The sequence below is a fragment of the Taudactylus pleione genome, unplaced genomic scaffold (genome assembly GCF_031769625.1).
Source record: "Taudactylus pleione unplaced genomic scaffold, aTauple2 ptg000464l, whole genome shotgun sequence".
Taxonomy (NCBI): Eukaryota; Metazoa; Chordata; class Amphibia; order Anura; family Myobatrachidae; genus Taudactylus; species Taudactylus pleione.
Window position 1 is genome coordinate 156,826 of NW_028284866.1, and position 116,163 is coordinate 272,988.

Genomic DNA, 116,163 nt, shown 5'->3' on the forward strand with positions numbered 1-116,163 from the left:
ATCTTTCCCTTTTTTTAGGAATACGTCAACAAATTTCAAAATTTACAAACACACATTAGCAGTGTATAAAAGACCTCATTAATTATAATATATGTAATATTTGTGTGGATGTTGTGATTGTGAGATATTGTCCTACATAGCAGCGGCAGAACTACCATGGGGACCACTACAGGGCGTGATGCATTAGTATGCCCTGTATTCTGCTGCTCCTCTATCTCCGCACAGTGAGAGTAAAACATGTTAGGGATAGGACCACCGATAAGTATATTTTCATACTGTGTGGCTTTAGAGGAACAGGTTAAACAGCATTCGTCCTTTGTGTTGGGAATACAGTGCTATGAAGTGTAACAGCAATCTGTCATATGATACCGGTCTATCATTCTGGTGAGATGTGAGTTTGCAGAACACAAAGCTGTCACTACACAGTTATACTGTCACATTTATCTCATGTGCAGGCTGTCCTTCCTGGCACTGCAATACAGATACACAGTTATCATTGCTATTAGTTTGTTTTATTGGTGCACCCAGTTGATTTGATGAAGTACTGGAATCCGTAATCATATTCTTATACCTATATTACCATTATTCTTTATTTACTTTCCTTAGACAGCTAACAGCTCCTGCGGGAAGTTAGGTTACAATTAAGCTAGTCACCCATGTCACCCATGTCACCCATGTCACCCATGCACATTTTGGAACCCAAAAAATAACAGCTGCTTCTCAGCTCTGCTTACCAACCATGTTGAGAAAGCCACAACCTCTTGTTAATTATTCATGTGTAGCTGGGTATATCTTCCAGGACTGCCTCGTACTGCTGACCTGGCTATTCTTTCAGAGGTGAACTCCAAGGCACCTTGCAAAAGATATCTTCCAGCAGAGATTGGATGAAATTATACGGAACAGGTTGTCCAATGTGACGTGACTGATCCATCAAAAGTCATTCACGATTCTAGCTGTTTGTATTTTATCAGGTGGGAAACGGGTAGCTTATGGCATATTCAGGGGGTCATGTATGAACTTGCCAAATTTGTTGTCAACTCATAATGGCATCTGATCCTTCTCTGAACATATGTAGCCCCCATATAACATCAAATGCCGCTTACAAGGTCCCTGAATAAAGTTTTGCTGATAACTACCTAATAGCTACAGGTAAGTAGACATTAGAGATCATTGGATACCTACTATAGAATTGACTGTTCCCTAGTAAGACTGAACTGAGTTTTTTTTCTATATTCAGTAACAATGGAAGCCTTATTGCCAAGTTCATGGATGAAACAATAGTGGCAATAAAAATATTTTAGCAATAATCTTTTAAAAGGTGGACAAACATATAGCTACTGTATAGTCTAGCAGTGAGCACTGCTTGTGCTGAATTCACAGACAATTAATATTATAGGGCTCTATGTACTATATTGGAGAGAGATAAGGTGAATGGATATAAAGTACCAACCAATCAGCTCCTGTCACTTTACAGGCTGTGTTTGAAATGTGACAGTTAGGAGCTGATTGGTTGGTACTTTATTTAAGTCCACTTTATCTCTCTCCAAGGCTTAGTACATAGACCCCATAGTCACAACATGACCTTCCAAATCACTGCTCATATGGATCCCTCCCAAATTCTGTCACATGTGTGTATGGAAGTGATACTAAAATGACGCCATTTAAATGATCCATTGAAATTCCTGCCAGTATCGTATTGCAGTCTTTGGATATGTAATACCATTATTAAGGTTAAACTACACTATCAATGCACTTAATATTATTGTATACTACTATACTATACTTTACATACATGAGGTATCTATACAGTATGTGATGCCTTATTAATCTGAAGTAAACATATGAAAGAAATACACAATTCTAAAAAATAAATTTTTTTTGTTCCAGTTGAGATCATTATTTTCTGCTGAATGGGAATTAATACGATGGAAAACACCGAATTTCCAGTCATGTCCTGAATACATGCTTTTCCTCAATATGTCCAACATACATCTCTTCTGGTGGGAGATGACATGAAAAAGATTCACATTTGAAAGCACCCAGGAATTATTCACCACAAGCATTTATCGGACTCTAGGATCCCTATGACTTGCCCTCGCCTTACGCCGCCATGGCACATGCTATTGAAATGGATGACAGTGAGATGACCAATGCTGTCTTGCCCGGGACTTCCAGGAGAGATTCTTCAGTTAGAACTCGGCAATTATTCCGGAGGTTGAACAGACAGGGAAATGGCCACCCCAAGGGACTTCGAGCCACATCTCCAATGGGAAGGGTCATTCTGATCAACTCTCCCTTAGAAGGTAAATCACAGGATGTTTTTACCTGCCTCTAATCTTCCATTGTTCTGTTGGGTATATACATACAGTATAATTGCCATAGATGAATAATGTATATATAACGCTAAAAACTTTATTATACTAGAAAAACATAGCCGAGTCATATCTGATCTATGGCCATTTGGCCTCCGTTGATGCCACTGCGTGATTGTAATTTAAAGATATCCAATAATGAAAAATTATCAATAAGGCAACATTGTGAGTGATTTAACATATCAGATAATAGAGGGGGCTTTGTTACAAGCACTTTCGTTAAAACATATTTCTCATCTACTCACAGCAGAAGCAGCCATCTTGTCGGTACAACCAATTCTGAGAAGAATGCAGATTTAGCAATGCCCTAGGACCTAGTGACATCACTCTGAACTAATACCTTAGTGATTTCACTTGTTCATGATGTATTAATATGGCTGAATATTAGTTCAGGAAAGGAAAAACAGCACTATGGTAATAGTAATAGCATTGCCTTAATTTTTTTAATAGTTCCCAGTAAATTGATAAACCTGCATTTAATCCAAACTGGATTAATTTTAGATTAAAGGTAATTGTATGTTATAGTTGTCGCCAAAAGTGACCAAAGATTACCCAGATATATCCAATAGACTGACCGCAATTATGACCCAAATTGAATGCATAGAATGCAACATATAAAGTGGCATATTGAAAGTCAAGACTGAAAAACGAGGGTTTATACTGTATTGTCTAACTACGTACAGCCTAGAGCCAGCAGCGGCAGGGAAACAATGGGCTGTATAGTGAATTGATGGTGAATGTCTGACTTACAGCACAGTTATACTTTCTGTTGCACTATTTACTTTTTTACCTATCATGGTACTTCTATATGAAGGTGCCGTCCACCCTCAAACAACTTTTAATTATTATTATTGATTATTTCTAAAACGCCATTAATTACGCAGCACTGTGCAAAGAATATTTGTCATTCACATCAATCTCTGTCCCAGTGGATCTTACAGTCTACAACATGGGGAGTACTCCACACTGATGATTTTAATTATAATCCTTTCTTTCTATGGCGCCATACGTAATTAAAAAGTGACTTATAATACAGAACATTGCAGGACACGGACAAGGGTTATATACATATGTCATCGGTTATAATACCCAAATAAGCAGCATGGCGGCAGAACTCAATGGTTTGGTGCCATTGTAGGCAGTGGAGAGGAAATGATGGTATAAGTGAGGGAAGTAGAAGCACATGAGGGAATCGGGCCCTACCTACAGTCTAAAGGAGTCTAGTTGGGATTCAAACTCATGCTGCAAAACTAACCACTGTGCTGCCGTGCTGCTTTAACTTTCACTTATTAATTTGTACATATTTGTATATTGCTTTGTCTTTGTGGATTGTTTCTTTGTTTCTACCAACGTCTTAATAAACTTCATGCTGTATTGTTTATTTAGATATAATGTTACTGTAGTAGACCTAATCCAGTCATTAGGCACCAGGAGGGATGATTAGGGTTAGGCACTTACCAGGAGGGTTAGGGTTAGGCACTAGAAGGGACGTTTAGTGTCAGGCACCTACCCCGACGGTTAGAGTTAGGCGCCAGGAGGGACTATTAGGGTTAGGCACCAAGGGAAGGGTTAGGGTGAAGATTAGGGCTAGAGGAAAAAAAAAACGCGTCGACCATTTGCGTGTCGACCTAATGACCATCTCGACCTTGTGTACCTGTCGACCTTCTTACTAGTCGACCTTTAGTGTGTCGACCTTCAGACCCTGTCAACCTATTGCCTGTCTAACTTCCATTGTCTACCTTTTTACTGTAGACCTAATGATCCACACCCGTAGCAGTAATTAAATGGCACAACCATGTTGATTTTGCATTCTAAACGACTGCTACTTTAAAACATTGCGTAGTCTCGCACAGTACATTTACCCCAAGGTCTGCTTTGCATTGGATACAGTTGTATCCACAGAATGGTTTTATATTGCATTTAAAGGCAAGAAAAATACTAAGGCTAATTAGACACTGGCATTGAAAAATAACATATGTTTAACTATAGGTTATTTGACTTTGCTTTAGTGAAGCTTTGAAATGCATAAATTACTGTGAGTGAAAGTTATGCTGCACCATAGTGCACTGTCTGATTCAGAGATGTATACTAACTCGATGGCTTACATACGTCTCTGATGGTGTGAGATCTGCGCATAGACAGATGCTGCCGGGATGTAGTCAGTATCCCAGCGTGCGGGATGTCGGCGGGCAAAATACCGGCGCCGAAATCACGACAGCGTTGGGATCCCGGCACCAGAATCCCAACCGCCGGCATCCCAAAGGTAAGTATTAGGCATTAGGGGGAGGGTTAGGGTACGGGGTTAGGGTTAGGCACTAGGGGGGAGAGGGAGTGTTAGGTTTAGGGTGCCAGGAGGGGGAGGTTAGGTTTAGGCACTAGGGGGTGAGATTAGGTTTAGGCACCGGAGAGGGAGTGTTAGGTTTAGGGTGCCAGGAGGGGGAGGTTAGGTTTAGGCACTAGGGGGGAGGTTAGGGTTAGGCATTAGGGGGAGGGTTAGGGTTAGGCACTAAGGGGAGAGGTTAGGTTTAGGCACCGGAGAGGGAGTGTTAGGTTCAGTGGCGTAACTAGGGTATTTGGAGCCCAGGGCAAATTTGAAAAGGGAGACCCCCCCCCATGTGCGCGTCAAAAAAATGGGCGTGGTCACTTAAAAATGGGGCGTGTCAACATGACACACCCCTTTATTTTCAAACTGAACATTCCTATCCATATGCAATTTAACCCCAGTAGTACCCCCAGTATGCAGTTGTGGTCCCTCTCATGCAGGCCCATAGTAGAGCCCCTTATACAGTATCCCCAGTAGTGGTCCCTCTTATACAGCCCCCAATTAGTTCCCCTTACTCAGTACCCCCAGTAGTGGCCCCCCCAAATGCAGTGCCCCACGTAGTGTTCCCCCTTATGCAGTGCCCCCAGTAGCAGTCCCCACAATGCAGTGCGCCCAGTAGCGGTATCCCCTTATGCAGTGCCCTTTTATATAGTGCCCCCAACTGTACTCCCCCCCATGCAGTTTTCCCAGTAGTGGTCCCCTTATGCAGGCACCCTGTAGTGATCCCCCCTATCTAGTGCCCCCTGTAGTGGTCCCCGCAGTGCCCCTAGCAGTAAGCCCCTTATATAGTGCCCCCAGCAGTAGTGTCCCCCCCTCCCATGCAGTGCCCCCAGTAGTGGTCCCCCTGATGCAGGCTCCCAGTAGTGACCCCCCCTATCCAGTGGTCTCTGTAGTGGCCCTTCCTATTATTGCCCCCATAAGTGGTCCCCCGAGTGCAGTGCCCCTTTTAGAATGCCCCCAGTGGTAGTCCCCCCCCAAGTAGTAGTCCCCAGTAGAGTAGCCCCCCCCCAGTAGAGGTCCTCCCAATGGCACCCCCAGTAGATGTCCCCCCCAGTAGATGTCCCCCCCAGTAGTAGCCAACCCCTCCCCCGTTGTGCAGATAGGTAAGGTTTAAAAATAAATAAATATATATAAAAATATACTTACCTGATTCCACGCTGCTCCTGTCCGCGATGCCGATGCCGCTCCCGCCCTCCAGTCCGCCCGGGCTGGCGCGCTCAGCATTATGGGACTGACGTCATGACGTCAGTCCCATTACCCACTGCAGGAGCCGGACGGAAGTCCGGCTCTTGCAGTGGGTGCTGCAGCAGTCAATGAGAGTCTATCTGACTCTCATTGGCTGCTGTTTAACACACGCATCGCCGCCAGCGCTGGCGGCGATGCGTGTGTTATGCACAGCCTGAGCCTGCCTCCTGGCGCTATTGGGCAAGTGCTCAGGGGGAGGGAACGGGCTCAGGCATGCAGCACAGGACCGGCGCTGGAAGCCTAGCGCCGGTCCTGTGCAAATGTGTAGCGCTGACCGCACTCCTTGCGGTCGGCGCTACACTGGCTATCTAGGGCGGGCGGGCCGGTACCGTGGCCGGCGGCGCCCCCCCCCCCCCCCCGCGCCGCCGGTCCAACGGCACCCAGGGCACGAACCCCGCTCGCCCTGCCCTAGTTACGCCACGGGTTAGGTTTAGGGTGCCAGGAGGGGGAGGTTAGGTTTAGGCACTATGGGGGGGGTTAGGTTTAGGCACCGGGGAGGGAGTGTTAGGTTTAGGGTCTAGGGGTGAGGTTAGGTTTAGGCACCAGGGAGGGAGTGTAGGGGGGTATGCAATCGGGAAGCCGGCTGACATTATACTGACAGCCGGCTTCCCAACTGTCATATCCCGGCGAGGGTGAAATGACCGGCGCCTAGATGTAGACGCCGGTCATTTTACCGATGCCGGGAGACCGGCGCCCGGCATCCCGATCCAAGTGAGGCCGGGCGCCGCTGCGGACAGCCATGGGGGTGGGAGGGTTAGGTTTAGGGTTCCCGGGGGGGACTTAGGGTTAGGCATCCCCCCAGGAGGTTAGGGTTAGGCACTGGGGGAAGGTTAGGGTTAGGCACCCCTAAGGAGGGTTAGGGTTAGGGGGGTTAGGTTAGGTTAGTTCATACTTACCTGGGGATGATCGGTATTTTCAGCCGTGTCGGCCTGCCGCTGTCAGGTTTTGTAATTCATATGTATTCCGTTAGGGGTAGGGGTAAGGGTTAGTCTTACCTTCTTTCCTTATGGGTGTCCGGATTCTGACTGTTGGGATGCAGCTGTCGGTATTCAGACCAGCAGCATCCCAAACACTGGGATCTCATACCAAACCCGATGCTTCCTTGTTCTGCGAGATCACTCGCAGTGCCCTTGCAACGCAGCTTGATTGACTGGCTGCGGCAGTTTAGGCAGCAGGCAGTGTTGCACAGAAGGGGGGGCTGGCGTCCTTGGACACCGCTCTACTGGCTTCCGCTTTGTGAAAACACCGGCCATCGATGGTCACGCACATGATCTGATGCTGCATCTTCGGACGCAGCAGGGTATCACAGAAGCCGGCAAGAGGCGTCTATTTACACAACAGCCTCATGCGGTATTAGCATGCTGTCATACTTACATATTGCTTTGACAGGAATTTCTATAGAGCTCCATTATATTTTACCTAGCGACTATGAAAGCTGTAGGCGATGGCGTTGATGCGAGGCACAGTAAATGCCAGTCAGTGAGCAGCTTGTACAGGTTCATTCTCTGGCATTATATTTCCGCAGCATCGTTTTCTGGGCCTGATTCAGAGATGGATGCATTTAGCATAGTCACCACATCTTTGTACGCAGGAACCGGGTTAAATCGCGCTGTGAATCTACGTCCAAGTACATAGCCACTGGCTTCGGCACACCCAGAAGATGTGGCCGACCTGTTTTCTGTAACACTTCCTGTCGCTGCCCCCAAACGCCAGCAGCGTCAAGCATGCTATGGTGTTTGGAGAACTGCAAACAACGTCGCAGCCCCAGATATGCATATGCACAGATCTAAAACATCGGGTCTACGTACATCTCTGAATTAGAGGTGCATGCACACTGGGCAATTATACTGAGCGACTGCACGATTACGACATCGTAATCGTGCAATCGCTCAGTAATCGTGCACTAGAAGTACGGAAACTACCAGCGATGCGTGCTCCCGCTGGTCGTTCCCAACATTGTCCATCTCCTGTCGATAACAGCCCAATCTGTCGATAACGACAGATTGGCCATGTTCAGTAATGATGGAGGGTGCCTACACTGACCGACTGATCGTTCAGTGTAGGTACTACAGCGGATCAGGAACGACTGACCGATTACGATGCCGTAATCGTGCAGTCTTTCCTAATCGCCCAGTGTGTACGCACCTTAGGCCCTATATGATTTATCATCCGTCTGATTCAGCACCTCTGTGTACAAGTCCTTTCTGTCCTGAAAAATATAGAAGGAAACCAGAAATAAATACATTGGGTTATTCTGGTCTAAAAGTGTTAATGTATTGGTCGGCGGAGGAAGTAGAAAGGGCTATTAACTCGCTCCCACTGGATAAAGCCCCAGGGCCCAGGTGGATATATTTCAAAATTTTACTAAACTATTAATGTGGATCTCGCCCCGGTTTTGGTGTCTGTGTTCAATCAAGCTTCCGCAAAGGGCAGTTTTCCATGGGAGATGCTGGAGACACAGGGCCTGATTCAGAGCCAATCGTAAGCGGCCGCTCGTTCGCTCTGAGCGATGTTCGCACAACTGCGCCAACCAGTCATTGCGGTCGGAAAGGGTGCACTGGCAAAACAGCGAGGGCCTGCTAATTTGAGTGACAGAATGAGGCATTTGTGGGCGGTAACAGGGGAAGGTGCTTGCAAACGGGGAGTGGAGATCCGAACGCAGGCGTGCCAAACGGTCAAAACAGGGGTTTAATGGGTGTGCATAATTAGTAAAGGAGCGTCATCGACCACGTCACTTGGTTGTCTTTTAGCCTGAACTGCTCGCAGTGGTTGCGGGAAGTAAAACCTACCACAAGCACTGCGAGCAGTTCAGACGCCTTTCGATGTACTCGATTAATCTAATAAATAGCGCAGATGACGCATGATGCGAATGGCCAGGGGGCGTCTTTACAAAATAGCGAGCGCATGTTTCGTTCACTCGCTCAGACATAGAGGCGTCAACAGACTACAAAGAGCGAGCGCTCTATTTAAATAGCCGGACCCTTTTTCTGAACGACCGTTCGCAAATAGCGTCTGGCTCTGAATCAGGCCCACAGATTATTGTGCCCTTCCTAAACCGGGAAGAAGCCCGGCCTCTGTTCACAATTTTCATCCAATTGCCTTGTTGAACACGGATTTTAAATTATATGTTAAATTGGTCGCTAAAAGATTGAGTACTCTGCTTCCCTCATTGATACATCCAGACCAGGTGGGATTCATAACAGGTTGGCAGGTCCCTGATAACACCCGCTGAGAGTTTAACATTATTGAGCACTGCAAGTAACGCAGAGAACCTCTGTTGCTCTCACTAGATGCCGAATAGGTATTTCACAGACTATCGCAAATGGTACTCGCCAGGGCTGCCCACTTTCCCCCATGCTTTTTGCATTTGCAGTCGAACCCCTGGCTGCAAAGATTAGAAGCATCAACTCCATACACAGTCCCTGTATTGGCTCCTTCCACAAGATCCGTCTGTTGGCGGACATTGGGTCTGATTCACTACCTATCGCAACTGCAATTTCGCACGCAATCAGCCGATTGTTGCCTTCTGCGCATGCGTATGCACCGTGTGTACGAACCGGCCACTGCGATCAGGACTGCGATCATAGTGACTACGCAGACCCATCTCAGAGTGATTGACAGGAAGTGCCGTTTGTTGGAGGTGACGGGGGGGGGGGGGGTCGGCAAAATGCTTGGGATTCCGGCGGTCAGAATCCAGACGCCAGCATCTCTCCAGGTAAGTAAGCCTAACCTAACCCTACCCCTAACCCTCCCTCCCCGTTGCCTAAACCTAACCTCTCCCCTAGTACCTAAACCTAACCACCCACGCAGCCTAAACCTAACCCTCCCCCTAACCCCAATACTTACCTTCGGGATGCTGGCGGTCGAGATTCCAGCGTTGACATTCTGAACGCCAGAATCCCAGCGGTCGGGATTATGGGCCTGATTCAGAGCTGAACGCTCTGACCAGAGAGCTCGCTCTGAATCAGGGCCCTCCTACCTTTTTTTGGAGCATCCTCATGGGTTACCACCCACAGCTTATGCGAGCGTCCATGATGATGGTATCGCGACCATCGGGCTTGCGACGGAGACCCTGCAGTAGGGTCTCGCTGCCGCAAGCCCTGTAGTGATTTTGGCTCTATCAGAGCCAAAATCACTCCCACTGACATCACTAGTGATGTCAGTGGGGCCGGCTTGAGACGGTAGGCTTTCCCATGGGAACGCCTCCGTCTGGCAGGCACGCCCCCGGCACGCCCACCAAAGGGGGCGCGCTGTCAATCAACATCGACAGCACACCCCTTTGGTGCGAGACCCGGAGCTATGGTGAGCCCGTCGCTCGCCGGGTCTCGCGCATGCGAAGTGGGGAACATCGACCCGCTTGCGAGCGTTCTGCCGCTCGCTCACGGGTCTGAATGACCCCCTATGACCGCATCCCACATGTTACAGCAGATAAATGCAGAGCGAAGAAACATATGGGGCTAAATATAATAGTGTGGAAGTTCTAACATTCTCGCAAAAAAGGTGCAAGTTGCAAACTCGCATATGTAATTGGTTGCGAGAACATGCAAACTCGCACTAAACTTGCATTTCCACTTCTTGCATGGCCAAAACTTGCATCCAGATGTTTTCCCATTAAAAATATACAACTCACTGGATTTAATAGGGTGCAAGTTTAAACTTGCACAAATCTAGTAAAAAAAAAATTCCAAAATGAATACACCTGCTTCAGGCTACCGAGTTTAGCCTCACTAGCAGCGTGTTTAGTAGAAAGTTTAAATTACAAGAAAAAAAAATTATGTCCCCCCCCCCCCCCTAAAAAAAAAAAAAAAAGAATAACCAGCACCGATCTCTGTGAGCCAGTCCTGGTTATTAAAATATGGGGAAAAAACATAGGGGTCCCCCATAATTTCATCAACCAACATCAGGGTTGCAATAAAATATTACAACCCTCAGTGTGTATGTTTTGTCTTTATTTTAATATTTCTTTCACAGTAGCACTACAGGTACCAGTGGGCCCTTAATGCCCAGACTTGGGTTCTCCAGGTGCCAACAAGCGGGGCAGGCTTGCTTGGACCTTTCATTCCCCTGTAAAGGATAATATTATTCTATTTTTTACACAATCAACTCCGCACCCACTACCCAGGGATGGAGTATGCTTGGGGGAGACCCCTTTATTTCGGGGGTCTCCACTTCCGAGGAATGCCCGGCCTGGGCTGACTAGTGTGGGGTTGTGAATGCTATGGCCGGTTACCCCGTCAAGTGTGTCTCCCTACTGTTGCATTACACCCCTGTTAGTTAGAGCCCGGGGGGACCCCTACTCATTTTGTACCCCATATTTCCACAACCAGGACCAGCTTACAGAGCCTGGTGCTGGTTATGCTTTTTTGGGGGGGACCTCACGTAATTTTTTTATTTTAACACTTTCTTTCACTTTTAGCACACAGAAGCCTACACGTATCTTACTGATCTGTGCAGGCTTCTGTCAAACACGCTGCTGCCAATGGTTACATTGGCTAACTTGCACCTTGTAATGAAACTCACATTACAATTTGCGAGTTTTACTACAGTAACAACAACATAAAACTCACATGGACTCGCATTTCGGATCAACGCACAACCTTAGAACTTGCAGACTTTAACATACTGCGAGTTTTGGCGCAATCTCACGTCTACACACAGCGAGATGATGCAAATCCATACTCGCACTAAAACTTGCAGCCTATTACATTTTGTCCATGAAGTTAACCAACCTGGGTTGACCCTTTCACACCAAACTTGGACCCGGGTTGCACCAGCAATAACTCGGGTTAGAAGTTTGGTGGAAAAGTGGTATTAAGTGTTGTTTTATAACTTGAACACTAATAACACTGAGCATTGCCTTTTAATGTAGCTCCCTCTTTGTTATCTAATCTCTGAAACACCTGTAAATACGCCTGGCAATCCCAATATCTACAGCTGGGTACACACACAGACAGATATATTGGCCGATCAATTGATCGGCCAGTATCTCTGGTGCCCGTTGGCCAGTGTGTACCAGCGATATATGTCTGTGAACGACGTCATTCACAGACATATCGCGTTGGCTGTGCTGCACAACCGATGGACAGATGTATCTGCAGACATACCTGTCCACCGGCAAGTGTGTACGGGCGATCTGACGACTGCCCGTATACATGCAGCCGCGGGGAGGGTGACGGACCGACCTGCCCCCCGGCCAGCGGGATACACGGCTGCTTGGAAGATGATGGCCGTTCAGTGTATATGAACGACCATCATCTACAGATGTATCTGCAGATCACTCGATCTGCAGATATATCTGCTAGGTGTATACCCACCTTTAGAGTTCTATGTACTAAGCCTTCGGGGGAGTTGTACTAAGGCCCGTATTCAATTTGAGCTGAGCTGCGATACTTTTTCGCCTCCCGGACTTTTTACCTACATCACATGTTTTGTAGGCGGAAAAGCATCGTGCACGTGCCCGTGTATTACCGTACTCAATTTGAAAGTAGGCAAAAACGGGACCCGGCGGAACTTAAACAAGCGGAAAGTACTGACAGATATCGGGAAATCAGCCTGACACCCCCCAAAAGATACTCTGACATGGGGGTTCCCTATGATACCCCCCAATTTGGCTTGCTGAAGGTATTTGGTGTTTTTAAACGGGCTCAATAGCTGCTAAATAGCTGTTTTCTATACGTGGAGCAGAATAGTATTCAGGAGATAATAATTTATCCCAGCAAATTTGGGGTACTGTAAATGGTGTCAGCATATTTTAAAGTTGCTAAAGTGAGTTTGAAAAAATCGTGAAAAATCCACCTGCCGGAAGCCCCTGCAATGAAAAAAACACCTGGGCCATACATGGGCCCCCCCCCCAAAGTCAAGTTCGCTATTTTTTTACTTTGTCCCCCAACATTTTTTTTTTGCCCCCAAATTCAAAGTGTTTTTTTTGGGGTGTTCTTAAGTCTTTTGTAAAAAAAAAATTTGACACAGTTTACCTTTGGGGGACTGTCTGAAGGCTGCATGGGGGTTCCCGCAACGTTGCACCCCAAAACCCCAATTCTGCACTTTTTTTCGCCTGCTATTCATAGGCGAAACTTTTCGCCTAGTACATTGCATTTACTTTCCGCCTAGGCAGAAAGTCTTTCAAATTGAATACGGAGTAAAATCAAAACAGGCGAAAATGACGTCATTGGTGAAAAGTTTCCGGCAAAAACACGTGAAAACGGCTTTTCGCTCCAAATTGATTACGGGCCTTAGGACCTCATTCAGAGCCGGACGTTCGTTCAGAAAAAAGGGGTGGCTATTCAAATGAACCGTTCGCTCTTTGCGGTCTGTTCACGCCTCTATGTCTGAATGAGCGAACAAAACTTGCGGTCGTTTTTTGGATAACTACGCCCCCTGGCCGCTCGCATCCTACGTCATATCCGCTATTTATTAGATTAATCGAGTACATCGACCAGCGTATGAACTGCTCGCTATTCTTGTGGTTGGTTTTTCCTACCACTATCTTGCGAGCAGTTCTGACTATAAAATAACCCAGTGACGTGGTCATTGACGCTGCTGTATTAATTATGCACACCCATAAAACGCCCATTTTGACCTTTAAGCACGCCTGCGTTCGGATCTCCACTCCCCGTTTTCAAGCACCTTCCCGTTACCACCCACATACGCCTCCTCCTGTCACTCAAAATAGCAGGCATTCGCTATTTAGCGAACAAACGATTTTCGGTCGCACTGACTGGTTCGCGCATGCATATTATGATCCATACGCATGCGCAGTTGGGCAAACATCGCTCGGAACGAACGAGCGGCTGCTTACGAGCGGCTCTGAATCAGGCCCTTAGTCTTGGAGAGTGATAAAATGGAGAGAGATAAGCTGGGTACACATTAGACCAGAGGTGGGAAATAAGCGTCCCTCTAGCTGTTGTTGAACTACAAATTCCAGCATGCCTTGCAACAGTTTTAGCATGGCCAAATAGTAAAACTGTGGCAGGACTTCCTGGGATGCGTAGTTCTTAAACAGCTGGGGGGCGCTCCTCTTGTGAGCCGGAATTAATTAGAGGTGATTACGAATCCATACTTATGCTGGACATACACTATACAATTATCTGTCAGATATCTGTCCAATCTGGCTGGTTGGATGAAAACCAGGTAATGTATGGGAGCAAATGAGATTCGACCATCTGGTCCTAAACACATGAAAATGGACAAAAACGATTGTTCAAATTGGTTAAATATGTTTGATTTAACTAATTTGTCTGCACAAACTTTTTTGACTGTTTTCCAGTGTTCATGAGCAAATGGTCAATTATCATTTGATCCTATACATTGCCAGGTTTTCATTCCAACCAGCCAGATTGGGCAGATATCTGAGAGATAATTGTATAGCGTAAGCCCAGCTTTGGAGTGTGTCCTCACAAAGGACTGGATGTTTCAGGAAGTTTCATGGATGGGTAGGTTTGCTGCGATATAAATGATCCTGCTTCCAAAATTATTGTACTTATTTCACACCATCCCTAGAATACAGCCCAAATCTTTGTGCAATAAGTGTTGTTCCGTGATGTAGATTGGCTAAGAGTACTATGTTTCTTCCCAAGCTGGAAGACGGTTTGGCATTTCCAATCTTGAAAAGTATCAGATAGCCCCAGATTTATCAACGCGTGATATTCTTGTTATCACTCGTTACTAATCTTAAACAGTGCTATAATCAGCTCCTAACTGCCTTTTTTGATACATATGACAGTCAGGAGCTGATTGGTTGGAGCACCATTTAAGATTAGTAACGAGTGATAACAAGAATACCACTCATTGATAAATGAATGAGTCAAGCTAGAGATTGGTTTGCGAGGGCCTCCCCTAAACCTTGGGTTGTCTTAGAGCGCAAACTGATACTTCCCTACTTTTAGATTTGTTATGGCTCCCTGGGTCTAGCAAGCCTTCGGGATTGGTATTGTCTATGGTGGTATTGGCTATGATAGTGGCTAGGCACCAGTTAGTGATAGCAGCTAAACCAGAAGTTCCCAAACTCAGTTCTCAATGCACCCTAACGGTCCAGGTTTTAAGGATATCCATGGTTGAGCACAGATGATTAAATCAAAAGATTGAGGTACTAATTAAGTCACCTTTGCCCAAGCATGGTCATCCTTAAAACCTGGATCGTTGGTGTGCCTTGAGGACCGAGTTTGGGAACCTCTGCTCTAAGGACATTTTGCTACCCTCTCCGGCTCTCTCATTGTCAGGAATAGCTAACGTGATACTAGATTTACAGCTGGACTTTTGTTTGGTCTTGTCATGGCCTTTCCACATTGGGAGACATTATGTGTGCCACCGGGTTACTTCCGTTCTCTCATTTACAGTCTGAATATGCTGTCCCTGCCCAAGACAACTATAGATACTTACAATTGAGACATTGGCTACAGAGTATGACTCGCCCGATTCTTAGAAAACCTGTTTTTCCTGCGTACGTTATGGCAAAGTTCAGAACTATTCGACATGAAGGGGTAATTATTTGGTGGTACCGCCTACAAGTAACCGATGCCAGGAGGAGCAAACTCCCCTGCCAACTTAAATGGGAACATGATCTTTCTCAGACAGTGTCTACAATATTCTGCAGCAGTTTTAAGATGTCTTGATGCATCAATGATGCGGAAATGTTTTATAAATTGATTCACCCCGGACAGACAACATACCATCTGGCCCTCTATATCTAAATTTTATTGGAGAAATTGTGGACAAGTGCGGGGAATTTTCCATATATTTTGTGATTGTCTACTCCTCCAGTCTATTTGGTTAGTGGTCTTTTCCTTAATTAGACAGAAAATGGGGGTATCAATATTTATTATTACCCTGGAGAGATTTCTTCAGGAGATAGGTATCTTATGGGCTATATTCTTGTAGCCGCAAAGGAGGGCATTGCACAGTTATAGAGATCCACTTCTATACTTAGCTTAAAAGTTATGGAAGAGAAGATACAGAGGTATTTCGAATTTGAAACAGCAGATTGTAAATATTCTTCTTCAGCCTCCTCTCCTTTCTGAGATGGTCTGGATGGAGTAAATATCAGGAAACAGGGAGGTTCATCTAACCTTGCTCAGGTAGTTGATTTAAGTATTTTAGACTCCCCTCACTCTAATTCATGAGATGCAGTTATTGATTATTGATAATTTACTGTGTTTACTGTCTATGGAAGCCTCCAAATGCTTACAGCATTTACTAATGTCTACTGTGTTATTTAACTTTTTCTGCTTGAATCCTGGTTATGTACATAAACTGTGTTCACTTTCCTTGGGCCTCGGCCCACCTTCTTGTTTGTTCCCCTATATTTCCTTTTCTGTTCCCTGTTCTCTTGTGTTAAAAATTCAATAAAAACTGATGTTTAAAAAAAAAATTGTCAATGTGTGATATCTGTATAAATTGTTACATTCTGTCATTGTTATAAAGTCATTATAATCACAGTACAAATGTATCAATCACTTTGCAGCCACCAGCGATGAGAGCGACTCAATCCTTGCTATCACAGTAGACAAAAGTCCTGATGGAAGGTTGGGGTTCAGTGTCCGAGGGGGATCCGAGCATGGACTTGGGATATTTGTCAGTAAAGTGGAAGAAGGAAGCAGTGCTGGTAAGATAGATCACTTTATTATGTAGCTAACAGATGTGCATAAAGGCGATCAGACACAACTGAGCGGCAAGAAGCCTACTTCTACGGTTTGCGTACAACTCCAATGGTGGGGAGCCTGCACTTGTATAGAATGGGTCCTGCGTCGTTGCACGCAGTGCCCCCTGAGCCGCAGCCTGACTGACAGACTGCAGCTGTTTCGGGGTGGTGCCCTCGTTTTCTGGGAGTGCTGCTACCCTGTGCAATACCGTACAACTCTGAATCAGGCCCAGAGTGTCATATATCATTATTAAAGGTGCAATCTTCTCCTTCAATGGAATTTTTTTTTTTTTAACTCTAAAGTTACTGTTTTGCATTTTGTGAAGTGTCTCTGGGTCCCAACATTATTTATTGTTTTGGTCTCCTCCCAGGCCCATTAAATGCCCCTCAGTCCTCCCCAAATGCCCCTTAAATACCCATCGGAATGGTAAGAGAGGTGTACAGTAGAATGGAGAGAGGTGTAGTGACAGATCTCTGTATGTGGAGTTAGTACAGGAATAGTAGAGAGGTGTAGTGACAGATCTGCGTATGTGGAGTTAGTACAGGAATAGTAGAGAGGTGTAGTGACAGAGCTGTGTATATGGAGTTAGTACAGAAATAGTAGAGAGGTGTAGTGACAGATCTGTGTATGTGGAGTTAGTACAGCAATAGTAGAGAGGTGTAGTGACAGCTGCGTATGTGAAATTAGTAAAGGAATAGTAGAGAGGTGTAGTGACAGAGCTGCGTATGTGAACTTAGTACAGCAATAGTAAACAGATGTAGTGACAGAGCTGTTTTTGTGGAGTAAGTACAGGAGTAGTAGAGAGGTGTAGTGATAGAGCTGCATATGTGAAGTTAGTACAGGAATAGTAGAGAGGTGTAGTGACAGCTGTATATGTGGAGTAAGTACAGGAACAGTAGATAGGTGTAGTGACAGAGCTGCGTATGTGGAGTTAGTACAGGAATAGTAGAGAAGTGTAGTGACAGAGCTGCGTATGTGAAGATAGTACAGGAATAGTAGAGAGGTGTAGTGACAGCTGTGTATGTGGAGTTAGTACAGGAATAGTAGAGGGGTGTAGTGACAGAGCTGTGTATGTGGAGTTAGTACAGGATTAGTAGAGAGGTGTAGTGACAGAGCTGTGTATATGGAGTTAGTGCAGGAATAGTAGAGAGGTGTAGTGACAGAGCTGCATATATGGAGTTAGTATAGGAATAGTAGAGAGGTGTAGTAACAGAGGTGCGTATATGGAGTTAGTGCAGGAATAGTAGAGAGGTGTAGTGACAGACCTGTGTATGTGAAGTTAGTACAGGAATAGTAGAGAGGTGTAGTGACGGAGCTGCGTATGTGGAATCAGTACAGGAATAGTATGAAAGTTTAGTGACAGCTGTGTACATGGAGTTAGTGCAGAAATAGTAGAGAGGTGTAGTGACAGAGCTGCGTATGTGAAGTTAGTACAGCAATAGTAGATAAATGTAGTGACAGAGCTGTGTATGTGAAGTTAGTACACGATTAGTAGAGAGGTGTAGTGACAGAGCTGCGTATGTGAAGTTAGTACAGGAATAGTAGAGAGGTGTAGTGACAGAGCTGTGTATGTGGAGTTAGTACAGGAATAGTAGAGAGGTGTAGCGACAGAGCTGCGTATGTGGACTTAGTACAGGAATAGTAGAGAGGTGTAGTGACAGACCTGTGTATGTGAAGTTAGTACAGGAATAGTAGAGAAGTGTAGTGACAGAGCTGCGTATATGGAGTCAGTACAGCAATAGTAGATAGATGTAGTGACAGAGCTGTGTATGTGAAGTTAGTACAGGATTAGTAGAGAGGTGTAGTGACAGAGCTGCGTATGTGAAATTAGTACAGGAATAGTAGAGAGGTGTAGCGACAGAGCTGCGTATGTGGACTTAGTACAGGAATAGTAGAGAGGTGTAGTGACAGACCTGTGTATGTGAAGTTAGTACAGGAATAGTAGAGAAGTGTAGTGACAGAGCTGCGTATATGGAGTCAGTACAGCAATAGTAGATAGATGTAGTGACAGAGCTGCGTATGTGAAATTAGTACAGGAATAGTATAGAGGTGTAGTGACAGAGCTGCATATGTGAAGTTAGTACAGGAATAGTATAGAGGTGTAGTGACAGAGCTGCATATGTGAAGTTAGTACAGGAATAGTAGAGAGGTGTAGTGACAGAGCTGTGTATATGGAGTTAGTGCAGGAATAGCAGAGAGGTGTAGTGACAGAGCTGCATATATGGAGTTAGTATAGGAATAGTAGAGAGGTGTAGTAACAGAGGTGCGTATATGGAAATAGTACAGGAATAGTAGAGAGGTGTAGTGACAGAGCTGTGTATGTGAAGTTAGTACAGGAATAGTAGAGAGGTGTAGTAACAGCTGTGTATGTGAAGTTAGTACAGGAATAGTAGAGAGGTGTAGTGACGGAGCTGCGTATGTGGAATCAGTACAGGAATAGTATGAAAGTTTAGTGACAGCTGTGTACATGGAGTTAGTACAGGAATAGTAGAGAGGTGTAGTGACAGAGCTGCGTATGTGGAGTCAGTACAGCAATAGTAGAGAGGTATAGTGACAGAGCTGCGTATGTGAAGTTATTACAGGAATAGTAGAGATGTGTAGTGACAGAGCTGCATATGTGAAGTTAGTACAGGAATAGTAGAGAGGTGTAGTGACAGAGCTGCGTATGTGGAGTCAGTACAGCAATAGTAGAGAGGTGTAGTGACAGAGCTGCGTATGTGAAGTTAGTACAGGAATAATAGAGAGGTGTAGTGACAGAGCTGCGTATGTGAAATTAGTACAGCAATAGTAGAGATGTGTAGTGACAGAGCTGCATATGTGAAGTTATTACAGGAATAGTGGAGATGTGTAGTGACAGAGCTGCATATGTGAAGTTAGTACAGGAATAGTAGAGAGGTGTAGTGACAGAGCTGCGTATGTGGAGTCAGTACAGCAATAGTAGAGAGGTGTGGTGACAGACCTGTGTATGTGAAGTTAGTACAGGAATAATAGAGAGGTGTAGTGACAGAGCTGCGTATGTGAAATTAGTACAGCAATAGTAGAGATGTGTAGTGACAGAGCTGCATATGTGAAGTTAGTACAGGAATAATAGAGAGGTGTAGTGACAGAGCTGCGTATGTGAAATTAGTACAGGAATAGTAGAGAGGTGTAGTGACAGAGCTGCGTATGTGAAGTTAGTACAGGAATAGTAAACAGATATAGTGACAGAGCTGCATATGTGGAGTAAGTACAGGAACAGTAGATAGGTGTAGTGACAGAGCTGCGTATGTGGAGTTAGTACAGAAATAGTAGAGAAGTGTAGTGACAGAGCTGCGTATGTGAAGATAGTACAGGAATAGTAGAGAGGTGTAGTGACAGCTGTGTATGTGGAGTTAGTACAGGAATAGTAGAGAGGTGTATTGACAGAGCTGTGTATGTGGAGTTAGTACAGGATTAGTAGAGAGGTGTAGTGACAGAGCTGTGTATATGGAGTTAGTGCAGGAATAGCAGAGAGGTGTAGTAACAGAGGTGCGTATATGGAGTTAGTGCAGGAATAGTAGAGAGGTGTAGTGACAGAGCTGTGCATGTGAAATTAGTACAGGATCAGTAGAGAGGTGTAGTGACAGAGCTGTGTATATGGAATTAGTATAGGAATTGTAGAGAGGTGTAGTAACAGAGCTGTGTATGTGGAGTCAGTACAGCAATAGTAGATAGATGTACTGACAGAGCTGTGTATGTGAAGTTAGTACAGGATTAGTAGAGAGGTGTAATGACAGAGCTACGTATGTGTAGTTAGTACAGGAATAGTGTAGAGGTGTAGTGATAGAGCTGCATATGTGAAGTTAGTACAGGAATAGTAGAGAGGTGTAGTGACAGCTGTGTATGAGGAGTTAGTACAGGAATAGTAGAGAGGTGTAGTGATAGAACTGTGTATATGGATTTAGTGCAGGAATAGCAGAGAGGTATAGTGACATAGCTGCATAGATGGAGTTAGTATAGGAATAGTAGAGAGGTGTAGTAACAGAGGTGCGTATATGGAGTTAGTGCAGGAATAGGAGAGAGGTGTAGTGACAGAGCTGTTTATGTGAAGTTAGTACAGGAATAGTAGAGAGGTGTAGTGACAGAGCTGTTTATGTGAAGTTAGTACAGGAATAGTAGAGAGGTGTAGTGACAGAGCTGCATATGTGGAATCAGTACAGGAATAGTGTAAAAGTTTAGTGACTGCTGTGTACGTGGAGTTAGTAGAGAGGTTGTAGTTACAGAGCTGCATATGTGAAATTAGTACAGGATTAGTAAACAGATGTAGTGACAGAGCTGCACATGTGGAGTAAATACAGGAATAGTAGAGAGATGTAGGGACAGAGCTGCATATGTGGAGTAAATACAGGAATAGTAGAGAGGTTTCCTGACAGAGTTGGGTATCTGGAGTTAGTACAGGAATAGTAGAGAGGTGTATTGACAGCTGCATATGTGGAGTAAGTACAGGAATAGTAGAGAGGTGCAGTGACAGAGTTGTTTATGTGGAGTTATTACAGAAATAGTAGAGAAGTGTAGTGACGGAGCTGCGTATGTGGAGTTAGCACAGGAATAGTAGAGAGGTGTAGTGACAACTGTGTATGTGGAGTTAGTACAGGAATAGTAGAGAGGTGTAGTGACAGAGCTGTGTATATGGAGTTTGTGCAGGAATAGCAGAGAGGTGTAGTGACAGAGCTGCATATATGGAGTTAGTATAGGAATAGTAGAGAGGTGTAGTAACAGACCTGTGTATGTGAAGTTAGTACAGGAATAGTAGAGAGGTGTAGTGACAGAGCTGCGAATGTGAAGTTAGTACAGGAATAGTAGAGAGGTGTAGTGACAGAGCTGCGAATGTGAAGTTAGTACAGGAATAGTAGAGAGGTGTAGTGACAGCTGTGTATGTGGAGTTAGTACAGGAATAGTAGAGAGGTGTAGCGACAGAGCTGCGTATGTGGACTTAGTACAGGAATAGTAGAGAGGTGTACTGACAGACCTGTGTATGTGAAGTTAGTACAGGAATAGTAGAGAAGTGTAGTGACAGAGCTGCGTATATGGAGTCAGTACAGCAATAGTAGATAGATGTAGTGACAGAGCTGTGTATGTGAAGTTAGTACAGGATTAGTAGAGAGGTGTAGTGACAGAGCTGCGTATGTGAAATTAGTACAGGAATAGTATCGAGGTGTAGTGACAGAGCTGCATATGTGAAGTTAGTACAGGATTAGTAGAGAGGTGTAGTGACAGAGCTGCACATGTGAAGTTAGTACAGGAATAGTATTGAGGTGTAGTGACAGAACTGCATATGTGAAGTTAGTACAGGAATAGTAGAGAGGTGTAGTGACAGAGCTGTGTATATGGAGTTAGTGCAGGAATAGCAGAGAGGTGTAGTAACAGAGCTGTGTATGTGAAGTTAGTACAGGAATAATAGAGAGGTGTAGTGACGGAGCTGCGTATGTGGAATCAGTACAGGAATAGTATGAAAGTTTAGTGACAGCTGTGTACATGGAGATAGTACAGCAATAGTAGAGAGGTGTAGTGACAGAGCTGCATATGTGGAGTCAGTACAGCAATAGTAGAGAGGTGTAGTGTCAGAGCTGCGTATGTGAAGTTATTACAGGAATAGTAGAGATGTGTAGTGACTGTGCTGCATATGTGAAGTTAGTACAGGAATAGTAGAGAGGTGTAGTGACAGAGCTGCGTATGTGGAGTCAGTACAGCAATAGTAGAGAGGTGTGGTGACAGACCTGTGTATGTGAAGTTAGTACAGGAAAAATAGAGACTTGTAGTGACAGAGCTGCGTATGTGAAATTAGTACAGCAATAGTAGAGATGTGTAGTGACAGAGCTGCATATGTGAAGTTAGTACAGGAATAATAGAGAGGTGTAGTGACAGAGCTGCGTATGTGAAATTAGTACAGGAATAGTAGAGAGGTGTAGTGACAGAGCTGCGTATGTGAAGTTAGTACAGGAATAGTAAACAGATATAGTGACAGAGCTGCATATGTGGAGTAAGTACAGGAACAGTAGATAGGTGTAGTGACAGAGCTGCGTATGTGGAGTTAGAACAGAAATAGTAGAGAAGTGTAGTGACAGAGCTGCGTATGTGAAGATAGTACAGGAATAGTAGAGAGGTGTAGTGACAGCTGTGTATGTGGAGTTAGTACAGGAATAGTAGAGAGGTGTATTGACAGAGCTGTGTATGTGGAGTTAGTACAGGATTAGTAGAGAGGTGTAGTGACAGAGCTGTGTATATGGAGTTAGTGCAGGAATAGCAGAGAGGTGTAATAACAGAGGTGCGTATATGGAGTTAGTGCAGGAATAGTAGAGAGGTGTAGTGACAGAGCTGTGCATGTGAAATTAGTACAGGATCAGTAGAGAGGTGTAGTGACAGAGCTGTGTATATGGAGTTAGTATAGGAATTGTAGAGAGGTGTAGTAACAGAGCTGTGTATGTGGAGTCAGTACAGCAATAGTAGATAGATGTACTGACAGAGCTGTGTATGTGAAGTTAGTACAGGATTAGTAGAGAGGTGTAGTGACAGAGCTACGTATGTGTAGTTAGTACAGGAATAGTGTAGAGGTGTAGTGATAGAGCTGCATATATGAAGTTAGTACAGGAATAGTAGAGAGGTGTAGTGACAGCTGTGTATGAGGAGTTAGTACAGGAATAGTAGAGAGGTGTAGTGATAGAGCTGTGTATATGGATTTAGTGCAGGAATAGCAGAGAGGTATAGTGACATAGCTGCATATATGGAGTTAGTGCAGGAATAGTAGAGAGGTGTAGTGACAGAGCTGTTTATGTGAAGTTAGTACAGGAATAGTAGAGAGGTGTAGTGACAGAGCTGTTTATGTGAAGTTAGTACAGGAATTGTAGAGAGGTGTAGTGACAGAGCTGCATATGTGGAATCAGTACAGGAATAGTGTGAAAGTTTAGTGACTGCTGTGTACGTGGAGTTAGTAGAGAGGTTGTAGTTACAGAGCTGCATATGTGAAATTAGTACAGGATTAGTAAACAGATGTAGTGACAGAGCTGCACATGTGGAGTAAATACAGGAATAGTAGAGAGATGTAGGGACAGAGCTGCATATGTGGAGTAAATACAGGAATAGTAGAGAGGTTTCCTGACAGAGTTGGGTATCTGGAGTTAGTACAGGAATAGTAGAGAGGTGTAATGACAGCTGCATATGTGGAGTAAGTACAGGAATAGTAGAGAGGTGCAGTGACAGAGTTGTTTATGTGGAGTTAGTACAGGAATAGTAGAGAGGTGGAGTTATTACAGAAATAGTAGAGAAGTGTAGTGACGGAGCTGCGTATGTGGAGTTAGTACAGGAATAGTAGAGAGGTGTAGTGACAGAGCTGTGTATATGGAGTTTGTGCAGGAATAGCAGAGAGGTGTAGTGACAGAGCTGCATATATGGAGTTAGTATAGGAATAGTAGAAAGGTGTAGTAACAGAGGTGCGTATATGGAGTTAGTGCAGGAATAGTAGAGAGGTGTAGTGACAGACCTGTGTATGTGAAGTTAGTACAGGAATAGTAGAGAGGTGTAGTGACGGAGCTGCGTATGTGGAATCAGTACAGGAATAGTATGAAAGTTTAGTGACAGAGCTGCGTATGTGAAGTTAGTACAGCAATAGTAGATAAATGTAGTGACAGAGCTGTGTATGTGAAGTTAGTACACGATTAGTAGAGAGGTGTAGTGACAGAGCTGCGAATGTGAAGTTAGTACAGGAATAGTAGAGAGGTGTAGTGACAGAGCTGCATATGTGAAGTTAGTACAGGAATAGTAGAGAGGTGTAGTGACAGCTGTGTATGTGGAGTTAGTACAGGAATAGTAGAGAGGTGTAGCGACAGAGCTGCGTATGTGGACTTAGTACAGGAATAGTAGAGGGGTGTACGGACAGACCTGTGTATGTGAAGTTAGTACAGGAATAGTAGAGAAGTGTAGTGACAGAGCTGCGTATATGGAGTCAGTACAGCAATAGTAGATAGATGTAGTGACAGAGCTGTGTATGTGAAGTTAGTACAGGATTAGTAGAGAGGTGTAGTGACAGAGCTGCGTATGTGAAATTAGTACAGGAATAGTATCGAGGTGTAGTGACAGAGCTGCATATGTGAAGTTAGTACAGGATTAGTAGAGAGGTGTAGTGACAGAGCTGCACATGTGAAGTTAGTACAGGAATAGTATTGAGGTGTAGTGACAGAACTGCATATGTGAAGTTAGTACAGGAATAGTAGAGAGGTGTAGTGACAGAGCTGTGTATATGGAGTTAGTGCAGGAATAGCAGAGAGGTGTAGTAACAGAGCTGTGTATGTGAAGTTAGTACAGGAATAATAGAGAGGTGTAGTGACGGAGCTGCGTATGTGGAATCAGTACAGGAATAGTATGAAAGTTTAGTGACAGCTGTGTACATGGAGATAGTACAGGAATAGTAGAGAGGTGTAGTGACAGAGCTGCGTATGTGGAGTCAGTACAGCAATAGTAGAGAGGTGTAGTGACAGAGCTGCGTATGTGAAGTTATTACAGGAATAGTAGAGATGTGTAGTGACTGTGCTGCATATGTGAAGTTAGTACAGGAATAGTAGAGAGGTGTAGTGACAGAGCTGCGTATGTGGAGTCAGTACAGCAATAGTAGAGAGGTGTAGTGACAGAGCAGCGTATGTGAAGTTAGTACAGGAATAATAGAGAAGTGTAGTGACAGAGCTGCGTATGTGAAATTAGTACAGCAATAGTAGAGATGTGTAGTGACAGAGCTGCATATGTGAAGTCAGTACAGCAATAGTAGATAGATGTAGTGACAGAGCTGTGTATGTGAAGTTAGTACAGGATTAGTAGAGAGGTATAGTGACAGAGCTGCGTATGTGAAATTAGTACAGGAATAGTATCGAGGTGTAGTGACAGAGCTGCATATGTGAAGTTAGTACAGGATTAGTAGAGAGGTGTAGTGACAGAGCTGCATATGTGAAGTTAGTACAGGAATAGTATTGAGGTGTAGTGACACAACTGCATATGTGAAGTTAGTACAGGAATAGTAGAGAGGTGTAGTGACAGAGCTGTGTATATAGAGTTAGTGCAGGAATAGCAGAGAGGTGTAGTAACAGAGCTGTGTATGTGAAGTTAGTACAGGAATAGTAGAGAGGTGTAGTGACGGAGCTGCGTATGTGGAATCAGTACAGGAATAGTATGAAAGTTTAGTGACAGCTGTGTACATGGAGTTAGTACAGGAATAGTTGAGAGGTGTAGTGACAGAGCTGCGTATGTGGAGTCAGTACAGCAATAGTAGAGAGGTGTAGTGACAGAGCTGCGTATGTGAAGTTATTACAGGAATAGTAGAGATGTGTAGTGACTGTGCTGCATATGTGAAGTTAGTACAGGAATAGTAGAGAGGTGTAGTGACAGAGCTGCGTATGTGGAGTCTGTACAGCAATAGTAAAGAGGTGTAGTGACAGAGCAGCGTATGTGAAGTTAGTACAGGAATAATAGAGAGGTGTAGTGACAGAGCTGCGTATGTGAAATTAGTACAGCAATAGTAGAGATGTGTAGTGACATAGCTGCATATGTGAAGTTAGTACAGGAATAGTAGAGAGGTGTAGTGACAGAGCTGCATATGTGAAGTTATTACAGGAATAGTAGAGATGTGTAGTGACAGAGCTGCATATGTGAAGTTAGTACAGGAATAGTAGAGAGGTGTAGTGACAGAGCTGCATATGTGAAGTTAGTACAGGATTAGAAGAGAGGTGTAGTGACAGAGCTGCATATGTGAAGTTAGTACAGGAATAGTATAGAGGTGTAGTGACAGAACTGCATATGTGAAGTTAGTACAGGAATAGTAGAGAGGTGTAGTGACAGAGCTGTGTATATGGAGTTAGTGCTGGAATAGTAGAGAGGTGTAGTGACAGAGCTGTGTATGTGCAGTTAGTAGAGGAATAGAAGAGAGGTGTAGTGACGGAGCTGCGTATGTGGAATCAGTACAGGAATAGTATGAAAGTTTAGTGACAGCTGTGTACATGGAGTTAGTACAGGAATAGTAGAGAGGTGTAGTGACAGAGCTGAGTATGTGGAGTCAGTACAGCAATAGTAGAGAGGTGTAGTGACAGAGCTGCGTATGTGAAGTTATTACAGGAATAGTAGAGATGTGTAGTGACAGAGCTGCATATGTGAAGTTAGTACAGGAATAGTAGAGAGGTGTAGTGACAGAGCTGCGTATGTGGAGTCAGTACAGCAATAGTAGAGAGGTGTAGTGACAGAGCTGCGTATGTGAAGTTAGTACAGGAATAATAGAGAGGTGTAGTGACAGAGCTGCGTATGTGAAATTAGTACAGCAATAGTAGAGATGTGTAGTGACAGAGCTGCATATGTGAAGTTAGTACAGGAATAGTAGAGAAGTGTAGTGACAGAGCTGCATATGTGAAGTTATTACAGGAATAGTAGAGATGTGTAGTGACAGAGCTGCATATGTGAAGTTAGTACAGGAATAGTAGAGAGGTGTAGTGACAGAGCTGCGTATGTGGAGTCAGTACAGCAATAGTAGAGAGGTGTGGTGACAGACCTGTGTATGTGAAGTTAGTACAGGAATAATAGAGAGGTGTAGTGACAGAGCTGCGTATGTGAAATTAGTACAGCAATAGAAGAGATGTGTAGTGACAGAGCTGCATATGTGAAGTTAGTACAGGAATAATAGAGAGGTGTAGTGACAGAGCTGCGTATGTGAAATTAGTACAGGAATAGTAGAGAGGTGTAGTGACAGAGCTGCGTATGTGAAGTTAGTACAGGAATAGTAAACAGATATAGTGACAGAGCTGCATATGTGGAGTAAGTACAGGAACAGTAGATAGGTGTAGTGACAGAGCTGCGTATGTGGAGTTAGTACAGGAATAGTAGAGAAGTGTAGTGACAGAGCTGCGTATGTGAAGATAGTACAGGAATAGTAGAGAGGTGTAGTGACAGCTGTGCATGTGGAGTTAGTACAGGAATAGTAGAGAGGTGTATTGACAGAGCTGTGTATGTGGAGTTAGTACAGGATTAGTAGAGAGGTGTAGTGACAGAGCTGTGTATATGGAGTTAGTACAGGAATAGTAGAGAGGTGTAGTGACAGAGCTGTGTTTATGGAGTTAGTGCAGGAATAGCAGAGAGGTGTAGTGACAGAGCTGCATATAAGGAGTTAGTATAGGAATAGTAGAGAGGTGTAGTAACAGAGGTGCGTATATGGAAATAGTACAGGAATAGTAGAGAGGTGTAGTGACAGAGCTGCGTATGTGAAGTTAGTACAGGAATAGTAGAGAGGTGTAGTAACAGCTGTGTATGTGAAGTTAGTACAGGAATAGTAGAGAGGTGTAGTGACGGAGCTGCGTATGTGGAATCAGTACAGGAATAGTATGAAAGTTTAGTGACAGCTGTGTACATGGAGTTAGTACAGGAATAGTAGAGAGGTGTAGTGACAGAGCTGCGTATGTGGAGTCAGTACAGCAATAGTAGAGAGGTGTAGAGACAGAGCTGCGTATGTGAAGTTAATACAGGAATAGTAGAGATGTGTAGTGACAGAGCTGCATATGTGAAGTTAGTACAGGAATAGTAGAGAGGTGTAGTGACAGAGCTGCGTATGTGGAGTCAGTACAGCAATAGTAGAGAGGTGTAGTGACAGAGCTGGGTATGTGAAGTTAGTACAGGAATAATAGAGAGGTGTAGTGACAGAGCTGCGTATGTGAAATTAGTACAGCAATAGTAGAGATGTGTAGTGACAGAGCTGCATATGTGACGTTAGTACAGGAATAGCAGAGAGGTGTAGTGACAGAGCTGCATATGTGAAGTTAGTACAGGAATAGTAGAGAGGTGTAGTGACAGAGCTGCGTATGTGGAGTCAGTACAGCAATAGTAGAGAGGTGTGGTGACAGACCTGTGTATGTGAAGTTAGTACAGGAATAATAGAGAGGTGTAGTGACAGAGCTGCGTATGTGAAGTTAGTACAGGAATAGTAAACAGATATATTGACAGAGCTGCATATGTGGAGTAAGTACAGGAACAGTAGATAGGTGTAGTGACAGAGCTGCGTATGTGGAGTTAGTACAGAAATAGTAGAGAAGTGTAGTGACAGAGCTGCGTATGTGAAGATAGTACAGGAATAGTAGAGAGGTGTAGTGACAGCTGTGTATGTGGAGTTAGTACAGGAATAGTAGAGAGGTGTATTGACAGAGCTGTGTATGTGGAGTTAGTACAGGATTAGTAGAGAGGTGTAGTGACAGAGCTGTGTATATGGAGTTAGTGCAGGAATAGCAGAGAGGTGTAGTAACAGAGGTGCGTATATGGAGTTAGTGCAGGAATAGTAGAGAGGTGTAGTGACAGAGCTGTGCATGTGAAATTAGTACAGGATCAGTAGAGAGGTGTAGTGACAGAGCTGTGTATATGGAATTAGTATAGGAATTGTAGAGAGGTGTAGTAACAGAGCTGTGTATGTGGAGTCAGTACAGCAATAGTAGATAGATGTACTGACAGAGCTGTGTATGTGAAGTTAGTACAGGATTAGTAGAGAGGTGTAATGACAGAGCTACGTATGTGTAGTTAGTACAGGAATAGTGTAGAGGTGTAGTGATAGAGCTGCATATGTGAAGTTAGTACAGGAATAGTAGAGAGGTGTAGTGACAGCTGTGTATGAGGAGTTAGTACAGGAATAGTAGAGAGGTGTAGTGATAGAACTGTGTATATGGATTTAGTGCAGGAATAGCAGAGAGGTATAGTGACATAGCTGCATAGATGGAGTTAGTATAGGAATAGTAGAGAGGTGTAGTAACAGAGGTGCGTATATGGAGTTAGTGCAGGAATAGTAGAGAGGTGTAGTGACAGAGCTGTTTATGTGAAGTTAGTACAGGAATAGTAGAGAGGTGTAGTGACAGAGCTGTTTATGTGAAGTTAGTACAGGAATAGTAGAGAGGTGTAGTGACAGAGCTGCATATGTGGAATCAGTACAGGAATAGTGTGAAAGTTTAGTGACTGCTGTGTACGTGGAGTTAGTAGAGAGGTTGTAGTTACAGAGCTGCATATGTGAAATTAGTACAGGATTAGTAAACAGATGTAGTGACAGAGCTGCACATGTGGAGTAAATACAGGAATAGTAGAGAGATGTAGGGACAGAGCTGCATATGTGGAGTAAATACAGGAATAGTAGAGAGGTTTCCTGACAGAGTTGGGTATCTGGAGTTAGTACAGGAATAGTAGAGAGGTGTATTGACAGCTGAATATGTGGAGTAAGTACAGGAATAGTAGAGAGGTGCAGTGACAGAGTTGTTTATGTGGAGTTAGTACAGGAATAGTAGAGAGGTGGAGTTATTACAGAAATAGTAGAGAAGTGTAGTGACGGAGCTGCGTATGTGGAGTTAGCACAGGAATAGTAGAGAGGTGTAGTGACAACTGTGTATGTGGAATTAGTACAGGAATAGTAGAGAGGTGTAGTGACAGAGCTGTGTATATGGAGTTTGTGCAGGAATAGCAGAGAGGTGTAGTGACAGAGCTGCATATATGGAGTTAGTATAGGAATAGTAGAGAGGTGTAGTAACAGACCTGTGTATGTGAAGTTAGTACAGGAATAGTAGAGAGGTGTAGTGACAGAGCTGCGAATGTGAAGTTAGTACAGGAATAGTAGAGAGGTGTAGTGACAGAGCTGCGAATGTGAAGTTAGTACAGGAATAGTAGAGAGGTGTAGTGACAGCTGTGTATGTGGAGTTAGTACAGGAATAGTAGAGAGGTGTAGTGACAGAGCTGCGAATGTGAAGTTAGTACAGGAATAGTAGAGAGGTGTAGTGACAGCTGCGTATGTGGACTTAGTACAGGAATAGTAGAGAGGTGTACTGACAGACCTGTGTATGTGAAGTTAGTACAGGAATAGTAGAGAAGTGTAGTGACAGAGCTGCGTATATGGAGTCAGTACAGCAATAGTAGATAGATGTAGTGACAGAACTGTGTATGTGAAGTTAGTACAGGATTAGTAGAGAGGTGTAGTGACAGAGCTGCGTATGTGAAATTAGTACAGGAATAGTATCGAGGTGTAGTGACAGAGCTGCATATGTGAAGTTAGTACAGGATTAGTAGAGAGGTGTAGTGACAGAGCTGCACATGTGAAGTTAGTACAGGAATAGTATTGAGGTGTAGTGACAGAACTGCATATGTGAAGTTAGTACAGGAATAGTAGAGAGGTGTAGTGACAGAGCTGTGTATATGGAGTTAGTGCAGGAATAGCAGAGAGGTGTAGTAACAGAGCTGTGTATGTGAAGTTAGTACAGGAATAATAGAGAGGTGTAGTGACGGAGCTGCGTATGTGGAATCAGTACAGGAATAGTATGAAAGTTTAGTGACAGCTGTGTACATGGAGATAGTACAGCAATAGTAGAGAGGTGTAGTGACAGAGCTGCGTATGTGGAGTCAGTACAGCAATAGTAGAGAGGTGTAGTGTCAGAGCTGCGTATGTGAAGTTATTACAGGAATAGTAGAGATGTGTAGTGACTGTGCTGCATATGTGAAGTTAGTACAGGAATAGTAGAGAGGTGTAGTGACAGAGCTGCGTATGTGGAGTCAGTACAGCAATAGTAGAGAGGTGTGGTGACAGACCTGTGTATGTGAAGTTAGTACAGGAAAAATAGAGAGGTGTAGTGACAGAGCTGCGTATGTGAAATTAGTACAGCAATAGTAGAGATGTGTAGTGACAGAGCTGCATATGTGAAGTTAGTACAGGAATAATAGAGAGGTGTAGTGACAGAGCTGCGTATGTGAAATTAGTACAGGAATAGTAGAGAGGTGTAGTGACAGAGCTGCGTATGTGAAGTTAGTACAGGAATAGTAAACAGATATAGTGACAGAGCTGCATATGTGGAGTAAGTACAGGAACAGTAGATAGGTGTAGTGACAGAGCTGCGTATGTGGAGTTAGAACAGAAATAGTAGAGAAGTGTAGTGACAGAGCTGCGTATGTGAAGATAGTACAGGAATAGTAGAGAGGTGTAGTGACAGCTGTGTATGTGGAGTTAGTACAGGAATAGTAGAGAGGTGTATTGACAGAGCTGTGTATGTGGAGTTAGTACAGGATTAGTAGAGAGGTGTAGTGACAGAGCTGTGTATATGGAGTTAGTGCAGGAATAGCAGAGAGGTGTAGTAACAGAGGTGCGTATATGGAGTTAGTGCAGGAATAGTAGAGAGGTGTAGTGACAGAGCTGTGCATGTGAAATTAGTACAGGATCAGTAGAGAGGTGTAGTGACAGAGCTGTGTATATGGAGTTAGTATAGGAATTGTAGAGAGGTGTAGTAACAGAGCTGTGTATGTGGAGTCAGTACAGCAATAGTAGATAGATGTACTGACAGAGCTGTGTATGTGAAGTTAGTACAGGATTAGTAGAGAGGTGTAGTGACAGAGCTACGTATGTGTAGTTAGTACAGGAATAGTGTAGAGGTGTAGTGATAGAGCTGCATATATGAAGTTAGTACAGGAATAGTAGAGAGGTGTAGTGACAGCTGTGTATGAGGAGTTAGTACAGGAATAGTAGAGAGGTGTAGTGATAGAGCTGTGTATATGGATTTAGTGCAGGAATAGCAGAGAGGTATAGTGACATAGCTGCATATATGGAGTTAGTGCAGGAATAGTAGAGAGGTGTAGTGACAGAGCTGTTTATGTGAAGTTAGTACAGGAATAGTAGAGAGGTGTAGTGACAGAGCTGTTTATGTGAAGTTAGTACAGGAATTGTAGAGAGGTGTAGTGACAGAGCTGCATATGTGGAATCAGTACAGGAATAGTGTGAAAGTTTAGTGACTGCTGTGTACGTGGAGTTAGTAGAGAGGTTGTAGTTACAGAGCTGCATATGTGAAATTAGTACAGGATTAGTAAACAGATGTAGTGACAGAGCTGCACATGTGGAGTAAATACAGGAATAGTAGAGAGATGTAGGGACAGAGCTGCATATGTGGAGTAAATACAGGAATAGTAGAGAGGTTTCCTGACAGAGTTGGGTATCTGGAGTTAGTACAGGAATAGTAGAGAGGTGTAATGACAGCTGCATATGTGGAGTAAGTACAGGAATAGTAGAGAGGTGCAGTGACAGAGTTGTTTATGTGGAGTTAGTACAGGAATAGTAGAGAGGTGGAGTTATTACAGAAATAGTAGAGAAGTGTAGTGACGGAGCTGCGTATGTGGAGTTAGTACAGGAATAGTAGAGAGGTGTAGTGACAGAGCTGTGTATATGGAGTTTGTGCAGGAATAGCAGAGAGGTGTAGTGACAGAGCTGCATATATGGAGTTAGTATAGGAATAGTAGATAGGTGTAGTAACAGAGGTGCCTATATGGAGTTAGTGCAGGAATAGTAGAGAGGTGTAGTGACAGACCTGTGTATGTGAAGTTAGTACAGGAATAGTAGAGAGGTGTAGTGACGGAGCTGCGTATGTGGAATCAGTACAGGAATAGTATGAAAGTTTAGTGACAGAGCTGCGTATGTGAAGTTAGTACAGCAATAGTAGATAAATGTAGTGACAGAGCTGTGTATGTGAAGTTAGTACACGATTAGTAGAGAGGTGTAGTGACAGAGCTGCGAATGTGAAGTTAGTACAGGAATAGTAGAGAGGTGTAGTGACAGAGCTGCATATGTGAAGTTAGTACAGGAATAGTAGAGAGGTGTAGTGACAGCTGTGTATGTGGAGTTAGTACAGGAATAGTAGAGAGGTGTAGCGACAGAGCTGCGTATGTGGACTTAGTACAGGAATAGTAGAGAGGTGTACGGACAGACCTGTGTATGTGAAGTTAGTACAGGAATAGTAGAGAAGTGTAGTGACAGAGCTGCGTATATGGAGTCAGTACAGCAATAGTAGATAGATGTAGTGACAGAGCTGTGTATGTGAAGTTAGTACAGGATTAGTAGAGAGGTGTAGTGACAGAGCTGCGTATGTGAAATTAGTACAGGAATAGTATCGAGGTGTAGTGACAGAGCTGCATATGTGAAGTTAGTACAGGATTAGTAGAGAGGTGTAGTGAAAGAGCTGCACATGTGAAGTTAGTACAGGAATAGTATTGAGGTGTAGTGACAGAACTGCATATGTGAAGTTAGTACAGGAATAGTAGAGAGGTGTAGTGACAGAGCTGTGTATATGGAGTTAGTGCAGGAATAGCAGAGAGGTGTAGTAACAGAGCTGTGTATGTGAAGTTAGTACAGGAATAATAGAGAGGTGTAGTGACGGAGCTGCGTATGTGGAATCAGTACAGGAATAGTATGAAAGTTTAGTGACAGCTGTGTACATGGAGATAGTACAGGAATAGTAGAGAGGTGTAGTGACAGAGCTGCGTATGTGGAGTCAGTACAGCAATAGTAGAGAGGTGTAGTGACAGAGCTGCGTATGTGAAGTTATTACAGGAATAGTAGAGATGTGTAGTGACTGTGCTGCATATGTGAAGTTAGTACAGGAATAGTAGAGAGGTGTAGTGACAGAGCTGCGTATGTGGAGTCAGTACAGCAATAGTAGAGAGGTGTAGTGACAGAGCAGCGTATGTGAAGTTAGTACAGGAATAATAGAGAAGTGTAGTGACAGAGCTGCGTATGTGAAATTAGTACAGCAATAGTAGAGATGTGTAGTGACAGAGCTGCATATGTGAAGTCAGTACAGCAATAGTAGATAGATGTAGTGACAGAGCTGTGTATGTGAAGTTAGTACAGGATTAGTAGAGAGGTGTAGTGACAGAGCTGCGTATGTGAAATTAGTACAGGAATAGTATCGAGGTGTAGTGACAGAGCTGCATATGTGAAGTTAGTACAGGATTAGTAGAGAGGTGTAGTGACAGAGCTGCATATGTGAAGTTAGTACAGGAATAGTATTGAGGTATAGTGACACAACTGCATATGTGAAGTTAGTACAGGAATAGTAGAGAGGTGTAGTGACAGAGCTGTGTATATAGAGTTAGTGCAGGAATAGCAGAGAGGTGTAGTAACAGAGCTGTGTATGTGAAGTTAGTACAGGAATAGTAGAGAGGTGTAGTGACGGAGCTGCGTATGTGGAATCAGTACAGGAATAGTATGAAAGTTTAGTGACAGCTGTGTACATGGAGTTAGTACAGGAATAGTTGAGAGGTGTAGTGACAGAGCTGCGTATGTGGAGTCAGTACAGCAATAGTAGAGAGGTGTAGTGACAGAGCTGCGTATGTGAAGTTATTACAGGAATAGTAGAGATGTGTAGTGACTGTGCTGCATATGTGAAGTTAGTACAGGAATAGTAGAGAGGTGTAGTGACAGAGCTGCGTATGTGGAGTCTGTACAGCAATAGTAAAGAGGTGTAGTGACAGAGCAGCGTATGTGAAGTTAGTACAGGAATAATAGAGAGGTGTAGTGACAGAGCTGCGTATGTGAAATTAGTACAGCAATAGTAGAGATGTGTAGTGACATAGCTGCATATGTGAAGTTAGTACAGGAATAGTAGAGAGGTGTAGTGACAGAGCTGCATATGTGAAGTTATTACAGGAATAGTAGAGATGTGTAGTGACAGAGCTGCATATGTGAAGTTAGTACAGGAATAGTAGAGAGGTGTAGTGACAGAGCTGCATATGTGAAGTTAGTACAGGATTAGAAGAGAGGTGTAGTGACAGAGCTGCATATGTGAAGTTAGTACAGGAATAGTATAGAGGTGTAGTGACAGAACTGCATATGTGAAGTTAGTACAGGAATAGTAGAGAGGTGTAGTGACAGAGCTGTGTATATGGAGTTAGTGCTGGAATAGTAGAGAGGTGTAGTGACAGAGCTGTGTATGTGCAGTTAGTAGAGGAATAGAAGAGAGGTGTAGTGACGGAGCTGCGTATGTGGAATCAGTACAGGAATAGTATGAAAGTTTAGTGACAGCTGTGTACATGGAGTTAGTACAGGAATAGTAGAGAGGTGTAGTGACAGAGCTGAGTATGTGGAGTCAGTACAGCAATAGTAGAGAGGTGTAGTGACAGAGCTGCGTATGTGAAGTTATTACAGGAATAGTAGAGATGTGTAGTGACAGAGCTGCATATGTGAAGTTAGTACAGGAATAGTAGAGAGGTGTAGTGACAGAGCTGCGTATGTGGAGTCAGTACAGCAATAGTAGAGAGGTGTAGTGACAGAGCTGCGTATGTGAAGTTAGTACAGGAATAATAGAGAGGTGTAGTGACAGAGCTGCGTATGTGAAATTAGTACAGCAATAGTAGAGATGTGTAGTGACAGAGCTGCATATGTGAAGTTAGTACAGGAATAGTAGAGAGGTGTAGTGACAGAGCTGCATATGTGAAGTTATTACAGGAATAGTAGAGATGTGTAGTGACAGAGCTGCATATGTGAAGTTAGTACAGGAATAGTAGAGAGGTGTAGTGACAGAGCTGCGTATGTGGAGTCAGTACAGCAATAGTAGAGAGGTGTGGTGACAGACCTGTGTATGTGAAGTTAGTACAGGAATAATAGAGAGGTGTAGTGACAGAGCTGCGTATGTGAAATTAGTACAGCAATAGAAGAGATGTGTAGTGACAGAGCTGCATATGTGAAGTTAGTACAGGAATAATAGAGAGGTGTAGTGACAGAGCTGCGTATGTGAAATTAGTACAGGAATAGTAGAGAGGTGTAGTGACAGAGCTGCGTATGTGAAGTTAGTACAGGAATAGTAAACAGATATAGTGACAGAGCTGCATATGTGGAGTAAGTACAGGAACAGTAGATAGGTGTAGTGACAGAGCTGCGTATGTGGAGTTAGTACAGGAATAGTAGAGAAGTGTAGTGACAGAGCTGCGTATGTGAAGATAGTACAGGAATAGTAGAGAGGTGTAGTGACAGCTGTGCATGTGGAGTTAGTACAGGAATAGTAGAGAGGTGTATTGACAGAGCTGTGTATGTGGAGTTAGTACAGGATTAGTAGAGAGGTGTAGTGACAGAGCTGTGTATATGGAGTTAGTACAGGAATAGTAGAGAGGTGTAGTGACAGAGCTGTGTTTATGGAGTTAGTGCAGGAATAGCAGAGAGGTGTAGTGACAGAGCTGCATATAAGGAGTTAGTATAGGAATAGTAGAGAGGTGTAGTAACAGAGGTGCGTATATGGAAATAGTACAGGAATAGTAGAGAGGTGTAGTGACAGAGCTGCGTATGTGAAGTTAGTACAGGAATAGTAGAGAGGTGTAGTAACAGAGCTGTGTATGTGAAGTTAGTACAGGAATAGTAGAGAGGTGTAGTGACGGAGCTGCGTATGTGGAATCAGTACAGGAATAGTATGAAAGTTTAGTGACAGCTGTGTACATGGAGTTAGTACAGGAATAGTAGAGAGGTGTAGTGACAGAGCTGCGTATGTGGAGTCAGTACAGCAATAGTAGAGATGTGTAGTGACAGAGCTGCATATGTGAAGTTAGTACAGGAATAGTAGAGAGGTGTAGTGACAGAGCTGCATATGTGGAGTCAGTACAGCAATAGTAGAGAGGTGTAGTGACAGAGCTGGGTATGTGAAGTTAGTACAGGAATAATAGAGAGGTGTAGTGACAGAGCTGCGTATGTGAAATTAGTACAGCAATAGTAGAGATGTGTAGTGACAGAGCTGCATATGTGACGTTAGTACAGGAATAGCAGAGAGGTGTAGTGACAGAGCTGCATATGTGAAGTTAGTACAGGAATAGTAGAGAGGTGTAGTGACAGAGCTGCGTATGTGGAGTCAGTACAGCAATAGTAGAGAGGTGTGGTGACAGACCTGTGTATGTGAAGTTAGTACAGGAATAATAGAGAGGTGTAGTGACAGAGCTGCGTATGTGAAGTTAGTACAGGAATAGTAAACAGATATATTGACAGAGCTGCATATGTGGAGTAAGTACAGGAACAGTAGATAGGTGTAGTGACAGAGCTGCGTATGTGGAGTTAGTACAGGTTTTGTAGAGAAGTGTAGTGACAGAGCTGCGTATGTGAAGATAGTACAGGAATAGTAAAGAGGTGTAGTGACAGCTGTGTATGTGGAGTTAGTACAGGAATAGTAGAGAGGTGTATTGACAGAGCTGTGTATGTGGAGTTAGTACAGGATTAGTAGAGAGGTGTAGTGACAGAGCTGTGTATATGGAGTTAGTGCAGGAATAGCAGAGAGGTGTAGTAACAGAGGTGCGTATATGGAGTTAGTGCAGGAATAGTAGAGAGGTGTAGTGACAGAGCTGTGTATGTGAAATTAGTACAGGATTAGTAGAGAGGTGTAGTGACAGAGCTGTGTATATGGAGTTAGTATAGCAATTGTAGAGAGGTGTAGTAACAGAGCTGTGTATGTGGAGTCAGTACAGCAATAGTAGATAGATGTACTGACAGAGCTGTGTATGTGAAGTTAGTACAGGATTAGTAGAGAGGTGTAGTGACAGAGCTACGTATGTGTAGTTAGTACAGGAATAGTGTAGAGGTGTAGTGAAAGAGCTGCATATGTGAAGTTAGTACAGGAATAGTAGAGAGGTGTTGTGACAGCTGTGTATGAGGAGTTAGTACAGGAATAGTAGAGAGGTGTAGTGACAGAGCAGTGTATGTGGAGTTAGTACAGCATTAGTAGAGAGGTGTAGTGATAGAGCTGTGTATATAGATTTAGTGCAGGAATAGCAGAGAGGTATAGTGACAGAGCTGCATATATGAAGTTAGTATAGGAATAGTAGAGAGGTGTAGTAACAGAGGTGCGTATATGGAGTTAGTGCAGGAATAGTAGAGAGGTGTAGTGACAGATCTGTTTATGTGAAGTTAGTACAGGAATACTAGAGAGGTGTAGTGACAGAGCTGTTTATGTGAAGTTAGTACAGGAATAGTAGAGAGGTGTAGTGATAGAGCTGCATATGTGGAGTAAGTACAGGAACAGTAGATAGGTGTAGTGACAGAGCTGCGTATGTGGAGTTAGTACAGGAATAGTAGAGAAGTGTAGTGACAGAGCTGCGTATGTGAAGATAGTACAGGAATAGTAGAGAGGTGTAGTGACAGCTGTGTATGTGGAGTTAGTACAGGAATAGTAGAGAGGTGTATTGACAGAGCTGTGTATGTGGAGTTAGTACAGGATTAGTAGAGAGGTGTAGTGACAGAGCTGTGTATATGGAGTTACTGCAGGAATAGCAGAGAGGTGTAGTAACAGAGGTGCGTATATGGAGTTAGTGCAGGAATAGTAGAGAGGTGTAGTGACAGAGCTGTGTATGTGAAATTAGTACAGGATTAGTAGAGAGGTGTAGTGACAGAGCTGTGTATATGGAGTTAGTATAGGAATTGTAGAGAGGTGTAGTAACAGAGCTGTGTATGTGGAGTCAGTACAGCAATAGTAGATAGATGTACTGACAGAGCTGTGTATATGGAGTTAGTGCAGGAATAGTAGAGAGGTGTAGTGACAGATCTGTTTATGTGAAGTTAGTACAGGAATAGTAGAGAGGTGTAGTGACAGAGCTGCATATGTGGAATCAGTACAGGAATAGTATGAAAGTTTAGTGACTGTTGTGTACGTGGAGTTAGTAGAGAGGTTGTAGTTACAGAGCTGCATATGTGAAATTAGTACAGGATTAGTAAACAGATGTAGTGACAGAGCTGCACACGTGGAGTAAATACAGGAATAGTAGAGAGATGTAGGGACAGAGCTGCATATGTGGAGTAAATACAGGAATAGTAGAGAGGTTTCCTGACAGAGTTGGGTATCTGGAGTTAGTACAGGAATAGTAGAGAGGTGTAATGACAGCTGCATATGTGGAGTAAGTACAGGAATAGTAGAGAGGTGCAGTGACAGAGTTGTTTATGTGGAGTTAGTACAGGAATAGTAGAGAGGTGGAGTTATTACAGAAATAGTAGAGAAGTGTAGTGACGGAGCTGCGTATGTGGAGTTAGCACAGGAATAGTAGAGAGGTGTAGTGACAACTGTGTATGTGGAGTTAGTACAGGAATAGTAGAGAGGTGTAGTGACAGAGCTGTGTATATGGAGTTAGTGCAGGAATAGCAGAGAGGTGTAGTGACAGAGCTGCATATATGGAGTTAGTACAGGAATAGTAGAGAGGTGTAGTGCCAGAGCTGTGTATGTGGAGTTAGTACAGGAATAGTAGAGAGGTGTAGTAACAGAGCTGCATATATGGAGTTAGTACAGGAATAGTAGAGAGGTGTAGTGACAGAGCTGTGTATGTGGAGTTAGTACAGGAATAGTAGAGAGGTGTAGTGACAGAGCTGTGTATGTGCAGTTAGTACAGGAGTAGTAAACAGATGTAGTGACAGAGCTGCATATGTGGAGTAAATACAGGAATAGTAGAGAGGTGTCGTGACAGAGTTTGGTATCTGGATTTAGTACAGGAATAGTAGAGAGGTGTAATGACAGAGCTGCATATGTGGAGTAAGTACAGGAATAGTAGAGAGGTGTAGTAACAGAGCTGTGTATGTGGAGTTAGTACAGGAATAGTAGAGAGGTGTAGTGACAGAGCTGCATATGTGGAGTTAGTACAGGAATAGTAGAGAGGTGTAGTGACAGAGCTGTGTATGTGAATTTAGTACAGGAGTAGTAAACAGATGTAGTGACAGAGCTGCATATGTGGAGTAAATACAGGAATAGTAGAGTGGTGTCATGACAGAGTTGGGTATCTGGATTTAGTACAGGAATAGTAGAGAGGTGTAGTGACAGAGCTGCATATGTGAAATCAGTACAGGAATAGTATGAAAGTTTAGTGACTGCTGTGTACGTGGAGTTAGTAGAGAGGTTGTAGTTACAGAGCTGCATATGTGAAATTAGTACAGGATTAGTAAACAGATGTAGTGACAGAGCTGCACATGTGGAGTAAATACAGGAATAGTAGAGAGATATAGGGACAGAGCTGCATATGTGGAGTAAATACAGGAATAGTAGAGAGGTTTCCTGACAGAGTTGGGTATCTGGAGTTAGTACAGGAATAGTAGAGAGGTGTAATGACAGCTGCATATGTGGAGTAAGTACAGGAATAGTAGAGAGGTGCAGTGACAGAGTTGTTTATGTGGAGTTAGTACAGGAATAGTAGAGAGGTGGAGTTATTACAGAAATAGTAGAGAAGTGTAGTGACGGAGCTGCGTATGTGGAGTTAGCACAGGAATAGTAGGGAGGTGTAGTGACAGATCTGTGTATATGGAATTAGTACAGGAATAGTAGAGAGGTGTAGTGACAGAGCTGTGTATGTGGAGTTAGTACAGGAATAGTAGAGAGGTGTAGCGACAGAGCTGCGTATGTGGACTTAGTACAGGAATAGTAGAGAGGTGTAGTGACAACTGTGTATGTGGAGTTAGTACAGGAATAGTAGAGAGGTGTAGTGACAGAGCTGTGTATATGGAGTTAGTGCAGGAATAGCAGAGAGGTGTAGTGACAGAGATGCATATATGGAGTTAGTATAGGAATAGTAGAGAGGTGTAGTAACAGGTGCGTATATGGAGTTAGTGCAGGAATAGTAGAGAGGTGTAGTGACTGAGATGTGTATGCAAAGTTAGTACACGAATAGTAGAGAGGTATAGTGACGGAGCTGCGTATGTGGAATCAGTACAGGAATAGTATGAACGTTTAGTGACAGCTGTGTACATGGAGTTAGTACAGGAATAGTAGAGAGGTGTAGTGACAGAGCTGCGTATGTGAAGTTAGTACAGGATTAGTAGAGAGGTGTAGTGACAGATCTGCGTATGTGAAGTTAGTACAGGAATAGTAGAGAGGTGTAGTGACAGAGCTGCATATGTGAAGTTAGTACAGGAATAGTAGAGAGGTGTAGTGACAGAGCTGTGTATGTGAAGTTAGTACAGGAGTAGTAAACAGATGTAGTGACAGAGCTGCATATGTGGAGTAAGTACAGGAATATTAAAGAGGTGTAGTGCATAAGCTGCATATGTGGAGTTAGTACAGGAATAGTAGAGAGGTGTAGTGACAGAGCTGCATATGTGAAGTTAGTACAGGAGTAGTAAACAGATGTAGTGACAGAGCTGCATATGTGGAGTTAGTACAGGAATAGTAGAGAGGTGTAGTAACAGAGCTGCATATATGGAGTTAGTACAGGAATAGTAGAGAGGTGTAGTGCCAGAACTGTGTATGTGGAGTTAGTACAGGAATAGTAGAGAGGTGTAGTAACAGAGCTGCATATATGGAGTTAGTACAGGAATAGTAGAGAGGTGTAGTGACAGAGCTGTGTATGTGAAGTTAGTACAGGAGTAGTAAACAGATGTAGTGACAGAGCTGCATATGTGGAGTAAATACAGGAATAGTAGAGAGGTGTCGTGACAGAGTTGGGTATCTGGATTTAGTACTGGAATAGTAGAGAGGTGTAATGACAGAGCTGCATATGTGGAGTAAGTACAGGAATAGTAGAGAGATGTAGAAACAGACCTGTGTATGTGGAGTTAGAACAGGAATAATAGAGAGGTGGAGTTATTACAGAAATAGTAGAGAAGTGTAGTGATGGAGCTCCGTATGTGGAGTTAGTACAGGAATAGTAGAGAGGTGTAGTGACAGACCTGTGTATATGGAATTAGTACACGAATAGTAGAGAGGTGTAGCGGCAGAGCTGGGTATGTGGAGTTAGTACAGGAATAGTAGAGAGGTGTAGTGATAGAGCTGCGTATGTGGAGTAAGTAGAGGAATAGAGAGGTGTCGTGACAGAGTGGAGTATCTGGAGTTAGTACAAGAATAGTAGAGAGGTGTAGTGACAGAGCTGCGTATGTGAAGTTAGTACAGCAATAGCAGATAAATGTAGTGACAGAGCTGTGTATGTGAAGTTAGTACACGATTAGTAGAGAGGTGTAGTGACAGAGCTGCGTATGTGAAGTTAGTACAGGAATAGTAGAGAGGTGTAGTGACAGAGCTGCATATGTGAAGTTAGTACAGGAATAGTAGAGAGGTGTAGTGACAGCTGTGTATGTGGAGTTAGTACAGGAATAGTAGAGAGGTGTAGCGACAGAGCAGCGTATGTGGACTTAGTACAGGAATAGTAGAGAGGTGTAGTGACAGACCTGTGTATGTGAAGTTAGTACAGGAATAGTAGAGAAGTGTAGTGACAGAGAAGCGTATATGGAGTCAGTACAGCAATAGTAGATAGATGTAGTGACAGAGCTGTGTATGTGAAGTTAGTACAGGATTAGTAGAGAGGTGTAGTGACAGAGCTGCGTATGTGAAATTAGTACAGGAATAGTATCGAGGTGTAGTGACAGAGCTGCATATGTGAAGTTAGTACAGGATTAGTAGAGAGGTGTAGTGACAGAGCTGCATATGTGAAGTTAGTACAGGAATAGCATTGAGGTGTAGTGACAGAACTGCATATGTGAAGTTAGTACAGGAATAGTAGAGAGGTGTAGTGACAGAGCTGTGTATATGGAGTTAGTGCAGGAATAGCAGAGAGGTGTAGTAACAGAGCTGTGTATCTGAAGTTAGTACAAGAATAGTAGAGAGGTGTAGTGACGGAGCTGCGTATGTGGAATCAGTACAGGAATAGTATGAAAGTTTAGTGACAGCTGTATACATGGAGTTAGTACAGGAATAGTAGAGAGGTGTAGTGACAGAGCTGCGTATGTGGAGTCAGTACAGCAATAGTAGAGAGGTGTAGTGACAGAGCTGCGTATGTGAAGTTATTACAGGAATAGTAGAGATGTGTAGTGACTGTGCTGCATATGTGAAGTTAGTACAGGAATAGTAGAGAGGTGTAGTGACAGAGCTGCGTATGTGGAGTCAGTACAGCAATAGTAGAGAGGTGTAGTGACAGAGCTGCGTATGTGAAGTTAGTACAGGAATAATAGAGAGGTGTAGTGACAGAGCTGCGTATGTGAAATTAGTACAGCAATAGTAGAAATGTGTAGTGACAGAGCTGCATATGTGAAGTTAGTACAGGAATAATAGAGAGGTGTAGTGACAGAGCTGCATATGTGAAGTTATTACAGGAATAGTAGAGATGTGTAGTGACAGAGCTGCATATGTGAAGTTAGTACAGGAATAGTAGAGAGGTGTAGTGACAGAGCTGCATATGTGAAGTTAGTACAGGATTAGTAGAGAGGTGTAGTGACAGAGCTGTGTATATGGAGTTACTGCAGGAATAGCAGAGAGGTGTAGTGACAGAGGTGCGTATATGGAAATAGTGCAGGAATAGTAGAGAGATGTAGTGACAGAGCTGTGTATGTGAAGTTAGTACAGGAACAGTAGAGAGGTGTAGTAACAGAGCTGTGTATGTGAAGTTAGTACAGGAATAGTAGAGAGGTGTAGTGACGGAGCTGCGTATGTGGAATCAGTACAGGAATAGTATGAAAGTTTAATGACAGCTGTGTACATGGAGTTAGTACAGAAATAGTAGAGAGGTGTAGTGACAGCTGTGTATGTGAAGTTAGTACAGGAATAGTAGAGAGGTGTAGTGACAGAGCTGCGTATGTGGAGTCAGTACAGCAATAGTAGAGAGGTGTGGTGACAGACCTGTGTATGTGAAGTTAGTACAGGAATAATAGAGAGGTGTAGTGACAGAGCTGCGTATGTGAAATTAGTACAGCAATAGAAGAGATGTGTAGTGACAGAGCTGCATATGTGAAGTTAGTACAGGAATAATAGAGAGGTGTAGTGACAGAGCTGCGTATGTGAAATTAGTACAGGAATAGTAGAGAGGTGTAGTGACAGAGCTGCGTATGTGAAGTTAGTACAGGAATAGTAAACAGATATAGTGACAGAGCTGCATAAGTGGAGTAAGTACAGGAACAGTAGATAGGTGTAGTGACAGAGCTGGGTATGTGGAGTTAGTACAGGAATAGTAGAGAAGTGTAGTGACAGAGCTGCGTATGTGAAGATAGTACAGGAATAGTAGAGAGGTGTAGTGACAGCTGTGCATGTGGAGTTAGTACAGGAATAGTAGAGAGGTGTATTGACAGAGCTGTGTATGTGGAGTTAGTACAGGATTAGTAGAGAGGTGTAGTGACAGAGCTGTGTATATGGAGTTAGTACAGGAATAGTAGAGAGGTGTAGTGACAGAGCTGTGTATATGGAGTTAGTGCAGGAATAGCAGAGAGGTGTAGTGACAGAGCTGCATATATGGAGTTAGTATAGGAATAGTAGAGAGGTGTAGTAACAGAGGTGCGTATATGGAAATAGTACAGGAATGGTAGAGAGGTGTAGTGACAGAGCTGCGTATGTGACGTTAGTACAGGAATAGTAGAGAGGTGTAGTAACAGAGCTGTGTATGTGAAGTTAGTACAGGAATAGTAGAGAGGTGTAGTGACGGAGCTGCGTATGTGGAATCAGTACAGGAATAGTATGAAAGTTTAGTGACAGCTGTGTACATGGAGTTAGTACAGGAATAGTAGAGAGGTGTAGTGACAGAGCTGCGTATGTGGAGTCAGTACAGCAACAGTAGAGAGGTGTAGTGACAGAGCTGCGTATATGGAGTTAGTGCAGGAATAGTAGAGAGGTGTAGTGACAGAGCTGTGTATGTGAAATTAGTACAGGATTAGTAGAGAGGTGTAGTGACAGAGCTGTGTATATGGAGTTAGTATAGGAATTGTAGAGAGGTGTAGTAACAGAGCTGTGTATGTGGAGTCAGTACAGCAATAGTAGATTGATGTACTGACAGAGCTGTGTATGTGAAGTTAGTACAGGATTAGTAGAGAGGTGTAGTGACAGAGCTACGTATGTGTAGTTAGTACAGGAATAGTGTAGAGGTGTAGTGATAGAGCTGCATATGTGACGTTAGTACAGGAATAGTAGAGAGGTGTAGTGACAGCTGTGTATGAGGAGTTAGTACAGGAATAGTAGAGAGGTGTAGTGACAGAGAAGTGTATGTGGAGTTAGTACAGCATTAGTAGAGACGTGTAGTGCTAGAGCTGTGTATATAGATTTAGTGCAGGAATAGCAGAGAGGTATAGTGACAGAGCTGCATATATGAAGTTAGTATAGGAATAGTAGAGAGGTGTAGTAACAGAGGTGCGTATATGGAGTTAGTGCAGGAATAGTAGAGAGGTGTAGTGACAGATCTGTTTATGTGAAGTTAGTACAGGAATAGTAGTGAGGTGTAGTGACAGAGCTGTTTATGTGAAGTTAGTACAGGAATAGTAGAGAGGTGTAGTGACAGAGCTGCATATGTGGAGTAAGTACAGGAACAGTAGATAGGTGTAGTGACAGAGCTGCGTATGTGGAGTTAGTACAGGAATAGTAGAGAAGTGTAGTGACAGAGCTGCGTATGTGAAGATAGTACAGGAATAGTAGAGAGGTGTAGTGACAGCTGTGTATGTGGAGTTAGTACAGGAATAGTAGAGAGGTGTATTGACAGAGCTGTGTATGTGGAGTTAGTACAGGATTAGTAGAGAGGTGTAGTGACAGAGCTGTGTATATGGAGTTAGTGCAGGAATACAGAGAGGTGTAGTAACAGAGGTGCGTATATGGAGTTAGTGCAGGAATAGTAGAGAGGTGTAGTGACAGAGCTGTGTATGTGAAATTAGTACAGGATTAGTAGAGAGGTGTAGTGACAGAGCTGTGTATATGGAGTTAGTATAGGAATTGTAGAGAGGTGTAGTAACAGAGCTGTGTATGTGGAGTCAGTACAGCAATAGTAGATAGATGTACTGACAGAGCTGTGTATGTGAAGTTAGTACAGGATTAGTAGAGAGGTGTAGCTACAGAGCTACGTATGTGTAGTTAGTACAGGAATAGTGTAGAGGTGTAGTGATAGAGCTGCATATGTGAAGTTAGTACAGGAATAGTAGAGAGGTGTAGTGACAGAGCTGCATATGTGGAATCAGTACAGGAATAGTATGAAAGTTTAGTGACTGTTGTGTACGTGGGGTTAGTAGAGAGGTTGTAGTTACAGAGCTGCATATGTGAAATTAGTACAGGATTAGTAAACAGATGTAGTGACAGAGCTGCACACGTGGAGTAAATACAGGAATAGTAGAGAGATGTAGGGACAGAGCTGCATATGTGGAGTAAATACAGGAATAGTAGAGAGGTTTCCTGACAGAGTTGGGTATCTGGAGTTAGTACAGGAATAGTAGAGAGTTGTAATGACAGCTGCATATGTGGAGTAAGTACAGGAATAGTAGAGAGGTGCAGTGACAGCTGCATATGTGGAGTAAGTACAGAAATAGTAGAGAAGTGTAGTGGCGGAGCTGCGTATGTGGAGTTAGCACAGGAATAGTAGAGAGGTGTAGTGACAACTGTGTATGTGGAGTTAGTACAGGAATAGTAGAGAGGTGTAGTGACAGAGCTGTGTATATGGAGTTAGTGCAGGAATAGCAGAGAGGTGTAGTGACAGAGATGCATATATGGAGTTAGTATAGGAATAGAAGAGAGGTGTAGTAACAGAGGTGCGTATATGGAGTTAGTGCAGGAATAGTAGAGAGGTGTAGTGACAGCTGTGTATGTGAAGTTAGTACAGGAATAGTAGAGAGGTGTAGTGACAACTGTATATGTGGAGTTAGTACAGGAATAGTAGAGAGGTGTAGTGACAGAGCTGCATATGTGGAGTTAGTACAGGAATAGTAGAGAGGTGTTGTAACAGAGCTGCATATATGGAGTTAGTACAGGAATAGTAGAGAGATGTAGTGCCAGAGCTGTGTATGTGGAGTTAGTACAGGAATAGTAGAGAGGTGTAGTAACAGAGCTGCATATATGGAGTTAGTACAGGAATAGTAGAGAGGTGTAGTGACAGAGCTGCGTATGTGGAGTTAGTACAGGAATAGTAGAGAGGTGTAGTGACAGAGCTGTGTATGTGAAGTTAGTACAGGAGTAGTAAACAGATGTAGTGACAGAGCTGCATATGTGGAGTAAATACAGGAATAGTAGAGAGGTGTCGTGACAGAGTTGGGTATCTGGATTTAGTACAGGAATAGTAGAGAGGTGTAATGACAGAGCTGCATATGTGGAGTAAGTACAGGAATAGTAGAGAGGTGTAGTAACAGAGCTGTGTATGTGGAGTTAGTACAGGAATAGTAGAGAGGTGTAGTGACAGAGCTTACATATGTGGAGTTAGTACAGGAATAGTAGAGAGGTGTAGTGACAGAGCTGTGGATGTGAATTTAGTACAGGAGTAGTAAACAGATGTAGTGACAGAGCTGCATATGTGGAGTAAATACAGGAATAGTAGAGTGGTGTCATGACAGAGTTGGGTATCTGGATTTAGTACAGGAATAGTAGAGAGGTGTAGTGACAGAGCTGCATATGTGGAATCAGTACAGGAACAGTATGAAAGTTTAGTGACTGCTGTGTACGTGGAGTTAGTAGAGAGGTTGTAGTTACAGAGCTGCATATGTGAAATTAGTACAGGATTAGTAAACAGATGTAGTGACAGAGCTGCACATGTGGAGTAAATACAGGAATAGTAGAGAGATGTAGGGACAGAGCTGCATATGTGGAGTAAATACAGGAATAGTAGAGAGGTTTCCTGACAGAGTTGGGTATCTGGAGTTAGTACAGGAATAGTAGGGAGGTGTAATGACAGCTGCATATGTGGAGTAAGTACAGGAATAGAAGAGAGGTGCAGTGACAGAGTTGTTTATGTGGAGTTAGTACAGGAATAGTAGAGAGGTGGAGTTATTACAGAAATAGTAGAGAAGTGTATTGACGGAGCTGCGTATGTGGAGTTAGCACAGGTATAGTAGAGAGGTGTAGTGACAGATCTGTGTATATGGAATTAGTACAGGAATAGTAGAGAGGTGTAGTGACAGAGCTGTGTATGTGGAGTTAGTACAGGAATAGTAGAGAGGTGTAGCGACAGAGCTGCGTATGTGGACTTAGTACAGGAATAGTAGAGAGGTGTAGTGACAACTGTGTATGTGGAGTTAGTACAGGAATAGTAGAGAGGTGTAGTGACAGAGCTGTGTATAGAGTTAGTGCAGGAATAGCAGAGAGGTGTAGTGACAGAGATGCATATATGGAGTTAGTATAGGAATAGAAGAGAGGTGTAGTAACAGGTGCGTATATGGAGTTAGTGCAGGAATAGTAGAGAGGTGTAGTGACTGAGCTGTGTATGCAAAGTAAGTACATGAATAGTAGAGAGGTGTAGTGACGGAGCTGCGTATGTGGAATCAGTACAGGAATAGTATGAAAGTTTAGTGACAGCTGTGTACATGGAGTTAGTACAGGAATAGTAGAGAGGTGTAGTGACAGAGCTGCGTATTTGAAGTTAGTACAGGATTAGTAGAGAGGTGTAGTGACAGAGCTGCGTATGTGAAGTTAGTACAGGAATAGTAGAGAGGTGTAGTGACAGAGCTGCATATGTGAAGTTAGTATAGGAATAGTAGAGAGGTGTAGTGACAGAGCTGTGTATGTGAAGTTAGTACAGGAGTAGTAAACAGATGTAGCGACAGAGCTGCATATGTGAAGTACAGGAATATTAAAGAGGTGTAGTGCATAAGCTGCATATGTGGAGTTAGTACAGGAATAGTAGAGAGGTGTAGTGACAGAGCTGCATATGTGAAGTTAGTACAGGAGTAGTAAACAGATGTAGTGACAGAGCTGCATATGTGGAGTTAGTACAGGAATAGTAGAGAGGTGTAGTAACAGAGCTGCATATATGGAGTTAGTACAGGAATAGTAGAGAGGTGTAGTGACAGAGCTGTGTATGTGAAGTTAGTACAGGAGTAGTAAACAGATGTAGTGACAGAGCTGCATATGTGGAGTAAGTACAGGAATAGTAGAGAGGTGTAGTAACAGACCTGTGTATGTGGAGTTAGAACAGGAATAATAGAGAGGTGGAGTTATTACAGAAATAGTAGATAAGTGTAGTGACGGAGCTGTGTATGTGGAGTTAGTACAGGAATAGTAGATAGGTGTAGTGACAGATCTGTGTATATGGAATTAGTACAGGAATAGTATAGAGGTATAGTGACAGAGCTGTGTATGTGGAGTTAGTACAGGGATAGTAGAGAGGTGTAGCGACAGAGCTGCGTATGTGGAGTTAGTACAGAAATACTAGAGAGGTGTAGTGTCAGAGCTGTGTATGTGGAGTTAGTACAGGAATAATAGAGAGGTGGAGTTATTACAGAAATAGTAGAGAAGTGTAGTGACGGAGCTCCGTATGTGGAGTTAGTACAGGAATAGTAGAGAGGTGTAGTGACAGATCTGTGTATATGGAATTAGTACAGGAATAGTAGAGAGGTGTAGCGGCAGAGCTGGGTATGTGGAGTTAGTACAGGAATAGTAGAGAGGTGTAGTGATAGAGCTGCGTATGTGGAGTAAGTACAGGAATAGAGAGGTGTCGTGACAGAGTTGGGTATCTGGAGTTAGTACAAGAATAGTAGAGAGGTGTAGTGACAGAGCTGCATATGTGGAGTTAGTACAGGAATAGTGTAGAGAGTTGTAGTGACAGAGCTGGGTATGTGGAGTTAGTTCAAGAATAGTAGAGAGGTGGAGTTAGTACAGCAATAGTAGAGAGGTGTAGTGACTGAGCTGCATACAGTCAGGTGCATAAATTTTGGGACATTGACAGTATTTTCATATTTTGGCCTCTATTCACCACCACAATGGCTTTGAAATGAAACAAACAAGATGTGCTTTAACTGCAGACTTTCAGATTTAATTTGAGGGTAATTACATCCAAATCAGGTAAACAGTGTAGGAATTACAACGGTTTCTATATGTGCCTGCCACTTTTTAAGGGGCCAAAAGTAATGGGAGAAACTAAACAATCCTAAATCTAACTTTCACTTTTTAATACTTTGTTGCAAATCCTTTGCAACAAAGCTGCATATGTGGAATTGGTACAGGAATAGTAGAGGTGGTCAGGGGAGATGGTGCCCCAATGGCGGAGTGTCCAGAAGCACCATTGGTTGCTGGATAATGTATTAGGCGCTTCTGGATAAATATTTGGGTGCTGATGAATATTGAGTTTGTTACTTTGTGTGTTGCTGAATAAATGTGTTTGATACTGCTGGATAAAGTATTGGGTGCAGCTGGATATATGTTTTGGGAAGTCTGGCTATATGCCCCATGACTCCCTCATGACTCCCACGAGACAGATCTGTACCATCCAGTTGACAAGCAAAAATGCCCATTTCATGCAGAGAGAGCTATGTCAATGGACAGGTCAATCTGTCACCATCCGTATGCATGGTGTAGCGCATGTTCACTCCGCAATTGATGTGTTGAAGTCAGGAGAGCGCAACTGCGCAGTCACCTTGTTGGTTCTTTTAGGGAGGCTTCATTCCGCATGCACAGCGCCATCTTGTCACTGTGTTACAGCGCCGCAGTTTCACTCAGTGAGACCCTGTAATATACGGCATCCACAGCGTGTTGACCACTTGCTTCCTGCACCGATTCCAACATATAGTCCCTGGCTGGTGGTCTGTATGCTCCACTCAATGCTGAGAGTTTGTAACATGCGTAACTGTGAATGTAGGTATGGAGGTACATTCAAGCTACTGCTAAATAAACCACTCCAGTTAAATACTGTGCTGTACAGTGACTTCAGGTTATCTGCTGGTGTGTATATTTATTCTCTTATACCATCTGCAACAGTACACACATATTCTAACGGAATGGGATTAAATGCCGACGGCTGGCCGACAGGATGAATATTCCGACAGAGGCAGGTAAGTATGCTAACCTCCCCTGTCCCCCCCCGTAACCCTCCCTTAGTGGTGCCTAACCCTAACCTCCCCCCCTAGTGCCTAACACTAACCTCCTCCCCTTGTGCCTAACACTAACCTCCCCCCCTAGTGCCTAACACTAACCTCCCCCTTAGTGTCTAACACCAACCTCCCCCCTAGTGCCTAACACTAACCTCCCCCCCTAGTGCCTAACACTAACCTCCCCCCTAGTGCCTAACACTAACCTCCCCCCTTAGTGTCTAACACTAACCTCCCCCCCTAGTGCCTAACACTAACCTCCCCCCTTAGTGTCTAACACTAACCTCCCCCCTAGTGCCTAACACTAACCTCCACCCTTAGTGTCTAACACTAACCTCCCCTGTCCCCCCCTAACCCTAACCCTCCCTTAGTGGTGCCTAACCCTAACCTCCCCCCCTAGTGCCTAACATTAACCTCCCCCCCTTGTGCCTAACACTAACCTCCCCCCCTAGTGCCTAACACTAACCTCCCCCCTTAGTGTCTAACACTAACCTCCCCCCTAGTGCCTAACACTAACCTCCCCCCCTAGTGCCTAACACTAACCTCCCCCCTAGTGCCTAACACTAATCTCCCCCCCTAGTGCCTAACACTAACCTCCCCCCTTAGTGTCTAACACTAACCTCCCTCCCTAGTGCCTAACACTAACCTCCCCCCTTAGTGTCTAACACTAACCTCCCCCCCTAGTGCCTAACACTAACCTCCCCCCTTAGTGTCTAACACTAACCTCCCCCCCTAGTGCCTAACACTAACCTCCCCCCTTAGTGTCTAACACTAACCTCCCCTGTCCCCCCCTAACCCTCCCTTAGTGGTGCCTAACCCTAACCTCCCCCCTAGTGCCATCCACTAACCTCCTCCCGTCAGTGCCTATCCCTGACCCCCCCTTACCGCTCCCTAAACCTAACCCTCCGGGTTAACCCTAACCTTTCTCTGTGGGTGCCTAACCCTAACGCTCCCCCCTAGGGGTGCCTAACCCTTACCCCCCCAAAAAAAACTAACGCTAACCCCGTTAACTGCCCTAAACCTAACCCCCCCCCCCGCAGCTAACAGGACGGCCGCCCCGGACTTACCTTGTTTGGGCACGTGATGGGCGTCTGTATTTCGATGCCTATCATAAATCCCTAGCCGGCATTCTGGTGCCGGGATTGTGAGCCGCCGGTCACATAATTACATCCCATTCTAGCAGCATGCACAGTTTGTTGGGTGCTGCTGCATATATGAGGTGGATACTGCTGAATACTGTATGTGTTGGGCACTGCTGGATACACGTGTTGGATGCTGTTGTATAGATGTTGGATACCCGATGGTTTACTTACATCTCCAAATTTTGTGGGTGTGAATGTGCAGAACGAGTCCTGCACATTAGCACGCAGTGCCCCCACGCCGCAGCACGATTGACATGCTGCGTCCAAAGATGCAGCTACTGAGCTACTGCATCCGTCTCTGCAATATGTGCCTGCAATATGAGACGTAGTTGCGTCCATCTCTGAACCCGCCCCCGAATGTTCTTGGCGCATTTCAATTTGTTTTAGTGAAAGGTAACGGAGCACTGAGCCTTACTAATGCACAGGGTGTAACATCATATATATCTATGCTTGCAGATCTGGCCGGGCTGTGCGTTGGAGATAAGATTGCCGAGGTGAATGGAATCAGTTTAGAAAGTATAACCATGGGAAGTGCCGTTAAAGTGCTGACCGGAAACAACCGTCTACGTATGATGGTGAGACGCATGGGAAAAGTGCCAGGGATTAAATTCTCCAGAGAAAAGACCACATGGTAAGCAGAGCCGTACTCGTCACTCACAGTCTCCACGCCATTGTCAGCGGTTCTAGGTAACCAAAAATCACAATGTATCACCTCTGTGGGCCAAAGAGAGCGTGTCAGTGTCATTAGAGGATCACAGTATCTGCTTCCATCACAGTACAAGGACTCGTGTGACTGTGAACTCTGACCAGGAGAGATTAAACGCAAATACACTTCACTAAGTCACTGTAAATTTTCATAACATACAGAAATATACTCACTATATTACAGCGAATCAGCTAGTATTATTTAAAATGTGTATATATATATATATATGTGTATATATATATATATATATATATATATATATATACACACAAATGGAATTCTGCAATTCTTCAATGACTAGATTTCACAATGACATTTTGATAAGGCACAGCCAGTAATTGAATAGGTGATTGGAGATTGAGGTGATTGAGGTTCAGTATAGAAACTCAGGCCCTGATTCAGAGCCGGACGCTCTGACAGAGCGCTCGCTCTGAATCAGGGCCGTCCCTCCTACCTTTTGGAGCGGCCACACAGCCGCTCGCATAGCTGTGGGTGACCACCCACAGCTATAGCGAGTGGCCAAAATGATGGTCGTGATGGTGAAGACCATTGCGACCATCGGGCTTGCGACGAGACCATTGCAGTAGGGTCTCGCTGCCGCAAGCCCTGGAGTGCTTTTGGCTCTATCAGAGCCAAAAGCACTCCCACTGACATCACTAGTGATGTCAGTGGGGCCGGCCCCAGACGATAGGTGTTCCCATGGGAACGCCTCCGTGTGGGCAGCCACGCCCCCGGCACGCCCACCCAAGGGGGCGTGCTGTCAATCACCATCGACAGCACGCCCCCTTTGGTGCGAGGCCCATAACGACGGCTTAGCCATCGTTATTTGGGTCTCACGCATGCGCACGACGGAGCCTGCTCCCTTGTGCGCATGCACACTTGGGCAACATCGACTTGCTTGCGAGCGCTCAGCGTTAGCGAGCAGGTCTGAATCAGGCCCTCAGTTGGGAAGATTTCCTAGTTATTTACATATCTGTGGTCACAGTGTAATCTAGCAAGTAGTTTTGTTGCTTCCAGTTGTTTATTTGTACGAATAAGATTTTGAGAGCGAAAGATGCGCGGCATGGCCAATTTGCCCGGGCCCTGGCGCACTGGGCAGTGCTGTTTGGCACGACTAAGGGCCTGATTCAGAGCTAGTCACTGCTGGCAAGCGCTTGCTCTGAAGCGGGGATTTATTTATTTTTTCTTCAGTCTGCTCGCTAAGCTATGGGTGACGGCTTTTGTGAGCGGCCTGGAGATGGTAGCGATTATCGCGACCATCGGGCTTGCGAGGATACCCTGTGGTAGGGTCTCAGCTCTTGCAAGCCCGAGTGGACTTCCTGCTCTAATAGAGCATGAAGTCCACAACTGACATCGCTAGTGATGTCAGTAGAACCGGCCACAAACGCCAGGCGTTCCTTTGGGAACGCCTGCGTTTGCTGAACCACCTCCTCTACCCGTCTACAAAATGGGGTGAGCTGTCAATCAGCATCGACAGCTGCCCCGTCTTGTAGCGAGCCCCGGAGCGACGGAACTTCAGTCGCTCGCTGGGGCTCACGTATGCGTACGCCGGACGCGGCGCATGCGCATGGGCAAAACATCAGGCCCTAAATCCACTGTACACAAGGACACATGTGTCTGTGGTCACTTTTGATCCTGCTGCGACAGCCTGCTTGCTACCTTATGTTAGTGCGCGTGTCTGCCCATGTTGGGCAATTATCAGTTCGCTGCTTTTTCGTCCATGTCCACAGCCATCATCAGTCGTAAGGGGACTCACACCGACTCAATGCAGGGTGCAAAAGATCCATTAGAAAAAGGCATCACACACTCCAAATGACCATGGAAGTCTGGCTATATGCCCCACGACTCCCCTATGACTCCCAGAAGACTGATGTGTAGCATCCAGTTGTCAACCAAAAATGCCCATTTCACGCAGAGAGAGCTAGGTCAATGGACAGGTCAATCTATCTCCATCCGTATGCATGGTGCAGCGCATGTTCACTCCGCAATTAATTTGAAGTAAGGAGAGCGCAACTGCGCAGTCACCTTGTTGGTTCTTTTAGAGAGGCTTCATTCCCTAACCAAAATGGCCGATGTTGGTACAACTGCGCATGCGCAGCGCCTTCTTATCACTGTGTCATACCTCCCAACATGTAGGGGTCTATTTACAAAGCAGTGTTAGGAGAAGTGAAAAGTGATAAGGTGCCAGCCAATCAGCTCCTAAATGCCATCTCATAAGCTGTGTTTGAAAAATGACAGTTGGGAGCTGATTGGCTGGCACCTTATCACTTTTCACTCTTCACTTTTCACTTCTCCTAACACTGTTTAGTAAATAGACCCCTTAAACTTGTTAAGGAGGGACAGGTCGCGTACCAAAGGCACGCGCGGATGAAAAGGGGGTGTGGCTTGAGTAAAAAGGGACGGAGTCTACGGAAAACGGGGCAGACTTCCCCCGTTTTCGTCCCTTTGGGGGCATGCCCAGCACTCTCCGAGACGCTGGGCAGCCCTCAGGAATGCGCACGGCATGTGTTCTCCTCCTGCACACCCGCTGCTCTGTAGTGGTTTGTGCTCTTCCTAACTCCCCCCCCCCCACCGAGGGACACTGCGGCCCGCGGATGGGACAGCAGGGCAGTCCCAGAAAAACGGACTGTCCCGCTGGAAGCGGGATAGGTGGGAGGTATGCTGTTACAGTGCTGCAGTTTCACTCAGTGAGACTCTGCAATATACTAAATCCACAGCGTAGTTGACCACTTGCTTCCTGCACCGATTCCAACATATAGGGGTATATACAATTAGCTGCGGGGTTTACCCCGCGACTAATTGTTGCGCTGGTGGTGAGTCAATTAATGGGGACTCCACGCGTGGTTGTCCACGAGACCCTGCGCGCAAGTCCCCCGCTGTCGTGCTTTACCTCGCACCTCATGTAGGTGCGAGGTAACAGCTGCACGAAGCCGCCCTTGTCGGCCTCACGCGTGTCAGAAAAACACACTGTTTCCACACTTCTCACGGAAATAGTGTGTTCCCGCGAGCGAGGGCACATTTACCGGCGCGGGGAAAAAGCTATTTTATTGAATAGCTTAACCCCGCACCGCAGGACTTTCGAGCCCCAATTACTCGCGGCAGAAGTCCCGCGGGTAATTGTATATACCCCATAGTCTCTGGCTGGTGGTCTCTATGCTCTGCTCAATGCTGAGAGTCTGTAACATGCGTAACTGTGAGTGTAGGTATGGAGGTACATTCAAGTTACTGCTAAATAAACCACTCCATTGGTTAAATACTGTGCTGTTCAGTGACTTCAGGTTATCTGTTGGTGTGTATATTTATTCTCTTATACCATCTGTAACAGTACACACATATTCTAACAGCATTCACAGTTTGCAAATATCTACAAGATCCATTCACATTCAGGCACGCGACTCACTCAGACTCAGGCCCCAAACAAAAAAATGGAAGGGTCCTGGTCCTATTTGCTATAAATTTAAAGCTTGTTTCCAGGTTCCTCTTGCCATTTTGTCACTCCGTAAAGTCACAGTTTTTCTTTTTGTCCCTGAAAGTAAAATAATATGCCAATGCTGTATAAAGAGATGTTAATAAACAAATATTCACCTCTAATTGTTCTTGTTTATTACATAAGCTCTAAGTTGGCAAAGTTCAAGTCTGATTTTAGACTCCTCATATGATCCAGTTGCAATTCAGGGGAGAAATACGTTTCACTTTGGGCTCAGTGTAATAAAAAACTGAAAACATATAAAAGTTACACATTCTAAATAAAGTCCCAATGTCGCTATACACTACTGATTCATTTTAGGCAAAAAAAAACAGAGCTGTGAGGGAAAGCGTGGAGTTGGAGGAGTCGACTCTGGATTGCTGGACAGACTGGCCAGTGATAAACCCAAATTTTTTAGATGGCGCATTCAGGGCCTGATTCATTAAGGAGCACTATTGCGATCGCAGATCTGTAATCGCACACATGTCTGCTGCGAAAATATGCTAATGATTGCTATCGCAATGCCTCCGCACTGCCAGCATAGAGACACCCACTGCCTCCCACTACCGCTATCTCACATCCGTAATACCTTTGCAAACCTGCATAAACATCGGTAACATGGAGTACCATCGGCCCCTTATGCAGAATTACAGCAGCCCTGACCTTACTTAGAAATTACTAACCTTGTTGCACGCAGTGAGTACTCAAGCTGCGTATGTAATCGCAATGACTAATTTATGCACGCCCATGCAGCAGTGTTCAAACGGTCAGGCACGCCTGCGTTTCTCAGACCACCTTCAAACGCTCAGTGCGTGAGCCTCAGCGCACAACACACTTTCATGGTTACAATGTTTTTCTCCCATTGTCTAATAACTGTCTTCCACTCCGTTACTGAAGGGTTGATGTGCTGAATAAGAGACTGATTGTAGAAAAGGGCGGTTCTACGCCATCGGACAGCAGTTCTGAAGATGGAATGAGAAGGATTGTCCATCTCTACACCTCCTCTGATGACAGCTGCTGGGGATTTAACATTAGAGGGGGGAAAGAATTTGGACTTGGGATCTTTGTTTCCAAGTAAGTACAAAAATAGCAATGGGCCAAAAAACACCAATTTGTGTCTTAAATGTTAGAATTTGCCAGGTTACATCGCTTCCGAATTTTTTGTTGTTGCTGACGTTAAAAGTATTTTTATTATCCTTTATTTACAAGGGTTCCACAGCACCTTACAAAGTACATAAACAAATGAGCACACAGCCACCTGTTGTGGGGAGTGAGGAATAAATGATAGTATAAGTAAGGGAAGGAGAAGCTCATGAGGAAAGAGGGCCCTGCTCGTGAGAGCTCATATATTAAAGGGAAGGAGAAGACAGAATGGTGACACAGATGGGGTAGATAGTAAGGAAGGAGCATGTAGCAGTGAGTTAGGATGAAGGCTTTCATGAAGAACCTGTTTGAAGATTAGTAGAGAGGTGGAGAGTCTGATAGAGAAGGGGAGAGAATTCCAAAGGTGGGGAGCACAATGTGCAAAATCTTGGAAATGGGGAGTAATCAGTTAGTAGAAGAGGCAACAGATGTAAATAGGGGAAGATTGGGTGAGGGCTTTGTAAGTGAGTGTGAGAAGTTTGAATTGGGTACTCAAGGGGAAGGGGAGCCAGTGTAGGGCTTGTAGGAGAGGGGAGGCAGATGAAGTACATTTGGAGAGGAAGATGAGTCAAGCAGCATCATTGAGGACAGATTGGAGTGAAGACAGATGGGAGGCCAGAAAGTAGGAGGTTACAGTAGTTCCATGTGGAGATGACCAGTGAGTTGGTGAGGGTCTTAGTTGCCTCTGGGGTGAGAAAGGAGGTGGGATGTACTAATTTGAAAGTGCGATAATAACCCTGTATTCTGAGTTTTACCGCATTTTCCATATGCACTATTGGTTGGCCGCTGGGGCTCTGATGCGGAGGGTAATGCCAACTTTTGCTGGCGTTACTCTATAGCAGCCTATGGGCTTCTACCGCATCGCGCTGGTATGAGGGATCCGATCGGATCCCTCAAAGCATGCCCCGCGGCTGCCGCTTCACTCAGCGCATGCGCAGATGGACTCCCGGGTCATAAACCCAGAAGTCCAGATCGCAACGCTGATCGCAAAGGACAGCTCTACTGATTGTATATGTTAGTGCACTGATTGTATATGTTAGTGCATATGCGATCAGTACGAATGCAATGTCTAGGGTAATGTACTCCGCAAGGTTAGTTCATCCCGCCCAGAGTCTGATCCCGGAGATATTTCTGAGATGGAAGTGGCAGGACTGCAAGAGGTACTGGATCTGTGGTGTGAAGGAGAGGGGAGGAATCAAGGATAACAACACAGTGCACCTGTGGGCTAGAGGAGATGGTTGTGTCATCAATAGATAATGAAGATTATCAGCTCAGTCTTAGACATGTTAAGTTTAAGAAAGTGCTGGGACATTAAGGAAGAAATAGCAGAGAGACAGTTGAGTGAAAAGAGATCAGGGGAAGAGAGATACTGTAGATCTGAGTGCCATCAGCATATTGGAGACCAAAAAAGCTGATGAGCTCACCTAAGGCAGAGGTAAAGAGGGATAATAGGAGAGGTCCAAGAACAGAACCTTGGGAGACACCTACTGGTAGTGGAAGTGAGGAGGAATCATAAGAGGAGATGGAGAAAGAATGGTCATAGAGTAGGAGGACGGTCTGGAGAGCGCAGTATCATGCAGACTGAGGGAGTGAAGGATTTGCTGACGGAGAGGGTGGTCCAGAGTGCCTGAAAGCAGCAGAGAGATTGAGGAGAATGTGCAGAGAGTAGTGGCCCTTATATTTTGAAGCTAGGAGGTAATTGCTGGCTTTTGTGAGGGCAGTTAAGAGGAGAGGAGAGAGGTGGGGTGGTAGTTGGAGAGAGTGTCAGGATCAAGGTGGGTTTAAGAATGGGGGAGACAAGGGCATGATTGAATGCAGAGGGGACATTGCCGGATGAGAAGGAGAAATTGAAGAGATGGGCACAGGCAACAGGAGAGAGGTTGCGGAGGAGGCGGGGATGGATATGGTCAAGGGGGGAGGTGGAAGGTGGGGAAGACTGCATGAGGGCCATGACTCCATCTCAGGAAACTGGGGAGAGAGAGGCCAGAGTTGGTAAGGAAAAGGAAGTCTAAGCCTTGCTCTGCAAGCTCGTTTGTAGCTCAAGTTTCTGGAGCTGTAGACACTCGTATCTGACAGCCAGAGTAACTGCATGAGCAGCACACCTAAAGGGTTTCCTCATCTAGCAACACTTATACTGTACCTTCTGTATTGTTAGTATCTATACTCACACATAAAATAAAGAATTCTATGGGGTCAATCCTATTAGCTGTGAGTTCCCTCACAGCGTAAGTAATTGAAGCTATATGGCAGATTTACTGTAACTCCGGACTTGCGAGCCCAGGGCGAGATTGTTCTGCAAGGGGCGCGAGTTACGGTGGCATTGCCAGCGTTTCTATACCCACCTCCCAACTAATAAAATTTACCCCTATAAATAGATTAGTTCTTTATTTTGGAATATTTGAGGACAGTTTAGCAGTTGTATTTGTATTGGCTGCTATCACCCACTTATGTTTTACTTCTCTTTTCTATTCAGAGTTGACCGAGGTGGGCTAGCGGAAGAAAGGGGTATAAAAGTCGGTGATCAAGTTCTTGCAGCCAATGGAGTCAACTTTGAAGACATAAGCCATAGCAAGGCAGTCGAAGTGCTAAAGGGGTTAACTCACATCATGCTCACGATTAAGGTATCCAGAATGGGGACAGGTCAGAAATGTTGCTGCTTTGGAAAAGGAAGAGATAACTTTACATTTTGTGGTCAGAGACAGGATTAGGGAAGGTGTCTCTTATTCTGCTATGGAAGGCAGCTTAACACTAGTCTTCACAATCAAGGGAGCAGTTTTGCTCGCTCAGAGCTCCCTTGCATACCCACATTATATATATCACATGTACAGACGCACACTAGGGGGTGTATTTACTAAGAATTGTGTCTGACTGAATGTGTGAACGGATTGATCCTTCCATCAGAAGATCACTAGTTCTGTGAAACGGGCGGCAACTGTACAGAACTGTTCCGTCTTGTGGAAGTCTCATGGGCATGTCGGCGATGGGTAAAGGATGCCGGCGCTCGGGATCACGGCGGTCAGAATCCCCACACCGGCATCCCGACCAGGTTACAATCCCGACGGCTCTATGTAAGTAACCCTAACCTAACCCTCCCTCCCCAGTGCCTAAACCTAACCTCCTCCCAAGTGCCTAAGCCTAACCTTCCCCTCCCCGCACCCTAAACCTAACCCTCCCTCCTCAGTGTCTAAACCTAAACCTCTCCCTAGTGCCTAACCCTAACCCCCGCTACTTACCTTCTGAACGTATTCTGGCATGTCGTGGAGGTGTAGGCCAAGTACCCTGCTCGTTTGTAGCGTGCAGATGGAGATAAGACGCCTGTTTCAGACAGATCTTTTGCACCCAGCATAGAGCAGGTACAAATTATGTTGGCTGCAGATTAAAAAACAGTGGGCCTGATTCACTACGGATCGCAATACTCTGTACGCACGCAGTTCAACTGCAATAGCGAGCCAAACCACTGCAATCGTAATGCAAACTCCGCCTCACATAAGGACGCCCACTTTACTATACGCACATCCGTAATACTTAGCAGAATAGGGAAACCATCGGTACAATGGAGTACCATCGCAGCCTCACGCACACTTGCACAAGCTCTGACCTTACTCAGAAATTGCTAACAGCCACGCACGCTATGAGACCTCACACTGCGTATGGCTTCGGCAGTGGATAATTATGCACGTCCCTGAAACGGCTGCATTCAGCCGACCCCCCTTCCCCATTACCACCCACAAACGGCACTTCCTGTCAGTCACTCTGCGATGGTTGTGCGTAGTCATTGCGATTGCAATAGATAGCTCGCACATGTGCACTTCAATACATACGCAGGATGCAACAATCAGCCACCTGCATACAATGCAGAGATACGTGGCATACCGGCAGATAGTCACATCAGTATAAGGTAGTAAGAATACTGCCACGGTCAGACGGAAAGCGGCCACGCATGTCTCAGAATCAGGACCTTTATGTTAGTCTGCAAATAATGAATCTATGCATAATGCACAGTGGGCAGGCGTAGTATACAGACATATATACTTTCTAACCCCCGTGTCATCTGCACAATGTCAGCGGTTATGAATTTTATACTGTATATTGTATGTTTTCTACCCGTAGAATGCAGACCCTTCTGACTCTATATCCAACTGTGCACCATACCCACAGTGTACAGAGAGAGGTCTCTACATTTGTTATATATTCAGCTACTGTCATATACTCTTTATAAGGGAGTGTATCTAACTGTAGAAACCTGCTTACAGATGACCCCTCACTCCGGTCTGCTTAGTCAGATGGCTCCTATATTTCACCACAGATACACTGTAACACAACTATTATATTAACACACTTCTGACACTAGCTAAACCCACCAGCCCTAGCCATCGTCCAGCTGCTATTCAGCATCAGAAGCCTCGCCCACCGGATCCCACAGTCCTTTTATCCTCCCCACACATCCCAAACCAATCACACCCATGTAATGCACCTGTGTGTATAACCCCTCTTACAGGTAACAGCAGGATATTTAGCACTGTCTGCCCCGGGATGTAGTTAATAGACCGGCGGACTACATGCCGCCGGTCTCTATCCCGACAACTAAAGCCCGACATGGGACTGAAGATAGACGTTGCAATATAGACGTCTATCTTAATCCTGACGCCGGAATACAGAAGGACGTCGGACTGATCGAGGTAAGTCCGGGCGTCTTAGCACTTAGCAGCGAGGAGGGGGGTTAGGTTTAGGGACTCCCAGGGAGAGTTAGGGTCAGGCACCCCCTGGGAAGGGTTAGGGTAGGCTAGGGACAGGGGGGTTAGGCACCCCTCCCGGGAGGGTTAGGTTTAGGGTGCGGGAAGGGAGGGTTAGGGTTAGGCACCACCCTGGGAGTCTTAGGGTTAGGCACCACTAAAGGAGGGTTAGGGTTATTGGGGGGGGGGATAGGGAAAGGTTAGGGTACTTACCAGCCCTAGTTGGGATCTTGTCCTGTCGGGCTTCTGTAGTCGGGATTTGAACCGGTGGCTAAATAGCCGGCAGTATTTTATACCCATTCCTCTGCCCCTTATTCCTGGGACATGAGTACTGTTCTGGACAACAGAACGTGGCAAAGTACCCCCTTTGCCACACTCACCCATTGTGTAAGTGTGGTTTAACTATAAAGAAGAAATGCCAATAAAGCTGGACTATTCTTATAACGTAACCGATGTTTCTGGTTTGCTTTGGGAACACTACACCCTTTACATACTGTCTGTAGTTAGCTGGATACAAAGAATTTTGAAAAAAACTAAATCTTACATCGTCATTCTTACATTATCACTTTGAACCTTTCACATAAAGCGTTATGGTGCATACACACGATCAGATTTTTCCTTCAGATATGAACGATAACGATTTAAAAATCGTTCAGTCGTTCATATCTGAAGGAAAATCGTTCATATCTGACATGCCTGAACGATGGACGATCAACGATGCGCGTTCCCGTTTGTCAGATAACGATATCTGACATCTGATGTGTTTGCAGTCAGACTTGGACGATTCCATTCATTTTAATGCAGTCAAAAATCGTTCAATCGTTCAAATCGTTCAAAACTTTGGTAAAATCGTTCAAATCGTTCAGTCGTTCAGTCGTTCAGTCGTTCATCTAAGAAATCTGACAAGTCTGACAAATCTGACCGTGTGTACGCTCCATAAGTCGGAGAAAAGCGAAAAGCCGAGCGTGTTTCCGGGTAAGTGACTTGCCACTAATTACCTCCGCACAGAAGGGACGGGAATAATCAAGCATCATGCCGGCTGCATCTCAAGGCACTGCAGGGTCACTTACTTAAGGCTCTGTGTATTCTGTTTCATCTGTGAAGAGGGATATATTATTCATCAACCAGAACTATCAGGTTTTACTTTCTGCAGTTCATCTTGTATTTGCAGATGTGTTTTTGTTTTTTTCTTTCTTTCTTTTCAATTTATTGTCCCCGCACATATTTTTCAGGAGACGGGAATGTACCCCGCATTCAAGGAGATGATTGCAGAGTACTGTTGGTTCAACCGATGTAAGTACCGAGAAGAAGAGCAGAAGGCTGAGTGCGTTCTTAGGGATTCCCAGTACACGGATATCTCTGAGAAAATGTATACTGCTCAGATATAAGGTTTCCTATAGCACTACTGAATATTCACCACCTTTCCACATTATTAAATGTACAATCTACACCCTTTCAAAGGACAGTAAATGTAATTTATGTTCTTTATGGGAATTCTTGCACAGAGTCGCACACTATTCCGATATGAGCGCAGTTGGACGTTGTTTTAAGTACTGCGCATGTGGTTCATATAAAGATAGCCGAGACGGATTTCTACACCGTAAGAAAATGCAAATATAACAATAACCCTTATTGTTATTAATGTCCTTTATTTAGAAAGCGCCAACATATTACGCACACTGGGCCTGATTCAGAGTTGGGAATAGAGTGAGATATCTCTCTCAACTGATCATCTTGGTGAGACCATGCTGCACTGCAGGTGGGGCAGATTTAAAATGTGCAGAGAGATTTAGATTTGGTGGGGAGGTGTCCAAACTGACATGTAAATTGTAGAGTAATAATAAAGCTGTGCAGTGTTTGTGGGCTACATACAAAAGCAGCCAGTATTTACCCCACATGCCAAAAAAAATTACGTATTTACACTCCTTGCATTGCAACATGGTTTGTCCAGGTACACAGTTAAGTGCTATCTCTCTCTATTCCCAACTCTGAATCAGGCCCACTGTTTATTAAGGGGATCATTATACAAATAATAAATAACATGCAATAATATAAAATAGAAGGTAAAGACATACATTCTGATATTGATGCTGTCCTCTGGCGTGAGCTGCAGGAGGCGTGATGTAGCCATTGTGGTCACACCTCCCCACACAACGAATCGCATCATCGTGCCCCCCCCATACCATACAAAGACAAGATTCCTCGCTTTGTCAGGTGTGGGGCGGTGAGGGGTCGGGCGGGCCACAATGGCGCATCTCATTGCAAAGCGGGCAGGGGTAAACAGGTGGGAGCTGATTGCAGGAGACTTGCCTACTCTTCTGGGAGAACCTGGGAGAGAAGGTTAGTATGGCCTGCCCAAATGACAGAGGTGTGTGGAACAACTGATACATCACATACAGTAGCAGAATAATAATTGAGAGTTGTTGGTGGGAACAGTGAATGTGGCTACTATAAGATAGAAGCGTTATCAGCCATCAATGTTAAACAGCCATAGAAATAACTCGTGTTGATCCATTTGATCAAATTGGTAATGAAAACGTATGGCTAAAATGAGTGCCGTAATCTGACCACATGGTGGCACTATACTCTTGTTCTATGTGCATAATTGTTTTATCTCCTTATAACAGTTAATATAGAGAATATGACTCCACATAAAACAAATGTAGGATACTGCATATGAGGCCCTAGAACCCCCCGATGCAGAAATAGAAACTCCCTACAGAACAGTCCTATGTAATTTTAAGATGTTCAGCTGGAATAATGTACATACGTCATTGACAAGCAGTATGTGTACCCTGGAATGCCAATGCAGAAGATCAACCAGTAAAAGCATTTCACAGGTGTCGGCAGCATAACTTTAAACATGGTGGTTAAAAATCTACAGTAACATTTGTACAAAGTCAATAGTTTTACTGTTTTTCAAATTTCTTTTGTACAACTATATAAGGACTGTGCTGCAATAGGGCCAATGAATAGCTTTAAACTTCATCAGCTGTTGATAAATCAGTGGTGAAAGCTGTTAGTCTTACGGTTCGCCAAAGAAGAATGATTTAAGAATTACTCATAACTGTCAAAATACTGACAGATCCATTCACTCAACCCCCAAGTGACCTATTGACCATCCATATGCATGATTATATTAGATGGCCCCAATTGCTCTGTGCTCAAGCTGGATGAGCAGATCACATAGGGACCATTGTTGAGGTAATCTGATAACCAATCACCGGCATATAGCAGTCATTCACCGACCAGATCTGCTGCCAGTCCTGATCAGCATCTTACTGATTCTAATCAAATTGATTGGAATTGCTGGTTGTTTTGAGCTGCAGCTGTTAGTCTACAGCAGGGGTCTTCAAACTTGGCCCTCCAGATGCTGTGGAACTACACATCCCAGCATGCACTGCACATAGTTTTAGCATGCTGTTATATCAAAAAGGTGGCAGTGCATGCTCGGATGTGTAGTTCCACAGCAGCTGGAGGGCCAAGTTTGAAGACCCCTGGTCTACAGTTTGGTGTGAAGCAGCCACATGGGCTGTCCAGCTCATCACATGCAATTGCAGCTTTATTTTGTTATCTCTTAATTAGTTGTTGTTTTTATTGATTATATTTCTGTGTTTTCTTACCAGTAACAAATGGCCAATTGCAGCAACTTTCTCAAGCCTCAGAAACCAGCTCTTCCATTTCTTCTTATTCTTCCGGAGCTCCTCATGGTGCCGTTAATGGATATCACCAAGCACTTATTTCCAGTCCAGCCTTGTACGAGCCAGGGATGGTGGACGTGGGCATTTCTACTGAGGCTTCACTTGAACCCAACTACTTGGGCAGTTCGGAGTCTGCCATACAGCCAGATCTCCATGTGTCTTCATCAGGGTTCTCCGAAGGACCTCATAAAATGGGGAAGATCATAAGTGAAACCCAGAGAACTGTGCACCCCACTCTTCTTCTTAAAGACACTGCCATACGGTCGGAGAGCTTTCTAGAATCTCAGATCAAGAAGAAGCAGAGGAAATCATCCAGAGATTTCCCAGGCTCGGAATCTCCAAAGACAGCATTACTATTGGCTCTTAGCAAACCTCGAAAGCCTATCAAGAGATCTCAGAGCTATATTACTCTTTGGGGTGAGTTTTTAAAAATGTTCCATCTAGGTTCTACAGATGTCTCAACATACATCTATCCTCAAATCACACCAAATAGCCCCGTTTGGCATGCAATGAACTTTGCGACTAAGCCGCACCATAGTGTACTTCTCACCATAGGTGTAACATTGTGCTAAATCTGCAACTTTATACCAATTTCATTGCATCATAATAAATACTAATCTAGTGTGCCTAATACAATTTAAGAGACTTTGTATGCGGCAGTGATGCGAATAAGACTCTAAATTTAGGAAAAAGTACTAGTCCTGGAAATGCTACATGTGGTGAGGCGTCTAAGTCGCGTCATGCATCTTGTGCCATGTTGCACCATGCGCCTCGTGCCACATTGCACCATGCGCCTCGTACCACATTGCCCCATGCGCCTCTTCCACATTGCCCCATGCACCTCGTACCACATTGCCCCATGTGCCTCGTGCCACATTGCACCGTGCAATAAGGATAGGTGATTGAGGACACATCTGTATGTCTTAATTATTTATTTTGTAGACTATACCACATATAAGTAGGGGATTTGTTGGACTCTCCTGGATTAATCTTCAACATGGCATTTTGTCTTGACCTATAAATTACTGTATATACAGTCTGTGCATAAAATTGTATATGCTTTATAAACACCTTAATATTTATAATTGATTCATACTTCTGAGTTGAGTCAAGCTGCCACTTCAACGGTCTGTTTCCACTCTTGTAATAATAGATTATTTCCCTTCAATAGGGGGACTGTGGGGACTGTACTTAGAGTTTATACCATATAAGACACCTGCAAGTGTATATGCCCTTAATTAATGTTCATGCATCCTGGGTGCTAGTGATCCTTTAGCCAATAGCTCCTCCATCAATATTTCCTCTTGGAAAAATAGGCATTTTCCTTAAGAGCAAAAAGACAGTGAGAAGGATAAGCAGACCTAAATAATGGTACACGCTGCACTGTATTGCCATAGGAATGTGCTAACTCGGCATATGTGGTAAATACAACTATGAATAGCTTGACCCAAACCTTATAAAGCACTAAGAATTATGCGTCTAATTCAGAGTTTGGAGAAAATAAAAAAGGAGCAAACAAGAAGCAATTTGCTCCTGCCTGGTACAAACCATGTTACAAGGCAAAGGGTGAATTTTTTATTATTATTGTTATTATTATTATTTTATTTTGCATGCAGGTAAAATACTGGCTGCTTTTGCATGTAGCGAACTGGGCAACTTTGTTTTTCCACTGGAATTTAGATTAAGCTAGGACACACCTATCACAACTTAAAGGGTTTATTTATGAAGCGGCGCTTCTAATCGTGTTTATGACCTATATTTAAAAGGAAAATGCTTTTACTAGCCGTGTTTTGCTATTAAAAGCATTGCTCTTTTAAATATCGGGCACAATCACGATCAGAAGTGCTGGGTTTTGCAATTAAACCCTTAAATCTCTATACACATTTTAAACTGCCCCATCTACAGAGTGACCACTTCTGTCAACAAATAATTGATACTTATTAGCTAGCAGAGTAAATGACTGTAGTGTAATTAAATAAATGCAATACATGATTTCACTGTCATGTACTCCCCAGTAACTCACAATGCCATTAATCCTCACCCCTGTCAAAGGTGTTCTAAGAGATGGGGTCATACAATGCAGCATGATCCCCAAACAAAGGAGGACATTTATTAAAGCAGGGAGAGAGACAAAGTACCAACCAATCAGCTTCTAACTGTCATTTATCAAATACACCATGCAAAATGGCAGGTAGAAGCTGATTGGTTAGTACTTTATCTCTCTCCAAGCTTTGATAAATCTCCCCCAATAGCTGCTAAAGGGGGCACATAATTTAAAAGAGGGGACTCCAGTTTTTCATTTGTGTGTGACCCCACATTTACAGGTATAGTTATGGGTGTGATAGGGCACATAGTGCCCTCCAATCCATATACAGAAAATGTCTGTTTTCCGGAGCGAAGGGCATATTGGCTGGTAATCACAGGTGATCACCAGACAATAGCTGATAGTGGGTCACATAATGTGAAAGTGGGAACTCCCTGCTTTCAAATACAGTATGGATGCACACTCGGTTGCAGCTGTCATTATGGGGGTGGGGGTGATATTCCACCCGAATACATGGAAAATGGATGTTTTCTATAGCTTAGGGTAATATTGCCTGGTGATCACAAGTAATGTGATAGGCAATATGTACTAAGTGGTCCCATCGTTTAAAAAACAGGACTCACCCTCTTTATAAAATGGGTGCCCCTTAATTATTTGTAGCCAAGTTGTTGGAGATCTTCCCCCATGCCTAAGCTACATTATATTTCTATAGTGCAACTGGTTAATGTTTGCTGATCAGTGTGATTACCAGACATCGGGGCAGATTTATTAAGCTCCGGAAAGTGATAAAGTGTAGAGAGATAAAGTACCAACCAATCAGCCCCTAACTGTCATTTTTCAAACACAGCCTGTAACATGACAGTTAGGAGCTGAGTAGTCGGTCGTTAATCACTCTCCACTTTATCACTTTCCAGAGCTTAGTACATCTCCATTAACTCCATGGGGGTACGTTCATCTTTCTAGATGGTGGGGTTAGGGAATTAGAGGGACTTAAAGTCCATCACCCACCACTTTCATATTTTCTTTTTTTTGTAAAGTGACGTCAGCTCTCATGCCGTGACTAGGTAGCACCGAGCTTCTTTTTGTTCCACTTTTTACCTTCAAATGTGTCCTATACGCTAAGCGATGTGATTAAAATGATATGTTGCATTCCTAAATTCTGTGTGCAGCTGCCGGTGTATCTGAATGCGAAATGCTACGTTACAGTGTTACAGACGCTGACATTGTAACGTAGCATTTCGCATGCAGATACAGCCGCAGTCGCACACAGAATATAGGCATCCCCTTTGTCATTTTAATCAGCATAACCTGCTTGTGTGCGTCCTATTCACATCGCTTTGCACATTTGAAGGGAAATAGTTGCACGAAAAGACGCTCGGAGCTACTGAGTCGCACAGCGTTCACACATTATGTTTAACGTGACTTGTAGTGCTTGGAGGTAAGATCTATGTGGACACATCTGTAGGTGAAAGGATCAATAATCACTCAAATGTAACCAATGTGTTACTGGTTGGTGTTATATACACAGGATGGCTTCTGTGAAAACAAACAGAAAATATTTAATGAGCATAAATAAAATACATATGAAAATGCATTGAAACACATTAAAAAAAAAAATTAAACATAGAATGTGGGGCTAGAAATAAAGTGAATGTGACTGCTGAGAAAAGCTACCGTTAATTTCCCATTCAAACGTAAGCTCATGTGATTCTTTGATAAGCGAATAAAAACAGTTCTGTTCCCTGGTTTTATATTGTGCAGTTTACGGAAGGACTCTGTGGATAGAGTATGGCTCCTCCGAGGTACAGAAACCGAGCCCCGAAGTACTCACTGCTTATCTTGTGAACAGATAGACAAGTGCCTATCCTCTCAGCACACTGTGAAAGGGACCTGAATATGTCCAGATAGATATGAGAGGGTATAGTCTGCAGTGCTGCCCCCTGCTGGGCAAGTCTGGCCGCACTAAACATTACCTGCTCTTTTTTGCTGTGCTCATTAGCCTGCTCTTAACCCTTCACTGTGCGAAGCAAGCGCAGTGAATAGTCCAGTAGATGATTAGGTGCAGCATGGAATGGCAGAAAGGATATACAATCACTCAGCATGCATGTCATCATTCAGTTGGCATGAGTTGACAATTTAGCATTTTGTTTATAGCCTGTTGAACGTTGGTCAGCGCGTTTCGCCCTTCTCCAAGGTTTTTATCAAATCATACTTAGTTACTCTCTTCGGGTAGTCCCCAGAAGAGTGGGTGGATCTCTCGTATCCTGCCCACTTCCTAGTGAAGTGGGCAGAATGGGGCGATAATATTGGGAACTGCGTTTCGTAGTGAGGGGGAAGGGCTATTATGATAGGATACGCCTAATGACGTAAAGAGCCTTCTGAGTGGTCATCTGCATCTTCTCTCCGAGCTTCTCCCAGGGAGGAGAAATCAAATATTGGCTAGTATACAGGTAGGATAGGTTTGTTTTTGTTTTTTCTTTTATTACCCATTACAGCAGAGGACGATTGAGGCTCATCCTCCACAGTCTTGCTGTATAACCGGAGGATGAGCCCCACGTCCTCTGCAGTGAAGGGGTTAAAGAAGAATGCCACTCAAAACTAAATGAAGGCTCTAGAATTAAAAAAGGTGCGCATACAATGCAGACGCCCTTCATCCACTGTAGTCGTCATTCATCTGTATTACTTTTTATATATATATTTTAACTCTTACATTGCCAACACAGATCTTAATTGCTGTCTTACTAAATGTCCTTTCATGTAGAAGCCCGAAAGAAGAAGAAAAAAGAGAAGATCCCCTCGCTGGAAAGTGACGGCCTACAGCGTTCAAAAACCTTCATGAATTTATTTTTCAAAGGCAGCCGTGGAAAGCAAAATGGAGAGAAGAGTAAGGAGACCTCTACCCCGGATTCCAAGAGAAGAGCCAGATCACCATCACAGAGTGACCCAGAGAAAGGTAGAGATCCTTCATACAACCACGCTCCTAATATTTGCTCCATTTTATCAGATAGAACAGTAGAAAAGCATACTAAGGAGGCGATGTGGCCTTTCTGGAACAGCACATATCATTGCCGGCATGGCAAGGTTTACCTCACATCCCATAGAGGTATTACTATTGTTGCCAATATGCGCCATCTGGGCATCACAGTGATGTCTGGCGACACATCGATTGAATTCACCCTTTACTGACAAAGGGCCTGATTCAGCAAGGAACGCACAGGAGAGAACGCACGCACTTGGCCGATGTTTTTGCACTGCTTATGCATCGCACTGCGCATGCGCGGACTAGCCAGTGCGATCGGGTTAGGGTATGTAGACTACACGCAGTGTGTACGCACTACGCAGACCCTTCTGAAACTGATTGACAAGTAGTGCAGTTTGTGGGTGGTGACGGGTGGTGGTCAGGCGAACGCAGGCGTTATAACGCCATTATAGGGGTGTGCATAATTAAGGCAGTGCGACGGCATACACAGCCATACCTAAGCTGTACACAGGAAGCGCCCAAATTCCTGCGGCAGGTCAGGTCACCCACTATTGTGCTAATGGGTCTGATGGTTCTCGATGTTTACGCTATCTTGCGTGCTGATTAGGCTGTGCGTAAAGGTAGGTGGGCGGCTTAGTATGGGGCTGGGCGTCTGCATCTTGTCCTGCGGTTTCCGTACGTATGCATTGATTAGCATATTCTCGCAGCGGACAGGTGCATGCGTCCTTCAGCGTGCGTTCCATGGTGACTCAGGCCCAAAGTCTGCCGCATTAGCACTGATGCAAATATACATGAGCGGCCGTATCTGTGGTACAAGCACATAAAAGTGTGTGGCTAAATCTGAGGGACCCAGATGTTTGGCGCTCAGGCTTTAAGGCTAGATCCACCTGGGCACCGTTAACGTGGTTGGTTGATGACTACATTCACCGTCCAATGCAACCATCATCTGACCGCATTTCCTGCCCATAATACAGATGCTGAGCGGGATCAGCGTTTCTTTTCAATCCGTACTCGCTGGATTATAGACGCCCGCCATGTGTGACACCACCTCTTCAGCCGTCAGAATTGCAGAATGCGGATTTATGTGAACGTTGCTGTTATTGAATATTCTGCAACTGAACTGTGATGAATTTGCTGCATCCAAGTTGTGGTGACATCTCCCCATCCTGTCTTAGAGATGTTCCACCCACTTATAAAATGTCATAGCACTAATATAATATCTGGGCAAAGAGTGGTCAGAAAATGAGCAGTGGGAATGAAATGTAATAAATACTAATCCTCTTGGCTGGTTACTGGCCTCATTTTTGTAGAGAACGAAGATATTGACGGTATATACTGTATATTCTGCTTACTGGACGCAGCTAGTTATAGCTTTCCAAGTAACGAAATACAGTATCAGCTGCTACCGCCTGCGCTGTCACACTGCATTTTGAATTTTAAAATACACTACAGTGCTGTCGCAGTGACACCTTACCTAGCAGTAAGCCTGTCACTGGTAAGAAGGATTTGGAGACCAATCCAATTTTTGTCTCGTAATCTGATCCTATATTTGATTGGCTTCCTGTTTGGATTACCTCTAGTGAACCTGACCTGATAGACAAAAAAAAAATTTTGTTCAGAATTTGAATAGTGCAGAATTAAAGAGCCAAAAACATAGCTATATCTATAGCCAAGTTAAATAGCATGCGCGCAAAAATGGGGCATGGCCTAGCGGTCACAAGACCATGCCCCTTTTTTGTGCGCACGCCTTTGGTATGATATTTGCAGGAGCATGACCTTGTGTCACACCCCTGTTTTTAGTCACGCTGGGGGCGAGCCCAGCACATTGAAAATACACATTTGACATTATCTTTTTACATAATCTTCCCAATATAATATTTTCACTTTTGAAGTGAAAGAAAAAGCCGAGCAATATAGAAAACATTGAAAAAGCCACGTTCACATAAAATACACAGAAACAAGCCACATCCACATAAAATGTTGTAAAAACCACAGCCACTTAAAATACACCTTGAAATCCAGAACCACATAAAATACATTGAAAAAGCAAGATTCACATAATACACACTTCAGCTCCTCCATGTGTCACTCCAGCCCCCTCCATTAACATTCCAGCCCACATTCATGTGTCATTGCAGCCCCCCCATGTCACTGCAGCGGGCCCTCATGTGTCACTCCAGCCACCCCCCACCCCACCCCAGAGTTATCTCAACAGTTCCACTCTGCCCCCATAAGCATGAAAGCAGGCATCATCCCCCAGCTCTCAGGCTGCCCCCCCACTGGCTCTCAGACATTAGTTCCCATTATGCTGTGGCCCCTGTAGTTATACCCCATATGCAGTGCCCCTCTATGGTTGTGCCTATTAAGCAATGCCCCCAGTAGTTGTGGCCCTTATGCAGTGCTCCCTATAGCTGTGCCCATTTTGCAATGCCCCCAGTAGTTGTGCCCCTTCTGCAGTGCCCCCTGTAGTTGTGCCCATTAAGCAATGCCCCCAGTAGTTGTGGCCCTTATTCAATGCCCCCAGTAGTTGTGGGCCTTATGCAATGCCCCCTGTTGCTGTGCCCATTTTGCAATGCCCCAAGTAGTTGTGCCCCTTCTGCAGTGCCCCCTGTAGTTGTGCCCATTAAGCAATGCCCCCAATAGTTGTGGCCCTTATGCAATGCCCCTTGTAGCTGTGCCAATTATGCAATGCCACCAGTAGTGCCCATTCTGCAATGCCCCCTGTTGTAGTGCCCCTCCTGCAATGCTCCATGTAGTTGTGCCCCCAGTACTAGCTCCCCCTCCCCGCCCACACCCCTATGAAGAAATGTACCTGTCTTCATGCTGGCACTGCTCCATGCCGTCGGGGCTCCCGAGTCCCGCCGTCGCTGCTGCTGATGTTTCCACTGCCTGCTGGATCTAACTGGATCCAACAGGCGCTCAGCTCCTCACATCATGACGTCACCTGCGCACTGCATCACAGGGAACGCTGGCCTCTGAAGCGATCAGAGCCTTCTTTAACCTCTGATCGTTTCAGAAGCCAGCGTTCACAGATCCAGAGGGAGTCTGCCGAGTCATGAGCCGCATCGGAAAAAACCTCATGCGACTCGAGAGCCGTAGGTTGGCCACCAATGGAGTAGTGCTACACACAACTCCTGGAAAATGGCCGCCGGCGTTTTGCGCATGCGCAATAGGAAATCACTGTGAAAATGGTTGCTGCACTATTTTCTCGCAGACCAAGTGACGGGAGGTCAGTGTTTGGGGGTGGTGACGGGGGGTGCTTGGAGAAACGCAGGCATCTGTCTGCTTGAACGCTGTTAAATGGGCGTGCATAAATTAGCCACTGCATCGGCATACGCAGCTTGAGTACTCACTGTGTGCAACGAGGTTAGCAATTTCTGAATAAGGTCAGACCTGTTGTAATTGTACATGAGGGGCCGATGTTACACCATGTTCCTGATGTATATGCAGCAATGCAAGGATGTGAGATAGAGGTAGTGGGCGTCTCTATGCTGGCTGTGCAATGGCTTTGCGATTGCAGTCATTAGCATATTGTCGCAGCAGACCTGCGTGCATAATCGCAGCTGTGATCGCAATAGTGATCCGTAGTGAATCAGGCCCTCTGCCGGTTCCATTGGATTATCACCTGATTGATTGGTTTCCTACGGTGGCGACATTTCCGTACACTCTCAAAGAGGTAAAAAGAAAGGTGTTCAGGTGCTGTTGGTGGAACCAAGTTGTCCAAGATGGATATGGTGCAGTACACGGGCTTTCATACTGTCACTGACTTGAATAGCGTGGCAGTGGAAGTCATGAAAAATAGTTCTCTGATAGTGTTATTGAAAACATGTTCAAAGCTACCAAGCCTCTTTCTGGTAGGAATTATCGTAGGGTTTGGATCATACTTGTCTACTTTTGGAAAAGCTTTTCAGGGAGAATGTGAAAGCAGCGTCTATGAGCGCGCATTACAGTGGGCGTGTACCATTACATCTGAGAGGCATGTCATAAAATTGACTTACATCCAAATGTAAACCAGCCCAAAAGCAGTCAGTAAGATCTATTTGTTGATGAATACACACTGATACTTTTCAGAAAATGCATGTAGCCATAGGGATCATTGTGCCTTATAAACAATGATCCCATTTGAATGTATATACCTCTGTTTTTTTTATATACCAGCTTCATAATGGGGGTAAGGATGAAATGAGGGAGATTGGTAGACTCTTCAGGGAGACAGGGAGATTGCTGCTATTTTCAGGGAGTCTCCCTGACAATGAGGGAGAGCTGGCAAGTATAGTTTGGATTTATGTTTGTTTATATGAAGACGATGTTCTAGACTTCATTTCCGTTAGTCCATTTGCTCCTTTTTCATAGTGTAATTTATATAGTGGATTGAAACTAATTTCTTTGAAGGTTCAGGCTTCTGCTTTTTACGGTTTCTTACTGGAGGTACATAATTTTCTGCAGGGGGTGATGCATTTGAGACCATCTTTCAGTCCTCCTCTAGAACCTTGGGACTTCAATTGGAGAGTTGGGACATAACCTACATTTTAACCACTTGACTCTCTGTAAAGGGCGGCGTAATATGTATGTATATAAATAACTGTTAATTAATAAATAAATACATTCACCAATGTACAATGTATACCTCTTGAGAGCTGAAGTACTCTGTCCCTAGGCTGTGGATGCTGCCATGGTAGGCTTGGATTCATCTTTGTATTATTCTAATCAGTTTTATATGAAATCTCAGGAGTATGACAGGGGAGGCTCTGCACATCACTGGGTAGGTCACGCTAGATGCAGGGACTAGTAGGTCTAATAAATGATTATAAGATTATGTTCAGTTTACTCCGAATTTACCAATGCAGACATTATTGATGATGCTTATCGCCTTGTTTCTTGATTAAGAAAAATAAATAAAAAAGTTGCAATAAAAGAAAGAATTTTAAGGTTAAAATTGAATTTCTGCATACCAGTGTTACTGGTCCCTACAACTCCATTAAAGATTGTACAAAGTACTCAGGAAGTAACTTTACGTGGAAAAGTGTACGTTTTGTTGTTGTGCCTGTTTTGTCCTTGTTTATCTCAATAGGCTACCAAAATAAAGCTCTGTCAGTCCTGAAATGTTTTATACTTCCACTAGAGTACCCAAATGTAATTTTGAGAAAAACTATTTATATACAGAATGGGTGATCCTTGTCGCAGGACTCCAGTAAGCTATTTATTTTATATGTGTCTGTAATACTCTTTTCTTTTTTTCCTCTAGTTAACATTGTACAGAAATTTATGACCAGAAGCCTCAAAAAGGGTAATTCAGGGTAACACGGTGTGTGAGAAGATTTGTGTTTCCAGCCTAACAGACATAAAGATGCATAAACCATATTCCTAGTCTGCCAATAGCAGCAAAACAAATATGCCAATCAACTTATTTTTCTCCCATATGTGCAGGTTTACTGAAATCTGAGAATTCAGGTAGGAATGACCAGATATTTACCAAGTTTGCAAACAGCGGAAAGATAATAAACATTTGTTTTAAATACTGCATTGGTCAAGTTAGTGCACCCAGCAGGAACATTCCCATGGGCTTATGACCAGCGTTTCAAGCATTATTATTATCATTAACCTTTCATTATAGAGCACCACAAAGGACTTACAGAGTACATATACAGATATCGTGCAAACATAATGGGATATAAAGTGAATAACATTGTAATGCTGACAAGCTAGATAATTAATAATTAATTATGCATATACAGTCATAATAACAAGAAAGTCAGCTTTGGAAAATAAATAAGTTTTGAGAGCCGGTTTGACACTTTACAAAGAGGTGGAGAGCCTGACAGATTGTGAGTTCTAGTGGTGGGGAGCAGCACCGATAAAATCCTGGTGGCAGGAATGGGAAGATGTTATAAATTGGGAAGAGATGTGGGTAGTCATTGGCAGAGTGAAGCATGGCACTTTATTTGACATCGATTGCCTTATTTGATGTATTAAACCTCCAACCTTATGAGAGTCTTTCAATGACTCTGCTGACCAAAGCTCCAATTATCAACCTCATCAGGGAAATAGTCTAATAGCTTATAGGTTCAGTATGCATGCTTGTTGTCATAATGGGCAGGATTTTACAAATAATGTAAATGCCATTGACAAAGTGAATGGGAATAAATGCTTCAAGCATAGCAAGTCACCTAGTCACCTATAACAGAGGTCCATCTTCAGGGCCGGATTAAGGCTTGTGGGGGCGCCCTCCAAGCCACACGGAGTAAAAACACCCCCCCCCACACCCTGATTACTCACCTGCATCTTGAGTCCCGTGATACATCCAGCAGTCAGAGCGGTTCCTGAGGCCCCACATCAGTGATCAGCGTCACAGACATGATGTGCCACGTGACGCTGATGAGGGGACTCGGGAGCCGCTCTGTACTATATGCAGCAGCGCTGACTGTACTGCTGCATTCAGAAACACAGAGTCGCAGCAGCTGTGCCCCCATCCGGGAACAGGTGCCGCTGGACACTTGTTCTCAGCAGGGTCACACCGACCCTGTGTGGGAGCCCCTCTATGTGTGGGCCCCCTGGGACAACCGCCCCTGTCGTCTCTCCTTAATCCGGCCCTGTCCATCTTTATCCATGTTATTTTGTTAAAAGCTTGGGGTATATTAGAATTCCTTTGCCATAACTTACTGCTCAGTGCTTATGTTGTGGTGGGACCACAGCGAATTGTGTGACATCGTTTTTCTTTATATTACAATATAGGGGCCTCTTATTCAGGACACTAAAATAAAGTTTTTAAGGACATTTTTCTTAATTACCGTTTTTTTTAGTATTCATGAAGACACAACACTGATATCTCCTGGTTATGTCTGCCTGCGTTAATTTCCACACTCCCCATACATTAGTACATTAGTATGGGGATATGGAAATTATGTTATTCATCAAATTCCGAAAATTATGTATTTTCGGAATTTGATGGTGTTACCATACGCCACTGTAAGGTGGCGTATAGCAGGTGACACCTGCTGGCAGCTAGGCAGATCCTCCGCCGGCTCCCTCCGTCACTCTGGTCACTTCTCAGGCCCCGTCTGCTGTGCTGACACTGTGTTCTCCCGGCAGAACACAGTAAAGTTTAGAAAAAAGAAAAACTTTTTTTTTCTAAACTTTACTGTGCTCTGCCGGGAGAACACAGTGTCAGCACAGCAGACGGAGCCTGAGGCTGCTGCAGTGGACACGTAGGTGGGGGACATGGAGGTGAGCGAAGGGGAGGGGGGGGGTTGGGGGACACACAGAATTACTGCAGCTGTAGGCATTGCTGCGCATGCGCTGCTTTTACGGATGTAACAGCACATGCGCAGCACTGATTACAGCTACGGTAAGTTAGAGCAGGCAGGGAAAAGTATCTATTTCCCGAAAAGCTGTCATCGCAAAAATTGCAGCTTTTCGACATAGATACTGATGGAGAGGAGGAATGATGAATTCCTCTGGTAATTAGGTAGAACTCCATGCAAGTTCTAAACCCAATTACCTCCAGAGAATTTTATGTGTTAATGAATAGGCCCCATAGAGAGCACACAAAGGATTACAGTGTATTGTTAAGGAAAAACAAATTTCAATAGTAAGTAATCACAAACACTATTGGGCAGATTCAATTAGCTGCAGGACATAACGCTTGGCTGCAGCTCCCGTGTTTAACGCCCGGAGTAATTTAATTCTTTGCCCATTTCTACAAGCACTAAGCATGCGGCTAGCTCACATTAAATCATACCTCCCAGGTTAAGTGCCCAGAGCTGTGGATTAACCTGCGTAGTGAGCCCCAGAGAGTGCACTTAAGATGGATTTTTTTCTAGCATCTCCTGAGGCTGCAAGGAATAACTTGAGTCCACTTTGAGTGCACCCTTGGGGCTTACCGCCTGAGGTATAAGGCATTAATTGAATAGCTCCAGGTAGAGCTGCAGCCATGCGGTAAGTCCCGCGGCTAATTAAATCTGCCCCTATATGTAGAATAACGTTGCCATTACTTGGGTACAAACGTGGAGTCTATGAGTTTGCAGACCATGAGCCAACAAAATCAGAAAATAGATGTGGAACAGCAAAAAACGTGGCTCAAGGGATATCAAGCTGCCAAATTCCAGTCTTGGTTACACCCCTCAACCCAATCAAGATAAATTCAAATAAAAAAAAATGACTAGAAAATAGGTGCTAAACCCATCTTAGTGTATAACCAATTATCGCAAAATACATCGCCTGTGACAGAAGGACCATATGAAAGAAGTTGGAAGGAACACTGGACAGCCGTGATATATAGGCAGCTGAGTCTAAAGGTTCCGGAGCCCTCAACTCTACATAACATCTACAAGTGCCTATTACAGGACTATCTGGTACAGGTTGAGTCTCCCATATCCAAAATGCTTGGGACCAGGGGTATTTTGGATATCGGAATATTCCGTATTTTGGAATAATTGCATACCATATTGAATGTCTTAGGAATAGGGCCCAAATCTAAACACAGAATGCATTTATGATTCATATACACCTTATATTCACAGCCTGAAGGTAAGTTTATACAATATTTTCAATAATTTTGTGGCTCGAACAAAGTTTGTGTACATACATGAAATTCATTTATGTGTCATATACACCTTATACACACAGCCTATAGGTCATTTTATACTTTATTTTTAATAATTTTGTGCCTTAAACAAAGTTTGTGTACATTGAACCATCAAAAATCAAAGTTTTCACTATTTCATTCATTCTAAATATATTCCGTATTTCTGAATATTTGGATATGGGAGACTCAACCTGTAAAACCTCCATTTATCACCTGTGTTATGGTGTCTTTATATCAGGAATATTTTATCAGATTGTGTTTATAGGTGAATTTGTGAGGAATAATTAAATTGTATTTTATCACACTATGTTGCATTGCCATGCGTTTTATCTTTCATATATGTGAAAATTATATCAATAATTTGATACTTCTCATCGCGTCAAGAAAGAGACAATCCGAATAAGGGAAGACTACTTTGATATTTTATTTATGATGTATATTGCGAAAATTGTTTATACACTAAGATGGGTTTAGCGCCTATTTTCTAGTCTTTTTTTTTTTTATTTGCTTGATCCAACAAAGATTAGTAATTAATGAAAAGGTTTTAGACCATTTGATGTAAAAAAAATAAAAAATAATTTATGACAGTAATGCATCTTTATGTGTTGGCTTTGCTCATGAACATCTTTTTGGTATTTTGATTCTTCTAAACTAACATATTCGTGTGCGGTTGGCTATCTCTCCATGGCAGAACAAGATGAGGCTATGGATGCACTGTACAATACAGGGTTGATAGAGAGAGTATGGATAGAATAGAAGGGCTAATGACTCTTAGATCAAATCCATCACCTACATGAAGTGGAAACAGTATATTCGGCTAATCCAATATCCATAAAACTGCAGCCTGTTAATAAGCTAGGAACAAGTGATATGTGCCTCAGCCTTGTATATTGTCCTGTTGTCAGTGATGTCACTGGCTCTGTGGTATTTGATAGGATGTGTTCTCAGTGATGTCACTGGTTTTGAGTGAATTAATGTGCTGCATTATCATTAATATAGGTTCATCTCACAAAATGTCTGTTTCCACTGTGTATAGGTGGTAGCATGTTTGCTATTGCTGTTTATGGGTATATCTCATTATTTGTTGGCCTACATTTTCAAAATTTAGCAAATGGTACAATTGCACGATGAATTTAATTATGTGCATGACCTGACTTGTATAGCTTAGTGTAGTATGGGCTTTATGATACAAATTAAGTCAACACTAACACTCTGTTTTCTCTCAGGTAAACGGCGTAATCTGCCATTTTTCTTTGGGGCACAGAGGGATTTGAATGCCATCTATAATGGAGATATGTCTATGGAGGATAGGCTGGTGGTGACTGAAGACATGGCCCAAAAACTGCTAAATGAGGATGAGGTGGCGGCGGTCCTGCGCCACTGTAGAAGGGTAAGTGTGTGATCTCCTCCTGGCTGCGAAAACGATAGACCCAAATATGTCGGATATATACAGTATCAGGGTGTGCCTGTTGTCCAGGGCTAGATATAAAATGAGGCATACTCAGCCTGCTCCTATAGACACCTCAGCCAGGCTGTCAACATCCAAAGTATAATTTCAGGTTTAAGGATATTCGTGCTTGAGTACAGATTAGTTATTTTGATTTAAACACCAGGACAGCTAGACGGGCTCCAGGACTGAATTTGGGATGTGCTGTTGGGTTTCTAGTACATCTGGTTACATGTATTCCTTCATTACTGTTTTCATCTAACTACTCCTTATATATATGCAAAAGGGGCCTTTATTTGGGATATATGTCGACATTCGTTATGTCGACTGAATGTCGACATTGCCACAGTATCGACGGTGGCTGTGCCAACATTCATCATGTAGATGAAATGTTGACATGTTAGAATATCATCCCGGGTGGCCCAGCAGTGACTTACCTGCTCCCGATGGCTGCAGTGGCATTTCCCAGGTCCCCGCGGTCATGTGTCTGTGATTTCCGGGTTAGGCATCCGATCCTCCAGCATTCGGGTGAGTATTTCTCCCCCAATGCCTACCCCTAACCCTCCCTCTAGTGGCTAACCCTAACCCAACCGCCCGCAGACTAACCCCAATGTTGACGTTGTGACAGTGTCAACATTCACCTGTCGTAACATCTGTTGATATTTCACCTGTCGTAACATCTGTTGATATTTCAGCTGTGTCGATATAATAAATGTCGACCTTTTGACTACATTCGGTGAATTAATCTTGCTGCTTTGCTATAGACAGACCACGCGCTACCTTTTCTCTTCCTAAGGCAGCAGCATACAGCAATGGTACCAGTGAGCTGGGGTAGTCTCATGTGAAGGCACAGGTTGTTACTTACCCAGTCCCGGTCGTTCTGTGTAGGTATTTGTGTATTATTTTGTTTGCATGTTGTAGTCCAGGCAGATCTCAAAAGGGGTTGGGTACAGGATGTCGGCTCTTGGGATCCTGGTTGTCAGATCCTGACGCCGGCATCCCGACAGGGTTAAGATACCGACACCTAACGGTAGGTATCCTAACCCTGCCCCTAAAACCAACCCTCCCTCCCTGCATCTTAAACCTAACTCTCCTCCCCTGCATCGTAAACCTAACCTTCCCCCCCTGCATCCTAAACCCTACTTAAACTTCATCCCCTCAAAAGGCCTTGTCATCCGCTTGTCTTAAAGTCAGAAAACATGAGATCGTATATTCACTGAGGAATACAATTCTAAGCCTCACCTCACTAAATAAAACATTTATTTTGAGTAGGCAATTTAATAAACAAATACAATTTTTGGTAGCAATCAGAGGCATCACCGGGTCTGGTGACACCTGGTGCATAGTCTGGAATCCCCCCCCGCATGCCGGAGGCGTGCCCAGCTGAAAGGGCTGTCTTAAATAAAGAGGTGTAGCCTCACAGGGGATCCCGATGACATCACTCTGGGGGCAGCACAGCATCACCGGAAATGCTGGGCCGCCCCCGGAGACTGGGCAGTCTGCACTGTTAGCTCCTCTTCTGTGATAGGAGCCGGATGCTACAGGACTTGTCACACTGCAGCACTCGGTTCCTGTCACAGCAGAGGAGCCGGCATTTAGGCGTCTCCCAACCCCCCCCTAAGGGCCGGGTATATAAATTCGGTTTCTCTCAAAATTCTAAATAATGTTCTCCCAAACCTACCACTATCTTAAGTAATAATGGGGTCTATGTACTAACCTTGCAGGGGGATAAAGTGGATGGAGATAAAGTATGACCCAATCATCTCCTGTCAGTTTACAGGCTGTATTTAAAAAATGACAGTTTGGAGCTAATTGGTTGGTACTTTATCTCTCTCTCTAAGGTTTTATACCTCTCCTCCCAATATAGCTTGGCAGACAGAAGTACCCCAGTCTGTCAACTACTAAACAACTAAGGGCCACATTTATCAATGAGTTTTATCATATGCAACGAGTTTTAAAACTCGTGTATGATAAATGGTGCTCCAGCCAATCAGCTCCCAACTGTCTTTATACAAACAGATGATAAAACTTGTTGTGTATGATAAATGGTGCTCCAGCCAATCAGCTCCCAACTGTCATTATACAAACAGATGATAAAACTCGTTGTGAATGATAAATGGTGATCCAGCCAATCAGCTCCCAACTGTCATTATACAAACAGATGATAAAACTCGTTGTGTATGATAAATGGTGATCCAGCCAATCAGCTCCCAACTGTCATTATACAAACAGATGATAAAACTCGTGAATGATAAATGGTGATCCAGCCAATCAGCTCCCAACTGTCATTATACAAACAGATGACAAAACTCGTTGTGAATGATAAATGGTGATCCAGCCAATCAGCTCCCAACTGTCTTTATACAAACAGATGATAAAACTCGTTGTGAATGATAAATGGTGATCCAGCCAATCAGCTCCCAACTGTCATTATACAAACAGATGATAAAACTCGTTGTGTATGATAAATTGTGCTCCAGCCAATCAGCTCCCAACTGTCATTATACAAACAGATTATAAAACTCGTTGTGTATGATAAATGGTGCTCCAGCCAATCAGCTCCCAACTGTCATTATACAAACAGATGATAAAACTCGTTGTGTATGATAAATGGTGATCCAGCCAATCAGCTCCCAACTGTCATTATACAAACAGATGATAAAACTCGTTGTGTATGATAAATGGTGATCCAGCCAATCAGCTCCCAACTGTCATTATACAAACAGATGATAAAACTCGTTGTGTATGATAAATGGTGATCCAGCCAATCAGCTCCTAACTGTCATTATACAAACAGATGATAAAACTCGTTGTGTATGATAAATGGTGATCCAGCCAATCAGCTCCCAACTGTCATTATACAAACAGATGATAAAACTCGTTGTGTATGATAAATGGTGCTCCAGCCAATCAGCTCCCAACTGTCATTATACAAACAGATGATAAAACTTGTTGTGTATGATAAATGGTGATCCAGCCAATCAGCTCCTAACTGTCATTATACAAACAGATGATAAAACTTGTGTATGATAAATGGTGCTCCAGCCAATCAGCTCCCAACTGTCATTATACAAACAGATGATAAAACTCGTTGTGTATGATAAATGGTGCTCCAGCCAATCAGCTCCCAACTGTCATTATACAAACAGATGATAAAACTCGTTGTGTATGATAAATGGTGATCCAGCCAATCAGCTCCCAACTGTCATTATACAAACAGATGATAAAACTCGTTGTGTATGATAAATGGTGATCCAGCCAATCAGCTCCCAACTGTCATTATACAAACAGATGATAAAACTCGTTGTGTATGATAAATGGTGCTCCAGCCAATCAGCTCCTAACTGTCATTATACAAACAGATTATAAAACTCATTGTGTATGATAAATGGTGATCCAGCCAATCAGTTCCCAACTGTCATTATACAAACAGATGATAAAACTCGTTGTGTATGATAAATGGTGCTCCAGCCAATCAGCTCCCAACTGTCATTATACAAACAGATGATACAACTTGTTGTGTATGATAAATGGTGATCCAGCCAATCAGCTCCCAACTGTCATTATACAAACAGATGATAAAACTCGTTGTGTATGATAAATGGTGATCCAGCCAATCAGCTCCCAACTGTCATTATACAAACAGATGATAAAACTCGTTGTGTATGATAAATGGTGATCCAGCCAATCAGCTCCCAACTGTCATTATACAAACAGATGATAACACTTGTTGTGTATGATAAATGGTGATCCAGCCAATCAGCTCCCAACTGTCATTATACAAACAGATGATAAAACTCGTTGTGTATGATAAATGGTGCTCCAGCCAATCAGCTCCCAACTGTCATTATACAAACAGATGATAAAACTCGTTGTGTATGATAAATGGTGCTCCAGCAAATCAGCTCCCAACTGTCATTATACAAACAGATGATAAAACTCGTGTATGATAAATGGTGCTCCAGCCAATCAGCTCCCAACTGTCATTATACAAACAGATGATAAAACTCGTTGTGTATGATAAATGGTGATCCAGCCAATCAGCTCCCAACTGTCATTATACAAACAGATGATAAAACTCGTTGTGTATGATAAATGGTGATCCAGCCAATCAGCTCCCAACTGTCATTATACAAACAGATGATAAAACTCGTTGTGTATGATAAATGGTGATCCAGCCAATCAGCTCCCAACTGTCATTATACAAACAGATGATAAAACTCGTTGTGTATGATAAATGGTGATCCAGCCAATCAGCTCCCAACTGTCATTATACAAACAGATGATAAAACTTGTTGTGTATGATAAATGGTGATCCAGCCAATCAGCTCCCAACTGTCATTATACAAACAGATGATAAAACTCGTTGTGTATGATAAATTAAATGGTGATCCAGCCAATCAGCTCCCAACTGTCATTATACAAACAGATGATAAAACTCATTGTGTATGATAAATGGTGATCCAGCCAATCAGCTCCCAACTGTCATTATACAAACAGATGATAAAACTTGTTGTGTATGATAAATGGTGCTCCAGCCAATCAGCTCCCAACTGTCATTATACAAACAGATGATAAAACTCGTTGTGTATGATAAATTAAATGGTGATCCAGCCAATCAGCTCCCAACTGTCATTATACAAACAGATGATAAAACTCGTTGTGTATGATAAATTAAATGGTGATCCAGCCAATCAGCTCCCAACTGTCATTATACAAACAGATGATAAAACTCAATGTGTATGATAAATGGTGCTCCAGCCAATCAGTTCCCAACTGTCATTATAAAAACAGATGATAAAACTCGTTGTGAATGATAAATGGTGATCCAGCCAATCAGCTCCCAACTGTCATTATACAAACAGATGATAAAACTCGTTGTGTATGATAAATTGTGCTCCAGCCAATCAGCTCCCAACTGTCATTATAAAAACAGATGATAAAACTCGTTGTGTATGATAAATGGTGCTCCAGCCAATCAGCTCCCAACTGTCATTATACAAACAGATGATAAAACTCGTTGTGTATGATAAATGGTGATCCAGCCAATCAGCTCCCAACTGTCATTATACAAACAGATGATAAAACTTGTGTATGATAAATGGTGCTCCAGCCAATCAGCTCCCAACTGTCATTATACAAACAGATGATAAAACTCGTTGTGTATGATAAATGGTGCTCCAGCCAATCAGCTCCCAACTGTCATTATACAAACAGATGATAAAACTCGTTGTGTATGATAAATGGTGATCCAGCCAATCAGCTCCCAACTGTCATTATACAAACAGATGATAAAACTCGTTGTGTATGTTAAATGGTGATCCAGCCAATCAGCTCCTAACTGTCATTATACAAACAGATGATAAAACTCGTTGTGTATGATAAATGGTGCTCCAGCCAATCAGCTCCTAACTGTCATTATACAAACAGATTATAAAACTCGTTGTGTATGATAAATGGTGATCCAGCCAATCAGCTCCCAACTGTCATTATACAAACAGATGATAAAACTCGTTGTGTATGATAAATGGTGCTCCAGCCAATCAGCTCCCAACTGTCATTATACAAACAGATGATAAAACTCGTTGTGTATGATAAATGGTGCTCCAGCCAATCAGCTCCTAACTGTCATTATACAAACAGATTATAAAACTCGTTGTGTATGATAAATGGTGCTCCAGCCAATCAGCTCCTAACTGTCATTATACAAACAGATTATAAAACTTGTTGTGTATGATAAATGGTGATCCAGCCAATCAGTTCCCAACTGTCATTATACAAACAGATGATAAAACTCGTTGTGTATGAAAAAATGGTGCTCCAGCCAATCAGCTCCCAACTGTCATTATACAAACAGATGATACAACTTGTTGTGTATGATAAATGGTGATCCAGCCAATCAGCTCCCAACTGTCATTATACAAACAGATGATAAAACTCGTTGTGTATGATAAATGGTGCTCCAGCCAATCAGCTCCCAACTGTCATTATACAAACAGATGATAAAACTTGTGTATGATAAATGGTGCTCCAGCCAATCAGCTCCCAACTGTCATTATACAAACAGATGATAAAACTCGTTGTGTATGATAAATGGTGCTCCAGCCAATCAGCTCCCAACTGTCATTATACAAACAGATGATAAAACTCGTTGTGTATGATAAATGGTGATCCAGCCAATCAGCTCCCAACTGTCATTATACAAACAGATGATAAAACTCGTTGTGTATGAAAAATGGTGCTCCAGCCAATCAGCTCCTAACTGTCATTATACAAACAGATTATAAAACTCGTTGTGTATGATAAATGGTGATCCAGCCAATCAGCTCCCAACTGTCATTATACAAACAGATGATAAAACTCGTTGTGTATGATAAATGGTGCTCCAGCCAATCAGCTCCCAACTGTCATTATACAAACAGATGATAAAACTCGTTGTGTATGATAAATGGTGCTCCAGCCAATCAGCTCCTAACTGTCATTATACAAACAGATTATAAAACTCGTTGTGTATGATAAATGGTGATCCAGCCAATCAGCTCCTAACTGTCATTATACAAACAGATTATAAAACTTGTTGTGTATGATAAATGGTGATCCAGCCAATCAGTTCCCAACTGTCATTATACAAACAGATGATAAAACTCGTTGTGTATGATAAATGGTGATCCAGCCAATCAGCTCCCAACTGTCATTATACAAACAGATGATAAAACTCGTTGTGTATGATAAATGGTGATCCAGCCAATCAGCTCCCAACTGTCATTATACAAACAGATGATAAAACTCGTTGTGTATGATAAATGGTGATCCAGCCAATCAGCTCCCAACTGTCATTATACAAACAGATGATAAAACTCGTTGTGTATGATAAATGGTGATCCAGCCAATCAGCTCCCAACTGTCATTATACAAACAGATGATAAAACTCGTTGTGTATGATAAATGGTGATCCAGCCAATCAGCTCCCAACTGTCATTATACAAACAGATGATAAAACTCGTTGTGTATGATAAATGGTGATCCAGCCAATCAGCTCCCAACTGTCATTATACAAACAGATGATAAAACTCGTTGTGTATGATAAATGGTGATCCAGCCAATCAGCTCCCAACTGTCATTATACAAACAGATGATAAAACTCGTTGTGTATGATAAATTGTGATCCAGCCAATCAGCTCCCAACTGTCATTATACAAACAGATGATAAAACTCGTTGTGTATGATAAATTAAATGGTGATCCAGCCAATCAGCTCCCAACTGTCATTATACAAACAGATGATAAAACTCGTTGTGTATGATAAATGGTGCTCCAGCCAATCAGCTCCCAACTGTCATTATACAAACAGATGATAAAACTCGTTGTGTATGATAAATGGTGATCCAGCCAATCAGCTCCCAACTGTCATTATACAAACAGATGATAAAACTCGTTGTGTATGATAAATGGTGATCCAGCCAATCAGCTCCTAACTGTCATTATACAAACAGATGATAAAACTCGTTGTGTATGATAAATGGTGATCCAGCCAATCAGCTCCCAACTGTCATTATACAAACAGATGATAAAACTCGTTGTGTATGATAAATGGTGCTCCAGCCAATCAGCTCCCAACTGTCATTATACAAACAGATGATAAAACTTGTTGTGTATGATAAATGGTGATCCAGCCAATCAGCTCCCAACTGTCATTATACAAACAGATGATAAAACTTGTTGTGTATGATAAATGGTGATCCAGCCAATCAGCTCCCAACTGTCATTATACAAACAGATGATAAAACTCGTTGTGTATGATAAATGGTGATCCAGCCAATCAGCTCCCAACTGTCATTATACAAACAGATGATAAAACTCGTTGTGTATGATAAATGGTGATCCAGCCAATCAGCTCCCAACTGTCATTATACAAACAGATGATAAAACTCGTTGTGTATGATAAATGGTGATCCAGCCAATCAGCTCCCAACTGTCATTATACAAACAGATGATAAAACTCGTTGTGTATGATAAATTAAATGGTGATCCAGCCAATCAGCTCCCAACTGTCATTATACAAACAGATGATAAAACTCAATGTGTATGATAAATGGTGATCCAGCCAATCAGCTCCCAACTGTCATTATACAAACAGATGATAAAACTTGTTATGTATGATAAATGGTGCACCAGCCAATCAGTTCCCAACTGTCATTATACAAACAGATGATAAAACTCGTTCTGAATGATAAATGGAGATCCAGCCAATAAGCTCCCAACTGTCATTATACAAACAGATGATAAAACTCGTTGTGTATGATAAATGGTGATCCAGCCAATCAGCTCCCAACTGTCATTATACAAACAGATGATAAAACTCGTTGTGTATGATAAATTAAATGGTGATCCAGCCAATCAGCTCCCAACTGTCATTATACAAACAGATGATAAAACTCATTGTGTATGATAAATGGTGATCCAGCCAATCAGCTCCCAACTGTCATTATACAAACAGATGATAAAACTTGTTGTGTATGATAAATGGTGCTCCAGCCAATCAGCTCCCAACTGTCATTATACAAACAGATGATAAAACTCGTGTATGATAAATTAAATGGTGATCCAGCCAATCAGCTCCCAACTATCATTATACAAACAGATGATAAAACTCGTTGTGTATGATAAATTAAATGGTGATCCAGCCAATCAGCTCCCAACTGTCATTATACAAACAGATGATAAAACTCAATGTGTATGATAAATGGTGATCCAGCCAATCAGCTCCCAACTGTCATTATACAAACAGATGATAAAACTTGTTGTGTATGATAAATGGTGCTCCAGCCAATCAGTTCCCAACTGTCATTATACAAACAGATGATAAAACTCGTTCTGAATGATAAATGGTGATCCAGCCAATAAGCTCCCAACTGTCATTATACAAACAGATGATAAAACTCGTTGTGTATGATAAATTGTGCTCCAGCCAATAAGCTCCCAACTGTCATTATACAAACAGATGATAAAACTCGTTGTGTATGATAAATTGTGCTCCAGCCAATCAGCTCCCAACTGTCATTATACAAACAGATGATAAAACTCGTTGTGTATGATAAATGGTGCTCCAGCCAATCAGCTCCCAACTGTCATTATACAAACAGATGATAAAACTCGTTGTGTATGATAAATGGTGATCCAGCCAATCAGCTCCCAACTGTCATTATACAAACAGATGATAAAACTCGTTGTGTATGATAAATGGTGATCCAGCCAATCAGCTCCTAACTGTCATTATACAAACAGATGATAAAACTCGTTGTGTATGATAAATGGTGATCCAGCCAATCAGCTCCCAACTGTCATTATACAAACAGATGATAAAACTCGTTGTGTATGATAAATGGTGCTCCAGCCAATCAGCTCCCAACTGTCATTATACAAACAGATGATAAAACTTGTTGTGTATGATAAATGGTGATCCAGCCAATCAGCTCCTAACTGTCATTATACAAACAGATGATAAAACTTGTGTATGATAAATGGTGCTCCAGCCAATCAGCTCCCAACTGTCATTATACAAACAGATGATAAAACTCGTTGTGTATGATAAATGGTGCTCCAGCCAATCAGCTCCCAACTGTCATTATACAAACAGATGATAAAACTCGTTGTGTATGATAAATGGTGATCCAGCCAATCAGCTCCCAACTGTCATTATACAAACAGATGATAAAACTCGTTGTGTATGATAAATGGTGCTCCAGCCAATCAGCTCCTAACTGTCATTATACAAACAGATTATAAAACTCGTTGTGTATGATAAATGGTGCTCCAGCCAATCAGCTCCTAACTGTCATTATACAAACAGATTATAAAACTTGTTGTGTATGATAAATGGTGATCCAGCCAATCAGTTCCCAACTGTCATTATACAAACAGATGATAAAACTCGTTGTGTATGAAAAAATGGTGATCCAGCCAATCAGCTCCCAACTGTCATTATACAAACAGATGATAAAACTCGTTGTGTATGATAAATGGTGATCCAGCCAATCAGCTCCCAACTGTCATTATACAAACAGATGATAACACTTGTTGTGTATGATAAATGGTGATCCAGCCAATCAGCTCCCAACTGTCATTATACAAACAGATGATAAAACTCGTTGTGTATGATAAATGGTGCTCCAGCCAATCAGCTCCCAACTGTCATTATACAAACAGATGATACAACTTGTTGTGTATGATAAATGGTGATCTAGCCAATCAGCTCCCAACTGTCATTATACAAACAGATGATAAAACTTGTTGTGTATGATAAATGGTGATCCAGCCAATCAGCTCCCATCTGTCATTATACAAACAGATGATAAAACTTGTTGTGTATGATAAATGGTGATCCAGCCAATCAGCTCCCAACTGTCATTATACAAACAGATGATAAAACTCGTTGTGTATGATAAATGGTGATCCAGCCAATCAGCTCCCAACTGTCATTATACAAACAGATGATAAAACTCGTTGTGTATGATAAATGGTGCTCCAGCCAATCAGCTGCCAACTGTCATATTTAAAACAGATGATAAAACTTGTTGTATATGATAAATGGTGCTCCAGCCAATCAGCTCCCATCTGTCATTATACAAACAGATGATAAAACGGGTTGATAAATGGACCACTAAGGAAGCTGTCTCTGAGGCAGCTACTGTACGTATTCAGAGACACCACTCCTTTACCTCATCCTCAGTGGGCTAGTGCCCACCCAGCACGCTACCTGTCTCCTATACTCGTCTCAGTGTTCTATGTGTACAACGGCTGCCGGGCTTACCCCCTTAACCTTTTGTGGTCTTGTGCATGTTGCAGACATGCCAACCTGAGATATGAAAAGAGGGAGACTTTTTCCAAAATAGCATATTGGGGGAGAGGTGGCAGCATAGACGCCTTGCCTAGGGAGCATTGACACTTTGCAGTCGCCCTGGCTACAGATATGGTAGACAAGCTTTTCTGGCTTCTTGTCATGTTTGGAGTATTTCCCTCAATCATTGTCGTAACTACTGAGTCAGTGAAATGTATTCACCTTCGCAGATTTTAGGAAATCCTCAAAACAAGACTTCACTTGAAGACCAGAGTTATGGTCAGAGTGAGTCTGTCATTTTGGTTAATTATCAGTGACATACTTCTTTGTGACCAGCAGGTGGTGCCAAAGTACGGACAACAAAAATGTAAATGTCCTGGGTTTTTTTATGTAGGTTTTGTGCACAGTTGTGCAGTAACCACTGCAGGGCACTTTGCTTCTCTGTTATATATACAAATTTCTAATAATAACACATACAGCCTACAAATGTACCAAGGCCTAAAATAAATACAAATATAAGTATAAATATATAAATATAAGTAGTAGTAGAAAATATAAATATAAGTGGAAGCAAAAAAAATGTAGGGCACTCACCATTGCATCAGATAAAATATATATCCTTTGTTAGCGTTACTGCCTCACAGCACTGAGGTTGTGAGTTTGATTCCCTCTACGGCCCTAACTGTGTGCAGTTTGTATATTCTTCCTGTGGTTGCGTGGGTTTCCTCCGGGTGCTCCTGTTTCCTCCCACACTCCAAAAATATACTGGTAGGTTAATTGGCTCCCAACACAAATTAACCACAAAGATTATCCACACGTTTCATCTGCATGCATTGTATATAAGGCAGTCCTAGAATCCAGATATTTTTGTACCCTAGCACGACATATTTCTGGTGTTATGTAATTATAGATAGTAAAATACTAAACCATCAGACTCTCCACCTCTCTACAATCCTTCAAACGGGCTCTCGAGACCCACTACTTCATCAACGCCTTCCAGCTCTCATCTTAACTTGCATCTACATGCTCCGTCCTCCCTGTCTACCCCATCTGTGTCACACCTGTTTGTCTGCCCCTCCCCTTTAGAATGTAAGCTCTTACGAGCAGGGCCCTCTATCCTCTTGTGCTTCTCCTTCTCTACTTTCAGCTATTTCTTACTCCCCACTAGGGAACCTAACACTTGGCTGCTTTGCTCTGTTGCTTATTTGGGTGTTATGGTCGCTATTGTAGTATTGAAGAAAGATAAAGTACCAGCTAATCAGCTCCTAACTCACAACACAGGCTGTGATTGAAAAATAACAGTTACGAGCTGATTGGTTGGTTCTTTATCTCTATCCACTTTATCTCTCTCCATGGCTTAGTACATAGACCCCTATATGTACTAAGCCTTGGAGAGCTGTCTGCTTCTCCGTCCTCCGACCCGCTCTCGCTCTACACTATGGGAGTCACCCACTGAGGGAGCCTGAAGGCTCATGAGTGAGCTCCAGCCCGGCTCCCACTGTGGACGCAGCAGCCAATGAGAGTCTGTATGACTCTCATTTGCTGCCAAAACAAACACGCAGCCACCGGGAAGTACGACTATACTACCCAGGGCTGGCGGCGGTGTTCTTTGTGTAGTGCAGACCGCACTACACTGTAGGGCCCGGGGGACACTGGCGGCGTGTGCAGCGGTGCTGTTGGCTGCAGGGGCTATGGTCTCCTGCATCACAACGGGCCACAGTGCAAAATACCGGCTGCACCGCCGCTAGTTCCACCACTGGTTTCATGAGCTCCAGTAGGAACCCATATACCAATCGTAAAACTACAGATAGAAATAAGTACTAAGTATACATTGCAAGTAGACTTTTACTTGCGATGTTCCAGTAAAGTTACATTTTTCAAAACTAAATAACATTAAGAATTACATACGTTTATAACTTCCAAACTTATGCAACCTTGATTAGCTTACTTAACCTTAACTACAAATAAAGACACAGACACCATAGCTTGGCTAAAAAAGGTCACAGCTTTTATTTATAATTGAATCAATTAACCTAACCAGGGTGGCAAAGAGACGCTGCAGACTCAGTTCTAGCTTTTTAACTTACTCCAAAATACTCAGGGAACGCCTAAACCGTTCCCCCTTTCAGACGCACTTAAACCGTGAGGGTCTCACTTCCCTCCTGGGCCAATCCGAGGCGTTTCGTGCAAAAACGCCCGGGTCCCCCCGTGCGGAGCAGGACAAATCCGCCTTGTACATCGAGAGCAAGTGCTCCCACAGTTATCTTGCGTCCCATAAAACCACTGAGCTGCAGCGTACTCCCGCCATGCTGTGCCTCACCTGTAATAGGAAAAATGTTAATACACAACCAAATATCAGGGAGGGATGGTGGGTTTCAAAATTTCTTTCAAAGAGGCTGATCCCAAGGACCACAGGCTCCTATATAGTCCCCTATAACCACTCCCCCAAACTATATGACTGGCCCTTGGAAGCAGCTGATCACACCCAAACTAATACTCAATTTACCCAGCAACAAGGCTGTCATTCAAAACACACTGTCAGTAAAAACTAATAATCTTAACACTCCTCAATCCTATTCATATTTCGTCATTCATTCTATAAAGTGATAAGAATTCATTAAGGTATGTGATTTGTCCTTGCAGTATATCCAGGATGGAGGGATTGAAGACCTAGTTAGACCATTGCTTGCAATTCTGGATCGTCCGGAGAAGCTTCTTCTTTTACGAGATATTAGGTACTGAGAGATAGAATATTACTGAAATAAACATAGCATAGTAAGTGCCCTGTTAGTACCCAGTATGTATGTGGTAAGATACATATTTTTTGAGTAGTATTTCTGTCAAAGTAAAAAACATTTAACAATGGTCTTAAAAGTAATTGAATGTAGATTTAGGAAGACAATTTTCTAATAATAAAAAATTAACCATAACCAAAGAGCACCCCTGGCAGAGGGATCTGTAGCTGAACACAAGTTGCTTCTCATTAAATACTAGCTTTTGCCCATGGTAATAATTATATTGCTATGCATAGGGGCCCTATTGCGGGAGTGGCCCTTGTGACCAGCAGCGCTATACAGACTGGTGGCAGCAGTGACTTCAGCCACACCAATGTCACTGTGTGCCCTGTGCACAGACTGCTATATAGCCTATCCTATTCACCCACCACTCACACCAATGTCACTGTGTGCCCTGTGCACAGACTGCTATGTAGCCTATCCTATTCACCCACCACTCACACCAAAGTCACTGTGTGCCCTGTGCTCAGACTGCTATGTAGCCTATCCTATTCACCCACCACTCACACCAATGTCACTGTGTGCCCTGTGCACAGACTGCTATGTAGCCTATCCTATTCACCCACCACTCACACCAATGTCACTGTGTGCCCTGTGCACAGACCGCTATGTAGCCTATCCTATTCACCCACCACTCACACCAAAGTCACTGTGTGCCCTGTGCTCAGACTGCTATGTAGCCTATCCTATTCATCCACCACTCACACCAATGGCACTGTGTGCCCTGTGCACAGACCGCTATGTAGCCTATCCTATTCATCCACCACTCACACCAATGTCACTGTGTGCCCTGTGCACAGACTGCTATGTAGCCTATCCTACACCCTGACCCACCACACACACCAATGTCACTGTGTGCCCTGTACACAGACTGCTATGTAGCCTATCCTATTCACCCACCACTCACACCAATGTCACTGTGTGCCCTGTGCACAGACTGCTATGTAGCCTATCCTATTCATCCACCACTCACACCAATGTCCCTGTGTGCCCTGTGCACAGACCGCTATGTAGCCTATCCTATTCACCCACCACTCACACCAATGTCACTGTGTGCCCTGTGCACAGACCGCTATGTAGCCTGTCCTATTCACCCACCACTCACACCAATGTCACTGTGTGCCCTGTGCACAGACTGCTATGTAGCCTGTCCTATTCACCCACCACTCACACCAATGTCACTGTGTGCCCTGTGCACAGACTGCTATGTAGCCTATCCTATTCACCAACCACTCACACCAATGTCACTGTGTGCCCTGTGCGCCCTGTGCACAGACTGCTATGTAGCCTATCCTATTCACCAACCACTCACACCAATGTCACTGTGTGCCCTGTGCACAGACTGCTATGTAGCCTATCCTATTCACCCACCACTCACACCAATGTCACTGTGTGCCCTGTGCACAGACCGCTATGTAGCTTATCCTATACACCCACCACTCACACCAATGTCACTGTGTGCCCTGTGCACAGACTGCTATGTAGCCTAATCCTGTTCACCCAGCACTCACACCAATGTCACTGTGTGCCCTGTGCACAGACTGCTATGTAGCCTATCCTATTCACCCACCACTCACACCAATGTCACTGTGTGCCCTGTGCACAGACTGCTATGTAGCCTATCCTATTCACCAACCACTCACACCAATGTCACTGTGTGCCCTGTGCACAGACTGCTATGTAGCCTATCCTATTCACCAACCACTCACACCAATGTCACTGTGTGCCCTGTGCACAGACTGCTATGTAGCTTATCCTATTCACCCACCACTCACACCAATGCCACTGTGTGCCCTGTGCACAGACCGCTATGTAGCCTATCCTATTCACCCACCACTCACACCAATGTCACTGTGTGCCCTGTGCACAGACCGCTATGTAGCCTATCCTATTCACCCACCACTCACACCAATGTCACTGTGTGCCCTGTGCACAGACCGCTATGCCTATCCTATACACCCACCACTCACACCAATGTCACTGTGTGCCCTGTGCACAGACTGCTATGTAGCCTATCCTATTCACCCACCACTCACACCAATGTCACTGTGTGCCCTGTGCACAGACCGCTATGTAGCTTATCCTATACACCCACCACTCACACCAATATCACTGTGTGCCCTGTGCACAGACTGCTATGTAGCCTTATCCTGTTCACCCAGCACTCACACCAATGTCACTGTGTGCCTTGTGCACAGACCGCTATGTAGCCTATCCTATTCACCCACCACTCACACCAATGTCACTGTGTGCCCTGTGCACAGACTGCTATGTAGCCTATCCTATTCACCCACCACTCACACCAATGCCACTGTGTGCCTTGTGCACAGACCGCTATGTAGCCTATCCTATTCACCCACCACTCACACCAATGTCACTGTGTGCCCTGTGCACAGACCGCTATGTAGCCTATCCTATTCACCCACCACTCACACCAATGTCACTGTGTGCCCTGTGCACAGACTGCTATGTAGCCTATCCTATTCAGGTGACTGTGGGCTCAAAGCACCTCACCTCCCACCCCCCTTACCGGCCGCACGCATGGTGTAACACTTACCTCTTGCATTGATGATATCAATATATTTTGTTTTTGTTATTGCTCAGCGTGCTGTGTGTACGGGTGATCATGCTGTGTGTACGGCTGCAGAGGCCGCGGAGAGGGGGGCGCGACGCAACCCCCAGCCAGCGGGATCCGCGGACAGATGATAGATGACGGTTGTTCATTGTGTATGAACGAGCATCATCTGCAAATATACGGTAGCTGCAGATCAGGCTATCTGCAGATACAGCTTTTATGTGTCTACCCAGCTTAACTCTCAGTGCTAATTACACAAGTAGACCAGTTTCTCTCAAGGTCATCTCACACCTCTTCTGATGCTGTGGACATAACAATAGGCTGCTACAGGTTCCCTTGTTCCCACCCACTTAAAAAATTAGAACATTCTAAACAAGCAGGAGGTGCAAGCTGAGTACAACAAGATGCTTAGGGGTATATTTACTACTAAAGTGCGGGTTTTTAGAAGTGGAGGTGTTGCCCATAGCAACCATTCAAATTCTAGCTATTATCTTCTAGAACAGGGGTGGGGAGCCTTTTTTCTGCCGAGGGCCATTTTGATATATAGAACAGTATTCGCGGGCCTGGTGCAGGCCACGACCCTCCATGTGACATCACACGGGGGCGGGGCCACAATCGCCGGTGGTTACAGCAATGCCTGGAGCATCCTGAAGATGATCCGGGGAGCTATAAGGGCAGCGGTGTGACTATCTAAAGCATCCTAAGGACGCTGCAGGTGGCACTGCTGCATAGATTCTGACTGCAGGGTGCCATTCTAGGCACCCTGCTAGCCAAATGAGGCTAAAAGAATAAAGCTCCGAGGGCCAGACCAAATTATTCCGAGGGCCTTATGCGGCCCCCGGGCCTGAGGTTCCCCATCCTTGTTCTAGAAGGTGCTAGATAAATGTTAAGTAGAATCTGATTGGTTACTATGGGCAACAGCTCCACTTCTAAAAACTCTCACTTTAGTAAATATGCCCCTTAGACTATAGTCTAACACATCCCAATTATTTCCAATGGGGAAAAAATATGGCCGTCCTTAAAAATAATGATACAATAAAGTCCACGTGTATAGTCCCAGTTTCTCCATAAGAAATAGTCATCTTTATATTAACCCTCCTTTTATTGTTCAGTCTACACCATGAATGGAGCCTTGCTCAGACGATGCTCAGATACGTCTGTATTATGGGCCTGATTCAGACCCACTCGCAAGCGGCTGTCCGCTCGCAAGTGGGTCGATGTTATGGACTGAGCATGCGCACGACGGAGGGAGCTCCGTCGTGCGCATGCGCCAGACGCGACGAGCGAAGGAAAGTCCTTCGCTCGTTGTGTCCGATCAAAGGGGGCGTGCTGTCAATGTTGATTGACAGCACGCCCCCTTTGGTGGGCGTGCCAGGGGCGTGCCTCCCTGACGGGGGCGTTCCCACGGGAACGCCTCCCATCAAAAGCCGGCCCACTGACATCACTAGTGATGTCAGTGGGAGTGATTTTGGCTCTGATAGAGCCAAAATCACTCCGGAGCTTGCGGTTGAAAACCTCAACCGCAGGCTCCGGCTCGCAAATTCGATGGTCGCGATGGTCTCGACCATCGCGACCATCACAATGCACGCTCGTATAGCCTGTGGGTGGTGACCCACAGCTATACGAGCGTCCAGGAGGACGCTCCATGAAAATGGAGCCCGGCCCTCATTCAGAGCGTGCGCTCTGCTCAGAGCGTACGGCTCTGAATGAGGGCCTATGTCAGTGAAGATATTTTAGACAACATGTAAACCTCATCATTAACAACAATATCAACGACAACACCTGCAGGCTATATATTAAATCTGATTAAGCAGAAAGGGAACGTGACAAAGCAGTAACTGACATATAAATAGTATCAGTGGTCCGTTATATGACTTGTACAGAACATAGTAGTAAAATATTGTGTATCTTGGTGATAGTCTCCTCTAGGAGCACCAGCAGTGCCGTAGGTACATAATTGATGTGCTGGGTCGTGTTTACCTTGCAGAGGTTTGATCGCACTCACTGATCTCGGCCGGTTTGACAGTATGGTTATTTCCCTGGAGATGGAAGCGTATGATGCCCTCAAAAGTAGATCAGGTAAGACAGCATTTAAAATGAAAACTTTGAATTACTGCATCACACAAGGGACACGTCTCAGCTCCAATAATCCCATTGCATAGCATTTCTTTATTTGTGTATTTTTTATTTATTTATGGGATTTATAATGTACACACGCAGAATTACATTAAACAGCGTAATCAGGAGACGTGCCAAGTGTGTACAATTACATAAAAAGAAAATCCAAAAAAAACACAGTACACGAAACATAGGAGACTAAACGAGGGTCTCGGCTGTAAGCAGGGACTCAGGACCTCATTCAGAGTCGGTCGTTGCGGCCGCACGGTCGTACGGCACCGATGTTCACTAAACTGCGCATGCGTAAAGTTCGCAATGCGCATGCGCAAACTAGCTGCTACGATCAGAAATTTATCTCTCCTTGAACACAGCCAGGTCAGTAGTTTGAGTGACAGAATGAGGCGTTTGTGGGTGGTAACAGGGGAAGGTGCTTGAAAACGGGGGAGAGGAGATCCGAACGCAGGCGTGCCTAATTATGCGAACGGTGTTTAATGGGAGTGCATAATTAACAAAGTAATGTCATGGCACACGTGACATGGGTGGTTTGTACACTGACCTGATCGTAGTGCTTAAGAGAGGGTATGGTCAACCTTAAGCTCTACGACCAGTTCCGATGGTTTCCGATGCTCGCGATTAATCCTTATATCCCAGGAGATGACGTGTGTGGTGAACGAGAAGGGGGCGTGATTTAGTCTTACGGCCGCTTCTTACCCTCGGTCGTTCAGCTAACGATCTCATCTTAGGACCGCAACTTGTGATCGCTTAATTTGCATATCTGGCCCCTTTCCCCTACGACCGTGCGGCCTCAACGACCGACTCTGAATGAGGTCCTCAATGACCAGCAGAATTGACAGAGAGCACAGCAGAAAAATCCTTAAGGAAGAAAAGACTGGAGTAATGAATGCAGAAAGAAACCAAAAGAAGAAAATAACAGCCCTCATAAATACAAACTTAGAGTTTGTGTTTATTAATTGATTCCTGAGGTCGCCATCACCATAGAGCCTCCATAGTCACACATTTTTCATAGCCGAGCTGACATCAGAATAATCAGAGACTTGCTGGAGACCCAGGCTCACATCCCTTGGCACTCTGACATAGTCTGCGTGCCCCGGCTGTAATATGCAATGCAAAATTTACTGCAAGCCGCATCAGAAGTTTTTTTTGGGATAGTGGCTGTCTCGGAGACACTTCATTTATGTATAAGGGTCCTACATGCTGTTAATAATACTAAGCACTGATACACATGGTCCCTATGACCTCTCAGCCTCTGTCAGACAGAGACAAAATAGCCTGTCTAAGGTTATAGCCAGTAAGCGCTGGGAATCAGAGCTGGGTCTATGAGAAATCTTCAGTATAATGAGTCTGCGACTTATGATTTAGTTTCTTCTCCAGACCAGGCATCTGCATTTGGTATAATGCGTGTTGGTGACTTGCAGTGGGTTGTAGATATCATTGTATGTATAATCTGAGCATAGCTAAACAGCAATTTAATCTTGCCAAAGCCCCCTGCAGCTCATAACAACCTACGTCATGTCACCACAGTCCCCTGCTTCTTACCACAGGCCCCTAATCTCACCACAGATCCCTGCTTCTTACCACAGGCCCCTACATCTCACCACAGATCCCTGATTCTTACCACAGGCCCCTACATCTCACCACAGTCCCCTGCTTCTTACCACAGGCCCCTACATCTCACCACAGTCCCCTGCTTCTTACCACAGGCCCCTACATCTCACCACAGTCCCCTGCTTCTTACCACAGGCCCCTACATCTCACCACAGTCCCCTGCTTCTTACCACAGGCCCCTACATCTCACCACAGTCCCCTGCTTCTTACCACAGGCCCCTACATCTCACCACAGTCCCCTGCTTCTTACCACAGGTCCCTACATCTCACCACAGTCCCCTGCTTCTTACCACAGGCCCCTACATCTCACCACAGGTCCCTGTTACTCACTCCTGTTTCTTACCGCAGTCCCCTGCGTCTCACCACATCCCCCTGCCTTTTCACTACTGCCCCCTGCATCTCACCAGTGTCACCACAACCCCCACTGCTGCTGCCCTGCAGCTGGCTAGGGCCCGGCCATTGGTGTGATGCTACCGTAAGCATTGTCAGCAGGATGTTCCCGGGGCTGTGCCTCCTGCTCACCGAGGGTGTGTGGCTGAGCGGGAACTTCACGCTGGAGAGGGAGCACTTCACGGTGGAGTAGTGGTGGCCGAAGTTCATCTGCAGGTTCACCATAGGGATGGACATCCGAATCCAGTGGTTACTAACCATTGATGTTTTTGTTCCGATGGTAGTGTTTTTACCTTTTAATGGTGGTAGTCCAATGTTTGCCACCATCAAATGATTTCCATTTGATGGTGTTCCGATGGTTTTTTAAGCGACCACCTTCATACACTTACCTGGACGGACTTTGAATTGTGATCACCGGCTGTGTGGACCAATGCAAAATTTTGACTTTTAAAGCTCTGTATGGACCTTGGTGAAACTCAATTACAGCCCCAGCACATGCGGACATCACGCTAAGAGGACTGTGACACTCTTTCCATGATTCAAATCACTTGGTAAATATTGCTGCATATAAACTTTGGCTTCTGGAGCAAGTCCTAATTGCAACATCTGTCCCATAAAAGGGTCACTAACCGTTAACAGGTCTAATTCTGATTATGTAACAGGTCCTTCATATTGGTTTCATTTAATGTATTTATTAATAAATTGGTATTAATTTTATTGCTACATCCGTTTCTCTGGTTAGTATTTGTTACCGATTATATTTTATTGAAGTGAAGCGCTGGTTTTTATATTTTATATATTTGTTATTAGTATAGGGACTGACAATCCCATAACCGGCTGCTACGTGATAGCGCACTGAGGGCCTGATTCAGAGCCGGACGCTATTTGCGAACGGTCGTTCAGAAAAAGGGCCCGGCTATTTAAATTGAGCGTTCGCTCTTTGCGGTCTGTTGACGCCTCTATGTCTGAGCGAGCGAACGAAACATGCGCTCGCTATTTTGTAAAGACGCCCCCTGGCCGTTCGCATCATACGTCATCTCCGCTATTTATTAGATTAATCGAGTACATCGAAAGGCGTCTGAACTGCTCGCAGTGCTTGTGGTAGGTTTTACTTCCCGCAATCACTGCGAGCAGTTCTGGCTAAAAGACAACCAAGTGACGTGGTCGATGACGTTCCTTTACTAATTATGCATTCCCATTAAACGCCCGTTTTGACCGTTTGGCACGCCTGCGTTCGAATCTCCACTCCCCGTTTTCAAGCACCTTCCCCTGTTACCACCCACAAACGCCTCATTCTGTCACTCAAATTAGCAGGCCCTCGCTGTTTTGCGAACGCACGATTTCCGACCGCAATGACTGGTTGGCGCATGAGCATTATGACCCATACGCATGCGCAGATGTGCGAACACCGCTCGGAGCGAACGAGCGGCCGCTTACGAGCGGCTCTGAATCAGGCCCTGAGAGCCTGATTCAGACCCGGACGCTAAGCCACGATCGCTCGCTATGGATGATGGTCGCCCGTCTGCGCATGCGTATGCATCGCAGTGCGCAAACCAGTCACTGCAATCAGGAATTTTTGCGCTCGTAGCACAAAGACTGAGCGCTACTTTGAGTGACAGACAGTGCCGTTGTGGGTGGTAACAGGGTAAGGTGCTTGTGAACGGGGGAGTGGTGCTGCAGGCGTGTCTGGGCATCAAAACTGAGTTTTATGGGTGTACATAATTAGCATGGAAGCATCATTGTACACGTCACTTGGTTGTATTTCAACCTGCAGTGATCGCAGTACTTGCGGTGGGGTAAGGTCTACCTCAAGCGCTGCGTGCAGCTCAGATGGCTCTCAATGTTATGATTAATCATACCCTTCCTGGAGATGACGTGTGCTAAGTAAGAAAAGTGGGCGTCTTTATATCGACGTGCGCTCACTCTGCCGTCGCTCTCTAAGACATAGAGTGCATCCTTACACCAGAGAGTGCGATCACGGAATTTGCATACCCAGCCTCTTTTAGATGCGAGCGATCTGAATCGCCCCCTGAGCCTTTTTCTTTGGGACATTCGAATCCGAAGGTTACTAACCATTGATATCTTTGTTCCGATGGTAGTGTCCAATGTTTGTCACCATCGAATTATTTTCATTTGGTTCCGATTAAATACCTGACAGCCTTGCCTCCCCTGGCTCCTTCCTGGCTTTTGTGTCTGTATCAGGGAATCTTCATGGGCTAGATGGAGGCTGTCTCCTACTCTCTGTCTGCCTCTCACGTGACCATGCTCAGTCCTGGACTCCCTCCCCTCTCTAGGCTGCTGCTAAGCAACAGAGCACATTGCTGTCTGATTGGCTCAGTTTCAGATGCTCTCTTGCTGTTTCAGCACCCTGGCCAGCTCCTATACAACAGCTTGGTGCAAGATTTTTTATGTGATTTGCTTGGCTCCCTTTTGGCACAGATGAATGGTTCAAACACCTATTCCTTCCTCAACCTTGCACCCATTTTCATGTACCCCAAATTTGCTGGCACTACTTATTTTTGCCCCCAAAAAACAGCTAAATGCTATTCTTCACCACTTGTGAAAAGATGCTAAATAACAGCTATTCAGAGCATTTAAGCACCCCAAATGCCTTCAGCAGGGCTATTCGGGGGTATCCATAGTGATCCCCAATGTCAGTGCATCTTTTGGGGGGGTGTCAGGCTGATTTCCCCAAATATGACAGCACTTTTCACCCGTTTGGGTTTCGCCGGGACGCATTTTCACGTCCTTTGGAATTGAATAGGCCGCGCGCTCAAAAAGTGTTTCCTCCAAAAAACATGCGATGTAGGCGGAAAGTCCGGCAAGCGAAAAGGACGGGACTTTTCACAGCTAATTGAATACGGCCCTTGATCTGTATTAACAATATGTAAAAGGCAGCATATTAGCTATTCTCAGGGGTAAGTATTTTGCAGACACCATAATAAGATTGTTTTGCTTAACAGCTGCCTCACAGCGGAGTCCTGTTTATACAAGAGCCTTATGTGTGCTGGCACCGTATAGTGTGGTTACAGTTACTACAGTCAGAGTTTTAAAAGGTATAGAGGGAGATGAAGTAATTCCTGCAAGCAGCAAACACGTCTAAGCTAGCTCTGTCTGCAAACAGCCCATCTCAGTGTTATTGGGTTCATGTTATACAGTGCTCTCCTTGCTCACCAGTCTCATTGCTTTAGAGGGTATTTTAATACCACAGTTGGCACAAAATGGCTCCCTGCTCCGTATGAGGAGACAGTCCACATGAATATAAAGTTAGTCATGTTTACCTTGGCCCATGTATTACATCTACATGCTGCAATATGTTGGGACTGATCCCTAAAATATCCCTATTCGGACATGGTTATGGTGTGAGTGGTAAGGAATGTACAACACCCACAGCTCATTCCAGAGCCAGGTTGTCCAATTAAAGGCAGAGGTGGTTCCGGAACAGTCAGGATTTTCCATTTTGTCCTTCTCACCGTGTGTGCACAGCTGTCAGTGCTCGGCTTCTGCCACTGCTATGGCATTAAAGTGAAATATCATGCAATATGGCCAACTAGTAACAAATGCACCGTTTTCTTCTCTCTCCTCCACCTCCCCCCCTTCTTTTGTCAGTAAGTTTGTGAGGTAAAATGTCATGAGAAATATATCAGAAAAGGGTGGGGGTCTCCGATGGTGCAGTTCATACATCACACATTTAATCTACAGACTTTTAGTGCTGCCAGGATAATACGTGTGGATATATGTCATACATTTGCTGACAGGAAAGGCAGTCATGCAATATGGCTGCCCTGAGTCACATGTGGTAAATGTGAGCAGCTGCTAGCTATTGTTCTACAGTAACTCTGTAATAAGCATATGATTCCGCTAGTCACAGACTAAAGTGAAAGGACTGGTACACTTATTGTATAAAATATTATATAAGCTTGGTGGCGATTATTATAAAGTCGGCCTGTACACAGGGGGTGGCAGAGGCCGAGAGGCAGAAGCTCAGCTGTTGTAAAATCGAATGAACCTGGATAATGTCACTAGTCCTTCTGATGTTGATTTTTGCTTACTGCATAGACTATTGTGTACCCTGTGTGATCAAGGTAGAGCACAGGTTCTCAAACTCGGTCCTCAGGACCCCAAACAGTGCATGTTTTCCAGGTCTCCTCACAGAATCACAAATGAAATAATTAGCTCCACCTGTGGATCTTTGAAAATGTGTGAGTGAGTAATGACTACACCTGTGCACCTGCTGGGTGACCTGGAAAATGTGTGCTGTGTGGGATTCTGAGGAGCGAGTTTGAGAACCACTGAGGTAGAGTATTTTATTAAAAATGCTGTTGTTGTATCAATAAAACATGCATAATAGACACCAAACTCCCACCCCCTATGCCCCCAAACCATAGTTTTTATGGAAATTGTTATTTCATTCAAAACTAGAATCCATTTTGCTGTATCCCGCACCCCGCTCATCCAGTATTTGGTGAAATATATATTTCTGTATAGTGACTGGATGACCAAAGTGCTATCATTTCACAGCCACCGGGTCATCTGATGGTCATCTAGTAGAAGGCAAGGGTTGTGTATGTAACCCTGGGTCAGGGAAAGGACAAACAATTTAAACAAAATAATTAAAACTATGAATAATATATTATTTTGTATATTCATTCCAGTGACATCTCCTGCACTCAGACCCCCCAGATACGACACGCTCCCCAAGAAGCATCTTGTCACTCCGGTTCCTGGTCAGTAATGCATCAATTAATATTATAGTGAATTATTCATTATTTAAACTTTACCCATAGATTTATGATATCTACTGATAACTTTTTATAATGTAATTATTGTGTGCATTGTTGTGTTGAGTACCAGAATACAGTAGTACTGTACATACAATCCCCTATTCCTTATGTTCTGCAGTTCTGCCTGTAGGCACCAGAGCTCATACATAGGGATGATTCTGAGTTAGGAGCAAAGAAATAAAAAGGAAGTAACTTTGCACCTGGAACAAACCATGTTACTTGCTTTCTTGGGCACCACACCCACCGGAGATATACAAAGGTCCTGCAAAGGAGGACAAGGAAACGGACCCTCCATCCTCCCAAGCAGGACCTCCGCTCCCACCTTAGCCTGTAAAACCTCTGGGTAATCTCTAGCCGAACGCAAGTTCCGAGTGGCTTGAACCCCTAAAGGACCCAATATTGGCAGCAAAAAACCGGACGAAAAACGCAGCGCCCTCCTTGTGAGAATATATCTCTAACCAGCGAGCCAGCGCAACTAAACAAATAGGCAAATTTACCTTAAGCAGCTCCCTTTGACCCCTCAATGCGATCATGTGTGGTACTAGCAAGCCCCCGACGGCAATCCTTGGCAGGATGTTCTCCTCCACAGAGACGGCAGGAGTGTCGAAAACGACAAGACGACCCCCGTGTACATCGGGAGTCGTTAAAAGCGAAACATTTACCTCTCATCACAGTCGCTCCCTGCTTACTGGGAGGATATCCCTTGCGAGGAGGCATCCCGTCCAAGGGGGGCCGACGCTGTTGCGAGAACTCCAACCACACCTCCACGTCCTTTGCTCCAAAAGGAATAATCTTGCTACCGTCATGCTTCTGTCTAAATTGCACGTCATATTCCCGCCATGCCAAGGTCCGCGAATGGACAAACATGTCAAGAACTAAAAAAATATACTTCACTATGTTAACATGTTCCTCCCCCCGTGTCTCCAAATAGCATGCCGTGAATACGAGCATGCCCTTCAACCAAGTGGTGAAATTACAGAAAGTCTCCTCACCAATACCCCCCGTCTTTTTGGCTTTACTAAAAGCTTTTTTCATATCATCCGTGAGTGAAAAGAAATCGACAAATTTGCCTTTGCGAATCCTCCCCCTCACACTTTTGCGCAAACCCCGCAGAACTGCTGTGTTTGCACAATGCACTGAATCTGCACCTGCCGCTACAGTAACTGGCTCAGCAATTGCACCTTGTAAAGCCACACTACTAGACTTCTTGGCTAGATGCTTTGCAACCATTCTAGCTATTTTGCGCGGGCGCGCCGGGGAACCAGAAGAATGAGAAGAAGAGGAAGAGTAAGAAGATGACGAACAAGACAAATCATGCTCACCATCACCAGAAGGACCCGGAACCGCTTCCTCGACTTGTCCCCTCGGAGCGGCTGGAGTTTCACTTGTCGGTGTCGACTCCACTCGCGCAGGATCAGCGGACGCACCAAGTAACGGATCATCTGAAGAAGCATCTTCTGCCATCCCTCTACCTGTAACTGGAGTGAACTGATGAGAAACAGAGACAGCGGGCACCACCGCCGTAGCGGGGGGTTGGCAATGTTCGGAGTAGGAGGAAGATGTGAAGGTGCAGTTAATAAACGAGCCGGCGGAACCAGGCCAAGGTCGGATGACGCGGGCTTGACTGAAATTGACAGGAAGTGTGGTAGGAGGCAGGGGCATTGAGGCTAGAGACGCATTCTGCTGAGAGGTTGACACATACGGATAATAAAATTGTGGATGATACCCTGGGTAAGGGTAGGATCCAAAAGCAGGTGCAGCATAAGAAGGATAAAAGGGGGGATTCGAGACCACTGAAGTGGAGGGGTAAACAGGGGGAGCTACGCCCAAGCTCAGGAAGCTTGACCCCAGGAAGGGCCGGCCATTGACACGGGTTGACCGTTGTAAAAAGCAGGAGGGGCACTTGAAGGAGGGAACCAAGGGGGCTGATAAGGGTTAAGGTGTAGTGCACCCATGGCTCCTGAAGCAGTTGGCCCTGTCATCCAAGGGGTGGGGGAATGGTGTGATATCAGTGGGCTGTGAGACTGAATGCTAACTATAGGGGACAGGCTACCTAAAATGGCCGCCGGGGTTAAGATGGCCACCGGGCCCGCCGTGCTGACCAGGCCGGCGGCGCCACCTGCCCCCCCGGGGACCAAAACCTGAATGCCCCACGTGACCAACGGCGCTAACCGCCGGCAGGTTCCAAGCACTCGCGCCCCCGCTGTGGCAGCGGAAGGATCCACCACCTGTGGCTGATCCGCCGGCAAGGGGCGTCCGCTGGATGCTCCTGCCGGCGGGTTCCACGTGGCGTGCACAGCGGGAGCCGTGAGCACTGGCGGCCCCGCTGTGGCAGCTGAGGGGTCAGCCACATGTGTCTGAACCATCGGCATGGAGCGTCCGTCGGACGCTCCCGCCGGCGGGTTCCCTGCAGAGTACACAGGGGGAGCCGTGAGCATAATCAGCCAGCAGACGGGGGGGGGGGGGGGGGTGCAGAGCGCTTGGGACATGGCATGATGAAACAAAATCTGCTAATGCACGCGGATTGGCACAAAGAAAACAGGCAGTGATACTCAGCCTGATCCTACGAGAATCCTGCAAAAGAGGCTGAACCACCTGACTACATTCCCCTATATAGTTTGTTCTAACCCCCTCCCCCAAACAATATGACTGGCCCCTAGCAGCAGCTGAACACACCCACACTGAAAGACATTTACCCAGCAACAAGGCTGTCATTCAAACCCATCCATCAGTAAAAAACTAGTAATCTTAATTCTCCTCAATCTTATTCATATTTTGTCGGCCAATGTGTTCTTAAGAATGTGGGCACACATAAAAATAAAGCATGGGGTGATGTCCACACTCTCATTATCAGTGATGGGCAACTTGATACACTTAAAGGGCCACATGTGCAGCCATCTAACCTTAAAAAAGGGCCGCACATTTTCCTTACCCTTAACCTTGGTAATAAGGATACACAGCAAGACAATAATCTGTTATAACGTGTCAGTAGGTGTTTTAATGTGAGATAAAAAGTTACAAGCGATCTCAGAAATGACTTTTGAATGTGACTGAGAGGTATGAGATTTTCCAACAGCTGGTGTAAGATACGTGTACGCCTGGAGCAGGCACAAAGCACATCTACAGAAAGATATAAATCGATTAACCTGTTGTGCATCCTTATGGATGAAATCTAGATATAAAATTATCATCTCTACAGGGCTGAACCCTAATGTCAGTCAAACTTATGCAGTTGTTAATGGTGCCAATTCATAGGGGTTGGGACAAAATGTCACTCAGTCATTGATTATAATGCGTTCACTACGCCTCCAACACAGAGCTCTGGTCATCAACATGGAGAAGCATCTGCGACCTCTTAGGTGAAGCTGCCGGCAGCTGCTCCTTCATATCTTTGATGGGCCAGAATTTTTGGTGCTTGGGTGTTTTTGTCCCATCCAAACACCACTTCCTCCTTCAACTGGAGGTGTGGGTACTGCTTCCAAATGGGCAGGAGTCACTGTCTAGGGGCAGCCCCCAGAACTTGCACCAGCACTGCTCCTGGAGTAATATGGATGCACTGTAATTTTCCACTTTAGTTGCTGACTTCTAGAGTTCTCTATTTTACTAACTTGCACAGAGTACATTAAAATTATAATGGTGACCATTATTAAGCGTATATATTTCCAAGCATTGCTTTTTATAACAAGTTATTATTTAATAATATAATAATAATAATAATAATAATAATAATAATAATAATTATAATAATAATAATATTATTGTTGTTTTAGATCACAGAGGAGCTTTCCAACTTAAACTGGTGGATGATGTGAACAGTGAGAGAGCGCTACAAGGGGAAATGGAGAGGTTGCAGGTTTCGGATTCAAAAGATGTAAAACAGACACATTCCAAAAACTTTACCCCACTTGAAGATGTGCCAGTTGATTCCTACGATGCCCAAAATATAACTTTAAAAAAGTCTTCCTCTAAGCCTGCAAGGCCAAATTGGCTACTTACCGAATCCACAAAGTTGTCTCCTGATTTATCCCAAGGGTCCAGTGATGGCTTCACGTCACTTCCCGGCGAGAACAAGTCTTTGCCTACAAGGAGTAGAAAAGACCAAAAGGACACCAGCGAGAACTCAAAAGCGTCAAGAACTACTCGTAGCAGATCTAGAGAAAAGAAGGACACTGCTTATTCTGTGCTCAACAAACCCAAGAAATCTCGGCCAATCTTGTCACAGATATTCAGAGGTGTTTCTCTGAGTCCACCAAACCTGGACATCAAGCTAAAGCCCATAACATTGGAGGCAAATCCCTTAGGTACTGATCTGGTTTCCCAAAATGGCTTCAGCAATGAGAATGAGGAGGAATATGAACTTGTGACCATAACAATCTCTAAAATGAAGCAATCTTTGGGTGAGTTATTCTTCAGTTCTGCTGTATGATAGACATAAAAATTCCTTGAGACATTTTTTATTTTTAAAAAGCATGAACACTAAACAACAGTTGAAGACTTTTCTTTTCTCTCTCTCTTTTTTCCTTCTTTTTTCCTCTCTTTTTTCTCTCACCCCCTCATCCAGCTGTCACAGTGTGTATGGTGAGGAGACCCGCACATTTTGGGGTTTCTCCCGATGTTGTCACTCTTCTTTGATTTTGTATCCGCGCTCATCATTGGTGATAGTAGGAAGAAGCTGCTCTGTTGTGAGCAGGGGGCGTGTACACTGGCGCAACTATCTGCCTCTGACTGCGCCTGTCTGAGACCGATGTTTTCCAGCTTAATATAATAGTGTCATAACTCTCAGAGGAATGATGTAGACACTGACCATACACGTGGAGTTGGCGAATACCCAGAACTGAGGTGCAGAGTCTAACGTATCGGTGGCCTTCGCCAGGGATCCACATAAAGAGATTTGGACTTTGCTATGCCCGATACGCAAGTCGCGGCCCTCAGTCTGTGTTCCATGTATGAGCTGGTGGTAAGAAGACTCTGAAGTCAGGTGGAGACTGATCGCTTAGTGAACTGGAGCGTAGTCATTAGGAATGGGTCATAATCAGGCAGGCAAAATTGGTACCAGGGTGCGAGCAGAATCAGATCAAACACCTAGCTGAAGTCAATACCAAAAAATCTCTAGGAGTGGTACTAGGGGCTAAGCGGAATCGGGTCAATGGAACAGCCAGGGCCAGAACCAGGAATCACTAAACTTGCACTGGGAGTTTACTGGGAACAAATGCTATAGGATTGGAGCCTAATACTCTGACACAAGATAGTGCTCAAAGACTCCCTTTTATAGGGAGGTAAATTTAAATTTGGCTTCAAACATCAGTGGGCTCAATCCTATTAAATGTGAGTTTGCAAATGAAAAAAAAGTTTGTTTCATGAAACTCGCAGACATCGAAACAAATGCTTGCACCAGATAAATGCGAAATCCAATTAAAAATTACAATTTCTGGGACTCCACAAAACTGTCCCCATCATTTACACCTCCACATACCTGTTCCACATCATTTACACCTCCACATACCTGTCCCACATCACTTACACCTCCACATACCTGTCACACCTCATTTACACCTCCACATACCTGTCCCACCTCATTTACACCTCCACATACCTGTCCCACCTCATTTACACCTCCACATACCTGTCCCACATCATTTACACCTCCACATACCTGTCCCACCTCATTTACACCTCCACATACCTGTCCCACCTCATTTACACCTCCACATACCTGTCCCACATCATTTACACCTCCACATACCTGTCCAACATCACTTACACCTCCACATACCTGTCCCACATTATTTACACCTCCACATACCTGTCCCACATTATTTACACCTCCACATACCTGTCCCACATCACTTACACCTTCACATACCTGTCCCACCTCATTTACACCTCCACATACCTGTCCCACCTCATTTACACCTCCACATACCTGTTCCACCTCATTTACGCCTCCACATACCTGTCCCACTTCATTTACACCTCCACATACCTGTCCCACATCACTTACACCTCCACATACCTGTCCCTCAGCATTTACACCTCCACAAACCTGTCCCACAGCATTTACACCTCCACAAACCTGTCCCACATCATTTACACCTCCACATGCCTGTCCCACATCATTTAACACATTATTGAGCTGAAAACTGACATGTCTGTACTGGCTAAATTATGCTATTTAAACCCCTGCAAGTGAATGATTATTCATTGAGAAGTTCTGATTTTAACCTTAAAATAAGTTTTCTGCAAGAACGGCTAGCAGGACCCTACTCAAACCTAATAGGATCGAGCCCAGTGTATGCAAACTGCTATTAGGTATAAAATAAGAAAAAATTTCAAGGATGAAAAACAAATATACATATCAAATAACGCAAACTTTGCTCCATCTGTCCTCCCTATGTACAGACATGAACACGCACATATGGTGACTACAACATCAGACTCCACCCAAATACAGGCATACGGACTCCCAATCCCTCCAATACATGCAACAGATAATAATGCATTAAGTTCAGCACAATAGGCGCAGTACACACTGCATTCATACCACACATAGGGCTCTATTTACTACAATCCGCATTTGTAATGCAGATTGTAGTGTGATATTCTCGACTGAATTCGCATTGCAGGTGGCGTTATTATCACAGGGCTTTCCCCGGTATTTTTTTACAATTTATTTTTAGTAACTTTAGTCGAATCACATTTCCCATTACAATTATGGGAAATGTGAACTGATTACTAAAAATAAGTGATACTTAGGGGTTGGAGTAGAATTTTACGAATTATACTCCAATTGCCCTATAGTAACTGTAGGTGATACTAAAATTATGTGAAAAGGGTGTGAAAACACCCTTTTTCACTTTATTTTAGTAAAAATAATGTTAATAAATAGAGCCCATAGGAATTATTATCAGATACTACTACACACACTATGCTGGGCTGGTTACACCCAGAGGAAGAGACAGGCTCAGACTTCACCTTATAATGACCAAACACCAAAAACAAAAATGTTCTTAGTAAACAAAAAAAAGTAGGATACAAATAGCTTCACATTGAAGTTGGTTTGTTTAGTCCTCCTAATACTATAGGATGTGTCGTATTGTGATAGGTCAGAGATATGGTCAAAAATAAACAAAAATCCTAACGCATTTTCCTTAAATGTTATCCTCTAACAAGTCAGACATGTTACAAACAACTGTACTTGTGAATCCAACACAGCAAATACCTCACTGCTTCCGTTCTTTACAGTGGTCTCCATTCCTCCAAAAACTTCACAGCCCTCAGCATTCAACAAACATTACATAGTCACAGAAGACACTGCCTTGCTCTGATGAATCCCTCCCATGTGGCTGCTGCTGACTAAGGGTGGCCAACAATAATTAACAACCGTCAATGGTTAACTACCGATGGTTGATGGTTTTGTCATCAGTGGTGGAGATCCACCATTAAGAGCGCTTGCGCTTGCTCTGAATCAGGGCGTTTTTTTTTTTTTCTTTGTCGTGGCCTCCTGGCAGCTCGCTAAGCAGTGGGTGACCACACACAGCTTTTGCGGGCGGCCAGGTGATGGTCGCGACCATCGGGGCTTGCAACGAGATCCTTGTGGTAAGGTCTCGTCCGTCGCAAGCCCCATAGAGCTTCCTGCTCTGTTCTGCTCTGGTGGTGTCAGTGGTGCATCCCACAAATGGCAGGTGTTCCTTCGGGAACGCCTCAGTTTGTGTAGCAACCCCTCTGCCCCGCCTAAAAAATGGGGCGAGCTGTCGATCAACATCGACAGCCGCCCCTTTTGTGGTGAGTCCCGGAGCGAGAGAGAAATTCTCGTGCGCAGTACCCCACCATCGACCCGCTTGCGAGCGCGTCTGAATCAGGCCCTTGGCCCCACCCCTGGCAGCCCACTAAGTCCCACCCCCAATTCTAATTGGCCCGTGGCCCGTCCGTAGCCGCCTCCTTGCCACCCCTGTCGCCGCCCATTCCCCACCCTCAAATGATCTCAGCCTGTCAATCAGTCTGTGGCGTCCACGGCACTGCGACCAGGGTGACAGCGGCATTGCAGCACACGTACACTGCTGTCCCGGCGCATGCGCAGTCCACCCACCATCGGACTTGTACGCAAACCATCGGGTTTGTGTACAAGTCTAAATCAGGACCTTAAACCTTGAAGTATTACTAAGAAATATTAATGTATATTAAGGAATTATGCCTGATTCAGTTAGTAACTTGAACAATCACTGTGGAGCGGAGGTTTATGGTTTAGCATTGTTAATGTTAATCTACCACTCTTCTCGCATGTGTAGATGATCAATCAGCTGTTTTCTCTTGTTACAGGAATCAGCATTTCTGGTGGCATTGAATCAAAAGTCCAACCTATGGTTAAAATAGAGAAGATCTTCCCAGGAGGTGCAGCGTTTATCAGTGGTAAACTCGAGGTAATAATAACAAGTTGGTTTGAATAAGGGAAAATAAAATTGTAATTGGCTGCACAGACAGCTGTTCAACTTTCTGTCCTACACTGAGCTCTGATTGGCTGTTAGAGGGCAATTCAGTTTAAAGAAATGGACACAATATGCCATCGCAATGGCATAAACACGCTGGTAATGGCAGCACAGTAAAGGCACAATTGTGCTCTGCTGTAATTCATTATATCCTTTACTTCCCAACTGTTCCGATTTAAAGTTATAAATGTTAACACAGACCTATTAGTTCTACAGTCTCAGTATTTGCTGACTGGGTCCTGATTATTCCAAGTAACTTCCCCACCCACGTCTAATAATTATGCTTTGCCAATGTCAGTAATAATCTGTAATGAAATGCTTTATTATATTGGCAGCTCACACATAGTTTCTAATTTCTAGGCTGGCTATGAACTGGTCTCTGTGGACGGAGAAACACTAAAGAACGTAACGCACCAGCGGGCGGTGGATGTGATTCGCCAGTCCTACAGCAATAAGCAGAAAGAGCCAATGGAACTTGTAGTTAAAATTCCAAAGAGAAGCGAGAAGCGGTGACAATGTGTTTCCAAGTCCGGTCTGTCACTTGCGTTGAAAGCTTTAACAAACAGATCAATGGCACCTTAGAAAGCCTTTATCCCACTCCTCGAGCCAGTGCTCTCTGTTATCACTGCAAGTGCCTAATGTGTCTTCTTCAGTAAACCCATGTGCTTCCCATAATGGACTGTCCTATCTGTACCAGCCCAGCACCAAGAGCTATGCATGATCACTTGTATATAGGAACAGACCTGAAGAAAGAGCACGATGACTTTTATTTTTGCTATTTATGTATATAATGTATTTTTAGACTGTAACAAAGTTTTTATTGCACTAAGATTGTCAAAAGCACAAAAATAAATGAAATGTAATTTTGGCTATATGATAAACTACAAATGCACGGTGCGACCAGGCAGAATTGTATGCCATCATAACAGTCATTTATGCTTCTCTTATACCAGGTCCCCATGTTTTTGTAACAACACAATATAAAACACAACAACAAAATACATGCACTTTTCTATGCATCAACCATTATCTACTACAGGTTCCTCGAGCACCATCACACAAAAAACCATTTGGTGGTCAACAAGACGAGCCACAAGAGATTCCCCTATGGCCCCCTGACTATAAGTATATTTCCATTTTACACCTGTTATTGGCAATTCTAACACTGAAAGGTAAAGTAATCCAGGATTAGATGGTGATCACTTCTCGCCAGGTGACCAGCCAATCACAGAGTAACCTGTTACTAAGCACCGTACACACTGTACTGCTTTTCTGATGTCAGTATATGTAGGAGGTGCACACAGTGGTACTCGGAATACTTGCTAATCTAGTAGACCAACACCTGCAGCGAGGTGTGTATGATCAGCTATGAAACCATTTGATAATTTAGCTTGTCCCAAACAACTGGATCAGTCTACTTTGTCCATCCCGGTGTTTCCCTGCATTGACCACAGATTTGGGAAAACAGATAATGCAACTGAATTCACATGTATGGGAACAACAACTAAGAAATATACATTATCAGGAAAAGTATTAAA

General features: G+C 44.1%; 1 protein-coding gene across 1 annotated transcript; it reads left to right on the forward strand.

Moving 5' to 3' along the window:
• Positions 1–2,110: 2,110 nt before the first annotated feature.
• Positions 2,111–115,422, forward strand: PDZD7 (PDZ domain containing 7). Its single transcript, XM_088448670.1, has 15 exons — positions 2,111–2,303; positions 16,400–16,540; positions 52,671–52,845; positions 57,284–57,460; positions 60,003–60,150; positions 63,495–63,555; positions 65,889–66,380; positions 70,769–70,960; positions 80,798–80,961; positions 94,498–94,589; positions 99,212–99,303; positions 106,014–106,085; positions 109,913–110,539; positions 114,459–114,559; positions 114,986–115,422. The coding sequence occupies exons 1-15, from the start codon at positions 2,111–2,113 to the stop codon at positions 115,136–115,138; spliced, it is 2,880 nt and encodes a 959-aa protein (XP_088304796.1). The 3' UTR covers positions 115,139–115,422.
• Positions 115,423–116,163: the final 741 nt, after the last annotated feature.

Excerpts from the sequence above, each read along its gene's own strand:
- PDZD7 (XM_088448670.1), top strand. The coding sequence starts at position 2,111 with ATGGCACATGCTATTGAAATGGATGACAGTGAGATGACCAATGCTGTC. Across the intron at positions 2,304-16,399 it reads GATCAACTCTCCCTTAGAAG|CCACCAGCGATGAGAGCGAC; the intron begins GTAAATCACAGG and ends ATCACTTTGCAG. Across the intron at positions 99,304-106,013 it reads TGCCCTCAAAAGTAGATCAG|TGACATCTCCTGCACTCAGA; the intron begins GTAAGACAGCAT and ends TATTCATTCCAG.